Source organism: Anabrus simplex, chromosome 1 (assembly GCF_040414725.1).
Source record: "Anabrus simplex isolate iqAnaSimp1 chromosome 1, ASM4041472v1, whole genome shotgun sequence".
Taxonomy (NCBI): domain Eukaryota; kingdom Metazoa; phylum Arthropoda; class Insecta; order Orthoptera; family Tettigoniidae; genus Anabrus; species Anabrus simplex.
The window spans coordinates 442,305,017-442,443,074 of NC_090265.1; the positions used below are offsets into that span (position 1 = coordinate 442,305,017).

Below are 138,058 nucleotides of genomic sequence, written 5' to 3' on the forward strand. Positions count from 1 at the left end.
CTTCATTTCTTTTTAACATCAGGTTTTCAGTGACAATGAGGCAGGAAAAGACTAGAGGAAGGAAGGAAGGAAGGAAGGAAGGAAGGAAGGAAGGAAGGAAGGAAGGAAGGAAGGAAGGAAGAGGTTGTAGCCTTTAACCCAGCATTTGTCTGGTGTGAAAATGTGAAACTACAGAAAATGATCATCAGGGCTGCTGATGGTAAGGTTCAAACCCAACAACTCCCAAACGCAAGATTACAGCTATGCAGCCAACTTGCTCGGTAAACTTCGGTACAATTCTGATCAATCAATAGAGGAGAAATTCGCAGACCATTATCTAAGTCAATGCTTCTACTCGAAGAATACTTTAACATATTTTGTTAGTCTCCAAATATAAACCAAACTTTCTTACAATATATAAAGGACTACCTGAAGGATTTGTAACTTAGTCCTAAGTCTGATATCACCCCATATGACATATTTAATTACAATATATGAAATTTAGTAAGGATTAAGTAGTATACAGTTCAATATAAAATTAATATTGCTTTTCCACTCCACATTCAAAAGAATCATTTTAAGATATCCATCAAAACAAATAGCAAGTACATAATATTGCATTTGTATATACTAAAGAGAGCCATACCAACCATTCAATCTCATTACAGTTCCAACACAAAGAAAAAGGAATCATACAACACTTATGTATAAATTTATGCAACCAATTAAGAACTGCACATTCTGAAATTGGTAGGTAGAGTCACTTATATCTTCAATCAAAATCTACCAATGCAGAAAGTACAAATGCAACAGTAATGCATATAAAATGCATTCAACAGGCACTGCACCATGACATATTTCATCCTACTCTTTCATTTATTAAATATCCATTGTCAAAAACTATTCATTACATCCATAGCAAAAACTGATAAAGCAGTATCCTTAAGCCCCTTGCTCAGGAAACTTATCATCACAAACAAAGGTGGATCACATCACATCACATCTCTTCAGATTCACTATGGCCACCCCAAATATTGGGTTTATGAAAACTACACATAAGGATGATCCTAAGTGGTTCATATTACCATAATGGAATAAACTGCGTCTTGAAGTCACATTATCTAAGAACTTCATCAAGCTTTTCACATCTTCAGGAACTATTATAAAAACACTCCGAGATCGCAAATCAAGTATCCTTCTTTGTTCCTCTTCTCACAGCTGTGTGATCCGAGAGTCTTGCCCACGGTGGAATGTTGCCAAGGATATTTGATTTGCATCGTGTCCCTAGCAGCCACCAGTGCCCAATCTGAAAAAAGTAAAATCATGAGATGGTGAATACAAAGCAGTATACGGTGAGAATGTATTTATAAATTAACATCTGGAAAAGAAGCAAAATTAAACATACAACAACTGAGCAAATGGCTGTGCGGTTAGCGTCGCGCAACTGTGAGCTTGCATTTGGGTGATAGTTGGTTCGAACCGCACTACTGGCAGCCCTGAAGATGGCTGCACGCCCCTAACTGCAAGACCAACTTGTCCAGTGCGACATACCACAATGTTACGTCCTATACACTGCTGGAACTAATTGTTACAAACAGTGATGACAGATTGCAGACTTGTGGACAACTACTAGCTACCGGACTATTCTGACATGACCCTATTTACACAACATATTCACTAAAAAGTCCAAAATATGAGCCTCAATTACCTACCCTGATTTCAAAAACTTAAAAGAAGAGATGTTCATTGTGGACAAACTCAGCACACCATGGAAGAATGCACAGCTTGAACACTATATTGGCAACAAAATATCCCCTCTCAATTAACCACTTTTAGCTCTCTGCGACAAGCACGCCACCATACAGACAGCAGTAGTAAAAGCAAAAGCCATTGACTGATGCAAGACATAGGAAGAAAGGGCAAACGAAATGCTGCTTACAAATATTATACAGTATTATACAGTACAGAAAATTAGATAACAGCTCAAACTATTAAGAATGCTAAGGCACGCCATATATACGTATCTATGACATCGTATACTGACGTGCCTTTAGATGACTTACATAAATATTTTTGCTCACAGACAGATGAATGGACTAAGAAGGAAGTAACTGACAAACATTATGTGAAAAGAAAACACAATGGAGAACAATTTTATTTTTCATATGTGACTCTCAGCGACTTTAGACATGCAATCTTGAAAGTAAAATGAGAGCCTACTGGATGTGACAGAATAACAGACTCGCCAAAACTGTTCTTTCTACAATTACATCTATATATGTCCTGACTGACTGTCAATCAATGCTCAGGCAAAACTACTGGATATAAAGAAATTAAATTTTTGGGATACATTTCTACTACAGCATAGGTACCCACTAATGAAGGGTTTTAAAAAGTTTCCACCTCTAAGGGGATGAAATGGGGACAAAACCTTGGAAACGAAAATATTTATTACTCCGGAACTGTTCACCGGACAAGGCTGAAATTTCACTCAATAGTTATTGCTCCTTTATGTTAAATAAGAGAAGTTAAGAAAAAAATTTCAACCCTTAAAGACTTAACATACGAGGTTGAAATTTCACATGATGGTTACTCCTTTATGTCTTCGATTTTAAATAAGAAGCGGTCTTAAAACAATCCCGTAAGTGGTTTTGACTGGCGGTGAAGCCTGAGGACAAAAATATACGAGCTTGAAATTTCACAAGAAGGTTGCTCCTCTACATCTTAGATTTTGAATAAGAAGTGGTTTAAAAACAATATACCCCCAAGGGATTTTGACTGAGGGGTGAGGCTAGATGACAAAACATTAATATCTCTGAATGTTTTAAAAATGAGGTCAAAATTTCACATGATGGTTGCTCCTTATTCTCAAATTTTAAATCAGAAGCAGTTTGAAAATACAATCCAAAGAGGTTTTGACTGTGGGTGGGTGGGGTTGGTGGCGTAAGGCCCCATGACAAAACTATTCTCTGAAACTGTTGTCTTACAAAGTTAAAATTTCCCATGATTGGCGCTCCTTTTCCTTAGATTTAAGTAAGAAGTAGTCTTAAAACAGTACATCCCAAGGTGTTTTTGACTGTGGGGTGGAGTGGGGTATGGTGGTGAAGCCCCACGATGAAAATATTCATTTATCTGAAACCCTTTGATGGGGATGAAATTTCATATGATGGTCGCTCCTCTATGTCTTAGATTCTGAACAGGAAGTGGTAACAAAACACACACCCTTAAAGGGTTTTGACTGGATTGGTTAAGGCCTGATAACAAAAATATTCATTTCTCTGAAACTGTTCTACATACAAAGGTGAAATTTCACACGATGGTTGCTCCTGTATTTCCTAAATCTTAAATAAGAAGGCGTCTTAAAACAATGCACCCCTAAGTGGTAGTAACATGGGGATGAGACCTGATGATAAAAATATTCATTTCTCTGAAACTGTTTCACTAACAAAGTTAAATTCACATGACGGTTGCTCCTTTATGTAATGGAATGTAAATAAGAAGTGTGGTATTAATATAATACATACCCCTAAGGGGTTTTGACTGGTGGTGGGGGTGAGGCCTGATGACAAAAATAATCATTTCTCCTATTTATTTATTTATTTATTTATTTATTTATTTTATGCCTTTGTATGTGGCGAAGTTAGGGCTCACGGCCCTCTCTTACACTTAACCACAGTACATAATCACATACTTTAGTAAAATAACATTAGCAGACCCTAGGAGCTACTTAAATTTATGGAGTAATATTATAACAGATTATAATTGTTATTTTTAATGATTAATATTATCTAGCCTATCTACATCTACATCACCTAACAATAGTTCTAAATCATAATTGCACTCATACACACTAACATTCATACAAGCTGGTCACTTATTTAAGAGGAAATCTCGACAAGACCGTTTAAATGAGACTGTTGAAGTGCTATTACGAATACTGACAGGGAGTGTGTTCCATAGCCTTGCCCCAGACACTTGGAAAGAGTGGCTGTATACAGATGAATGATTAACAGGTATCATAAGGGTAGAAGTCGATCTGGTATTATGTCCATGGAAAGATGAGAGGAAGTTAAAATGTGAGGATAGGTATTCAGGTGTAGATTCGTTCAGAAGTCGAAAAATTAGTGTCGCAGTATGTAAATTCCTTAGTTGATCAATTTTCAGCCAGGATAGCTTCTCATAATAAGGGGAAATATGTGTCCTAAAGTTCAAAGAAAATATAAATCGTATGCAAGAGTTCATTGCCCTTTGAAGTTTCATAGTTTGTTCTGCAGTTGCATCGGTTAATACGACATCACAGTAATAAATTATTGGAAAAATGAGGGTTTGAATAAGTTTTATTTTCATGCTGTGTGGAAGAATGGATTGTTTCATTTTTAGGGGGTGAAGAGATGCATATACTTTTCTGCAGACACTTGTTATATGGTCATTCCAGTTTAATGTGTCATTCATGACAACGCCTAGGTTTTTTACAGACTTCTGAAAAGGTATAGCTTCACCACAGAGCATGAGGTTAGGCTGCTGTATGATGTTTAGCGTATTTAAAAGTCTAGATTGTCCTATTATGATTGCTTGCGTTTTCTTCGGGTTAATTAATAGGCAGTTATCTTTAGCATACGAGCTAATTGAATTTAAAGTCGAGTTCATATGGTGGATTGCTTTGTCAATGTCAGGGACCTTAAAGTGTGAGTATATCTGAAGATCGTCGGCATAAAGATGATAGTTGCAGTCGTTCAGATGAGAAGAAATGTCATTAATATAGATTAAGAATAAAAGAGGTCCAAGAATAGACCCTTGGGGAACGCCAGATAGCTTAGTCCTCCATTCTGTAGTCTTCATGTTTGATACAACTTGCTGTCGTCTATTTTTGAGGTATGAGCCCAAGAGCTGAATAGCAGAATGAGCCATGTGAAGTTTTTGTAACTTAGCTAACAGTATGTCTATATTTACAGTGTCAAACGCACTGCTAAAGTCTAGAAGGATAAGTATAGTCAGTTTTCGTTCGTCCATAGCCCGTCTAATGTCATCCGTGATTTTGATTAGTGTAGTTGCAGTACTGTGTCCTTTCTTAAAACCAGACTCTAAGGGATCAAGTACAGAATGTTTTTCCAAGTATTTAACAATTTGTTTATGCATTATCTTCTCCAGAACCTTAGAAAGTGCTGTGAGGATGCAGACAGGTCGGTAGTCAGCTGCATTGCTTGCAGGAGAGATTTTTGGGACAGGCACAATGAGTGCATCTTTCCATTTAATTGGGATTTTGCCTGAAGTAAGACAGGTATTAAGTAAATGCGTAAAAATGGGCAGTATTATGTCGATTATGTAAGTCACAAATGAAATGGGAATTTCATCAGCTCCTGTTGCGTGAGATTTTATTGAATTAATTTCCCTTCTTACTTCATGTTCTGTAACGATATCAAATTCGAATGCAGGACGGATTGGGGATTGTTGCCTTAATATATTGTCAATTGTGTTTTGTACTGTCGTTGTGTCAGGAGTTAGACGTTCCGTGGAGAAATATGTATTTAGCTCATCAAGGGACACCTCGGGATCAGTATGCTTCGCAAGTGGTTTGCCAATACCCAGTGACCGAAGTTGTCGCCATGTGGAACCAGTGTTAATGTTTTTGTTTAAATGCTGGAAATAATTAAATTTCTTATTACGAATTACAAGCTTAATTCGGTTTCGAAGAACACGGTACTGCTCATGTACGTCAGCTAGTTGCCCTGCTTATAGCGTCGGTTTAGTGCGTCTCGTTCTTTCATCATAGTCTTAACATCAGCAGTCAGCCAAGGGCAGGGTGGACGTGTTACTCTCACAGAACGCTTTGGTGCATGTTTGTTGTACAATTCATGTAAATGTGAATTAAATATTTCCACTTTCTCGTCAATGTCACTCTTCATCATTATGTCATTCCAGGGGCAGAGTTGTGCATCTTGTCTCAGTTGTATTAAATTCATCCTTTTAAAGTCTCTAAACGTTACATATTTCGGTCGGTACTTCGGCACGCGAAGAGAGTATGCTAAGTATATGAGGTCATGTTTAGATATGTCAGGAACAGATACTTGACCGTGGTGAAGGATTTTTTGAGTGTTATTTGTTATTACTAGGTCTGAATGGTATGGATGAAGTCTTAGGTAAGGAGTACAAGATGAAAATAAATAAGTCCAAAACAAAAGTAATGCAGTGCAGTCGAAAGAAGGCAGGTGATGTAGGGAATATTAGATTAGGAAACGAAGTCTTAAAGGAAGTAGATGAATATTGTTACTTGGGTAGTAAAATAACCAACGATGGCAGGAGTAAGGAGGACATAAAATGCAGACTAGCACAAGCAAGGAAGAGCTTTCTTAAGAAAAGAAATTTGCTCACTTCAAACATTGATATCGGAATTAGAAAGATGTTTTTGAAGACTTTTGTGTGGAGCGTGGCATTGTATGGAAGTGAAACATGGACGATAACTAGCTCAGAAAGAAAGAGAATAGAAGCTTTTGAAATGTGGTGTTACAGAAGAATGCTGAAGGTGAGATGGATAGATCGAATCACGAATGAAGAGATACTGAATCGAATTGGTGAGAGGAGATCGATTTGGCTAAATTTGACGAGAAGAAGAGATAGAATGATAGGACACATCTTAAGACACCCAGGACTTGTTCAGTTGGTTTTTGAAGGAAGTGTAGGTGGCAAGAACGGTAGGGGTAGACCAAGGTATGAATATGACAAACAGATTAGAGCAGATGTAGGATGCAGTAGCTACGTAGAAATGAAAAGGTTAGCACAGGATAGGGTAGCATGGAGAGCTGCATCAAACCAGTCCATGGACTGATGACTCAAACACACAACTAGGTCTATGAATGTATCAGCAGAAATAGTGGAAGTATGGACATGTTGGGTGGGTTTAAGGGGTAATATAGTCATGTCACATGATTAAAAAATATTTTGTAGTCGTGAGGCATCGTTGTTCAGAGTTAATAAATTGATGTTAAAGTCCCCAAAAAGTATCACGTGCTCGTATGATGGTAGCAGTCTCAGCAAGCTGTCTTCTAAGTCATGGAAGTCTCGCACTGCGTCAGGAGGCCTATATACTACTCCTACAAGTACTTTTACAGAATTGACAAGCACCTCTATGAACATATATTCAGGAGCCGTTTTTACAGCAGGAGTAGACGTGTGAACAACTTTACTCTTGAGCATTGATTTACAATATAGGGCGACCCCACCACCCCGTCTGTTCGTCCGATCATGCCTGTGAATATCATAGCCCGATATGTCAACCATGCTTGCGGGAATCGAACTACGGAGCCAACTCTCGCTTACAGCAGCGATATGAATTGGACTGTCTTCAAATATCATCTTCAGTTCATCGAGGTGAGCAACGATGGATTGGCTGTTGACATACGCACACAACAGGGCACGATTAAATGACATCAGTTCCTTCTCTAAAATGGTATGGGTAGAATAGGAAGTAGAAAGTGTTGAGGAACGGTCAGTGGCAGGTCGTGTCCTTCCAGACATATGTTCCGGTGAAAGGGCTGTGGAGGGAGAGTGTTGGGGGACTGTCCTACAGAGGAATGCTGGGGGGTGAGGGAGGGAGCAAGGAGGGGGACTTTTAATAGCCCTTCTCAACTCAAGCATGCTAACGGAATGTGAAACATGCGGCTTACCTTAATTTCCTCGTACATACAGTGGCCAGCTGATTCACACAAATACACACACATTCACAATTATGCACTAAATTAAAAATAAATAAACTACACAGGATGCACATTGTTCATATGTCGCTTTCACCATATTGCCTGATTAGTGATTGTAATTCTGCGAGTGAGTTCACTTGGAATTTCTTGCCGAATACGTGAATGATTATCCTTCCGTCTTGGCTGTATGTGTTACGCAGTCCAAAAGTCTCTCGTGCCTTATTCAAGATGTCCTTTCTCAGCCTAGTGAGGGATTCAGTTATAAGTAGTTTGGAGCCTTTCAGCTGTCGCTTAGCGCGCCAAACTTGATCCCGCTGGTGGTAGCGGAGGAATTTTATTATGATAGGTCGATTACCCTCGGTCACTACGTCCGCAGTCGATCTACGTTGGCGTCCCAGTCGATGGCAGCGATCGATGGAGTCCATGGACAGTTCAATTTTCAGGTTATCACGGAGAGTTTCAATGACCTTTCCATAGATGTCCTCATTAGGCGTTTCACTCACTCCATGCAGAAGGAGACAATTACGCCTACTGTACTGTTCCGCTTCGTCACTCCGAGCCTCCTGAATTTCCAGTCGTTTCTCGTTATCTTCGACATTGTCTTTCAGAACAGAGAGTTCAGCACAGATGGAATTTCTAAAAGTTCGGAAGTCCGCTTGAAGCACAGTCAGAACATCGCTGGGGTTGGTAGCACTGCCAGTGGGAGCAGACATGGCTTCCTCCACTTATGAAGTTAAAATTTCATACGATGCTCGTTCCTCAATGTCTTAGATTTTAAACAAGAAGTGGTCTTAAAACAATACATCCTTAAAGGGTTTTGATTCGGGCTGAAGACTGATGAAAAAAATATTCAACCCTCTAAATCGTTCAACGTACCAAGTTGTAATTTTAACCGAAGGTTGTTCTTTTATGTTGTAGGTGTCACATATGATGTAACTAAAAATATTTTACGTATGTAAGGATTGCGATCATGCAGACGTTGAAGTTCTAAAACTAATCAAGGCTTCACAGCAGCCAAGATATTGGACCATATTTCAAACTCATTTTCATAATTTCCAACAAAATCTATTTGTAAAGCTGAGGTATTTAACTGAAATAATCTTAACCTCTAGCGACTCTATGTATCATATACGATACATCATGTATTTTATCTTTTTCTGGCTCAGACAATTAGTGTTACTTGTGGTGACCTCTTGTATCACACACGATACATTATGTGTTTTATATTTGTAATTGTTGTGTCATCTTTTATTGCAAGGTAGGTGGCTGCATGGTGTAAATGTCAATACTATACTACCCTTCTATTAGTGCAGTATTTATTATATGTTTGCAAGATACCCTGCTTTGCTACGGTATTAAACTGAAAGTTATCATGGTACAGTCCCAGGTGTATCACAGAACCCCTAAGGTAAACAAAACTGTTCATCCTTGAAGTACAAAGTTGTAATTTTACAAGAATATTATACCATATACTTAAAAATATTTCTCCCTAGCTGTGACAGTCAGACGAAGCAATTTGGGGGGGGGGGAAACATTTCTGTTATTTAACACCTATGATATCATTTGAAATAACAGGCTCTTTTATGGTATTGTTTGATTCACTTTTGGGTATGAAAATTCATAGCATTAAATCCATCATAAAAGAAAATATCCCTCAATGATCGCTCCTTGCTCACTATTTCCATTAGCAACTTGCAGCGCTAACCTAAACAGTAATTCAGAGAAGTCCGCTAGAGCACTCTGAACCTCGTGACTTGCACGTTCCCCATTAGGTTTGTCACCAAGACGCAACCAGGAATGAGTTAACTGGAAAATTTATAATCTCCAATAACGGACTATTTATATTGGTATTATAAATTTACTCATTCGGAGCAAATATTTTAGATTCCCTATGGGAATCAACATCTGTGTCATCTGATGGCCAAGCAGGCATCAATGTTTGGTAACGAGACAAAGTCTCTCATAGTGCACTGGCACTGCCGGTGGTTACAATTAGCCTACGCAGTGGCCTCCACGGTGATCAAGATGTACTCAACCACCTTCGCATGCAAGGTTACCCAGCTGAGAATGCATCTCGGGTCCAGGACAATCTTCTTCCAACACGGCGGGTCCTGCTTCACCTCTCCACAGCAGCTGCCGTCCAGAAACTTCTTTCCCACGGTGTGACCTTCGCCGGCTACTATTACACAGCGCCGCCTTCTCCTCGCTACTTTGCAGACGCCTTTGAGCTGCCCATCACAACACCGTCACCTCAAGGCACGTCACAACTACTACCATCGTCTTCGTTCCACACAACCCTTGTCACCACCACAACCCCTACTATCCATACCTCTTTTACTCACACCTCCTTTCATCCTCCCATCACCACCACTGCTATGTCCAATCCTCCCCCCATTATGTCATCTCGTATCCCCACCCTTCCACCCCTGACATCCTAGCCAACAATCCGCCTTCACTCCGCCACCCGCAGATGACTCTACCACCGACCAACATGCAGCTGCAACACGTACACCACCGTCTCCATCAACGCCTGACCGTTCTACCATGTATAGCTGCGTCGTGTGCGGCGTGGACCCCACTATACCTGTAGCAGCAATAGCCCATGAACTTCGCCTGGCAGGACTACCAGTACGACGAGCATTTAGGATTTACAACGAACATGGACCTACATTTCTAGTACACCTACATCTCCCGACTCAAGACGCCGCTCAACGACTCATCACCCACGGCACGCATCTCTACGGCCGCTTCCACCGGGTCGAACCGTCTCGATCACCTCCCCAAAACATGCCCCGACCTAACACACCACGTCATCGTCCCCGGCCAGCCCCTCCTTTCCACTCACCTCATCTACACCTCCGTGCTTTTCCTTCCCCAACTTCGCCTACATCAGATCTACTTCGCCTACTCCACACATCTTTAATTCACATCTCTTCTGTGTTTCCCACCCTCGCCTCTCACCTTACCCTTAACACCTTAGTATAAACCTTCGCTACGATCATATATCTGTGTCTTAGTAATCATGAAATATCTTTGAATCTCTGTATTGTTACTACAATAAAAACTCTGCATAACACTACAGTACATCCCCCTTAGCCACGAGGCCGTTCCTTTTACATCCCACATTCTTCACATCGCCTTTTCCCATCTCCTTCTTTTCACAAATCTTCCCAACCCCGCTCAAGCTCACGGCCAGAGGGAGGGCGTTACCCTTCAGGTGGCCCACCTCACCCCTTCAGGGTGGCGAATGAAAGCATTAATAGTTAGTTAGCCTCCACGCCATACGTCTTGGTAGGTGTGCTAGGTATCAACTGATGAGCCCAGCCTAGCACAAGGGGGCGAAACGCTGGCAACCAGGAATGAGTTAGCTGGAAAATTTATAATGTCCAATAACGGACCATTTATATTGTCTTAACCACATACAGTACATTCATTCCCGAGAGGCGAGACAAATTTTCTACTGCGGGTAAAAGTGCAGTCACCTGATGTCACAAACTGTGGTATTGTCTCTGGCCGAACAAAACCATCGTCATCTATCACGTATCGCCTGGTTCGATCGCGGAACTCGGTATTATGACCGGTGAGTCAATATTTTGTAGTAAAGCTCTCCACTTTGTATGCAGCTCTCCACGCTGTTGTAGCGATCTGTATTCAATAGGGAGGCACTTGCCATTAGCAACTCGTTTTTTTTTTTGCTGCCAACACATGCAATGTTTTATTTATTTTAGCTTTACATGAATGGATTGAAATATAATACAAGCTAGGACAAATCGACTACCAAAAGTACACATTATTCAAGCATTTCAAAACCAACCTGTTATAAAGGATGGAATAATAAATGCCACAACCAAACGCTCGGATGGAAAAAGATCGGACATAGCAGGAATTGAATTGAAAATACGAAGGGATATGATAGCATAGTTACAAAATATCGATGCTTCTTATTAACGACATCAAGAGTTCTTCGAGTAAATTTACGCATGATAATAATAATAATAATAATAATAATAACAATAATAATAATAATAATAATCTCAGCCGAAGACACCCTTAACAGAGATCGCTTCCGCAAGAAAATATTGACGAACGGGCTAAACCGAGACGAGCAACCGAAGGGAAGACACGGTGCCCCTTGGACACAGGAGTGTAAGCAGGCCCACTCACAAAGAATGAGGGAAATTTGGGCTCTAAAGAAGGCCAAGTTCAGTGTCAAGTGCAACAAGACTTAACGTGGCCCTTGATGGCCCCAGCTAATCATATAATAATGATAATGATAATAATAATACTAATAATAATAATTTTTCAATTGGCTTTACGACACACCAACAGAGATAGGTCTTACGGTGACAATGGAATAGGAAAGGGCTAGAAGCGGAGGGAAGAGGCTGTGCCCCAGCATTTTTCTGCGGTGAGAGTGCGAAAACACGGAAAACATCTTCAGGGCTGTCGAGAGTGGGGTTCGAACCCATTATCTCCCGAATGCAAGCTCACAGCTGCGCGTCCCTAAGCACATGGGTAACTTGCTCGGTAATAATAATAATAATAATAATAATAATAATAATAATAATAATAATAATAATAATGGCATATAGCCTCCGTAGGGGCTGTGTGTAGGTCTTTGGAGTTGACACCCTGTAGGCGACTTGCGTGCCTGTGAGGATGGTGCCCTACCTGGGTTGAATTTTAATGTTAAAGACGAGCCAGAATGATTAACCGATAACAATTCAAACCTCCCCATCCGACCGGGAATCGAAGCCGATACCCCTTGGACGAAAGGCCAGCATGCTAACCATTTAGCCACGGAGTTGGGTAAAAAAAAGAAAGGGGATTCGTGTCCTCGTCCCAAAGCGGTGCAGGTCTTTTCAGGCACAACTCCAATGAAGGTGAGCTGCGGGTAGTCCTCTTGCATCTTTAATTTCTGACAGTACCGGAAATCGAACCCGGGCCCCCGAGGACGACAGCTAATAACGCTAACCATTACACTACGGAAGTGGACTACACCTTGTGAAAGGAACAGATATACTGTGTTGTCTACATCTATCCGTAGAAACCCTAAGGAATTAGGTCGTGTAACGAGAGAAGTCTAAACAATATGAGATGAACAGCAGACAATGGCATGAATGCAAATGGGATGAAAAAAGTCAAGTTGTAAGTTTCACCAAGAGGAAAATTCCTCTCAGATTTAATTATTGTGCTGATGGGGTGATATTACCTCATGGGGAACGATGTAAGTAGTTAGGTGTAAATATAAGGAATTATCTTCATTGGGGAAATCATATTAACGAGGTTGTTAAGAAAGGTTACAGATCTCTTCACATGGTTATAATGGTATTTAGTGGTTGTAGTAAGGATGTAAAGGATAAGGTGTATAAGTCTCTGGTAAGACCGCAGTTAGAGTATGGCTCGAGTGTATCGGTCGCTCACCAGGACTACTTGATATGAAAACTGGAAAAAAAATTCAAAGGAAAGCAGCACGATTTTTCCTGGGTGATTTGTCACAAGGGAGCAGTGTTACGAGAATGTTGCAAACTTTGGGCTGGAAAGATTTGGGAGTAAGGAGAGGACACTCCAACTCCACTTTAAGGCACTTCTCCTCATCTGAGTATTGTTCTTGCTCCCCTGTACCAGTCAGCGTCTTTGTTCACAACGTACCCATACTGGCCTCATTACTTGGTCACCTCGATCTCCACCACCACCACAGCTGTTGCTTATCACACAGCTCTGATGTTCACCCACGCCAACCCTTCATATTATGCTCAGTATCTCTTAGAGGTTCCAGACCCCCAATGTGACAATTCACAGGTGCAATAAAATGCACCTCGTCAGTTTCCCCACGAAGCAGAGCCCGCTGCATGTCACCTCACCATGGGTTCTTCGGTGGCACCAGCCCCGACCATCTCTACAGCTGAAGATCAACCTATGGCAGATGAGTGCCCTTCCAACACTTCGATCTTCTCTGCTGTATCTGAACTCCCAATATCGGGAACATGTCCCCCTGTCTCAAACCCCCATACTCTTCAGTTAACTTCAGAAGGCACTCGTTCCTACCTTTTCTTAAACCCCACAGTCAAGTTCTGCTCACCATCCAAAATCTTCACTATACTGCTGTGTTATAATTTGAGGAGGGAGGATACAGCTGACATCGGACCAACATCAAATGGCTCGATAATTAAAGTTAGTGGAGAGGGTGCAGCCCGAAGTTTACTCAGTCGATAGGCTCAGCACAACTGGGTTCTAGCACACCATTCCAACCTCTCTCACAGCCACTTCCCGTCGCCACCACCGACGCATAACTTATTCAGCTGTGTGATCTGGGGTGTATACCCAGCTATTTCAGAAGAAACAGTTCTCAAGGAACTCAACGAGGAAGGAATTTCCGCGATGAAGGCTTTCCGTATAAAGAACAGCTCTGGGCCCAATTATATGGTCGGGATACTCCTTCCCACTTGTGACCTTGACAGAGTTCTTGTGAGCGGGGATTGCAATTCATTCCCACTACCACAAGGCGGAAGCCTCTCGTGCAACTCTACCACAGCCCATTGGCTGTGAGTGTTGCTTATCTTACAATAGACATACATCATCCCATTGCAATTCTGAACGTCTTGTATGCAGTCAATGCACCCAGTGCCACCACACCTCTAAATGCCCTAACGTATCCCAGCCTCCCCGGTTCAATACCTGCAGAGAACAACACGCAACTTAATCGAGGCATTGCATAGCCCGCGCTACCCTTCCCAGAGACAGACCAGAACTCGTAGCTCCTGTGCGTATCATTGTCAAATCCACCACCCCAACATGCTCATTGCTTTCTCCACCAACCATCGAGGACATGATAAGATTTATTACAATTGCCACATATAACATCAGGAGATAGTGGGTTCGAACCCCACTGTCGGCAGCCCTGAAGATGATTTTCCGTGATTTCCCATTTTCACACCAGGCAAATGCTGGGGCTGTACCTTAATTAAGGCCATGGATGCTTCCTTCCCATTCCTAGGCCTTTCCTATCCCATCGTCGCCATAAGACCTATCCGTGTTGGTGCAACGTTAAGCAAATAAAAACAAAAAACAAAAAACAAAGAAAAACACATATAACATCCATCCATTTCAGTGCCCTCTGGCATTACTCACTCATTTACAGGCAGGAGCTAACCAAACATTGAATCTGCACTTTTGGGCATCGCACTCAGGACTGAATACGCATTTCACTTTCACACCGCTTGAAACTCTGGTATAAACTATTATTCTCTCCCTCCAGACACCTGCCCCTTCTGCCATAAATTAAGCTCTATGCTTCCCCTCAGCCCCTGCCCTTTTCAGCCATTTATCATATGTATTTCTAAATAAATTTGGTAATCTGGGTGGGTGTGGAGGAATATTTTTCATCACCTATATGGTTATCAGCTGAGGGGACTTGGGTTAACGGGAAGAAGAAAAAGAAGAAGAAGAAGAAGAAGAAGAAAAGAAGAAGAAGAAAGGAATAAAATGCTCACTCATTCACACTTCTCACCTCCAACCACTTGCTGTCTCTCCTTATTCACAAACAAACAAAAAACCTGTTATTACGCTCTTCAAGGAACTGTGGTTTAAATGCATAATAAGCGGGACAGTGCTATATACGGGAAATGATTTGCGAAGTGGGAAAACAATTGGGAACAATATTTCAGTAATGATTATTATTATTATTATTATTATTATTATTATTATTATTATTATTATTATTATTATTATTATTATTATTATTGCAGCTCAGTGCGATCTTGTCCATTACCGTAGTTCCAATGCAGAATGCAAATTTGTTTTATCTCATTTCCTACTATAAAAGTCTTTGATTGATGCTTGTCGAGTGTGTGTACTACTGCTGTGAATGATTACATTTTCTTTGTGGTTTAAGTAGTTGTTCACATCACTTGATACACTGCTAGGAATAACAGTGATCATGTCATTTCAGAGCAGATTGATTGTACTGAGAGCTTCATTTAGTGTGGGGATATTTTTCATCCACAGATTCAATTTCCTCATCACTGCCTTTAACTTGGACAGTAGCTGCAGCATGATCCGCAACCACGTCATCGATACCGCGGATTTCTGATGTCACTAGACCATTGTCAATTGACACAGAATCTTCCAAGTTAACATTTCCTAACTTCTTCTGTACAGTACCCCAATTCTCGTCATTATTAGTTGTCACAGGGGCATTTGTTTCACCGGGTGTTGCACCATGTCCCTAAAAAAAAAATTAAAAAAAAAAAAAATAAAAATAAAAAAAAGGCAAATTAACCCCCTGGCAAAACAAAAACATTTTAAACAGAAACCGAAAATCCAAAACCTGTTTCAAGTCAACTGACCAGATCTGGAATGAGATAAATGAAGCCTGTAAGTAGCGCTGAGGAAAGGAATTGTTTCGGCTGGTGAGGCTTGTTTCATTACAGGGGAATGATCAATGAATGACAAATGAAATGAAATGATTGTGGAGAGTGTTGCTGGAATGAAAGATGACAGGGAAACTGGAGTGCCCAGAGAAAACACGTCCCACCTCCGCTTTGTCCAGTACATACCTCTCGTGGAGTGATCGGGGATTGAACCACCGGAACAGTGAGAGGCTGATGTTCTACAGTCTGCACCATGGCGGGGCTTGTTTCATACAAAAGATCAACAAAGTACAGTGTCCTTATCTAACAACGTTTAGAATCTTACCTTGAAAAAAGCCTGCTTTATTAAGGCAACTGGCAATGGTCTGCACTTTGGTCCATTCACATGCAGCAGAGATAAAATTCATTGCATCCAATAAAATGATGATGCACTGCACATACAGCAAAACCTTGTTAGCGTGCTCCTCATTAGCATGTTTTCCCACTTAGCACATCGTAAATTCGAAGTCCTGATTCTCATCCTATTAAATCTATATAAAAATACCTCACTTATTGCATCACAAATTTTTGCCATTACCGCTTAGTGTGATCACATTTTTCCTAACTCTGAAAATGTTATTTGTCATCAGTCGTGAAAGAAATGTCATTTCCAACTCGGGTAAGAGCCTTCGCCTCAGTTGCGTGACTCCGGGAAAAGGCCTTGCATTTCTGAACTTCACAGGATAAGTTGCACCTTCGGGGAGCAAGCCGTTAGCCTCAGCAATGTTCAGTTTTGCTTGCCGATTAGCAGCAAGATTGCTGAATAACACAGTGAGCCTGTTTGTGCTTGTATTTTGCATTCCATTTGTAATAAGTTAACCATAGTGGTTTGATTTTGTATTGGTCCATATTGACTACAATCTCTACTCCAATAAATTCACGGTTATATTTGAAATCCGCCTCCTCAATACTTGAAGTTAATTAATTATTTATTACCATATAATACACCGTACATGTTTCAAGGAGCTTAGTGTCCTCTTCATCAGCGGTTTACTCAAACTAACAAGTATCTCTTGGACCTACTTACTTATAATTATTAAACACCAATCACATTCTTAACAAGTCCTCTTATAACCTGTACAACATATTTCGTTCTAAACATCTCTTACCTGATATTGATCTGTATCATAAATAAACTAAAAACTACACTCTTCTATTCACAATCTTATCAAAATGTCAGTCTTGTCTATTACCCACCATTGGGTTATTACCATATATAAGTTAGAAATTTATTTTGTGTTGAGTGGTACAGTATGAAATGGCATATGGCTTTTAGTGCTGGGGGTGTCCGAGGACAAGTTCGGCTTGCCAGGTGCAGGAATTATGATTTGACTCTGTAGGCGACCTGCGCATCGTGATGAGGGTGCAATAGTGATGAAGATGACACATACAGAAGCAAAATAAGCAAATTATGGTTAAAATTCCCGACCTTGCCGGGAATCAAACCTGGGACCCCTGTGACCAAAGGCCAGCATGCTAATCATTTAGCCATGGAGCCAGACAGTGGTACAGTAAAGTGTTGCCAATATTTGTTGTGTGATAACCTATATGTGAATTAGGAACATGATTGTGTGAAGTTGACTAGTGTGGTGCATATTTGTCTTATAATAGCCTAGTTATGGATAAGGAAAAGCTCAAGTTGTGAAATTCCTTGCTAGTGAAGACAAAATTAAAATCTGCCAAAAAGTAGGCAGGCATTCGCATCTTAAACGCGCAGAGGTTGCAAATATTGGAACTCGCAACTTTGAGTTTCAACTCGATACCTTGAGTTGGTTGAAGATTTTGTCCAATTCAAAATTGCAGCCGAAGTCATTCCCCGCAGTTGCACTTGGTTGAGTGTAACCTCCAGTTCATTGTCTTGTCTAAGAGTGTGACCAGAATATAGTGTTGAATAACCCAATGGTCCGAAATAAAAGGATTCTACTAACATTTGTTTTAGAAAGAGTGTGATCTGCAATACTACTTTGATATTTTTATTGGCCCCCATTGCACATGTTTTCATATTTGTTGTCTGGTGTTTTTCACACCTTTCAGTGCACTGCTATTATTTTATAAGCCACAGTGAAAAAAGTTTTCATATTTGTTTTCTCATCTTTTAATACTTTCCTCTCATCTTTAGGACGTCCGACTCGTTGGCTGAATGGTCAGCGTACTGGCCTTCAGTTCAGAGGGTCCTGGGTTCGATTCCCGGCAGGGTCGGGAATTTTAACCATCATTGGTTAATTTCTCTGGCACGGGGGCTGGGTGTATGTGCTGTCTTCATCATCATCTCATCCTCATCACGACGCGCAGGTCGCCTTCGGGAGTCAAATCAAAAGACCTGCACCTGGCGAGCCGAACATGCCCTCGGACACTCCCGGCACTAAAAGCCATACGCCATTTCATTTCATCTTTAGGACAGGTATATATAACTTATCGCAATCACAAAGACGCACACAGGAGATGCTGTCAATTGTGTACACTGTTTTATTTACAAATTATATACACACTAATGAACTGCCATCTTGAACTGACTTGAAGAAGAAGACTGCCACATTAGCCTGTCAACCAACTACCAACACAACAAACTCACAAAATGAGTTCACACAGTTACTAACAACTCCTCACTGACAACTCAGCTCAGCTTAAGACTGTCTCTTTATATACCTTGCTTGGCCAGGCTTCTAGAAAAGTATGACACAACATATCGTGACATAACCTCACATGTTTTGTTACACAAAATAGATCATACAACACCCAAATAATAAATGATATGACCACGATTTATACCAAATAAAGTCTGTACATAACTACATAAATAATAATAATAATAATAATAATAATAATAATAATAATAATAATAATAATAATAACAACAACAACAACACCTACTAATCGAGCATGATATTTTCACTATTTACCCATGGGTTTAGAGAATTGTTTCCAATTACACTTGCATCACATTTTCACTGTACCCATGGATACACAACGTAAAAATCGTATCTAGTGTTCCAAAATCTCTGTTGGATAGTTGTTATTCATATATTCAGTAGTACGTTTTCTCACTTAACATGTTCCTTTTCCTTGTCCCCTGCAGAAATGTCTTAACGAAGTTTTACTGTATTGTATAACAACACGCTTTCGATGGAAATGCTTGAGCACTTGTATGACTCCCACAGCTCCACTGTTGATGCACTGCAGATACAGTGAAACCTTGTTAGTGTGCTCCTCATTAGCATGTTTACTGGTTGTGTTGGCAGGCAGGTTCACATTTTTTGGGTGAGTTGGACAGTTGTCAATAAAAAGCAGGATTTTGTGATTGGCTTTTACCATTTTTTGGTCCAATTCTTTGAGCCAATTAACAAACAAGTCACTAGTCATCCCGGCACAGGCTTGATTTTTATATTCACAAGGCAGACGTTTAATGCTTTTAAACCATCAGGGTCTAGCTGACTTCCACAACAGTAACAGAAGTAATTTTTCAGATCCAATGGCATTTGCAGCACCAAGCACAGTTACCCTTTCTTTGCTTAATTTCCCACAGTGACATTTCTCCCCCCTTTGAACACATTTGACTTGTCGGGCATTAGCTTAAAGAATAACCCACATTCATTCGTGTTAAACACATTGCACGGCGCACAATTTTTATTGAATGTAGGTAGCACTTCACTTTGCCAGTCCTTTACCACTGTCCCTAACTGACTGATTCACCACTGACTTGCCGATATACTATGCCATGCCTTTGTTTGAATCTATCAAGCCAACCACTCGGAGCACTGTATTTAATTTGCTTTCTATTTCTCATGCTTTTTCTTCTATGATTTGGCTGCTTAATGAGATTGAAGCATCAGGGGACTGGTGAGTCCATTCAATAAGAATTTCCTCAACATCTTCATATTTTCCAGGTCTTACCTTTTTATGTTTTCAACCACCCTTAACTGCATCAGTAATAGCATCCCTAGTTTTTATTAATATTTTTAAGCTGGATGAAGAAATACCCACAGATCAGAAAAATCCTTTTGATTCAGTGTAGAATTTTTGTCATGCTTACAGAGAATTTGTAGTTTTTCACTTATAGAAAGAGATTTATGCTTTGCTATTTTACACAATTCACAACTGCACATCTCAAATACAGTGCAGTCTTTGTTTTTACAATTTATACTGAATTTTCCCTCTTTTTTGACATGGAAAAAGCAGTATAATAGGGTAAAATTATGCATTGTTTTATGTGAGCTGTCCAGCAGCCTTACAAAGTGAGTGTAATAAACAGGACAGCATTATAAGCGGAGTTGTAATAACAGGATTTTATTGTGTATATATATATATATATATATAAAATGCTCGTCCATCTTTCATGCTTCCCACTTCCATTAATCACTTACCCCTCATTCTTCATCCCCAAACCATTCAGTATCACAGCAACAACAAAATAAATTAATAAAAGAAAATGAAATAAATTACCACATTTAATTAACCTGATAAAGTATACATATACTTAGCCAAGAGGCCGCAAACCCCTTCTCATCTCCTCACTGTCCACATCCTTTACCCACCTCATTAATCCTTCACTTATCCCCAACCTGCCCAAATCTCCTGGCCAGAGAAAGGGCATTACCCTCAAGGTGGTCCGGCCCTCCGGAGGGGATAGATAGATAGATTCCTCAAAAACCTAAATCAGTGTATTATGCAAGCCAGGAACTGCAAATTTCTCAGAAAATTGTCCGGCACATACTGCGCAAAATACTTGCTTTCAAACTGTACCGGCTGGAGTTAATGCAGGCACTCAGTCCCCAAAATAAAATGTTATTTTTTCAATTCTGTGAAGAACTGCAAGTGAGACTGGGAGATGACAATGGCTTTGCTGATAAACTTGTGTAAAGCGACCAGGCAATGTTCCATGTTTCCAGTGTAATCAATCAACACAATGAGCATATTTGGGACTTGAAAAGTCCTCGCACAAGAGTGGAACATGTCCATAATAATAATTTCGCCTAACTGTTGCTAGCCTCGTGCAGCCGTTGTAAGGCTAACATTTCGTAAAGGTGGATGGCATCTGCTATGTATCGAAAACTGCATGTTATTGTGGTGGAGGATAGTATTGTGTGTCGTGAATGGGTTGCAGGGATGTTGGGGACAGCACAAACACCTATTTCCCAGAAAATTAACCATTTAAGATTGAAATACCTGACCCGGCCTGGAATTGAATCTGGGGCCCTCTGAACCAACACATGCCTGTGACTTTCCAAAACTTGATATGTTTTGTGCAGTTTCTTCTCATAAAGTGTACAGACCATTATATTCAGTGGGAAAATTGTTATTTGTATTGCCTACTTTTACATGTTGGAAAATTTGTTAATGCCACAATTGCAAGAAGATAGCATGGATAGTATTTTCCATCAGAATGGAGCACCGCCACATTTTCATTCTGATATGCATGCTTATCTTAATGCTAAACTTCCTAATTGCTGGATCAGACACTCTTCAAACAAAAACATAGACTTAAATTTTGTGTCGTGGTCTCTCAAGATCACCCAATCTGACTCTGTGTGACTTTTTCCTGTAGGGGTTTAATTAAAGATATGTTTAGTCTCCCCCTTTGCTGCAGAATTTAATAGCACTTCAACAAAGAACCATTGAAGCAGTGGCTACTGTTAACCTCAGTTACAATGTGTATGGTAGGAACTCGATTATAGGATGGATGTCTGTCTGATTTTTGTTCTGTCGAACTGTAAAATTCCAGAATGACTTGGCTAGTATACCATGCAACATCAGTAAAATTAAAATGAATTATCTGTTGATAAAAATACAGCAGAAAATATACTGTACAACTCAAGTTTAGCACAGTGATATATGCAGAATTTCAAATACTGGAAAGTTTGTGCAATTCTTTGTCTGTACTTTGACTAGTAGCTTCAAATGTTTCCTAGATCTGTCTATATCAACTATGAGGGATTTGGCTTATTGGCAGTCCAGAGAAAGACTGCTGTATAGATAAGTTAGAGTGGTGACCAACCACTATTGGCATATTGTCATTGCACCCTACGGGTCAGGGTGACCACAGTATTTTCCCAACTAGTCAGTTACATATCACAAGGTATTCATGCCTCCAGAAAAATGGTTAATTTTTCTATGTTTGGTTTAACGTGTGTTCAAAGAGAAAGTAACGGCATCATACGCGGTTCAGAATTACTTAATTCAACGCTCAGTAGTGGATTTTGCGAACGTAAACATCAGTCAACCTTTCGAAAAAAACACATCCGCATAACGAGAACCTTACTCACTAAGTACAACTACTGACTACCATTATAAATGAAAACTCATTCCATTCTATAAAAATTAATCAAGAAACACATTTATTAAACTATCAAAATTCGTGAAAGAAATGGTTAATGTCAAATATTGCTCATAATCTTCAAATTATCAACCTAATAAACAAATATTTTAATTACTGAATCAAATATTCTAGGTCAGCGCTTCCTTACTCCTAAACTAAGTTTACATATCTTAACATTCTGGGTCGCGTATTCCTGAAATGAATTATTGCTTTGTTTCATCTTCCTATTAAAATTTACATCTGGTCACTTAAGTATATATTACATCAAAGTCTTCAGACCACGGTCAAGATTCGGTATATCAATAAGTTATTCCATCACTCACGGTGTTAATTATACACCCTCATCAAAAATACAACCATAACATTGTTCAAGTTATCGCGGAAATGAACTGAATTTGAATAAAGTGTCCTGAATACAAATATCAGTGACCTAAGTTACATTGAAAATTATCTGAGTTCGTTGGTGCAGACTACAGTGAAGAAAATGAAATATTGAATGACGCACTAAGTTTCTCGGTCTGATTGCCACTTAAATTACGGCTCCTAACTAAATATTCGCTCTAATAATATTTCAGATCAACAAAACATCGATGATATCCTACGTAAATCTCGAATAATTTCCCTACTCTAGCTAGATAATTTCTTATGTAACGTATTCCAGTTCAATATACATATAGCCAATAAGCATTTTTCATATATAGATGTGCAAATGCCTACATAAAGATATTTCAACACTACATTATCATACTAGTTGCATACAAGTTTGATCTTCCACGCAATTACCATTCATTCAGAATATGATACAATCATGTATTCATTTACCCATCATCGGTTGTTATTATTGTCAAACCACTTTCACACTTCATTAAAATATGCGTAATTTTATTGTCCATACTGTACCAGGAAAAGTTGTGGGCAAAGGGCATGAGTAGGACCTCAGGGAGTGGAACTGGGTTTTGGAGCCGATACAGAGAAGGATAGTCTCGCAGAGCGAATAATAGATGGTAAATAATTTTTTCTTAAAACAATTTATTAATTTTTCACCCTGCGGTATGATTATTGACTCAAATTTTGCATAGAAATTAAATGTCGAAAATAATCTCCTTAAAAAAAAAAATGGCATAAATATCATTGGTTTCAAAGTCTTTCATATGTGGGAATTTCCACCTAAAGTCTTTTTAAACCTAAGCACACTTTTATAATTGTAAATGGATATGAGAAATTATCAAAGTTTTCAGTTCTCAGTTCGTCAATCTCGATATATAGCACACTTGAAAGCCTACAGTCTTTCTACGAGAAATTAAATTTATCACTTTTGAGAAATTATGAAAATTGTTCACACGCGACACTGAAGTTTCACTGTTCAAAATAAATGAAAAGGTTTAGTCAGTTTGTTACTCACTTATGACAAGAACTGTTGCTACCAAATGTCGAAAGATGGACGTCTGGAATGTTCCATGTAGAATCAGGATTGGCGATGTTGACGTTCCCAATGAGGTGATGACAGCTGGAACTGGATCACGTTGAGTTGTTGCTTGTTCGGGTGATTTTCGCACACGAAAATTTACTTAGTGTGAGTAGTTTATCACTGACACTGTTGAACACTATTTATGGCGTATGAAGAATCACAGTCCTTTCTGTACGAAATGCTATTTACAGTCGTTATTGAAACGTTCATAATCACACAGTTCACATAAAAAAAAAGAAAGTAAGTCGATAAGCACAGTCTTTGAACACAGTCTGAAGTTGCTAGGGATTATTTTCTGCTAATCCTGTTACTATAATGTTATATTAACACAGAAAAGTTCTCACTTTTTCACTCAAATTACTACTGTGAGTCTTATGTTGATGTGACGTGAATATGAGTTCTGGTAATTCTAAGTATTAGGCTCAGTAGAAGTTCAATGTTACTTGAAGTTACCTAAGTCCACACGTAATGAAATAGTTAATATTTGTACTCCAATAAGTTCACTCGCGTTACAGTCTTAAATATCTTTAGGATTATATTGTAATCGCGACGCGGTATACTAACTGCAGTGCGACGTCCTTTAATAATTCTATCGGTGATAGAATTTCGCGTTCCGGAGATACGACGGAAAGTACTTCTACCGTGACTGCGCGAACATACTGTACGCGGGCCGGTCTCTTCGCTATCTCACTCACACAGCTGTTTGCTTGTCCTTGTACTAGTTTGCGGGCTGTCTGGCCTTGACATATATAGATACCAGCGCAGGGAGGGGTGACGGCTCTCTCGGCCATGTGATCGTGATTACGTAATTTCGTTGAGACTTTAAATTATTATAACTCAACAACCGTTTGATGAATTAATTTGAAATTTACAGGGATTAACTTTTATGATGTTTGCTATAATTCAGCGTTTGTCCCGTTGAAATTGGTTAAGGCGTTAAAAAGCTGTTAAAAGAAAATTTCTTTCGAGAAATATCTCTAGGGGAGGTGAGCTTCAAGCGACAGGTGACGTCACTTGACTCCGCCTAGCGCACTCGTAGGGTCTGGCACATACTGGAACATTCTTTACATGGATGTTCGTACGTCGGTCGGATCTTTAATGCTGGAAATAACATTTCTTTCAATTAACATGGACCAGGACCTAGGCCTTCCTGGTACATCTTCCCCTTGGTTGGACGAAAAGAAAATACGCAGGATTTTCTTTTCCAGGCTTTACTCTTCCTGTGGTACATATTGTTTTAAATTGGCTGAGTTATAAATACCCTCGAAAGTGCCGTCCAATTTTAATACTGCCGTTAGGCTTACGTACTATGGCTAATGGATTCAAGTACTTAGTTACGCAAGGCGAAATTATCCCATCATCTGTCATTTTATGAATTAAGTTACAAACTTCTTCTCGATATTTCTCGGGTACGGGATATGGTTTCTTCTGATGAGGAGACAAGTCATTTACATCAAGATGATATTCGTAGTCAGCTATCTCTCCAGGCTTGTCATCGAATACACATGCAAATTTCTGTAGAACGTTATTTTTAGCCTCCTCCAATTTTAATTTAATTTCCGGGTCTTCAACCACACTGGCTATTGACATTATATAATCCGGACCTATAATGGAGTTCTCATTGAATAGGGACTCTGCGTCGTCCTCACTTTGGTCACCCTTTCTACTTTCTGCTACGGCTGGCGCAACCTCGCTTACAGCGGGCTTAATAATGTCACCACCGGCTTCTTCAAAACGGGCTCCCTTCTCTTGAACTTCCAGGTCACCTCGTCCTACCAGCTGTAGTTCTACGGAATTATTCTGTAATCTTACGAGGTTGGCATCATAGTCAATGGTTCCTTTGTATTTGATCATAAAATCTGATCCAAGTATTAAGTTGAAGTTAAGACGTGATACTACCAAGAATATGTGTTCGAACATCTGACTGTTAATTTCAAACTCTAAAAATGCCTGGGATTTGCATTTAACAATCTTATCAGGAACTATCCCTCTTACTTTAATCTGAGCTGCAGGTAATAACAAAACATTGTTCTGATCTTTCAGCGAGTCTACAAGCTTATCAGAAATTAAAGAAGCTTGCGCTCCAGAATCGATGAGCGTAATCACCTGTAGGTTGCCTGTGCGTACTGTTATGACAGGTAATGAACGTGTAATAATTGGCCTTAGTGTTTGTGCGTCTTCGAATAGTAATTCGGAATCGTCAATATGCCAGTAATTGATAACAGCAGTACAATAATTTGACGTTTCGACCTCATCGTGTTCGGTAGTCAATCTCCCTATTGCGAGATCGGCGTTTTTTTTTTATAGCGCCTGTTGGGTCAGGATCAGGTGATCTTTGTTCTCTTGGTCCGAATTGACGTTGATATTCCAGGGATGTCGCTCCAGGTTCATCAGGATTACGGTTTCTCTCCCTGATGTATTCCCGTGTGTCCTTCCATCTACTTTCGAGTTCTCGCCGTCTGGCCTCACGATTTCCTTCAGGAGTGCTTTCGCGCTGTCTCCATGAATTCCTAGGTTGGTAAGGGTGTCTATCCTGATTCCTCTGACGTCTAAAATTCCGGAATCTGGTTGGGTTAGTAGGGCTTAATCTGCCTTCTTCACGTGTCCTGGGTTCCTCTCTCTCCGGAGGTTTTATTTCCGCAGAATTCGTATTTATTTCTCGACTCCTGTTAGTTTTCGGACTAGATTGGATATTAGCCGTATCTAACCTACGCAAAGTAGCGTCAAAATGCTCCAATGTTTTAATGTTGGCAGCGACTAGTATCTGTTGAACATGAGGCGGATATTGAAGTGTCAGGATCTGAATAAGTTCAATATCTGGCAAAGGTGGATCTAAAAACTGGAGTTTCTTTAATTGCATTAGACAGTAATCTGAATATCGGGAAGTATTGACTGAAGTATTGTATTTGCTAGAGTAGAGTTGCATCTTGACAAGGTGCTGTCTTTCTGAATCCCAAAAGCGTTTAAGAAGTGCCTGTTTAAAGTCATCATAGTTTTTAAAGTTGCTCTTAAAAGCTATGAACCATGATAAGGCTCGTCCTTCTAGAAGTTTGGATACTACTCTAAGTTTCCTATCGTCCTCTACCCTATTCTCTTCCAAGTAATCGTCGACATTTAACAAAAATTCTCGAGCAGTGTACTCATCACGTCCTGAAAATTTGACTGGTTTGTCATCTGGTACTTTAATAAGGGTAGTTGTATTGTGTATTTCCCTCGACGAACCAGGAATTGTGACGTCAGTTGTATGTTCTTTAAGTTTAATTTGATTCATTTCTTCGGACAAATTTTTAATTTTAGAATTAATTGAGGTGTCTAAACTTTTTATTTCATTTCTCAAGTCAGTTTTAATGACTTGTACGTCTTTACAGAAAGCAGCTATCTGGGTATGCGTGCTATCTAGCTGTCCTGTAATACGCTTGTCGAGTTCTCCTTGCGTGCTCTTAATTAATCCTATCTCACTTCGTAATTTACCCACGTCGCTCTTTAATGCATCTCGCAAGGTTTCCTGCACCTGAGCTAACTTTGCTTGAGTTTGTGAGATGTTACCATGGGATTCTTGAAATTCAGTCCGTAAATCTTTAAGTTCAGTGGAAAATGCTTGAACGGAAGGAAGAACATTTCTAAGATCTTTGTCTAAAGACTTGACGACCTCTGTCTTTATTTCTTCCTTAATAGACTCTAAATTTTCAACAAACTGATCCCGCATGTTTTTCAATGTAGCTTCGACTTGTGCACTAGAATCAGTAAGTTTCTTTTCGAGGCGAGTTCCAGCTTCACGGAATCGTTGCTCGATAAGGGCACTAGATTCAGTGAGTCTTTTGTTAATGACTTTATCCGCTTCAGCAAACTTAGTATCCAAGGTCTTGTCAATTTTAGAAGTTAAGTCTTCAACCTTACTATTTGACTCAGTTAACTGCGCTTGAAGTTGAGTATTTTGTGCCTGCATTTGTTGTTGAAGTTGAGCCTGTAATTGGGAATTAGACTCTACCATTTGAACCTGCATTTGTTGTTGAAGTTGAGCCTGTAATTGGGAATTAGACTCTACCATTTGAGCCTGCATTTGTTGTTGAAGTTGAGCCTGTAATTGGGAATTAGACTCTACCATTTGAGCCTGCAATTGGTTATTAGACTCTACCATTTGAGCCTGTATTTGAGCTATCTGGTTATTAGACCTATCAATCTTAGCATTCTGATCATTAATGCTAAGCCTGAGAGCTTCGATAGCTGCAAGTAAGTTATCCATGTTTCCGGAATATTCAAATAAGTCAAATACAACAAGTTCTTTGCAGTCAAATCCTGTGCTCAAAATATAATGACTTGAATCGAACCCTGAATGTTGCGATTATTGCAAGTGCATCATTTATTATTATAGTACGTCTTCAAAATTGAGCTCTTGAAGTTGCGACGTCATCTATTATTATAGTACGGCTCCAAAATCGTGCCCTTGAAGTTGCGGCGCCATCTATTATTATACTATCCTCTCTGTACCAGGAAAAGTTGTGGGCAAAGGGCATGAGTAGGACCTCAGGGAGTGGAACTGGGTTTTGGAGCCGATACAGAGAAGGATAGTCTCGCAGAGCGAATAATAGATGGTAAATAATTTTTTCTTAAAACAATTTATTAATTTTTCACCCTGCGGTATGATTATTGACTCAAATTTTGCATAGAAATTAAATGTCGAAAATAATCTCCTTAAAAAAAAAAATGGCATAAATATCATTGGTTTCAAAGTCTTTAATATGTGGGAATTTCCACCTAAAGTCTTTTTAAACCTAAGCACACTTTTATAATTGTAAATGAATATGAGAAATTATCAAAGTTTTCAGTTCTCAGTTCGTCAATCTCGATATATAGCACACTTGAAAGCCTACAGTCTTTCTACGAGAAATTAAATTTATCACTTTTGAGAAATTATGAAAATTGTTCACACGCGACACTGAAGTTTCACTGTTCAAAATAAATGAAAAGGTTTAGCCAGTTTGTTACTCACTTATGACAAGAACTGTTGCTACCAAATGTCGAAAGATGGACGTCTGGAATGTTCCATGTAGAATCAGGATTGGCGATGTTGACGTTCCCAGTGAGGTGATGACAGCTGGAACTGGATCACGTTGAGTTGTAGCTTGTTCGGGTGATTTTCGCACACGAAAATTTACTTAGTGTGAGTAGTTTATCACTGACACTGTTGAACACTATTTATGGCGTATGAAGAATCACAGTCCTTTCTGTACGAAATGCTATTTACAGTCGTTATTGAAACGTTCATAATCACACAGTTCACATAAAAAAAAAGAAAGTAAGTCGATAAGCACAGTCTTTGAACACAGTCTGAAGTTGCTAGGGATTATTTTCTGCTAATCCTGTTACTATAATGTTATATTAACACAGAAAAGTTCTCACTTTTTCACTCAAATTACTACTGTGAGTCTTATGTTGATGTGACGTGAATATGAGTTCTGGTAATTCTAAGTATTAGGCTCAGTAGAAGTTCAATGTTACTTGAAGTTACCTAAGTCCACACGTAATGAAATAGTTAATATTTGTACTCCAATAAGTTCACTCGCGTTACAGTCTTAAATATCTTTAGGATTATATTGTAATCGCGACGCGGTATACTAACTGCAGTGCGACGTCCTTTAATAATTCTATCGGTGATAGAATTTCGCGTTCCGGAGATACGACGGAAAGTACTTCTACCGTGACTGCGCGAACATACTGTACGCGGGCCGGTCTCTTCGCTATCTCACTCACACAGCTGTTTGCTTGTCCTTGTACTAGTTTGCGGGCTGTCTGGCCTTGACATATATAGATACCAGCGCAGGGAGGGGTGACGGCTCTCTCGGCCATGTGACCGTGATTACGTAATTTCGTTGAGACTTTAAATTATTATAACTCAACAACCGTTTGATGAATTAATTTGAAATTTACAGGGATTAACTTTTATGATGTTTGCTATAATTCAGCGTTTGTCCCGTTGAAATTGGTTAAGGCGTTAAAAAGCTGTTAAAAGAAAATTTCTTTCGAGAAATATCTCTAGGGGAGGTGAGCTTCAAGCGACAGGTGACGTCACTTGACTCCGCCTAGCGCACTCGTAGGGTCTGACACATACTGGAACATTCTTTACATGGATGTTCGTACGTCGGTCGGATCTTTAATGCTGGAAATAACATTTCTTTCAATTAACATGGACCAGGACCTAGGCCTTCCTGGTACAATACCTTGCTATAGTTCCTCCCTGGGGCATACTTATATTCCGTAGTTGCTTTACATGTGCTCCTATATCGCACATTATATATATCATATACGTTTTACTCCCTGTTAATCTGCGCAATATATCATTTAAAATACCATATATACTTCCATTATTTCATTATTAACCTTCAATTCAACCCATATTTAATTCATTTAACATCTATAATTACCGCGTTTAACCTCCAATATTAATTAAACACAACGATACGTATCACTCCAATAGCGCAGAATTCGTTCCTCAAAACGCATTTTGTCATACAATTCAACATATAACCCCAAATTCAGTATCTATTCTTTCAATACATTCACACAGCAAAGAGTATGGTAATTTAACTTAACCAATTCAAACATGCATCCCTCTGTGACGTAACTGGGTTTGACTGGTATTACATCACTCAAGGATCTTTCTAACCAACCGGGATTCTTTGAAATCAGCTGTTACACTATGTCACATTTTAATTCGTATTCCTTCATCCTTGGATAAGATAATGTAGTAAACACGTTACCATTCTGTCACGAGATATCGTCTTAAATATTTCACACTGCACTTTCTTATATTCACTGCACACTTAATTATCTCACGCTTAGGCTATTCAGATCTATTGCATATACTGGTAATACTCTACATAAGAAATTATACTACTTAATACTATTACTTAGCTCGCCATTCAATATCTCGGGCCTTAGTTGCTCTTCGGTCTGGTCGCAGGCTTTGGATTGGGAACTGGGCAGGATCTCCACCACTGGTATCTCAAGTTGAGTGACCTCCTCCACACGGGTCGGGTGGTTTTAACAGCCAGGATGACATCTCCCTCCAGGTTGGTCTATGCCGATTTAGCAAGCCATCATCTGTTCAGGAACACAGTAGACAATATGCGTCGATTCTGGAAAATATGAATTCATCATGGTTCTGCGTAGTATAAATATATTTTTTATAATGATTGCTTCTTTATTTAGGCTGTCCTTGCTATTATTTCCACTTAATATAGCTCAACCTCGAGCTCTCACGTCTCAATCCACTTCTTGTTTCCAAACGACTTTGCGTCTAAGTATTTGGATGGACTTTTCAAAACTTCTGGATTTTATTCCCTCTTTACGGTATTTCAATGTTTATCTCTTCGTTTCGTTTAATATTTCCGTCCTCTCAGCTTAAAATTTCACGTTAGATATTGCAAATCTTGCTTATTTTTGAGAGCGATGTTCGGGATATCTTGTCCTTCCCACGTCAACTTTTTAAGTCAGTTTTTATAATAATCTGTTTGATCCTTCTTATTTTTTAAAAAACAATTCTATCGATTCTACACCATTGTACACCGCCTTCATAGTGGTAGGTTTAAGTTAGTTATGGCCTTCTAGCATACATCAATATCGATATCCTATTACACATTTCTTTGCCTTGGCTGGCCTCTACCTTCCGTAGGCGCCATTTTTAATACGTCCAGTAAATGCATCGGGTACAGTCATCTATTACCTCCCTTAACTGTTAAAGCATGGAGTCTGCCATATCATTTGTGTAAAGGGACATCTTGCTAAAGAAACTTGGTTTTGTATAATATCTTGTACGAGGCATATTTTTTAACTAAGGTACATTTGAAAATAAATACACAAAGAAAGGTTATTTCAAAAAAGTAACTTTATTTTCAGAAAGTACATACTTCACTCTATTTTTTTGACATAGTTGCCAAGTTTGTTCAAACACTTATCATATCTCGTAACCAATTTTAAAATACCCTCTTCATAGAAACTTGCCGCCTGCTCCGATAACCAAGAGTGCACTGCAATTTTCACGTCGTCGTCATCATTGTAATGGTTGCCACTGAGGTGATGTTTGAGGTGGAGGAACAGATGGTAATCGCTCGGCGCAAGATCAGGACTGTAGGGTGGGTGGTCTAAAACTTCCCAGCCAAAACTGTCCAATAAATCATGGGTCTGACCTGCAGTGTGAGGTCTTGCATTGTCATGGAGAAGGACAATTCCCTTTGTCAGCATGCCGCATCTTTTGTTTTGAATCGCTCTGTGTAGCTTTCTCAGGGTTTGGCAGTATGCTTCTGCACTGATAGTGGTTCCTTGTTGCATGAAGTCGACCAACAAAACACCATGCCTATCCCAAAACACTGACGTCATTGATTTTGCACTAGGACAGAGTCTATTTGGCCTTCACCTGTACAGGCGAGTGTGTGTGTCTCCATTCCATGCTCTGTTACTTCAATTCGGGCGTGATATGCGAAACCCATGTTTCGTCTCCAGTTACGATCTGACTCAAGAAGCCGTCACCTTCTTCGTAATAACGAGTCAAGAATTTCATCGCACACTCAAATCTTTGGTTTTTGTGGTCCTCTGTTACGAGTTTCAGGACCCAACGGGAGCACAGTTTCCTAAACTTTAGGTGTTCAGAAACAATGTTGTAAAGCACTGATCTCAACACGTCAGGGAATTAGTTTGAGAGACCTGTTATTTTAAAGAGGAAAAGCGCACAATGTGCAGGAAATAAAAACAACAAATAGTTAACAATAGTTATTAGGATAGTCCCTCACTGCAAAGCATTTTCAATGAGCACTTCCTTTCACATAGACCTGTTATTGTGAAGCGCCTGTTCTCACGAATCTTCGCTTCAACTGAAGCCACCAAATCGTCTGTAATCAAAGAAGTGTGACCGGAGCGGTCCTCATCATGGACGTTGTCATGGCCATCTTTGAATTGTTGTACCCACTTACGCACTTTGCTTTCACTCGTAACAGTATCACCGCACACTTCGCAAATCTGTCGATGAATTTCTGCTGCAGACAGGTTCCTTGGTGACAAAAACCGTATCACTGACCGAACCTCACTCACGGCGGGCGAGTTGATAGTCTTAAACATTTTGAATGCACAGAACAGAACCGTACAGGTTAGCTACAGAGCTGAAACTGAGCACAGTTGTTCCCGAGGCATGCTGGTACACGCCGCACATGCTCGTTGCAATATCAAATCAAATCAAAATCAAAATCTCTTTATTTGCAAATGAGGTGTCTACCTCGGTGGCAAATGGTACACTAAAATACATTATTGTCAAGCACTAAATATTAAATTAACAAGAGAAGAAAATTTTTCCTATAATACAATATTATACAATTTACGCTAACAATGTTTTCTATTAACACACAGCTCATCCTTAATAAATTTATATTGTTTACAAAATTCTAATTATAATATCTCCTGTACTACTTACAAATATAGTCAACTGATATACAGTATGTGGAATTGCTTCAAATGATACTATAAAACTGGTATAACATTAATATTTACATTGCATTTATTTATTTACTATTTTTTTTTTACCCGTTCTGGATCCTAAGTAGCATAACGACCTGCTGCGTCTTAACCAGAGCCCCTTTTGCCACCGCGTGAACTACTAGTGTCTACAACAAAATGGACCTTACTTAAAAAATACGCTTCGTATTATGATATTAGACTCTTTTCAGCTCTATTCATGTTCTGTTGTCAATGTAGAAAGTTAAACAGAAGCGTAAAGTAATTCTCTCTGGCCAGGACTCTGATGTCTAATACTGTAGTTCACCCTGCTTCAATTGCCAGATCTGTAAGCAAATTGTACATTATTTTTTAATTAAAAAATTAGCAGTAATGATATACTTTGTAAATCACACCTTCACAGACAATTTTGGACAGTGTTTGATAGCACATTTTTAACATTATCAATGCAAAAATGTATACTTTACTTGTAATGTCTTATTAAATTACTATTTGTACCCTTTCTGTCATTAGCTAATTACCAATAATTAATTAATAAAATCTCTGCAATCAGTAGGGTATAAAATAAGAAAGTAGTGTGTGTCTATGTAACAGAGGAATACCCATCCTTATTGTGAAATAATATTATGCATAACTATTGCCCCCAGAAACTCACAGTACTGCTAACATTGCATTCAGTAACCTTAGTCAAGTATGAAATAAAAATCCTGGATACAAAATCATCAAAACACTGTTGGGTGAAAAGACTGAAATGAGAGTACCATTCAGTGAATAAGAATTGTGATATTTTTCACATGTGCCTGTGATATCATGTGATGTACAAAGGACAAATTCATTGTATAAAACAATCTTAACTGACAAATGTAGGAGCTTCATAAAGAAAATCTTATAATAACTTTCCTTATATATTGCAACAGCCACTAATTTCAGATAATGTTTCTCAAAAAACAAAGGGTTTATTTTATTTTTATTAGTTTTTGACTATTATGATGCATATATTCAGAGGCGTGAAAATTATTAAACTCAACACTAATTTTTTTTTCTTATTTCCACTGTCGCATTACCTATTACTTGCCTGCCCATAAAATTCTTTTTTTGTGCTGCAGTGGAGCTCTTGTATGTTTTATTTGTTGTCTGTTTAAAGTAAATTATAGAAGGCAAATCACATTTTCTTTCGATTACATCAGTGACAATATTATAGTCAGTAGACTCCTCTATCAGTATTAAATTCCAATGTTGAGGATTTTTAATTTCTCTTTTGAGTTTTATTAGATAAAATGGAATTACATGAAGTGGTTCTCTGATATTTTGCTTTACTTGAGTGCTGGTAATTTGCTGCGCTTTGTACTATTTACTATCCAAAATCTTGGAAAGTGATCTTATAGCAACAAACCAAACAGAAATAATTCATCTCAATATAATATTTAAAAAATATGAATAATACAGTATTTCACAAAGTTTAGTAAGTCACATGAATATTTGACTGAAGGATAGGGAGTTCCAGGGAACAAATTAGAAAGGCAAGTGAGGGCAAAAACTAAAACTAAGGCAATTTCATTTTTCATCTTCTCCTTTGAGTCTAATAATTTTCACACCTTTGTATTTGTTTTTGTTGTTGTTGTTGTTGTTGTTGTTTAGGTTATCAGTCCATAGACTAGTTTGATGTAGCTCTCCATGCCACCCTATCCTGTGTTAACATTCTCATTTCTACATAACTACTACATCCTACATCTGCTCTAATCTGCTTGTTTGTATCCATACCTTGGTCTACCCCTACCATTCTTACCACCTACATTTCCCTCAAAAACCCAACTGAATAAGTCCTGGGTGTCTTAAATGTGTTCTATCATTCTATCTCTTCTTCTCATCAAATTTAGCCAAATCAATCTCCTCTCACAAATTTGATTCAGTATCTCTTAATTTGGGATTCAATCTACTCATCCATCTTCAGCATTCTTTCATAACACCATATTTCAAAATCTTCTGTTCTCTTTCTTTCTGAGCTAGTTACCATTCATGTTTCACTTCCATACAATGCCATGATCCAGACAAAAGTCTTCAAAAACATCTTTCTAATTTCTACATCAGTGGTCCAAGTGAGCAAACAATTTTTCTTGAGGAAGGTCTTCCTTGTTTGTGCTTGTCTCCATTTTATGTCCTCAATTCCAAGTGATTTGTTCTTATTTAGGTCTCACAAATCTCTACTGAATTCTGACCTCAAAACTGGGTCTCCCATTTCATCAGCATCAACAGCCTCTTCTTGTTCTAGAGCATTATCTTGTACTTCTTTCCCTGATGTAACTGTTGGATATTTTCCTGCCATCTTTATGCCTTGTTGTTGGAGTGGTTTTCCATCTGAGCTCTTAATACTGTAAACCTTATTAGTGCATTCCCACTTAGTACATCGTAAATTTGAAGTTCCGATTCTCATTGTATTAGATCCACGAGGACGGTTTGAAAAGTTCTCGGAATCACCGCTAGATATCAGTGCTAGAGCAACGAGGTTCCCGCACAATAATCACACATCCTTTGTGAATGAACATGTGGCGCGTCAGTGCTCTAGCTGCAGAAGTATGGTAGTGACGACTCTTTGTTATTGTTCCCGCGTAATGATTTATGACAATGGAAAAACCTAAGATTCGAGCAGTGATTAAATACTTTGTAAAGAAAGGTATGAAAAAAAGGAAATTCATGCCGACTTTCAGAACACTTTGGGGGACTCTGCTCCTTCATTTTCAACTGTTGCCAAGTGGACCAGCGAGTTTAAATTTGGTCACCCAACAGTGTTTTGATGATTTTGTATCCAGGATTTCTATATCATACTTGACTAAGGTTACTGAATGCAATGTTAGCAGTACTGTGAGTTTCTGGGGGCAATAGTTATGCATAATATTATTTCACAATAAGGATGGGTATGATCTGCGTAGTGGACGGCCAAAAAGTGTTATGACCCCAGAATTTATTGCAAAAGTGCATAAAATGGTCATGGAGGATCGTCGACTGAAAGTGCGGGAGATTGCTGAAGCTGTAGGGATGTCTTCTGAACGGGTATATTATATTTTAACCAAAGAATTGGGTATGAAAAAATTATCCACAAGATGGGACATTGGACAATAAACACACCAGATTGGAAATGTCCGAACAAAGTCTGGCCCGTTTTCAGTGCAACCAACAAGATTTTTTGCGCCGGTTTGTGACTACAGATGAAACTTGGGTCCACTACTATACCCCAGAGACAAAACAGCAATCAAAGCAGTGGAAACATGCTGATTCACCACCACCAAAGAAAGCAAAGGCAGTGCGTTCAGCCGGAAAGGTCATGGCCTCAGTTTTCTGGGATGCAAATGGCATTCTGCTGATAGATTATCTTCCTACTGAACAAACAATTACAGGGCAATACTATGCAAACCTCCTAGACCAACTACAGGAAAAGATACATGAAACAAGGCCTGGTTTGGCAAGGAAAAAAGTCATCTTTCATCAGGACAACGCTCCGCCGCACACAAGTGTTATTGCCATGGATAAACTTCATGAACTGAGGTACGAATTGTTGCCACATTCACCTTATTCACCTGATTTGGCACCATCAGACTTTCATCTATTCCCCAAGCTGAAAATTTTCCTTGGTGGACGGAGATTTTCTACAAGGGAAGAACTGACAGCCAAATTGGAGAGGTATTTTGCAGGCCTGGAGGAATCTCATTTTCGAGATGGGATCAAGGCATTGGAACATCACTGGACCAAATGCATTAGTCTACAGGGAGACTATGTTGAAAAATAAAAGCAGTTCCACTGAGGTAAGATACTTAATTCTAGTACATTCCGAGAACTTTTCAAACCACCTATGTATATAAAAATACCTCACTTATGGAGTCATGAATTTTTGATATTACCTTTTAATATGATCACATTCTTCCTAGCCCTGAAAATGTTATTTGTCATCCCTTGTGAAGGAAATGTGATTTCCAGTTCGGGTAAGAACTGTCGCTAAAGTTTTGTGATTATGGGTAAAGGCCTTGAATTCCTGAACTTCACAAGATAAGTTGCACCTTTGGGGTGCAAGCTGTTAGCCTCTGGAATGCTCAGTTTTGCTTGCCAGTTAGCAGTGAGATTGCTGAATAACAGTAAGCCTGCTTGTGCTTGTATTTTGCAACCATTCAGAAGTTACAAATTTATTTTGTTTTTAGTGGTACAGTGAAGGGTAGCAAATATTTGTTGCATGATTGCCTATGTCTGGATTAGGAACATAATCGTGTGAAGTTGACTAGCATGGTGCATATTTGTCTTGTGATAGCTTAGTTGTTGTTATTACGGAAAAAGTCTTAAAATTCCTTAAAATGAAGACAAAATTAAAATCTGTCAGAAAGTAGAGTGGCATTCACATTTTAAGAGCACAGAGGTGGCACGAATATTGAAACTCGTTCAAAATGGTGGCAAAAATCCTTCCTCGCAGTCGCATATGATCGACTGTAATTGATTGTCTAAGAGTGTGACCAGAAAATAATGTTTAATAACCCACTGGTCTGAAATAAAAGGCTTCTCCTAACACTTGTTTTAGAAAGAGAGCGATTGTGATCTGCAGTAATACTTCGACATTCTTATGGGCCCCCGTGCAAATGTTTTCGTATTGTTGTCTTGTGTTTTTCACACCTTGTAATACTTTCTTCTCATCCATAGAATTGGTAGATATAGTTTTCACTGTACCCACAGATATAGGACATAATATACCCTCATTTAAAAAAAAAAACAAAAAATCTTATGTAGTGTTTCTGTATCTCTGTTGGAGAGTTTTTATTCATATATTCAGTAGTACATTTTCTTGCTTAGCACATTCGTTTTCCTTGTCCCCTACAGAAACATCTTAATGAGGTTTCCTTGATTTTGCTGTATGCAGTATCTACCTTCCCTACGACCATACAATATTCGACATCCTTGCACTTCTCTGTCAGCCATTCTTCCTTAGCTGTCCTGCACTTTCTATCTACTTCACTCTTTAATCACCTGTATTCTTTTCGGTCCTTATCATTTTTTTATTTTTTTAATTTTTTTTTTCTTTGTCAGTCAGGTCTAGTATCTCCTGAGTTTTCCATTGATTTTTAGTTCTTTCCTTTCTTCCTAACCTTTCTTCAGCAGCCCTACTGATCTCATTCCTCATGACAGTCCATTCTTGTTCTATTGTGTTTCCTTCTGCCGACTTCAATTCTTGTGCAATATATTCCTGGAAATAATCTCTCATGCTCTTTTCTTTCAACTTGATTCGATCCAAACTCCTTGCATTCCTTCCTTTCTTCAATTTCTTCAACTTCAGATGACATTTCATGACCAACAAATTGCTGTCAAGAGTCCACATGAACTCCTATAAATCTTACTATTACACAGAAATGGCTCATAGAATAAATACTCCCTATTAGCCTGGGCAACATTTGTATTTTTTAAGGCAATTGTCATAACAAATAAATTGGTGATATAGGACTCCATCTGCAAAATACTTACAGAAATAAATAATTAGGTTGAACATGAAAGGATCCTTTCTCCCAAGGCAATGGTTATTTATGGACAAGGATCCAAATTTGCTTCCTTATCTTACATGACACTATTAAACCCCTGTAAACGAATCTGGGTAGCATGCCAGGTTTTCACTCCACCAATAAAAAAATGTATTATTAGGTTAACTATGTGAATTTACTCCATAAATACACAACAACAGCAACGGAAACATCAACAACAACAACAACAACCATCATCTGATGATACCAACCAATTTTGCCTTATAAGCCAACTCATATGTCTCCAAATTTAACAAACAGTATATTACAGTAAAACCTCGTTAAGATGTTTCTGCAGAGTACAAGGAAAGAGAACATGTTAGGCGGGAAAACGTACTAGTGAATACACAAATAAAAACTATTCAACAGGGATATGTAAACACTTTATATGTTTTTTCGACATGCGTACAGTACATGGGTACAGTAAAAAAATATAGGCCATCTGTCATTTCTTTTTTTTTTTTTTTTTTTTTGCTAGGGGCTTTACGTCGCACCGACACAGATAGGTCTTATGGCGACGATGGGATAGGAAAGGGCTAGGAGTTGGAAGGAAGCAGCTGTGACCTTAATTAAGGTACAGTCTCAGTCCCAGTCCTGGAGAAGCGCATTAACATCTTATGAAGGGAGAGCAAAAAAGGAAATGAATTAGAGAAAATCAGGTGAACTCATTATAGATCCCAGGGAACCACTGGACAGGTGGAAGGAATATTTTGAAAATCTTCTCAACATAAACAGAAATCTTTCTGGTGATGTCACGAACATCCGAACTCATGGGGAGGAGGACAATGATGTCGATGAAATTACGCTTGTGAAAGTGGAAAAGATCATAAATAAATCCACTGGCATAAAATAGCAAGAATGGATGAAATTACTGTAGAACTGAAATGGTGAAATACATTGGGAAGTCGGGGATGAAATAGCTCCTCAATCTAATGACATTGACATGGAATGTTAGTAAGGTACTTTCTGATTCAATGAAATAATTAATTGCACCTATCTGTAAACAAGGGAACTGGAAGGATTTGGGAAGGGAGGGTGTGATTAATGGTTGAGAGTGAGTAGGATGAAAACAAGTGTGGCTTCAGACCACATAGGGGCTGTCAGGATCAGATTTTCAGTTTGCACCAGGTAACTGAAAAATGCTACGAGAGGAATAGACAGTTATGTTTTGTAGCTCTAGAGAAGGCATATGACAAAGTACTGAGGGATTATGGGATTATAGGATTAATCAATCAAAGGCATTTATGTTGACAACTAGGCTACTGTGAAATCTGATGGTAGAATGAGTTTTTTGTTCAAAGTACTTACAGTAATTAGATAAGGCTGTCCTTCACCTTTGTTGTTCACCGTTTACATGAATCATGTACTAAAAGGTATAAAGTGGCAGTGAGGGATTCAGTAAGGTAGAAATGTAGTAGACAGTTTGGCCAATGCCAATGATTTGGCGTTAATTGAAGAGTGTGCTGAAAGCCTGCAATCTAATATATTGGGACTTGAAAATAGGTGCAGTGTGTATGATAGAAAGAGACACTTTCAAGAGTAGAGTGATATCAGTACAGAAGAAACCTAAGGGAATTGAATCTCAGGTGTATTCAAAACAAAAACAATTAAATAATTTCAGTAATTTCAAATATTTGGGATGTGTATTCTCCCAGCATCAAAGCGGAGGCAGGACAGTTTTTTCTCCGGGTACTCCAGTTTCACCTGTGTAATCTTTCAGCAACACTCTCCAATATCAACACTCTCCAATATCATTTCATTTCATTAATCATTCATTAATCATTGCCTCAGAGGAGTGCGATAGGCTTCGGCAGCCGGCACATTTCCTATCCTCGCTGCTAGATGGGGGCTTCATTCATTCCATTCCTGACCCAGTCGAATGACTGGAAACAGGCTGTGGATTTTGATTCTCCCAGCATATTAGAATATTAAGTGAGATTGAATCAAGATGTAGCCAGGGGCGTGGCATCTACTGAAAAATATATAGTAGGTATATTCCTTATTCTGAAAACTAAAATGATGGTCATTAGTAAGAATTTTAACAAATATAATTCTATCTACATCAGTAGGAAACAACTGCTAAGAGTACAGAGGACAGATCATTCAGGCTGTTCACTAAATGAGAGATAAGAAATAAAAATTCGAATTGAGAAAACATGAGTGGCATTCTATCAGATGAAGAAAGTATTATGCAGTCGGAACTTAAACCTTCATATTAGAACCCAAGTCCGTAAGACAGGTTGTCGCACCTTGTCCTTACTAAATAGTAACAGTAAGTGGAATGCAAGTAATATCATACAGTGCCTATTGGAAATGTATAAATTTGTATAATAATTTGTTTGTGAACTACATACAGTGAAACGTCAATAGAACGCTCCTCGTTAAGACATTTTCTCATTTAGCACATCGTAAAATCAAAGTCCCAACTCATCTTATTAAATCTATATAAAAATACCTCATTTATCGCTTCACATATTTTTGCTATTACCGCTTAGTACGATTACATTTTCCATAACCTTGAAAATCGACTCAGTCTTCCCTTGTGAAAAGAATGTGATTTCCAACACAGAAAACAGCCCTCGCCACATAAGGCACGTCGGAAAATATACACAAAAACAGGAAATGGCCTTGAATTCCTGAACCAAACAGAGGTAAACACCATTGGAGTGCAAGCCTTTAGCCTCAGCAAAGTTCAACTTTGTTTGCCAGTTTTCAGTGATACTGCTGAATAACCCAATAAATCAATTTTTGCTTGTATTTTGCATTCCATTCAGGAGTTAGAAATTCGTTCTGTGTTGAATGATTTAGTAAAGGGTAGCAAATATTTGTCGCGTGATAGCCTACCTACAGATTAGGAACATAATTGTGTGAAGTTGACTAGCATGGTGCTTGTTTGTCTTGTGGTAGCCCAGTTATAGATAGCAAAAATTTAATAATTGCAAGAGAAGTTGCAGAAAAGCTCAGAAAGGAAGATATTACCATGTTCAATGGGTAGTTGGAAAGTTTTAAAAGACATTAGAGAGTGTTGAAGGAGGCCTGCAGAGAGGATGGAGACATCACTGAGGAAACATTGGCAGACAAGACTTACAAAATTGGCTCTCTAATTACAGGTTATGAACCCCGGAACATAGCTAATGGTGATGAAATTGGACTATTTTTCCAAGCACTATCTAGCAAAACATTATCTCTAAAAGGGGAAAGATGTACAGGAGGGAACCTTTCCAAAGAGGGACTGACAGTATTTTAATGTGGTTTTCTTTCGGGGAAACTTGGAAAGCCATTAGTTATGAAAAATTAGCAAAACCCAGATGCTTCAAAAACATGGATTTAAAGAGTCTTCCTATTGACTGGAGATCCAATAAAAGTCTTGGATGATGTCACACCTAATGAAAGAATGGTTGGTGTCATTCAACTTGAGAATGAAGCAACAAACCAGGAACATTGTTCTATTTCTCAACAATGCTACATGCCATCCAGCAATACAGCTTTCTAACATTAAGCTCACAAGGTTCCCTCCAAATAATCCTAGTGTAACTCCCCAATGGACCAGAGCAACATTAATTGTTTTAAGATTAATTACAGAAAACTGATAATGGTACCATTGCTTGCAAACATGGAATCAGCAGCCTCTGCCACCGAACTGACTCTGTCTTTATGCTTGATGCTGTAATTTGGATAGCAGAAGCAGTGAAAGGGGTATCGCCAAATCGTCAGTGCTTTCACGAGTCCAAGTTTGTCTCACACCCTGACGAAGAAACCATAATAAACAAAAATACAGATGTGTTACATCAAACTCTCGAACAGTGTAATTATGGTAATCTCAGTGCAGAAGATTACATGGCCATTGATTGACAAGGTGAGACAGAGGTGGTGTTATACAACATTGAAGAGTTCGTCACTCATCATTTCCAAGACAAGAAAACAGAAATTGATGGCGATGATGACGAGAATGAAGACAATGAAGAAAATGGTTTATGTAACGTGAAGTCCTTCTGACATGGCCTATCAGCCGTAAAGGACATTCATTCTTTTTCAGTAGTGAAAAATGACGTGGAATTGTTTGACATTACTTGCCATGCCCGCATTTTAATTGAGAACCGTGCTACCAGGGATATGTTGTTACCAGTGTACAATTCTGGATTACTGGAAGAAGTAAATGACAGTACGGTACTGTACAGTATTACTATTGGTGTTATTTCTATAAAACATTTCTATAAAAGTTCTAAGCAGGATAAATCTACTGCTGGATTATATAACAGAGGTATGTACTTATGATTCTTATTTTATTTTTAACCACCTTTATGAACCTCAATTCTGCTTATAGCAGAAAAAATATCCAGTCCCTTGGGTTTCTGCTGAGGACAAATTTTACTGTATATAAAATTCTCATAGCTCAACATAACTTAGAATTTTTAAAAATCTTATGAAGTTTGAATTTTTTTCACATAATAGATCAAAATACAGACTGCAATTTAGGACTTGCTTCACATAAATTGATCTAACCTCAATTTCAAACTCAGCTTTGCATAAATTCTTCTATAGTGCTATGTTGTAATATTCTACTTATAATTGAGTGTTCATATGAATTTAGTTAAATTTTATACAAATAACACATGAGGCACTAGTTTTCTCCCAAATGAAGCTACATAATAATTAGAAAAATCCATTGTTTTTGTTCACTTGCTTTTTTGAGTGTTTTTAATGAGTGATTAGTACATAGACTGTTTTGTTACGGCCCTCCATAGTCTTTCTACATAGTGCTAACCTTCTCATCTCACATCTGTTCTAATCAGTCTGTCATATTCAAGTCTGACCTCCCCCTACTATTCTTATTATCTCCTAAAATTCCCTAAAAAAAAAAAAAAAAAAAAGAAACTAACTTGTTTATTTATTCCTCCTCTGCGAACCATGTGACCTTGCCGTGGTGGTGAGACTTGCACGTCCCAATGAAGCAGATAGCCGAGCTGCAGGTGCAACCATATCGGATGGGTATCTGTTGAGAGACCAGACTAATGAATGGTTCATCGAAAGGGGAGTAGCAGCCTTTTAGAAGTTGCAAGGGTGGCAGTCTGGATGATTGACTGATAAGGCCTTGTAATAATCCTCAAAATGGCTTAGCTGTATTGATACTGCTACACGACTGACAGCAATAGGAAACTACAGCCGTAACTAACCCCCGAGGACATGCAGCTCTCTCTGTATGAAATATTCTGGAGGTAAACTAGCCCCACATTCAGATCTCCGGGTGGGGACTACATGAGAGGGGCGATCATCAGGAAGATGGATATTGACATTCCGCGAGTCGGAGTGTGGAATGTTAGAAGATTGAATCATTGTGGTAGGTTAGAGAATCTGAAAAGGGAGTTGAATAGACTAAAGTTAGATGTAGTTGCTATAAGTGAAGTACGTTGGCAGGAAGTGCAGGATTTTTGGTCAGGTGACTACCGAATTATCAACACAAAATCAAAGAGGGGAAATGCAGGAATTGGTTTAATAATGAATAAGAAAATAGGGCAGCAGGTAAGCTACTACGACCAGCATAGCGAAATAATTATTGTCGTCAAGATAGACACCAAACCAATGCCTACCACAATAGTGCAGGTCTATATGACTACTAGTTCAGTGGATGATCAGGAAATCGAAAGAATATATGAAAAGATAGAAGATTTAATACAATATGTAAAAGGCATGAGAATCTAATTGTAATGGGAGACTGGAATGCAGTGGTAGGCCAAGTAAAAGAACGCAATACAGTAGGAAAATTCGGATTGGGACAAAGGAACGAAAGAGGAAGTCGGCTGGTTGAATTCTGCACTGATCATAATTTAGTCCTTGCCAATACATGGGTCAAATACCACAAACGATGGCTGTATACATGGACGAGTCCCGGAGACACTGGAAGGTATCAAATAGATTTTGTTATGATTAGGCAGAGATTCAGAAAGTAGGTGGTGGATTGCAAAACTTTCTCAGGAGCAGACGTGGACTCTGACCACAACTTGTTGTTCATGAAATGCCATCTGAAGTTGAAGAAATTGAAGGAAGGAAGGAAGGAAGGAAGGAAGGAAGGAATGCAAGGAGATGGGATCTAGACAAGTTGAAAGAAAAGAGTGTGAGGGATTGTTTCAAGAAATATGTTGCACAAGGATCAAATTAAAAGGCTGAAGGAAACACAATGAAGAGTGGATAGTCATGAAAAATAAAATCAGTAAGAGCTGCTGAAGGAATGTTAGAAAGGAAGAAAAGCTCAACTAAGAATCAGTGGATAACTCAGGAGATACTGGACCTGATTGATGAACGACAAAAATACAAGAATACTAGAAATGAAGAGGGCAGAAAAGAACACAGGCGATTAAAGAATGAAGTGGATAGATTGTGCAAGGTAGCTAAGGAAGAATGGCTGCAGGAGAAGTGCAAGGATGTCGAAGGCTATATGGTCCTAGGAAAGGTAGTTGCTGCATGCAGGAAAATCAAGGAAACCTTTGGAGAAAGGAAATCTAGGTGTATGAATATTAAGAGCTCAGATGGAAAGCCACTTCTAGGGAAAGAAGACAAAGCAGAAAGATGACAGGAACATATCCAACAGTTGTATCAAGGTAAAGATGTAGATGATTTGGTTCTGGAACAAGAAGAGGCTGTTGATGCTGAAGAAATGGGAGACCCAATTTTGAGGTCAGAGTTTGACAGAGTTGTGAGAGGTCTAAATAGGAACAAGGCACCTGGAATTGATGACGCTCCCTATGAATTACTGACTGCCTTAGGAGAAACCAGCATTGCAAGGTTATTCCTTTTACTCTGTTAGATGTATGAGACAGGAGAAGTGCCATTCAATTTTTGGCAGAATGTTGTTATACCTATTCCCAAGAAAGCTGGTGCTGACAAGTGGAAAACTACCGCACCATTAGCTAAGTGTCTCATGCCTGCAAAATTTTAACACGTATTATTTACAGAAGAATGGAAAAAAAGGTTGAAGCTGAGTTGGGAGAAGATCAATTTGGCTTCAGAAGAAATGTAGGAACACGTGAAGCAATCCTGACTTTACGTCTGATCTTAGAGGATCGAATCAAGAAGGACAAGCCCACGTACATGGCATTTGTAGATCTAGAAAAGGCATTCGATAATGTTGATTGGACCAAGCTATTTATGATTTTGAAGGTGATTGGCATCAGATACCGAGAACGAAGAATTATCTACAATCTGTATAAAAATCAGTCTGCAGTGATAAGAATCGAGGGCTTTGAAAAGGAAGCAGCAATCCAGAAAGGAGTGAGGCAAGGCTGCAGTTTGTCCCCCCTCTTTTCAGTGTTTACATAGAACAAGCAGTGAAGGAAATCAAAGAGGAAGTTGGAAAGGGAATCACAATCCAAGGAGAGGAAATCAAAACCTTGAGATTTGCCGATGATATTATTATTTTTTATCTGAGACTGCAGAAGATCTCGAGAAGCTGCTGAATGGTATGGACGAAGTCTTGGGTAAGGAGTACAAGATGAAAATAAATAAGTCCAAAACAGAAGTAATGGAATGCAGTTGAACGAAGATAGGTGATGCAGGAAATATTAGATTAGGAAATTGAAGTCTTAAAGGAAGTAGATGAATATTATTACTTGGACAGTAAAATAACTAACGATGGCAGAAGTAAGGGGTACATAAAATGCAGATTAGCACAAGCAAGGAAGAGCTTTCTTAAGAAAAGAAATTTGTTCACTTCAAACATTGATATTGGAATTAGAAAGATGTTTCTGAAGACTTTAATCTGGAGCGTGGCATTGTATGGAAGTGAAACATGGACGATAACTAGCTCAGAAAAAAAAGAAAATAGAAGCTTTTGAAATGTGGTGTTGCAGAAGAATGCTGAAGGTGAGATGGATAGATCGAATCACGAATGAAGAGATAGTGAATTGAATTGGTGAGAGGAGATTGATTTGGCTAAATTTAACTGAGAAGAAGGGATAGAATGATAGGAGACATCTTAAAACACCCAGGTCTTGTTCAGTTGGTTTTTGAAGGAAGTGTAGGCAATAAGAACGGTACGGGTAGACCAAGGTATGAATATGACAAGCAGATTAGAGCAGATGTAGGATGCAATAGTTACGTAGCAATGGAAAAAGCACAGGATAAGGTGGCGTGGAAAGCTGCATCAAATCAGTCTATGGACTGATGACTCAAACAACAACAACAACAACAACAACAACATTCATTCATTCATTCATTCATTCATTCATTCATTCATTCAGTCATTCAGGATCAGCAACAGCATAACGCCGAATTACAAAGATCCAAGCTATGTACGATAGATATTAATCTAAAATGAAAGAGATATAAATATTTAAAAAGAACCCAAATATACCCAATAAAAACTGTTCAATCCTATCTAATACATATTTACATAAACAGCGACATTAACAAAGGAAAATACATCTACAGTAAATATAGGAGCAGAAACAGGAAAGAACAAGAAGGAAAATTATGTTATATGACAGAAGGAAGGAAACGATTTGAAGATGTCTAGGTTCTTGTTGATAGACAAGGTATTAAACATTTCTGGAATATGTACAGAAAAGGACCTTTGGGTGAGAGAAAGCTGAGAGTAAGGAATATGGAATATGGTCTTCATTCTGGTACTACGGGATGGGACGTGGAGGGGGAATAAGGAAACTAAATCTGGAGACCTAAATAGACCATTAGCTGCTTTGTATAGCAGCTTTAGGTCGGCTACTTTCCTATGAGAAGAAATAGTTTTGAGTTTTAGTTTCCCAAGCACTTGGATAGTGCTTAAGTTGCGACAGGCAGGGACCTGGTTCTGACGATAACACAGAAAAAAGATTGTACATGGTCAAGGTGGCTGAGATTTGAAAAAGCAGAAATGGACCAGACTGGAGAGGTGTATTCAACAAGCGGTAAGATACAGGAAACTTCGAATGCTCAGAGGGCATTTACATCTGTGATGTCAGAAAACCTGTAGAGTAAACCAAGGAGTGACATAGCATGTGAGGTGATCCTGTTTATGTGCGAGACAAACAACAATTTACTGTCAAGATGTCAACAGTTGCAATTGGTTGGTTCAGTAGGTGATATTCTTGTAGAATGGGGGATTTACAAAGTGTGAACAAAATGGTGGAACACTTGGAGAGACGAGGTTTAACACGCCATGTAGTACACCATCGTGCAAGTGCATTTTGCAATTGGATTGTATCTGTGGGAGAATTGATCTGCTTGAAGATTTTACAATAATCTGCAAAGAGAAGGATTTCACGTGAATGGTGGGAAACAGTATCAATAAGGTCATCAATAAACAGGGCAAAAAGAAGGGGATGTAGGAGACTGCCCTGCAGGACACCAGAGAGGGTGGTGGTGGGAGAAGAACTGCATCCATTAAGGACCAAGTGCTGAAGTCTTTCACTCAGAAAGCTATTAATGAGAGCTAGGAGTCTCCCATGCACATTAAACCATTCAGAAAGTTTGTGTGCAAGTGTTCCACGGTATCGAAGGCCTTCATGATGTCGATATAACATGCATCAAGTTGAGAGCCTGAGTGGATGGCAGACATGGCATGATGGAGGAAGATAGCCAAGTTAGTTACGCAGGAGCTTCCATGCTGCTGGGGGGATATGTATGGAACTGTAAACGCAAGCAAATGCTGGTGAATGATCCTTTCACAAATGATTGATAAAGCAGGTAGTATAGAGACCAGCCAATAATTTGCAATATCTGACCTCTTTCCACCTTTAAGAATGGGGTAAATCCTAAATGCCTTAAGATACCTTCTATCAATATCTCTTCTTGTGGTCAAATTTTGCCAAATTGTTGTTCTCTGACAAACTTGATGTTGTATTTCTTCATTGTGACTCAATTTATCCATCGTACTCTATGCGTTCTTCTCCAACACCACATTTCAAATGTTTATATTCTCTTTCTTTCTGCATTTGCTTGTGTTTTACATATATAGTGCTATTCTTGATGCAGTAATCTTTAGAAACACCTTTTTAATATGGCAAATTTTTTTTAAAAAAAGGCCTTTTTGCTGGGGCCAGCCTGCATTTTAATCCTCCTTACTTTTGCCATCATTGGTTATCCTATCCTTCTACTTAATTTGACTGCATTCCATTCACATTAATTCAAAGAACTAAAAATTAATTACATCTTCAGTTTAAGTGTAAATATGTTTTGTTTTCCAGCTATTGTTATTGGTGTCAGTGGCTCCTTGGTTGGCCCTCTCAGCCGGTCTCTTCTTACAAAGATTGTTCCCGGTGATGAAATTGGTAAGTTAAAATATATTTTGGCGGGTCCTTAAAACAAAAATCGCTGCACAGAGAGGTAAAATCTTTTACTATCCACTAAGTTTATTAACTGCTATTTAGAGTTATTCATAATTTCACTTGCTTTGGAGTTTTCTGCTTGGGACAGTTTTTACTCAAGATCATAACACACACTAACACACATAAGCACACACTCACATGAATATCAGTGTGTCGAACCCTGTTCTCCACTCAGCTTCTCTCAGCCCAATGTCATTCCAGAACAGTTCTCAACCAACAAGGTTCTTGGAACTCCACATTGCCAGTGGACTCACTCCTGATGAATGACCTGTCACAGACTCAAGACCATCTGTTTACATTTACTCATGTTGACACACTTGAGACTGTCTCACTCGAGACTGACTGGCATGCACCATTTGAGCTCTTTATATACCTAGCCCACAGTAGTAGTTTCCAATTCCAGATTGTTTTGCTCGCTGCTGACCCTAACACATTGTCACCGCTGAGCTGCAATTATTATCTCTCACTGGTATTACACTGACTGACAGAGCAAATGCAACACCAAGAAGGAGTGGTCAGAACTTTATGCCAATTGCAGGGTAGACTGACGTCACTGAGGTATGCTCATGATGTGAAATGCGCCGCTGTGCTGCGCACGTAGCGAACAATAAATGGGACACGGCGTTGGCGAATGGCCCACTTCGTACTGTGATTTCTCAGCCGACAGTCATTGTAGAACGTGTTGTCGTGTGCCACAGGACACATGTATAGCTAAGAATGCCAGGCCGCCGTCAACGGAGGCATTTCCAGCAGACAGACGACTTTACGAGGGGTATGGTGATCGGGCTGAGAAGGGCAGGTTGGTCGCTTCGTCAAATCGCAGCCGATACCCATAGGGATGTGTCCACAGTGCAGCGCCTGTGGCGAAGATGGTTGGCGCAGGGACATGTGGCACGTGCGAGGGGTCCAGGCGCAGCCCGAGTGACGTCAGCACGCGAGGATCGGCGCATCCGCCGCCAAGCAGTGGCAGCCCCGCACGCCACGTCAACCGCCATTCTTCAGCATGTGCAAGACACCCTGGCTGTTCCAATATCGACCAGAACAATTTCCCGTCGATTGGTTGAAGGAGGCCTGCACTCCCGGCGTCCGCTCAGAAGACTACCATTGACTCCACAGCATAGACATGCATGCCTGGCATGGTGCCGGGCTAGAGTGACTTGGATGAGGGAATGGTGGAACGTCGTGTTCTCCGATGAGTCACGCTTCTGTTCTGTCAGTGATAGTCACCACAGACGAGTGTGGCGTCGGCGTGGAGAAAGGTCAAATCCGGCAGTAACTGTGGAGCGCCCTACCGCTAGACAACGCGGCATCATGGTTTGGTGGTTATGAATTTCATGTTTTTGGTCCGTATTGAACTGAGAATAATATATAAGTAATAATAATAATAACGTAAATGTTTCCACCTTTTCAATACAATATATTCACAAAATTCACTTGTTATTCTTTAAAATAATATTGTCTTAGGATTTCGCCACAAATGATCTTTGCTCCAATACGGCTGATGATGACCCCTAGATGGGTCGAAACTAGTACCGTATAATTTTGTAATTTTGTGAATATATTGTATTGAAAAGGTGGAAACATTTACGTTATTATTATTATTATTACTTATATATTATCATGGTTTGGGGCGCTATTGCGTATGATTCCACGTCACCTCTAGTGCGTATTCAAGGCACGTTAAATGCCCACCGCTACGTGCAGGATGTGCTGCGGCCGGTGGCACTCCCGTACCTTCAGGGGCTGCCCAATGCTCTATTTCAGCAGGATAATGCCCGCCCACACACTGCTCGCATCTCCCAACAGGCTCTACGAGGTGTACAGATGCTTCCGTGGCCAGCGTACTCTCCGGATCTCTCACCAATCGAACACGTGTGGGATCTCATTGGACGCCGTTTGCAAACTCTGCCCCAGCCTTGTACGGACGACCAACTGTGGCAAATGGTTGACAGAGAATAGAGAACCATCCCTCAGGACACCATCCGCACTCTTATTGACTCTGTACCTCGACGTGTTTCTGCGTGCATCGCCGCTCGCGGTGGTCCTACATCCTACTGAGTCGATGCCGTGCGCATTGTGTAACCTGCATATCGGTTTGAAATAAACATCAATTATTCGTCCGTGCCGTCTCTGTTTTTTCCCCAACTTTCATCCCTTTCGAACCACTCCTCCTTGGTGTTGCATTTGCTCTGTCAGTGTATATCTGCCCATCCCACAGCCTTCACTGTCACAATGCTCCCTTCATAAACCTGCTTGTACTGCATAGCTTGACGATAATACATAAGACAGTCTTGGGGAACAACCATCATTTTCCCTCAGGGTTGCTGCTGAATCCAGTAGACTGCTTTGTTAATCCTGGTGATAATAATGTAGAGACCTTTATGTGGTGGCTGGAGCTTTGATGACTTTCCTTTTGTTCATATGGATTGGTATAGCCACACTCGGTTACTTTCCTGTAATTTTGCTAAGTTTACCTACCAAGTTTTATCAGACCTTTGCTATTTGCTTTACGTCGCACCAAAGGGACAGGAAAGGCCTAGGAATAGGAAGGAAGCAGCTGTGGCCGTAATTAAGGTACAGCCCCAGCATTTGCATGGTGTGAAAATGGGAAACCACGGAATACCATCTTCAGGATGCTATCAGACCTTCATCAGATCGCTAGCTACCTTCAGGTGCCATCGGACATACTCGTGGATGTCACTAAAACCAAGACCGACTCCAATCCTCAGACCGTAATATTAAAAAAACATGGCGGCCGAAGTAGCCGGATTGCTGGTATTGACTAACACGAAAATATCACGTACATATTATATAAACGGCGGTAATTTAATATGATAAATGTAACATCGTAGGGAAAATCACTTTTACACGTATGAAAAAGCTTTTTTTTTTTTGCTAGTTGCTTTACGTCGCACCGACACAGATAGGTCTTATGGCGACGATGGGACAGGAAAGGGCTAGGAGTGGGAAGGAAGTGGCCATGGCCTGAATTAAGGTACAGCCCCAGCATTTGCCTGGTGTGAAAATGGGAAACCACGGAAAACCATTTTTAGGGCTGCCGACAGTGGGGTTCGAACCTTCTATCTCCCGAATACTGGATACTGGCCGCACTTAAGCGACTGCAGCTATCGAGCTCGGTTGAAAAAGCTTCGCCAACAAGTACGCACCACATATAATCAACTAGAATCACATATATTCTACTATAAAAGAGACCAACAACCTGATTATTTAGACATTTCAATTCGTCAAATAACGTTTTCTCTTCGATTTCACTTCGCTGGATAGATGAAAATACATGATGAAACAGTTAAAATGATATTTTAAACATCATGTTGAATGTTTCAAAATAAATTAAGGTGCGAAATTCCACGATTTATTCGCTCTCAGGGAACTGTGAAACATAACTTGTTGCCTTGGTTTTGAAGTGAAGGACAATTTCTTAAATTCACCACCCAATGAATGGGAAGTGTACCCGAAATAATAATTTTTGTTGGCTTTACGTCCCACTAACTACATTTTTACGGGTTTCGGAAGCGTCGAATTGCCGAAATGTAGTCCTGCAGTAGTTCCTTTACGTGCCAGTAAATCTACTGACACGAGGCTGACATATTTGAGAACCTTCAAATACCACCGGACTGAGCCAGGATCGAATGTACCAACTTCGGATCAGAAGGCCAGCGCCTTAACCGTCTGAGACACTCAGATCAAGCACACCCGAAATGATTATGTTAACCCAATGAACGGCCCTGGTAATGTTCATATAATGTTGACATATGGCATAACAGCACTTCACACAATGATAGTAACCTTAGTAATGAAACGTTCAGACACTAAAGATATAATAGGTTTTTACTCATTAAAGAACATGAGTGCAAAAACTCTATTGACTAAACATTGATATTTAACCACATGGACGAGCTTCAGTTCGGCACAGTCTGCTTGATAACAGATAGCCACAGCATGAATCGGAAGGTGTTGGTAGTGTAAAACCCTACGTTACAAACCCAGCTAATCCCTCTAAGTCACTATTTCTTTTGTGTAACAGTATACAGATTGCTCCATCTGTCACATGTATAAGTTTTGTTATACTCCAACATCCAGCCAAACATTTCCGCAGGCAAATCACAGATTATTGTAAAATACACTTTCATGTAAATCACTAGACACTTTAAGCACATAGACACTGACAGAATAACACAATATCAATTATATTCTATCTAAGTCAATGTTTTTCGAGGAACACGAATAGTTTGGAAGTAGAGAACTGGTTTCCCTAACCTCAGACTCATTCTCAAAATGATGCATGCACGCTACGGTTTTGCCATGGACTTCAAAATAATCAGGATGTATATTCCTAAACGATTTCTCTTCTAATGTTCAGTTCCGTAGGAAACCTAAGAATAGCTGTATGAGAGGCATTGCCATAGTTAGACTAAAAACTGGTCCACCTAGTGCACTCATGTTCTTTAATGGGTAAAAACACAATCAAAACAAGCACATTCTCACATTACTGCGTATAATTACAGATCCTATGTATCCACTGACTCATATAAATACACTCGCACACTTATATTCTACGAAGAAACTAACACTTATCGTCAACTTGCATAAAATTACACCGACTACATATGATAACAACAAGCCAAAACAAACCCACATTTCCAACAATTCCAGCTACTCGATTCGCCATCTTTGAACGATCGAGAGTAGCATTAAGGTCTGAGGATTGGAGTCGGTCTTGCTAAAACACTCCACCAGTTTCGATGTGTAGTCTGTTGCCAGTTGTTCTTGCTCCCGAGCCGTCCTAAACATTACGTTCCAAGACCACGTTGACGGGTGTCATGCCTGCTGTCTTATGAATTGTACATGGTAGGCCATCAGAAAGAAGGGCATATTCTCATCATCCTAGTCCCTCCTGATGTGCCAATGCCATCTTCTTCAGGTGCTCCTCCATAGTCTTCATGAACCAATTTATTTGACTGCAGGTGAACAAATCTCATTCAGGTCTTGCATACATCGAGATGCTGTAGAATGGCCTTCATCAGTATCAATTCAAAGTTCCTACTGTGGTCACTGGGCAGCCTTCGTGGGACACCAAAGCAGCAGAAGAAGTTTTCTCTACAGTATCAGTTCCTTAATGAGGATGGTGTTGACCTCGGCCACTTCATGAGATAGTCCATGATTAGAAGCAGGTAGCGATTTCTGACATCTTGTTTAGGAAATAGTCTTGTGATGTCAGTGCCTATCCTCTCAAAGGACGCTCTGACATTTTACTGCTGCATCTGGCCCAACTACGAAGGTTTTGGCTCGCTGTGCAGGTGGCACGCATTTGCCACCATGTTTCAAAGCCCGTCCTCAGGTGCATCCAGTATTAGTACTGGCTAGACCCGATCCAAGGTCTTATTGACCCCAAGATGGCTTGCAGTGGTTACTCCATGTAACTTAGCCACCACCTCCATCCTTTTGTTCCTGGGAATTACTAGCTGGGTGACCTTGTTCTTGCTGTTGACCGACTCCCATATACTTGTCAACAGACTGTCGTTGACCTTTAGGGATTTCCACTGAGTCCAGTATGCCTCATACGTTGGGCTACGCTCAGCCATGCTGGTTGCTGTACCAATTTAGCTTCCCACAGGATCTTCCCCAGTGTTGTCTGCAAGCTGTTCCCTCCTCAGACCATCACAGTTTTTGTTGTTACAATACTAATTCCACAATTTTTCTAATACCATATTTTGGTGTGAAGTTTAGTTTTACAAGAACAACTCATCTTAATGTACTAAACTCCATCAAGAGTACCACAATCTTACTTTTCAGATGTACTACAGCATTACTACTTATAGAACTCACTTTTTAACAAAAAGATCATGCTCTGTATGAGAGATGTACACACTTCATGCATACTGTTCTACTAGAAACTCCAGTTGTTTAGTTAGTATGGCTGGCTCATTAGGTAAGGGAGCCTGGCAAATCATACAGGAGTACCCAGAAGCAAAGAAGTGTATTGGAACTTTGATGATAAATCTTAACCTAGATTCTTTCCCATAAGCTTCAGGAGAAACAAAAGAGCAGGGGGTTTGCAGGAATATCAACTTCAATTACCTTCTGATCCTTTAAAGATATAGACATTCTGTTTTCAAATTCTTAAATTGTATGTATTAAGGTGATCATAAAACACTGTGCAATTCATCACATAAAAAATTACTGAGAAACTGGTAGCAGCTTTGTTTCTAAAGTGGAGCTGTACTAATTTCACCCAGTAGGACAACTAAGAATTGAGTGACAAGTACAAGTTTTGCAAATTCAACAAGTATCTTTGGTGATATTAGGGTTTCATATGAGGAATCATTACACAGAAAGAAATGCCACACACTTTTACATTGAGCGCATGGTTCTCCTGTATGACTTGTTGATAAACGCACATACTGAAAGTATTCCATACGTAGCAAACTGTGATGGATTGTATATTCTCAAAGTATCTGATGGTTACGCAGACTCGTAAGAATTAAAATTAGATGAGACATTCGCAATAAACTAAATGCACGAGTTTTGCTTCGTGCTTAATTTTACTGTGTAAATGAATTCAAATTTCACCGATTTGCCAGTAGAGTACTTATTATTTATTCTACACAGTGAGGTGGTTTCAGATGTTTCCGCTTGAATACAGGACGAGGTGGTTAGGAGGAAATGCACACATGCATAAGAGATGGTATTCCATAGATGCTACCATTGTATGATTATGTTCCATGTAGGCTACTGCTGAAGCAGAGCAAAATGTACTACAGCAATGAGGAAAGAGTGGGCATGCTTCGTATTTATGGTAAATGTAAAAGAAATGCAACATCAGTGGTAGCGTTATATGTGGAGAGGTATCTGTTGTGACATTGTCCATCATGAACTACCCTTCAAAGATTATGTAGGAAATTGTTATCTGACGGAAACTGGATGCCTCAGGAGAGAAAGAGAAACAAATCCACAAGAGGTGAAACAGTGACAATGGATGTTCCTGCAGCAGCTGAGCACAATCCACAGATGAGCACAACGGACATTTCGAGGCACAGGATTCAGCCAGCCAAGTATTTTTCAGAGACACAAGTACCATCCATACTGCATATCACTTCCCCAGCAAGTGTAGGATCATGGTTATGAAAGATGGCAATGTAAACCTGAGCATGACAGGTCTCTGCTCACTATGCACTCATTGTTATGGAAACCCTTAACAGGTCTTTCCTTGACCAGTGGATTGGGCATGGAGGCACAATTAGGTGGCCTGACCGTTTCCCCGATTTGACTCCTTAGGATTTTTCTCTGGGGTATAGGAAAGGACAAAGTCTACTAGCAAGCCCCGACGACTCCAGATGACCTATAGAGCTGCTTTATTGCAGCATGTCATATGATATCAAGGGAAATGATGATGATGATGATGATGATAATGATGATGATGATGATTGTTGTTTAATGGGGCCTAACATCGAGGTCATCGGCCCCTAATGGTACGAAATGAAACAAAATGGAATGACAAATTAAAAATTCCAAAATTCTCCACTGACCAGAATTCAAAACATGAGGACGAAGATTGAATGGATGGACATGAATTTAAAACAATCAGTGGATGCGACCCACAATGCCTTACATTCACAGAAACTGACGGAAAACAATGGGATTACTGACCAAGGGACTGCTGCTAGAGCATTACACTGAATCGATGACGCTTGCAGCCTAAAGGGGGTCCAAAATCCATGTTACCAGCCCCTCATAATGGTAATTATCGCTAGGAAAGTAGAACCATGGTATCTGTCATGTTGCGGTACGAATCAAAAGTAGCAGAGACTCGCGGTATTCCACACATAATGGTACTATTCACAGGTTATGAAATGCGACATAATACAGACCTATGGTTTTTCTCACTTTGCGGCACCATTTACAGGCAACGCAAACCTATGGTGTTCATCACGTAAGAGTACTAACCACAGGGACCTTCCCTTATCCCGTGGTGTTCCTCATATAGTGGGTACTAATCATAGGCAAGGCAGAACCATGGTAGCTATCATCCCATGGTCCTGCTCATATGGTGGTACTAATCACAGGTACTGCAAAAGCCGACCGCACGGTGCTCCTGTGTGCTGCTAATCACAAACCTATTCCATACCTAATATAGTGGTACTATGCGCAAGTAAAAGCGACCCATGATATTCTCCGCGTGGTGGTACTAATCACAAGTGGTTTAATGGTTCCAAGACAATCATCCCTTGGTCGCCCCTTTTAGTCGCCTCTTATGACAGGCAGGGGATACCGTGGGTGTATTCTTCGTCTGCGTCTCCCACCCACAGGGGGTATATCAAGGGAAACACTTCAGTCTGTATGCAGATATGCATCGCCATTGATGGTGACGTATTTGAGCACATGCAGTAATAGTGACTTCTACTTTAATTGTTTGTAAGTGAAATAGTATGTGAAAAACGAACACCACCATACCACTTCCAGGAGCAATGGTATTATGCGTTCAAATTTCTGGAACCTTTCATATTTATTACTGCTGAAAATGTATGTGTTCACAGTACATGCTCAAAATTCACCTTTAGCTAGTGGTCCAATTGGATCAATATGGCCTACCATTACAACATGGATGCCAAAAAAGCATATTGAAAGTAAGCATTTAAAATCAATCATTTCAATTAAACTCTATTCGTTACTCCACAGCTCACAAACTGTAAAATGTGGGTTGCCTACAGTGTCCTCCAGTTTTCTGCTTTGCATGGGCTTTCCCTTTCATATTGACATCCTTAGTTTTCAAGAGGACCAACTCTTTAATTTCTTTCCTTTATTGTTACAAACAGCTGATAACCTTGATGTTCCACTCTTGAATTAACAACCACAAGCACCATCATCAGAAGGAATTTGTACAGTTTTTTTTTTTTAAAGTGATTTGGTACATGGTATTTTATCTCTCTCAGCACATCTGCATTTGTGTTAAACCATCTTGCCCAGTTTATTCAAGTTTTTTTTTTTTTTTTTTCCAGGAACATGTAAACCAAATGAGGTAGTTTAATGCAAGCGCAGATGTGACTGGGAGAGACTTAAATAATACCATACACTACTTTTTGAGCATGATGGAAATGGTTGAAAAAAGGGAGAATGAAACATTGCTCCTAAGAATAAGAAATACCTGAACCATTTTGTCTGAACAGCAGATTATGCTAGCATATTATTATTATTATTATTATTATTATTATTATTATTATTATTATTATTGTTGTTGTTGTTGTTGTTGTTGTTGTTGTTATTATTATTTCTTTCTTTGTCGTTTAGGCCTACTGAGGACCACGGAGCTCATATCTACTCTTGGGTAAAGTTGTTGCTTTCTTCTTCTTCTTCTTCTTCCAATACTCCTTCATTTGCTGACTATGAGCCAGCTTTCTCTCCTCGGTCCACTTAGTTCCTGTAGTCTTCTTACTTGTAAGGGACGTTGGGAAAACTCTGTGTCGGATGGCTTGACGGAACAGTAGTCGGTCATGAGTTTGTCCCAGCGGGATATCTAGTTGTTCCATATCTGATTTAACTGACGTGATCCATTTGTTCTTAGAAGCCTTGCCTCTTCCTGTTACTGTGAATATCCTGTTGGTGAGTCTTTTGGAATCCAGACGGGCCAAGTGTCCATAAAAGGTCAGGCGCCTTTTCCTTATAGACGTGACGATGTCCTCCTGGTGTTCATACAGTTTATCATTATGGCGGATTCTGTAAGTGCCTCCTTCCTCTCTGATTGGTCCTAATATCCTCCTCAGGATCTTCCTCTCTTTTAACTCCAGCTTTCTGAGTGGGCCCTTCCTAGCCATTACAAGGCACTCAGAAGCATACAGAACAGATGGTTTGACTACGGAGTTGTAGTGTCTGAGTTTGAGGTTCTTGGAGAGGCACTTAGATGAATAGATACTACGACACGAGTGATAAGCCCTTTCAAACTTGATACATCTGGCATCTATGGCTGGGTTCTCGCTCTGATTCGCAGAGATCCATTCTCCCAAGTACTTAACTGCAGGTACTTTTTGTATTATTATTATTATTATTATTATTATTATTATTATTATTAATATTATTATTATTTGTTGTTGTTGTTGTTAGTATTGCTATATTTGTATTTATTATATCATCTGTAATTGGAGAAGTAATGACTCTGTTGATGATAAATAATCAAATCAAATCAAATCTAATTTACTCTCTACTTGACCACTGTCTGTTGCTAAGGTACACTGATCTTATATGCTGGCTTTAAGGAGGAGCAAAATACACAACAATAATGTTCTCCATTGATTTTTGCATCCATTCTTTCAAATGACCATGGTCATTCATTGGACTTCTAAATTGTTGATTTCATTTCATGTATTGTGTACTCATGAGGAGGACAATAAAGCACTTGAAGTATTACAGTTTCAGTGTCTAATCTAGTTTCTTTCGGATTCAACATCAATGAAATAAAAGCTTTGTAACTCCGAAATGCTGTACAACATACTGTTGTTTCTTCAGGCCTGCTCGAGATAAAGGCAAGGTTTGTGTGTTTAACAACAAGGCATGAATCACGCAGGAGAACTATGCGCTCAATGTCAAAGTGCATGGCACATTTCTTTCTGTGTAATGATTCCACATATGAAACCATTTAGTATCTCCAAAAGTACTCATCGGATTTGAAAAATTAACACATCACTGAACTTGTCGCTCGGTTCTTGGTTGTTCTGTTGGTTGAAATTAATTTTAGTCTCTTTTAAAAATTCAAAGTTGCTATCATTTTCTCACTAATTATGCATGTGATAGAGGCAAATTGGACAGTATTTTATGGGCCCCTTATTACAATTTAAGAATTTGAAAACAGAATATCAATATCTTTAAAGGATCAAAAGATATTTGAGGTGGACAGGTTAGCTGAGCAACCCTGTATATAGTATAATTTTATCCAAGGGAAATAAGAGAAATTAAGAATTCTATAGCAACAGAAAGCTTATTGGTAATTTAAGAGGACTGTCTTTTTCAGTCACTGATGGAGCATAAAATAACGATGAGTGTGAATCACAAAATTGTTTTATTACCAGGATTCAAGTACAATTTAAGTTACTTTTCCACATAGTCACTGTGAAGATTGAGATATTATTGTCATACCTATGGCTGAGTTTTCCAATACCCTCTTCACAGAAGTTTGAGATATGTCTGCATGGCATCTTGAACAACTTCCTTGATGTGGAAGTGCTGTACTCCCAGAGCTTTCTTCAGCTGTCAAAAAGGTGAAAGTCACTCAGCGCTATCTCTGGGCTGTGTGCTGGGTGATTGAACACTTTCCATTGAAATTGAGCAAGAAACTGTTGGATTACTGCAGCAGTATGTGGTTTGCACCATAAGCATGGCTCATTCTGCAGTGAATTTCTGCTGCACTACTCCCTTCTGCCTGTAGAAATCGAATGATGCTGCGCAACTCCCACTTGGCAGGAAAAGCAATAATGCTGACTTTGTTTAAGTGCCTACAACTCAACTCCAACTGATGTTTTGAACTGGCAATGGCAAATGTTATAGTGGGTTAGATCTGCAGAAACATAGCGAGCAGATCCCGCACCCTTCCACTTGTTTGGTCACCATGATCGGAGGATGAAAAAAATAGCCCTCATATTTTTACTATGTCAAGTGGGCCATATATAATATATATTTTTAGGTCAGGGAAGGAGATAGCTACTGTCCACCTTCAAGAAAGTATTTTCAGTATATTCTTGGAGTAAGTGCTGGGAGAAACCATACTTGTAGATAGTCTATGAAAGCTGTTGGATTCCAGCCTCACATCTCTGAATGTCTTGTAGAGTAAGGTAAACCCTGTTTAACTACAGAGATGATCACCTGCAATAAGCCTTTTTAAATGGTTCTGTTCCATTTAAATTAAACCATCCTTGATAAAGATAGTACTGGGTGATTTGTCCTTCGTGGGACAAATCCATGTGCAGTTGGCCAAGCTTTTAAGTTTTCATCTTACTCGTCTCTTTCCCACACTTGAAGGCTGGCCGGAAGTGGAGGGGAAGAGGTCTGTATGAGTGTAAGTGTAGGAACATTTGCATGTATTTTTGTTTGTGTGTGTCGATGTATTAAGTGTATTGAGTCCCATAATGATTGTGTCCTACCTTGAAAATCTTCACCGTGTCAGCACCATCGAAATTTGTAATTCTCCAACAAGACCAGATATCTTCTACTGAGGCTATTTAGAGACTGAACGCAGTGTCACTGCATTATTAAACCTTCCATGTCACCACTGACATCATGCTATCCACAGTGTTCCAGAAAGTGTAATGCTGTGTGTGTGTTCTATTTGCTTCAGTGAACATCGGTGCAAATAGGTCCAACCAAGCACGTAACAAATCAGTCTACTTTCATCATCAGTATTGATTGGAGTGTTGTACTCACCATCTGATATTCTCATGTATTTGAAGACTTAATCGTGGAGTTAAAAATGCAAAGAGACATTTCTGTTTACATCTTTGGTACTGGACTGTGTGCAGGACCAGCTCCGGTCTTACTTTAATCTCTTTCTTTTTCTTTCTTTCTTTCCATTTCTTCTTCTTTTTTATTTTAATTTTTTTCATTCTCCCTTATAGGAGTGGGCCATCAGCTCAACTTGGAAATCTTAGGCCTAGGATACAGAATTGTTTTATTGTTATACAAGTCTAAAGGGATAGTTTACTGTGTCATTTGTATTGTAGTTGTGCAAAAAAAAAAAGTACATACCGGTATATACACTGAGTGGCCAAAAGGGGTGTCCCATTAGAAAATGCGCTGTGCATGACCCCTGAGCATTGTGGCTAGCTGCGGCATAGCTGAGCAGTCTGTCACAGACACCAGTATCGTGAAGATGGCAACATATCGTGAGTTAACCGACTTTGAACGTGGAGATTACACACAAAGTTGGGTTTCCAGGGTCAACAGTGTCGAGGTTGGGTCTTCAATATCACCAAGAGAATGTTACCACCTGTGTAAACTGCTGCACGGGAAGACCACAGGTGTTTAACGAACGGACAACACGTCGCCTCCTCAAAACCATACTGGGCACTTGACGGGCTACTGTGAGTCAGGAACCCATTTCTACCAGGACCGTAAGGAGGCAACTGCACCGTACAGGCTTCACCAGCCAAATACCAACTCGTGTTCCTTTGCTGATATCTCAACACAGAGCTTAACGACGTGCTTGCGTCCGCGAACATTGGCAATGGACCACAGAGCAGTGGCGGCATGCAGTGTGGTCTGATGAATGTCGGTTCCAGTTGTATTGAGTTGTTGGGTGTGTGAGAGAGTGGTGTATGCCCCATGAAGCTATGGATCCTGCATGTCAACATGGTAGTGTCCAGGCAGGAGATGGCTCAGTTCTGGTCTGGGCGCCATTCTCACAGTTGCAACTAGGCCCCATTGTCTGGCTGAAGAGTGTGCTGACAGGTGTACATTATGTGGACATTCTTTCAGACCATCTGTATCCCTTTCTGTACCCTAATGGACATGCATTGTTTGAACAGGACAATGAACATTGTCACCGCTCTGTGGTGGCACGCAGGTGGTTGGAAGAGCACTTGAGTGAATTTAGGACCATAGATTCGGCCTCCAGATCCCCTGATCTTAATCCAATTGAGCATTCATGGGAGCTGTTGATGCTGGTTGGAGTTAGCTGATAATAATTCACCAATGTAGTATTCACAGCGAATGAATGCGGTGTTCTCCCTGATCTTTTCCCTCCCAGAAGATTGTGTAACCGGGCGAGTTGGCTGTGCGGTTAGGAGCGCGCAGCTGTGAGCGTGCATCCGGGAGATAGCGGGTTTGAATCGCACTGTCGGCAGCCCTGAAGATGGTTTTCCGTGGTTTCCCATTTTCACACCAGGCAAATGCTGGGGCTGTACCTTAATTAAGGCCATGGCCGCTTCCTTCCTACTCCTAGCCCTTTCCTATCCCATCGTCACCATAAGACCTATCTGTGTCAGTGCGATGTAAAGCCACTAGCAAAGAAAAAAGATTGTGTAACCTGAGCTGAACTCTGTAAGTTTACTTTCGCTGGACAGTCTGGTTTCACTTAAGGCAGCAATATCAATGTTGATTCATCCAAGCTCATGGGTGAGAAGCACTGTTCTTCTCTCAGGTCTGTTATTGTCTTTCAAATCAAGTAGGGTTCGAACATTCCAGGTTCCCATAATCAAAGTTTTGGTAATCTTCGTTTCTCGACCGCATAAAGAGTGACCCGCTGGGTATGGCCTCCCAGCCAGCTGACAGTGTGACTACTGATGTTTAGCCCACATTTTCTAGGGCCTTCCCCATTCAGAGTGGGCAGCGGTGCTCCTAAGCAGGCTTGCCCAAACGCAGATGCAGGACCAAATTCCAGAGTAGTCACGGGGTCTCAGAAAGATGACCATCACACATCTGCTGCCAACGTGCAGGTCCGAACTAGAGGCTTCTAGTTTTACCCAAAATCCTGCCTCCACCATCCGTATCCCATCGCCGTTGGACTTGAGTTGAAGGGCGTGACAGCAGGAAAAATTGCCACAAGCGGGATTTTGTTTAAGGTGGATCGCAGCTTAGAAGGTGGTGACCCACACACTGTGATCTCGGAACTATACCCTGCGGCACAAGTGAAATATGACTTGCAGGTTCTAGTACCATGACTGCAACGGACTGCCGCAGACTCGAAATACCACTGAGTTGCGCCTTCACAGCCAGTCCGTCTGACATGACCTCATCCGCCTCCACAGACATTGAGAACCACAAAAAGGAAGTTCCTGCGTCCATTTTGCCGTTGGGCCAAATGCAGAGATGATGGGTTCCAGTGTCATTTCCTACACTGAGGGGACCATCACCCCACTCATAGGGGCTCATCTGCCCTAAACCGTTGGCCCCTATGGGGGATCGAGTTATTTACCGCCACTCAACACTCGGCGTTAGCAGTTTTTGCAGCTGGTTGCCAAGCCAGCTAACCCTCCTTCTTTCCCATTCCGAACTTGGGACCAGACAATGGTGGAGACACGTCATAGTTCTCAGTTAGGGGAGAGTATGAGGATATCAGGCGTTGTGTTGGATATGGGGTCGGGTGGGGGGAGGGAAGGAAATATCAACTCCCTGGATGTCATGTAAATGTTGATCATAAATATGTTGTTGTAATAATTGAGATACTGACAATTCAGCAAATCACAATTATAACAGGAATACTGTTTAGCTCAGGCTTGTCAAAGAAATGAAAAAATATTTTCAATAACATTCCTTCAATTCCTTGCAATAAACCACTCCCGTCATCTCGCATAAGGTTTCAGGTTATGTATGTTATAGGTGCCAACCACCTTGCTCTGATCAATTACCATATGTGCCCTCACTGAGCCTGAAAAATTTGTGGATCTCCTTCTAATCTGCAGAGGATAGATGAGGAACTCTCAACAGGACCTCCTCCCCTACCTTAAAACTATTCCTTTCCCACTGCTGCTGCTTTACTGTCTTTGCACCAATCATCTTGAAGATTGCATCTAGCCAACTGGAAGATCCCTCCTGAGGTACCTCTTCATCAGTGAACAGACATATCATTGTTGCCAACCTCAAAAAAAAAAAATTCCCACTCATTCACATGTGACTTGTACAGACTGTCATTCAGAACACACATAAAGTTTCACATTCAGAACATCCCTCTTCCGAAAACATACAAGAATTCCGCATCTTACCTCAATACTGTTTCACATGTCATTCAAATCATTCACATCTGTGACACCTGAATGGCCACATGCCTGGCAATTGCACAATACGACCAAGCAGCATCATGCTCTCCCACAATGCGGCCTCTGTCAAATGCTATCAGTTGGTGGTGCCATTCCTTCCAGCTAACATTCAAGACATCAACTTACCTTCAAGCACTCTTCTTCTCTCATGCTTCTAGAAGACTACAGTTTTATCACTTCACATATTATTATAAACCCCACTTGAAGTGAACAGCAGAAACGTCTCTTTACTCATTTTTTAATATTGTGTTTAAACTCCATTCTAAGTTATTAACTACATTCTTCATCATTATCCTGACGTTTGAACTGTTTAACACCCGATAAATTTTTTCTAACTCCCTCAACTATCAATGTTTCAATGTAACAATTTATTATAAACCTTACTTGAAGTGAGCAACGGAAACGTCTCTTTACCAGCTTTAATATGTATTAATACTCCATTTGGAATTATCAACTACATTTTTATTATTATTGTGACATTCAATCTGTTTAAGATCCAAAAGTTCCCTCTAACGCCCTCAACCTCCACAAGACGCCACTTTACAAAATTTACGTTCTTATAAACTACCAGTATAAAATTTGTTACCAATTTCTTTTTTTTTTTTTTGCTTTACGTCGCACCAACACAGATAGGTCTTATGGCGACGATGGGACGGGAAAGGGCTAGGAGTGGGAAGGAAGCGGCCGCGGCCTTAATTAAGGTACAGCCCCAGCATTTGCCTGGTGTGAAAATGGGAAACCACGGAAAACCATTTTCAGGGCTGCCGACAGTGGGGTTCGAACCTACTATCTCCCGAATACTGGATACTGGCCGCACTTAAGCGTCTGCAGCTATCAAGATTACATAAAATCAGCTTCATGGTCCGTATCGCACTTCAATAGATTCACAATTAAGTATTTATTTTCCACCTAGTCGATACAATGATTGCTTAAGGCAATTTTTAATGGTCAAAAGTGGTACATGTTTCGTATATTATCAACATCTTCAGCCACATAACACTGTTTAGATGAAAAATGTATAAAATTGACAAAGTAATGCTTTAGAGGAAGTGTCCTTAAAATTAACATAAGATTGACAAGATTAAAACAAACAAATAACTCAAGAGAAAATATATAAATTATTTCTACAATAGAAAGCAGTCGTCAAGGAAACACTTGTACAATATTCCATAGAGAAATTGTCCTAATAAATATTCTTTTCTTAATAATTCATGAAAAAAGATCAATTTATAAATTAAAAATTATACAATTTATAAGTAATTATCGAAATGAAGAAATCCTGATATCACAGTGCGGCTCTTATTATTAATGTAGATAGCCCTACAACTTATTCCTCCTCAGTTGAAGCTATAGGTGACAGCAAGGAAGTTCTTGACACACCTATATCCCCCGCTCCTCCACCTCCTCAGGTGCAAGAGCAAGGAAGAACGCATCATCAATATTACACCCGGCGCAAAACTGTGAAAGAATGACAGGAGTTACTATTCCAAAGGAAAGCAGGCTTAATAAGATTTGACAACTAGGAATTAGTTATATCTTCATCTACATTAATAATAAGAGCCGCACTGTGATATCAGGATTTCTTCATTTCGATAATTACTTATAAATTGTATAATTTTTAATTTATAAATTGATCTTTTTTCATGAATTATTAAGAAAAGAATATTTATTAGGACAATTTCTCTATGGAATATTGTACAAGTGTTTCCTTGACGACTGCTTTCTATTGTAGAAATAATTTATATATTTTCTCTTGAGTTATTTGTTTGTTTTAATCTTGTCAATCTTATGTTAATTTTAAGGACACTTCCTCTAAAGCATTACTTTGTCAATTTTATACATTTTTCATCTAAACAGTGTTATGTGGCTGAAGATGTTGATAATATACGAAACATGTACCACTTTTGACCATTAAAAATTGCCTTAAGCAATCATTGTATCGACTAGGTGGAAAATAAATACTTAATTGTGAATCTGCAGCTATCAAGCTCGGTGTTACCAATTTCTAAACAAGGACATTCAAGAGTGTGTATAAATTTACGACTATTTGTATTTTAGGCTTTATTAAGACCTCATAATAAGAATTTCATAACTATTGCTCATTTCCAACATCTTCTTCACATTCATATGTAATTTAATTACAATCAGGTACCTGATTAATTATCTTGCAGATTGAGATTAAGGCTGAAGATGCCCTTAATTAAAGGGCAAAACATGTCCCTATAATTTTATTTACAGATTTAATTCATTATTAAAATCTCTTTTTATGTATTGAATAGGTGGAATAAATAAACTTTAATATTTATTTGACTTCATTGTACATTTCAATACGGACCTAAACATGAGAATGATAACATGTAATGGTAACAACTTGTCAATAACAGGACGGTGCCATCACGAATGCACTCTGGTGGGCTCTCTACACATTACAGTTCCTTGTAAATCTAACATTTACCCACACATCAATGGTATGCATGTATATCGAAGTGGGATAATATTGGACCACTCCTGGGTGCTTAACTTTTTTTGTCAGGCAGTGTATTTACAAGACATTTGGTCGACCATACCTACCCCATGTTTTGTGCTGTTGTAGAAAGTTACAGTTTCTGGCTTCTTTTGTTCTGTGCTCATTGCTACTAGAGCATGCTGTATGCAAAGAAGGAGAACATTCTTGTTCTTCTTCCCTTGGTACACTGTCAAGGTGCGTTGTGGTTTCCCAGTCTGTCGCAAGGTCATTGTAGTGTATAATTTAGGCTTGGATTCCTTCACCTCAGTAGGGATTTCACAACAAATGGGGTTGATTGTTTCCACCAACGAAGTATTATGTCTTGGAGCTTCTTAACAAGTTGGAGGGATGTGAAGAAGCTGATTGTTGTCACTTATTTCCTTGGTTTAGAAATGGCTCCATAAGGCAAAGCACAATGTTCATTTCCAGTGGCTGCTTGTCCGGACGCGCGTTGACCTTCCCAATGTATGGAATGGAATTGCAGATTTATTTTGTGGCCACAACTGCAGCAATCCAGAATTTGAGTTCATATGTGTTGGGCTTGTTTGTCATAAATGGGACAAATCTGCACCTGGTTTTGCTGGGAAATAACTGTTCATTGACTGTAATATTTTCATTTGGGAGGTAACAGTAAAGGGAATTTTCCACAGAATTTGTCCCAGATTTCAGAGACAAGAGTGAACCTGTTAGCTGGTAAGCGCTTAGCTCTTGTTGAAATTGATGAATCTGAGAAGCACTCGAAAAATATCTCTTGACATTGTGCCCTTCATGAATTGCTGTCCTCAAAAACATGAGCATAGATCATCCCCAGACACATCTTTAGAACACAGAAGACCACAGGTATACATTATTGCAATCATAGCCTAAAACTCCTCAAGCGACTCAGTCCAGTCTGTGTTCTCCAGTTCTTTCCGAGTGATTGAATCTGTGTGTCATTTCATTAGGTGAAGCATCGATTCATCAATAAGGAGACGACAGAGTCTAGAACTCGGTGGTAAGCATATGTACTGTAGTGGGACCTCCACGCTCTATCAGGATGTTCAACGCACAAAAATCTCCCACTCAGTTCCGTCTCGAGCATCTAACTCAGATTGAGACATATGAGGTGAGTTTGGAGGCAGATTAGTAATTTTTGCTTCTCCTGTTGATAATCATGATCTTCGTCCTCACTAGTCTTGCTTGTCTCAAGCAAAAAATCGTCTTCTGAATTGGATAGTTCACATTCAGACTCAACATCTGAATTTTCTTTTCAGTGGAAAAATACATGGTAAGAGGAATAAAATAATCCTGCTAACTGGAACACTCTTCTGACTGTAAGTGCTCAACAATACTAAAAGTCCAGGCTGGGTACACACTGTTGTCTGGCAATGCAAACTGCTGCATTGTAATAAGGAATTTTACAGGTATCAAACTGACCCCTTCCACTGTCCAGGGTATGCCATATAAAAAATCTATGACAATGTGAATATTTTGCTGGGTGTGATACATCACCGTAAACAGGACAAAAACCTATAAAAAATAAAGATATTGGAAGAGAAATGATATAAGAAAAATAGAAGGTCGGTGTCATTTTGACCCCTTCTCCTGTTCTAGTGGTAAAATATGTATTGATTAGGTGGACTTTCTCTCAACTTATTGTAAATGAAAAATGTCAACACGGAAAATCAAGTGTCAGAATTACTGGCAGTTCTTACGCCTGTTGGAGTCTAGGGAAAAAACAAACAAACTAAATGAGTATGTTGGTGGAAGTTGACAACACAAGGCTAAAAGAAAATGCGTAAATTGACACTATGTACTTACTCCCCGTCTTCACCATGCTGATAAAAGAACCAAGAAAAATGTTCTCACCTTCTCCTTCAACAATAGTAATGTTCATCTGATAACAAATATATTTGAAAGGCATGGTCCTAACATTGCATTCAGAACTGTCAATACCATTGCTAAGCTTTTCTATAGCACACACATTTTCAACCATAACAATAAATAATTGGGATTCTGATGTTTACAAACTAGAATGTTTCCAGTGTGACGCCAATCACATTGGTCAAGTAGGGAGAGTTTTTCAACTCGGTATAAATAACACGTGAACACCAAGAAATACAGTAGATTTTCAGCTATGAGTGACCATATGAGTGATTTTAATCACTCCTTTACTTCCATTAACCAAGACTTGGACATTTCACCCATAGCTAATAAAGGCATTGCTCAATATATATGAGAACAACCCCACATACATCTCGCCCAAAGATTTAACCCTAAATTCAATCTTAACAAAATCTCTGATAGAAACAACATCGTTTTTGATGGATTACTAAGTATGTCAGAATCAAGAACTAAATAAAGTGTGGACAAGACAGAGGCCGAAGAACGGGGAGTAAGTACACAGCATCATCATTTACTCAGTTACTTTTAGCCTCATTTTATCAATATCCACCAACATACTCATTTAGTTTTCTTTTCTTTGAGGAGTTCCCTACAATTTAACTCAATACAAAATTCAGCCCATTTTACAACTAGAACATATTGGAACAATATTGTTGAATTTCTATCAAGATTGTAACAAGAGGATTTTTTAAGACAGTCACGCTAAATTGCATTTTTAAGAACCTTTTAAGCATTCATGACTCATTGTCATCACTTTTGTATCATGTTTTTATACAGTTCTAGTAGTATTTAAGATGTCTTTGTCAATTGTTGAAGCCAGCTGAGGATGGCCCAATGAGGGCTGAAACATATATGGGAAGAAAACATTTCTGAATTTAATATTCAACTGTAGTGTAAGGTTTAAATTGTATTGAAAGGTGGAACCAATAACATAAATTCTCTTAAAAGTTATGATTCTAAGTTGTTAAAGTCCGATTCACAGATTGGCAAACTTTTTTTTTTTTTTTTTTTAATGGGAAGTATTTGTGATAAAAATTGTACACAGTCGTAAGTGAAATTCACACAAGAAACTGTAGATAACGTAGGACATGCTCTGGAAAAATCATTGTGGTATCTTTCTCAGCAAATGGGAATTTCCTATTCCTCTGTTTGAATGACTACAGGTGAATAGATTTACCTTTTAAGTGTTTATTAGTAATAATTTACCACAACAATCACAGGTGCAGACTTTCTGACTCCCATTCACTGAAGTTATCAGCTAGGTGCAGGAGGCCGTTTTGCATGGAGTAGTCCTGCAATGGAAAAAGTCACCCTTTAGTTATATTTTGTTATTGTCCATTTGTATATGCGGTAGGATTAGGAACTACTGAAAATATGTATTTTAGTAATGATCTTTCTCATAATGTCTCTTTGATTTATCTATGCTTTTGTATTAGGCTACATGATAAAGGTGTCATCTCATGTCCACTCATATTTCCCTTGGATAAAATTATAATATATTGTGGTGTGTTCACTGTTTTGTGGAGTGGAGCTGAAGGAGGACCGATCCATTGTGACCCCACCCCGTTTGTTGACAAACAACCTGACGGGTTGAGGGCTGCCGTGCATTGGTCAGACACTGCTGCAGCGGCCGTCATTGGCCATTACGCTGCTAGAGGCCTAAAGGGGTGCAGAAACTACAAATCCCATGGGCCAAGAGCTTTCCATATCTGAACGACAAGCAACTGCCGCTGCTAAGACCGCTCACGCCTCTTGAGGGGCATCAGCTGTATAAAATAAAAAGAGGACTCCCAGTTTGAATATTGCATTCTGCAACATTTTCCACAGTGGTTTCAAATATCTATGTTATATAATACAACCTTTGTTTCGACCTTGAGGAGTCCCCTCTTCTATATATATTAGATTAATTTGTCACCTCAATCATCATTTTTTGAATTATCTGCAAGATTATCATAATAATGGCTTTAAAACAGGACCAGTTTTTTACAAGGACAATTCTACTGCAGATTTTTTAAAAGTGTAATTTTAAGTTTCTTTAAAACAGAAAGACTCTAATCATTAGTTTTAAGCACTATTTTTTCTGATTTTATTGAACACAATTGCATCTTTGTCAATATAGGAATCATAAGTGTTTAACGACTCTTTACTACCAGGTATATGTCTATTTTTAATCTATGCAAGAAATAAGCAACTGATGATGTCTCTAAGGGACAAAACATGTCCTGCAAATTTCAATAGTAATGTAATTTAATCACTAATTTGATTATAATAGGTATGGAAAAGGTGGAAACCTCAGTCTTTTTATTTTGAAGTGAAAACTTGCCAGAAAATGACCTCGCTTTGCTCAAATGGGATGGATCCTTCATCAGGATCAGTTTGTTGATCAACATCTCATACTGATGAAATACTATTTTGAACACTTAGTAGAAATTACTTTCTCCAACTATTTCATGTGGTTCTATATCCATGTTGCTTATAAGGTAAGTTAAATATTTTCCTTATGACTTGTTGGTTTATATATATATATATATATATATATTTTTTTTTTTTTTTGCCAGGGAAAGTGTTCTCCTTGCTGGCATCACTGGAAGCATTGACACCTCTGGCATCCAGCGCTGTGTACACACTACTCTACACTGCAACACTGAATATATTTCCTGGAGCTTATTTACTTCTGTCTGCAGGGATATTCTCATTTGATGCTCTGATGCTTTTGTAAGTAGAATGAAATTCAAGAAGTAGTTTATAATCCATACTAAATCACTTAACACTTTAAAAAGGGAAGTTCAAACTTGGAAATTTCAATATCAGTTAAAATAGCAAAGTATCTTTTGAATCTGCAACAAATTCATTTAAATGAGTCAAAAACATTGCTAGTCTCCTATTATTTTGTGTTAACAAGTGTGGATATTTGTAGATAGTAAGGTAGAAAGAAAGTATACACACAAATTTTGAGAATTAAGCTGTTTATAATTTTTTTAATATAGCTGATGTACTCGTGCTTCGCTATGGAATTCTATATTGTATACAGAATTCTAGTTTAGGTAGTGTACACATTGTGAGTAAGATTGTATTAAATTGCATAGCTCTTAACGTTGCCCTAGAAACGCAACAGGGAAGTCACTAAACATATTTTCTTATGTGAAGACTGGTTTAGGGAATTTTCATTATAATGGTAGGCCCTCTTGCTTACCATCAGTCATGATCAAGTTGGAGGAGTTTTCATTATAATGGCTGACACTCTCCACCTGCCTTTCTACATCCTCAGGAAGACTGTCTTAGTGGTTTTCCCAACTGAAATCAACATAGGTCATTACAATGACACCAGCAGGAATGTCGCAATTAAAAGCAATGCTGTCATATGAAATACTTAGTCAAATGAAAACCCACACATTTTCTCACTTTTAACGAACAGTACTACACTGCCAATCTAACAGTCCAAAGTTCCAGGGCTGGAATGACCAGGCCGCAGACAGCCGTAAGCTGTGAACACTCCTCTACTACTACTCAATGTTTTCACCCATGAGGGATCGCGTCTGGTTGTTTCAACCATTTCTGTTTATTTTGATCAATCATTCTGTGAACACTGTTTATTATACTTCCTACCTGTCAGTACCTTTCAATGGACTCATCCACACTTCTGTCACACCACTGTTACCCCCCTCCACTCCCTCAGTGAGTGACAAGCTGGCTATCCGGTTGTTTCATCGCATGCAGTTCCTCACGTTACCCGTCTCCGTTCTATTCAACCATACGCGACTCATAGTGTAGACTTATTGTATTTATAATGCAGAAAGTGCACTGTTATCATTCATTGTTGAGTAGAGGGAGAAGGAGCATTGTCTAGATGTTTGTTAAATGAAATTAAACATCATTTTAAAAGTATTTTCCATAAACAGAACTTGAATTTTTATTTTCAATTTCATCAGCAAAAGGCAATCTCATTATTATAATTATTATGTTGAAAGTGTTTGTCTGTGTTTAAAGACTAGTATAGCAGATATCCTGGATACAGGAGGTCAATTGGATTGTATTGCGATTGACCTGTCTAAGGCATTTGGGAGACTACTGGCAAAAAATGAGTGCAATTGGACTTGACAAAAGAGTGACTGAACGGGTGGCTTGTTTATAGAAAACAGAACTCAGAGAATTAGAGTAGGCAAAGCTTTATCTGTTTCTGTAATAATTAAGAGGGGAATTCCTCAAGGCAGTATTATTGGACCTTTATGTTTTCTTATATATATATATATCAATGATATGTGTGAAGAAGTGGAATCAGAGATAAAGCTTTTTGCAGATGATGTTATTCTGTACAGAGTAATAAATTGTTGCAAATTGACCTCGATAACGTTGTGAGATGGACAGTAGGCAAAGGTATGATGATAACCGGATTAGAAGTCGGGTTGTGAGTTTCACAACCTGCGTTGATGGGGTGAAAGTTCCCTTTGGGGATCATTGTAAATACCTAGGTCTCAATATACGGAAAGATCTTCATTGGAGTAATCACATAAATATGATTGTAAATAAAGAGTACAGATCTCTGCACATGGTTATGAGGGTATTTAGGGGTTGTAGTAAGGATGTAAAGGAGAGGGCATATAAGTCTCTGGTAAGACCCCAGCTAGAGTATGGTGCCAGTGTATGGGACCCTCACCAGGATTACTTGATTCAAGAACTGGAAAAAATTCAAAGAAAAGCCGCTCAATTTGTTCTGGACAATTTCCGACAAAAGAGTAGCGTTACAAAAATGTTGCAAAGTTTGGGCTGGGAAGACTTGCGAGAAAGGAGACGAGCTGCTTAACTAAGTAGTATGTTCCAAGCTGTCAGTGGAGAGATGGCTTGGGAGGACATCAGTAGACGAATAAGTTTGAGTGGTGTCTTTAAAAGTAGGAAAGATCACAATATGAAGATAAAGTTGGAATTCAAGACGACAAATTTTGGCAAATATTCGTTTATAGGAAGGGGAGCTAGGGATTGGAATAACTTACCAAAGGAGATGTTCAATAAATTTCCAATTTCTTTGCAATCATTTAAGAAAAGGCTATGAAAACAACAGATAGGGAATCTGCCACCTGGGCGACTGCCCTAAAGGCAGATCAGTAGTAATTGATTTGATTTGTAACAATAAATAGCGTATTAAGTAAGCGTTTGATGTTTTATTGATTTCCGGTCGAAACTGTTACCGTGCTTTAGTGGATCCCAGAGAGGTGAAAGAAGATGCGGGCTGAATGGGTCTATCTACTATACCAAAGATTAACTTAAAACTTTAAATAAAGGTTATATTTCTTTTCTTTTCAAATCACAAACTTAACACAATTTTCACTAGGTGAAATGACAAGATTACAGGTACAAATAGCAGTTTGGAAATTACAAGTGCTGAGCTTCCAGCTCCAAATTTACAAGTTCACAACATCACAAATATTGCATTTAGTTGGACGAGGAGAGAATCTCCCAATTCAAGAGCACTTTGCTCCAAAGGTTACAGATACAGCCTTCCAAAGGCACCCTTCAATTTTACAGTAAAATTAGCAATCTCAAAAAAGAGCTTACATGCTCTCCAACTTTAACTAAGGAGACTGCGATCCCAATTTCTTACAGCCCGCTCAAGACAACATTACACCAAAAAAAAGTTACAAATTTCTGGCCTCGCTAGGCCCAACCTATAATTTACCATTTTTTCACAGGAGTATCTATTACGAAAACTACTGGGCCTTCATGGAAAGGAGAACAGGTTAAATTACTGGCCCGAACACAAAATGTATGGAGGTGTATACTTGCGCTCCTAGAAAATTAAGTATAAAACTCTAATTGGGCTCGCGGCTCGATGATGCAGAGCCTGCTACTGAGGTGACTAGAATGAAGGTTAATTTAATGCTTTACAGAAAGGAGAAACAGTTACAAAATCATAGTCACCTCCAGATAAATTGAAGGGGAACTCGAGAGGGTAACGCACTCTCTACCCCCGATTTACAGTTTAAGTCTTTATGAAATTTTACATTAGCCAAAAGAAGGTTTACATTTTAGAAAATAGGTAGTTACATAGTTAGAAATTAGAACCTTCCCCTCGTGTAAGTCTGCAAAGGTAGCTACAGAAATATAAGGCTGGTGGCCATTACCTGGGCTGTTGAACTGCCTGGCGAAGAATGAGCCGGGCCTCCTCCTGTCATAACACACACACTCAGTAAGACGACGATCAATAAGACAAGATAGCTTGAAAAATCTGCCGCTTCTATACCCGGGGAGATAGTTCGAGAGGGTTCTGGACTAAATCCAGACACACCCTCTCATTTTTATTGGCAAATTCAAAAGGTACAAGAAGCCTATTATTGGTTGAAAAATAATTACGTACAGAAAATTCCTGATTGGCCAGATTCAAAAGCTGGTGGAATGAGAAAGAAGTGTTGCAAACCTTGAAATAACGAAATAATGAAAGTTAATTTAGTTGAGAAAACATAATAACACAAAACTTCTTTAAATCACTTGTTCTTCCACCGTGCACCAGAGTGCATGACCACAGTTTTTGTAAGGACATCTATGGAGAAACATTCAAACTTCTTGAAGTAAACAAACACAAAAAAATAAATCCTGTCAGTTTAGGCAACTTCAAAATAACACATTACTCAATAATTCAATGGTGACATCTTCTCGTTTATGTCCCAACTTCATGAATTAGTTGTTTCACGTTTTGTATGAGAGATAGCATTCCTTAAGGCGCTTCTTTTAAATGTGCAGCGTTGAGGTGTACCACCCGGTACAGACCTCCCCTCCCCAAAGGTCCTTCCTTGGGTGACACAGAAAAATTTGAAAGAAGAAAATTTTCACATTGAAATTTTATAGATGAGAAATATCTGGTAAAGTCTCTTTTTGGAAAAAAAAAGGTTGTGAAACTAGTTAGGAAGTCTTCATGCCATCGTAGAAGTTTATGATATGGCAATTAAGTTTGACGTCAAGACCGGCCGCCGCTGCCGATACTCAGGCGAGGTCCCTCGGACTCCCCAAGTACCCTCAGATACGTCTCTCCCATTACTATGAGAGAGGTGGTCGTGGTGATGGTTGCTGCAGATCAGATGTAGATGTGCAGTCCCCAGATGAGTTGGCGGTGGAGTTACCGCACTTCAGCCCTTGCCGGAAAGATGGAGCTCCGGCGTGCTGTTCAGAAGGAGACTTCACTAAAGTGGAGTGGGCCTTTACCCCACTCCGGTATCGCTCGCCAGATGTTGAGACACGGCCGCCAACGGCTGAGGGGGGTACTGAAACAATAATATCTGGGTGACAGATTGTTTTGCTGGAGTTTGAGAGTACAGTCTTTATTTGCAGGAGGGAGAGGGGCGGGCGGCGTTGATTGTGCGTGTGTGACAGCAATGCGTGGATGAAGGAATTTTTATCAGAGGGTAAGGTTTTACAGCAGAAATCTCACTAGATACTTATTATAATAAGAACAAAAGGCATCCCTATTGTCATTAAATATATTTTAAGATGGACAACGCTTCTTAAAAGGAAAGATAACCTTCGACTCCTGCCAATGTTTAGTGGCAAATGTAAAACAACCCTGAATTTACACAGGGTTCACCTGAGAAAGGTGAACCCTAAATATCCTCTCCGTGGTTGGGTTACTAACCAATATTGTAACCGGTGTTAGAAAATCTAGAATGATGCACGGCCCATGGAATCTGGGCGCAAGCTTGCCCGCAGGAACAAAATTTTTAACCATGACCTGATCTCCAACTTTTAAATTGGTGGGCCTCTGTCCACGATCATATCTTTCTCTAACCTTTTCATGGGAAACTTTAAGATTGGTTTTAGCCTTCTTCCATAGATCTCTAATATTATTGGGATCTATTGTCTCCGGTAATATATCATTAAGTGACCAAAGATTAGAGAGCGGCGGGTTAGGGACAAACTTAAACACGAGAGATGCTGAAGTGAATTTGTGTGACTCATGAACTGCCGAATTTAGAGCAAAAACTAACCAATGCAGAGAAGTATCCCATCTGAAATGATCTTCATGATGAAATGCGATTACGATTGACTCGCTCAGCCAGAGACGTTTGAGGGTAATAAGCTGGAGTGGTTACGTGTGAGATAGACAGGTCAAAACAGAATTTGTGGAATAAGTTAGATGTGAATGCCTTAGATTATCAGAAACTATATATTGACAAGGACCAAAAGAAGCAGAAATAGTATTCAAACAAGATATTGTAGACTGCGCAGTTGTCAACTTAGTCGGAAATAACCAAGAAAATCTAGTGAAACCGTCTACACACACCAGAATAAATTTATTTCCGTTCCCCTTGGATTGTGGGAAAGGTCCAACGTAGTCTATATATAGACGTTCCATGGGGTGAGAAGCTTGATGAGATGACAATAAACCTAGCTTAGTGGACAAGGTGGGCTTACTGAGTAAGCAAGATTTACAAGCTTTTACCAATCCTCTGATTTCACCATCCATACCTTTCCAAATAAACATCTCTCGGATCTTTTCCAGAGTTTTGAAGATGCCTCAGTGCCCCCCCCCCCCCCCCATGGGGTCTCATGATAGTACTTGAAGATCATAGGCACAAGCACAGCTGGAACTACTACTTTCATATTTTAATCGTGCCTCGAAGGGCAACACAAAACCCCATTCCTCAACACATAAGGGACCACATGTTCCCCAGAAGAAAGGGTTTCCATAATAGGAATCAGCACAGGATCTTCACGTTGATATTTTTCAATATCCCGAAATAACATACGGATGTCAGTTAGAATAGCATTAATCCCCGAAGGTATGGGCGTGGGAAGAGAAGAACTATCTTCCTGTTCAGTCGTCTCCACTTCATGAGAAAACATGCGGCTTAGTCCATCCGCAACTTACATTTTCAGATCCTCTAATATGCCTCACATCAAATTGGAAAGCAGAAATCCTGATGGCCCAGCGGGCTATACGACCAGTACGACGAGGTCTACCTAAAATCCAACTTAAGGCTTGGTTATCCGTTTTTAGGTCAAAATCGACATGTTCCAGGTAGAGTCGGAACTTCTCTAGTGCAAACAAAACTGCCAAACCCTCAAGTTTATAGATGGAATATTTGGCCTCTTTAGCCGATAAGGTCCTAGAATTACAAACTGTCCGCTTAATTGCCGTATTGATAATGTAATCTAATCAATATATAAAAATGTTTCCACCTAATGGATACCTTTCTTTTTATTTAGCCTTTGGCTACTTATAAAAACATTAATTATATCAGGACATGTTTCGATCGCTTTGCGATTATCATCAGTTGCTTACATAAAAGCTTAGATAAAAACAGCATACAACAATCACATAGTTGTCATTAAAAAACTGGTGTTAGTAAGGGACGTATGGGTTGGAGGGGGGGCGATTGTTACTAGGACGTTAAACTTAAAATAAATTAAAAATACTCTCTATGGACTAGAATGTCTTTGGTTTCATTTTAAGTCCTGAAGGCTTAATAAAATCACTTGTTTAAAAAACTAAAAGATTTTTTAGTGTTATGATCCTGAAGAAAAGTTTTTTGCTGGAGTCTGTTTCTTCTTTACTTGACTTCTTGTTTCTTCCGCGTCATTTTTGTACTGTACTATGAAGCGTGATTCTCTTGCGTATCCTTTTTCTAAGTGAAAAGTGTGTGTCCACTGTTGGTTGAATTAAACAATTTTTGTATTCATAAACTCGTCAAGTCGGATAGCTTGTTGTACGATCTGTAACCGGCAGAAAGAAATATGCATCTATTAGTTAAAATCACCTGGGGATGTGTTGCCTAAGGAAACTGTTTAGAATAATGGAAATTAATTGAGAAATTTTGAACTTACCCCTGTCTAATTTACTTCCTTTACTTCCCTTAATTACGGGTGTGGGTCTGATTCTGCTATCCTCGACCTTGTGTAGTAGCGGTGTGATGATGTCTGTATGCTAGCTTGATTCGGAGGGGGGAGGGTAAGCGAGGACATGTCGTCATTTGTTGTTTCACGCGAGGAGGTGGCTTCTGTCTGTGATGTAGCGGCCTCGTGATTGCCTGTTACAATTGCTGGGCATATATGATTCCTACCTAATAATTCCATATATCTCAATTTCTTTGTTCATTCATTTCATATAAGTTCTTGTCCTTATTAATTAACTTATCCAGAAAAATGTGAATATTTTCTAAACTATTCATCAGTCTTCCTTTATTTAGTCTATTCATGATTACAAGGTCTTGTTTGATATCTGTAAATTTATGGCCCGTCTTTTCATATGTACTCCCATTGCAGAAAACCTTCTATGTTTTTCCACATTGACGTGTTCTTGATACCTTATTGCAAAGTTCCGTCCGGACCGCCCGGCATATGTGGCCTTGAACTGGTTGCATATCAACTTATAAATTCCTGAATCCTGGAAACATTCTTCTTTGTTCTTATTAACCATGTTATGGTTGAAAAACCTGTGTCCAGTGTTATTGTTTGTTGAAAATGCTACCTTGATGTCATATTTCTTAAATAAATTGGTAATTACGTAAATGTTAGGATTGTTGTAGGTGAATCTCGCGCCACATATGTCGGGCAATTAATAATGAGAATGGGTGCCACCTGCAAAAGATCTACAGGAATAATTCACTTTGTATAGCATGAATGAACTCCTCCTCCCAAGGCGATGGTCATCAGGCTGATGAGGTTCCAAAGTTGCTTCATTACCTTACCTGCTACCATTTAACTCTGAAAATAAATTTGGGTAGCATGCCAGGTTTTTCCTTACTCCACCAATAAAAGATTTACCATAAGTTTCACTATGTGAATTTACTTCTGACACAATATAAAACAAAACAAACACCAACAATAATCATCACGTGATGAGACCAACTTGTTTTGCTGCTTACAAAAATAAACATCCACAAACATCATTTACTATTTACAAACATACGTAGTTCTGAAGGTCCCGCTTCAGACTGATGGTTTCTTAACCTTATTTACATGAACAAAATAAAAATAGTACCATCACTATGGAATCAATTTTTCACATGTTTAAACTGTACAAAAAAATTAATCCCAGTCACCTCACTATACTCTGTTAACACCTTCACTATGTAAAATGGCTACAGTGGAATCAATAAATAACAACAATCATGCCGTATTAGTCAAAGAATGAACAAATAATAAACACTTGGCCATGTTTTCATCTAGCCGTAATCAGTTCTGTGCACAACACCACATTATCTACAGATTAAACATGTAAACCACCTCACACGCTGGGCATTTTCTCAGAATTGGCCGTGAGTCAGAATTTTGTCAGGATTAGTTGTTAACGTTAGATTTCAGTCATATGACACCCAAGTCAGAAATGCACTCCTCAGGATAAGCACGAAAGCGAAACAAATTAATGACATTGGGAGTGACATGGTCAAACTCATTCTTGATTTTAAATTTATATTACCAATAATCAGTTTCACTCTTCTACATTGCACATATCCTTTTCCATGAAAGACGGATATTGTGCTATCTTTTCCGAAAAGTCAAATGCCTTCGGAAGAGAGAGACTATCATCCAGCCTGTATTTTATCAGCTCTATCTAAAATCTTAGAATATATAGTCCATACACAAATGTCTTGAGTACCTTCAAACCCACAATCCATCCCAGTCTGGTTTCCGACGAGGACATAATATAACTACAGCCTTACTGAATGTAAAATAAGGACGTTCGACAAGCAATAGACAGGGGTAGATTATAGTAAAGCTTTTAACAGTGTAGACATTGACATTTTACTTATAAAACTGAAGGCTCTACATTTCTTTCAGAGTACGATTTCCTGGATGCATTCCTATCTTCACGGGCATTAACAATGTGTGAAATGTGATAATGAACTCGTTTCCTCATAATGCCATATGAACAGAGGATATCCTGAAGGCTCTGTACTCTGACCTCTTCTTTTCACACTCGTTGTGAATGACATTTCATCTAATCTAAGGCACTGTAAATATCATATGTACACTGACGACCTTCAATTCTACATAGACTCCACAGTACAAAACCTTAATGAAAATATTGGCTTATTAAACATAGACTTACAGGCTGTTAGTGGCTGGGATATTACAACGTTGGGCTGATGTTAAATGATCTCACTACTCTCAGTAATAACCGCAAATTGCAAATTACCTCCTTCATTCAGCAGTGGCCAGTGGCAAAGATGTTACAACTCTGATCTGATACTTGCAAGTAGCATAACTAAACAAGGTGTTAAAACTGCATGCACTGCAATTCCAGACTCTTAATATAGCATGTGAGCATGGCTTTGACATTCTGAAGCTAGGTGATCAGTAAACTGCATCTCTATATCCATTTCTATAATCTGAGTGTATCATCACTCCACATGATGATGCTTAAATTGTTGCACCCTTCTCTGAATCTGGCGATTAATGAAAAGACATTAATTGAGCATAATGGTAGACTTGTGGTGGTAGTCCCAGGAGTGATACCCATGGTCTGCTAACAGCTGGTCTTTCTGCTGACTCACAGTCTCATATTCCTGTATAGTAGACTGCCTAACTATCTATAAATGAAAACATGCTGCTCTCTCTCCTTGGGACTCAGAACCCCCAAGTAGCTTCAAAGAACTCACAGTAATACTCTTACTACAAGGCATTATTATTTTTTTAAATCCCATGGCACTATTGACCCTGAAGGACCTTTTGGCCTACCAAGCAACCACTGCTTATCTCAAAGGCCTTTAGATTATGGGGTGATCCACAGGCAGTACAACGAATCCTCTTGACCATTATTCTTCACTTTCTAGACCAGGTCTACCGTCTCATCATCACTTAGCTCCTCAATTGTAATCATGTAGGTTGAGTGAGCCTCGAACCAGCTCTCAGGTCCAAGTAAAAAAAAATCCCTGACCTGGCCGTAGAAGGCGGCTACTTTGAGTGATTAAATTAACAATTTAAAATACAAGCCATTCCTAATTATTTAAAGGAAAGACAGTTGCTGAGCAAAGAGATGTGGGCTTAGCACTGGATAGTTAGGCATGTCTTTTGGAACTGAAGTGTGATCCTATCAAAATATAATTTGTTTTAAATTAATTTTTAAATCAGTTTGATTAAAGTAGTAGTGATTGGCAGCCTGGATTAGCCAAAATGTTCATAAAAATATCTTCAGTGAATTTTATGTAATGGAGGAATAGACAGACAGGTGTAAAAAAAAAAAAAAAAAAAAAAAAAAAATCAAATGGACAGATAAATGTTACTGTTTTATTCATTTAGATAACAACACTCTATTGAGGATGTTCAGTGTTTGTTATAATCAGTTCTGTTCTCCAAAACTAATCTTTTGCTTTTATGTTCATCCAGTAATTACTTCCAACTTGCATTTGGGAAAAATACTGATGGGAATTCTGTGATAAGAGCCATTTGAATTTCTAACATTTCACTTTACTCTTTTCTCCTTGGTCTCTATCACATTTTACTATCATTCAATATTTCCTAATTATGTGGGATGTGCGCTTAGTACTGGATAGGGAGGCATGTCTTTTGGAACTGAAGTGTGATCCTAATAATGAACAATAATGAAGAAAAAATCCATAAATGTACAGTATATTCTTTTTCTAAAAGTCAACCATATTTTGAATCTACTTTTTTTTCTTTCCAGATGTGTGCTGATAATTCAACACATTGTTGTAGAACGTGAACTTGGATGTTCAGCTGACAATGAAATCAACTGATAGATGTTAATATGTACTACGACCTGCAAAGAAAAATATGATTGTGAAAAAATGAAAATGGCAGTGTGTAAATAAATAAAATTCGTATATATGAAGATGAATTGTAATCAGTTTTTTTTGCTAGTGGTTTAATTAACACATCAAAGGCTTTCAGCAATGCAAGGATAGCGACGGTAGTGGGTGTGGCCTTAAGTTATTCTGTTCTTTTTGCATTTGTCTTGTATGAATTTGGAAAACACAGAAAACCATCATCAGGGCTGCCAACAGTGGGATTTGAATCCACCATCTCCTGAATGCAAGCTCATAGCTATGTGACCCTAACCGCGTAGCCAACTGGCTTGGTAAATCAGTATCATTTGGACATTGGACATCTGGGAGCTTTTTATTATTCCTGTATAATCAATGTTAGTTATAGTGTTATTAATGTAATTCTAAGTTCAATATCATTTGGCCAAAATTGAAGAGATATGGTTACTTTCCATTTATGTCTCACACACACCACACACTCTTCATCTCTTTCCCCGTCCCCTTCCTTTCCATTTATGATTTTTTTATGTTGTATGCATTTTGTTATGTTTTTGTGAGATATGTATAGTTGTTTCTGTGTGGCCTGATGACAAAACTTGCATTCCTTGAAGTTCTCACTGGTATAAGTCAAATATGATTTCAACATTACCATATTTGGTGTTATTACTCATTTAAACAATGAAACTACTCTTCTTACAATGTACCACTCTGGTAATTTAAAACCAGACTGTAATTCCCATGCATGTATAGAGCACTGTTATCATCATTACCCACCGAAAGTGGAATAGTCACGCTCTGATGAGTCAGTGGACTGAAAATCAGCGCTTTCTGTGCATCAGTAGTGATGCTACATTTGTGTTTATACCTACATGCTGTCTGCAAATAGCAAAATGGACAATGAACATCAACAGCATGTTTGAATCAAATTCTTCTTCAGGTTAGGGAAAAAAAATAGCTTCAAAATGTTATGAAATGCTGAAGATGACTTTTAGGAAACAGGCTATGGGATATTCCCAAACATTTGAGTTTTAAGGGGACAGAACATTGATTGATGATGATATTTGCCCTGGTTGCCTAGTGTCCACTTCAAACCCTGAAATTATTACAAGTTAATCAGACTATATGTGAAGGCAGCCATCAAGTGAAGTAAGTGAACTAAAATCAAATTGTATATTTGAGAAACCACATCTATTTTTGGGCAAAATGAGTTTAATGCATGTGTGTTAAAAATATATGTATTCCCATATTTTAGAGGGAAAGACACATGTCTGCCTCATTATAGGGGTTTTACCGGGCCCTTGAAAATCTTGTTTATTTGAGAAAGCACACATATCCAGGACATGAGTTGTTTCCCTATTAAACATTTCTGGTGTCAACCATATGAACTAATGGCACTGGTCACTATAGTTTCCTGCTGTAAGAAGCTATTATTGTACATCATGGAGAAAGACAATGTTGTTATGGATGTCAAGAAAAGGGAAAAAGGTCAGTAACAACTAGAGTACAAGTGTGAGATAATAAAGGGAGCTTGCATTAAGGACTTACACCAAGAATGAGCAGGATCCATACTTGCAGAGCCTGATGAAAGTTGCCCCAATACAGAAAAGGAGGCCACGTGTAAAAGTCAAAAAATGAAATATATAATTTTGGCGTCATCTTCAAGACAGTATGTGGTACGTATGTAAGTTTACATTTATTAGTATACTTCGTATCACTCCAAATTGAGTCTGTAGAGTGATTAACCTACTAGTTGTATGAAAATTCCCCATTAATAAACACAGAAAATGTATACCTGGTAATGCTATCAGTGGAGAGATAACAAGAGCAGTCATGGACCTTATAGCATTGTTTCCATAAAAGGAAACCCACTACTTAATGAAAGACTATAGTATCTTGAAGAGTAACTCAATCATAAAATTATGTTCTTTTTATTATGAGGGTCCACCTATATGAGGCATATTTTTTAAGTACTGTTTTGATATAGAAAAAAAGTAATGCAGTTTTTAATTTTTTTTTTTACATTTAAGCCTGTACATTAAACTACTAAGGGCACTTGTCATATCGTGAAACCAGCTTCTGTATTTCATCCTCATAGAAATCTGCTGTACGGTCATTTTTGGATCATCATTGTCGTGGCGCTGACCGCATAAATGCTTTGGAGAACAAGTGGTAGTCACTAGACACTAGGTCACAACTACACGGAGGATCCACACATGCTAGAGAGGCATCCATGTTACCTCCTCATGGGTGATACGGTGGTTCGGGTGAAGTGGGTGCTGGTGATTGTGGTGAAAGCTCACTGTGGTGTACCGGAACCAACACATCGCTTTGCCCTTCGTAGCCTGAACAAGCTGCAGGTTGAGAACGGGGCGAACCCAACCTAGGGGGAACCCATGGCTGCGAACTCAGTCGTGGAAATGCCAAGTGAAAACCATGTGAGTAGGTCTACTGAAGGTGGAACAAACCTGGTCGGGTTCGAGCTAGGGGCGGACTGCTAGATGGATGGCTGAGGGTCGTGGCGCCTGCTACGAAGAGCCTGAGTTGCGGGAGGACAATGTCTGGTGGAATGCCTCATCACGGATGGTGAGAACGCTGCTCAGGACCCTAGAAAGGGCAAAAACCCTGTGTCATATCGAACTATGGACATTCCAAATGAACCACCTAAACAAATACCAAGGGAAGCTATGGAAGCTCCAGAAGAGTAGGTACAGCGGCAGGCCCAAGAGGAGAATATGGAGACAGAAGTCCCAGTAGGGCAGGCTGAATTCAAATCTGAAGAAGAAACAGAAGAAGCAACAGGAAAGCAGACTTCTGGACAAAAGGAAACAAGAGATTTCACTGAAAAAGACCTGAAGATATGGGCATCGAAACTAAATAGGATGCACATAGATAGACCACCTCACACAAGTGCCTACTACAAGGAAAAGAAGAAGACGAGGAAGAAGCCAAGATAGCAGCTGGGACTTGGGTGGAGTAGAAGCCAAGGAACAGGGATCCGCAAGACGCTATATCAATGACTATGCCCAAAAGGCCAAGGTCGGAGGAAAGCACGCCGTCAAGTTCGCTTACAAAACCACCCTCCAAGAAACAGAAGGGAGAAAAAGTCATGTCCTTTTCGGAAAGACTAGCCTCAGTTAAGGTCGCAATAATACCTAAGACCTTTCCATATGGAAAACTCAAGGAGGAAGACGTAACTGAATTATCATCTGCTCTGATAGCACAAATGAAGTCGCTGTCAGACGGATGTCTGCCAGGCTTCCTTGTGTCACCAAGGCAAGTGGAGCTATGGTACTGATCTGTGAAAATCCAGAAACAGAAAGTTGGCTGGAACAGACAGTATCAAATTGTAACCCATGGAAAGGGGAGACCCCACAGGTGGCGGACACAAAATAGGTGCTGAACACGACCAAGGTCATCATCAAGTTCCCACCTCCTTTTGACAAGATGAAAGTGGAGGATGTTCTTGTCAGATTTTTTTTTTTTTTTTTTTTTTTTTGCTAGTGGCTTTACGTTGCACTGACACATAGGTCTTATGGAGACATTGGGATAGGAAAGGCCTAGGAGTTGGAAGCGGCCATGGTCTTAATTAAGGTACATCCCCAGCACTTATCTGATGTGAAAATGGGAAACCACGGAAAACCATCTTCAAGGCTGCTGACAGTGGGATTCGAACCCACTATCTCCCAGTTGCAAGCTCACAGCCACATGCCCCTCTCCGCACAGCCAACTCACCCGGTCTTGTCAGAATCAATCAGCACCATACCAAACTTCTAACACAAGAGTGGAGAGTGCTGAATACCACTTCAATCGACAAGACAGGAAGGACAGTCATTTTAGCCCTTGGTGAAAGAGACTTTGAAGAGCTCAAAAAGAGAAGCCTTAAGGCCAAGCTCAGACTTAGGCAGATCAAGTTTCAGGTCATCAGAGGAAAAACGAAACCCAATGTTGATAAAGATGGAGCTGAAGGTCCTTCAGGGCAATCTTCAGCATAAAAAAGCAGTTGTGCCCAATTTCACCAAGAAGTTCAAGTCTGAGGCTATTGATGTGGCCCTTATTCAAGAGCCATGGGTAGTCAAGGGCAGAGTAGCAGGAGTAGCAGGACTGGCAGAATCTGGACGTAAGCTGATGTACGATACATCGGAAATACCCAGAACATGTCTTCTTGTGAACGGGAAATTAAAATGTCTTGTGTTGCAGGAACACTGTTCACGGGTCTTAACCGTGGCCAAGATTAAACTTTGAAATTGGGAGGGATCCAGAGAAATAACCATAGGCTCTGGATATCTCCCATATGACTCAACTAATCTGCCCTCATCAGAAGAAGCTGAGAACCTAATTTGCAACGCAAAGAGGAAAGGTGAACACCTAGTCCTTGGAGCAGATGCAAATTCACACCACACGGCATGGGACAGCATGAACTGCAATGCAAGAGGTGAGTCTTTACTAGAGTTTATTATTGGAACTGAGTTGACAATAATAAACCTAGGAAACAAGCCTACATTTATGAATAAAAATCGTAGGGAGGTAATAGACATTACACTAAGCACTAAGCATATTGCAAACTTTATTGAAGACTGGAAGGTGCTGGAGGAACCATCATTGGCAGACCAACAGCACATCCAATTTGCATTAGATGTGTGACTATGTTGGATTGAGATGTACAGAGACCCAAAAAGAACTAAGTGGGGTAGATACAGAGAAGTTCTAGGGGAGGCTGTACAAAAAATTCCAAATAAGGTGAGAGGACAGAAAGAATTGGATGAGGCAGTGGAACTATTAGAAGAGGCCATTATAGACTCATTCCATGAAAACTGTCCTCTCAAAGAAAAGAAAAACACGAAAAAATTAAGGTGGTGGAACAACAAACTAGCCAAAATGAAAAAAAAAAAAAAAGTTAGGATGTTATATAGAATATCATCTAGAAATGGTATGTGGGACATATATCATAGGAAACTAGGGTTGCCAGATTTCCTGATGGCAAATAAGGAACACTTCCATTTCCTTGCCATATAGCACTAAATTAAGACACCATAGCGATGATTAAGAGAAAATACCAGGGATAAATTAACAAGTAAATACCGTTAATAATATAACAGCGTCAGCATGAAATATGTAGGTACTTATTAAAAACTAATAGTGCGTTAGTCTTTACATTGAAATTAACATTTCACAAGTACTTGTCATTTGAAGAAGCAATTTGTAACAGTTTCTTATTCAACAAAACTTTCTTGAGAAATTCCTTTCAATTGTCACCATAGTTGAAGTATACAACAAGTTCATTTTTTATTATATCTACTGTGCATCTGTTTCTGTCATCTCTCCATTTTATTGCCATTACTGAAAATACTCTTTCAGTATATGCATTCGATGGAGATATACTTATGACAAACTTAAGTACCATCAAAATGTTCTTCCGTTTTTCTGGGCCAATTAAACCACTGATATATATATATAAAATGGAGGAGACTACATTCCCACTAGTACCGCTAGAACACTGCCAGAAGCGCTGTTCTCAACTGTGATGGCTGATCATTGGTCAGGTCAGAATACAGAATATTTTGATCATAACCACGCACTTTTTTGATACTATACTATTGTCTAAACCATGATATTTTAAAAAACGGAACATTGGGCGTACAGTTTAAATAGTGCACCATATGCGGAACAAAATGAGAAAAAACCATATTGTTCCGGGCAAAACCGTACATCTGGCAACCCTATAGGAAACTCACCGAGTATAACCTAGAGATAATACGGAAAGCCAAAAAAAAGAAATCTTGGAGACTGTTCTGTGAGAAAGTGGAATCACACACTGAAATAGCAAGGCTCCAGAAGGTTCTGAAAGCAACCCATATAAATCAAATGGGGACACTGGAGAAACTAGATGGGTCATTTACTCAGGCGGGGAGGGACACGCTGGAGATACTAATGGCGTGTCACTTTCCTGAGACTGAGGAGATGACAGAAGAAGAAATGGTTGGAACAGAGACTGGAGCTTCAAGAGTAGACTGGAACTGTGCCAACAGAACAATAAAACATAACCATGTAAAATGGGCAATCGACACGTTTCATCCCATAAAGCCTCCGGGACCATATGACATACTTCCGATACTCCTACAGGAAGGATGGGTGATGACTCGTCAATGCCATGACGGATCTTTTCAGAGCTAGTCTAACTTTAGGGTACGTACCGAAATCATAGTCTGAAGCTAAAGCAGTATTCATACCTAAGCTTGGAAGGGCAAATTATGCCCAAGCCAAAGCATACAGACCATTATGTTTAACCTCCTTCATGTTGAAAGCAATGGAGAAAATTCTGGATAAATATATCGGAAGAATGGTGCAACTGAACTCAAAGTTAGATGAAAATCAGTTTGTATATAGACCTGGCAGATCCACTGAAGTAGCACTCCACCAGTTGGTTTGTAAACTAGAGGAAAGCCTAGAATTTAAAAAAAATTGCACTGCCAGCATTTCTAGATATAGAAGGAGCCTTCAGTAAAACAACCTATGACTCTATGATCAAAGCATTGGAAAAGAGCAAGGTGCGTAAAACCATCGTCAAATGGATTAAATCCATGTTAGATGGAAGGAAGATAAAAGCAACCCTGTTTGAAGAAATGCTGGTGGTTAAGGCCACCCGAGGCTGTGCTCAGGCAGGAGTTCTTTCTCCTCTGCTGTGGAACCTAGTGGTGAGCAAAATCATAGCTATGCTCAACGAACATGGTTTTTATGCACAAAGGTACACAGATGACCTAGTGTTTGCGGTACGAGGTAAGGTGATGAGTGTTATCCAGGACCTCATGCAAAGATCACTTAACCTTGAGGAGAACTGGTGTCGAAAAGAACAACTATCAGTCAACCCAAACAAGATAACTCTGGTCCCTTTTACAGGAAGGAGAAAATTAGAGGGAAAGAGATCACTGAAGCTCTTTGGGCAAGATATATATATGGAAGAACAGGCACTGCACCTAGCTGTAGTGTTAGATAAAAATCTAACATGAAATCCACATATAGAAAGGAACATAACCCGGGCCAAAAACTTGCTGTATGCATGTAAAAGAGCTGTCAGGAAGACATGGGGCCTAAGACCATCAATGGTAATGTGGATCATTAGACTGTTGAATGCCTATGCTGCAATCATCTGGTGGCAGAAAGTAAGTCAAGGAAAAGTAAGTAGTAGAGTGGATAGTCTGCAGAGAATGGCAAGCATAGCCATAACTGGAGCTATGAGAACTATGCCGACAGAAGCCTTGAATACTTCACTAGACCTCCCATCATTATATAATTTCATAAAAGGACAGGCTAGAATTAGTTCATATAGATTGGCACAATCAGAGTGCTGGAATGCACAAAGACCCAATCTAGGACACTGTAAAATTAAAAGAGTAATAACAGAGGAAGTTCTACACATGCCTTCTGATCATATGATACCAAAGTACAACTTTGAAAAACCATTTGAGACCCAGATAATAAAAAAATAAGTCTGGGATATCAACAAATGGAATACTGAAAAAGAAGATATAGTGTGGTGGACTGATGGCTCAAAGACTGAGGATGGAACAGGAGGAGGGATCAACGGGGGAAGACCTGAGAGATCAATCCAGATGAGCTTGGGCAAACACACTACAGTCTTTCAAGCTGAAGTGATAGCTATCACAACATGTCTTGAAGAAAATCTGAAAATGAACTATAGGAATAAGAACATTTTCATTTTTACGGACAGCCAAGCGGCCATTAAGGCACTGGAAGCAGTCCGGATAACATCCAGAATTGTCTGGTATTGCTATTCACTTCTTCTGAAGCTCTCAAAGTACAACATTGTCAAAGTAATATGGGTACTAGGGCATGTAGGTATAGAAGGAAATGAAAAAGCAAATAAACTGGCCAGGAAAGGGGCAGAAACACATTTTGTAGGCCCAGAATCTGTATGCAGGATTTCCTATAGACAAGCCCGACACTACACAGAAAAATGGGTACAAAAGAAACAAATGGAGAACTGGAAAAATACTCCAGGATGCAGGCTTGGAAAGGAACTGATAAAAGGACCAAACAAGAAGCATACTAAAGAACTGTTGAAACTCAGCAGAGAAAATATAAGATGGGTATCAGGACTGTTGACAGGACACTGCCATCTGAAAAAACACTTACATAGAATTGGAGTAATAAGAGACAATATATATAGGAAATGCAATGAAGCAGAGGAAGCTGAACACATACTTTTCGAATGTGAGGCGCTGGGTAGAATCACTCTCTGCACTCTAGGACTACCAGGTGAAGAGTGAGAAAAAATCCAAGAAGACCCAATAAGAACAATCTGCAGCTTTGTGAAAGGAGCAGGTATATCTGGGTGGGAATAAAGGAAAAACATGGTAGCAAAAGATCTTAGAGGTCGACGCTGATTAGGAACTAATATTTAGAGTCCCCATGAAGAAAAGAAGAAGATACGGAGGATGATCGAATTGTCCCCAACCAAATGAAGCAATGAGGTCTCGGGTTCAATTAGCTGTGTAAGGTCACGCCTTGTCATGGAGCAAAAGAATCTCCTTAGTGAGCATGCCATGCTGTTTGTTTTGGACTGTGTGGGCACAACTTCCGATAATCTAACCATCCTGTCACAGTTTCATAAAGGACACTCCTTGAAATTTCAGGCAACTCATAACTTAATGACAAAATCGTAAGGAATCTGTTTTCTTGAATCTTTGCATCAACTTTTTGAACCAAGTCTTCAGTAATGACGGACAGTCGCCCACTCACTTCTTATCGTCGACATTAGCATGGCCTTCTTTAAATGCTCTAATCCATTTTCTTACCATTCCATCACTCACAGTGTGTTTGCTGTACACTTCACTAATCTGTTGATGAATTTCAACAGCTTTCATGCCTTTTCCATTTAGAAATCGAATCACAGTAGGTACTTCACACTCGGTGGGACCGTTAATTGTCAGAGACATTTTCAGTACATACAAACAAACTTAAAATACAGGTGAATGCTTCTATAATGGCTAGCGTACAGATATACTTACTCTTTGCTGGCTGGACCTAGTGTTTACAGTGCACTATGTCTTCTGGTATGGGCTAGAGCAATGTTGTTACTTTCATTGATCTGTTTCTGTCTTATCCTTGGCTTTGACAATATGAAAGTGACTGAGGTATGAGCGATGCTAGTAATGCCATTCCTTATGCAGCCAGTGCCTGCTATGAATGGTGTGAAACTGTTGCTCATAGGGTCGGTTGGTGCATGCATTTCAGTGGGCTTGGCAGACTGATATGTAATAGCAACTTCTGGCTCGGTGAGGAAAGCAACGGGAAACTACCTCACTCCTCATTTCCCTTGTACGCCTCTTCAGTGATGCCTAAGCCATCTACGACAGCTCATCGCAGAACTGTTGAGGATCCAACCAGCCTTCGGGCTGATGACTAAACATACATAGCGTGCGTGCTCTAAACAACAATCAAAACACTGCAGCGGCAATATTTAAAAGTGGTACTTACTTAAAATAGCCGAATTGAACTAAAGTTGTACATTCACAAAAACATGTTTACTGCAGGATATGTTTCATTCCAATTGTATCACCTTCAACTACATAGTTGATTAATAATAAAGTACCAGTATGCAGTTCATTTTTAGTAAACAATTATGCACTTAGTGAGGATGTAAAGGAAAGGGTGTATAACTCCCTGGTAAGATCCCAATTAGAGTATGGTTCCAGTGTATGGCGACCATGCCAGGTCTACTTGATATGAGAACTGGAAAAGATCAAAAGGAAATAAGTATGATTTGTTCTGGGTGATTTCGAAGAAAACGTAGCATTATGAAAAACGTAGAAAACTTTGGACTGGGAAGACTTGGTATGTTCCGAGCTGTCACTGGAGAGATGGCATGGAATGACATTAGTAGGTAAGTAAACTTGAGTGGAGCATTTAAAAGTAGGAAAAATCATAATACGAAGATAAAGTTGGAATTCAAGGGGAGAAAGTGGTGAAAGTATTCATTTGTAGGATGTGGATAAGGGAGTGGAAAAATTTATCAAGGGCAAAGTTCAATAAATCTCCAACTTCTTTGAAAACATTTAAGAAAAGTCTAGGTAAAGAGTTGATAGGGAATCTGTGACCTAGGCGACAACCCTAAATGCAGATCATTATTGATTGATTGATTGATTGAACATTTTAAAAATATGATTATAAATGTCCAAATCCATTTTTCCAATCCTGTACACAACTTCTAGTTTAAGGCAACCCTGTCCTTCAACTGTCTTATCCTTCTTCTTGGCTCAAATGCTGGCCAGTTCCATTAACATTTTTGTGTTGTGTTAGTGTTCTCTAGAGACTATAGTGAGTTATAATTACTGTGTGGAGCACATCATTTGAAAATGGTATGCAATATGGTATTATGAATTCATTTAACACATTCACGCCTACCGTCTGAGCGGGCTATTTAAATGGCTGGCCCAGGTATTCCAGCTGTTAGTGGCACAGAAAACAACAACAAATTATTTTCACAATAAGTTCTAAACTAAATGAGATATGGAAACAAAATTTTTCACATACCTTAAAGAAGTCCTCTAGTATCTCTGGAGAGTGTGGCAGCTAATGTCACACTTTCCTGGGTGAATGGGAATACTTTCTACAAAAATAGTGTGTTTCATTAATAATTTTTTGAAGCACACTTTGCACCTTCTTGAGGGGAATTTTACTTTATTTGATGGTGGAAACTTCAAGAGAATATGTTCTTTTCTCTTCCCATCTAACCTAAATGGTAGATCCTTGGCCGGTACCCTTTTTGCGGCAAAATTGCAGGATGTAGACTTGGAGCTGATGAAGTGGAGGGTGCTGAGATGTCAGAGAGAGGTGACTGTACTTGTATATCAGGTTCCCTTTTTTCCTGGAGAAAGTTCCTAACTATTGTCTGCATGAAATTTTGAAACGTCACTATTTTTTGAGGATTTGAGTTCTGAAAGAGCCACAATGCATTAAAAAATGAGGAGTACAGTAAATAAAAGAAAACCTTTTTTGGCCACATTACTGTTTTCCTCGTGAAAGGACAGAGTGCCAAGTACTGGTCTGCAGTATCAACACCATGCATGTGTTGATTATAGTCAGTCACAGACTCTAGTTTCAGTTTTTTTTTTCCAGATTTGTTTATTTCAACCATTTCTGCTGAGTGGATGGTAGTTACCATAGTAGTAACCTTTTTGTCCCTCCAAGAAACAAGCAATACATCCTCGTCCCTCCTGAAAGTCATTTTGCCCTGTTTGAGAATTGCCAGGTGTTCCTTTAGATCTTTCGGTACGCCCCTATTTGACTGTATTATTCCACATACGGCAGTGTTCTGTTCCCATAATTGTTTCACGAGTCCAACGCTGTTGTAATAATTATCCATAAATACTAGTGGTGTGCATTGTTCAAACTTGAGATGGGTAACCAAGACGAAGCAACATGTGCCTTGCTGCATATGCAACCACCATCATGCACGAGTGGAGCGTGTAAGCTAAAATGCCCAAGTTTGCTGCAATTCGTTCGACAGGGTGTGTTCGAAGAGAAGTTTGATGACTAGCGAGGTTGACCTTGCTTGCTTTACTGACGTTGCAATCAATGTGGTTCATCCAGATATGAGTAAGCCCTTGCTTACATAGAGCAAAGGCCGAGAATTGGGGGGTATAAAAGGATGATAGAATGGTTGAGTTAACCATTAATTTTGAACTGAAATTTGCCATGCCACATGAATCGACAGACAGCGTTATGGATGAATATAAATAATATAAACTAAGTATGAGATATGGGCTCAGATCTGATGTTTGGAAGAAATTCCTGCTTGTGGTCACTGCAGACGATCAGCAGACAGGGTATGTTTTCTGTGACTCTTGCAGTGCATTGTTAACATATAAATTCAGTACAACTCATTAAAAAAAGGCACGTTTGCAAATTTAACGCTAGCTTTTCTCACCAAGTATTGCCCGGGAATACAAAGCAAACCATAACTAACGCTAAGTATTTTCATGTGTGTCAAAGTTTTCCGACCGTTTAACACTGTTGTCAGAGAAGACTTTAAAGAACTGATGTAATCACGAAGATGCACACAAAATGCTATCAGTGCGTACACTTAATTTTATTTACAAACTGTTAAACATTTGTTACACATCAACAAACCACCATTTTTAACAACTGCCTATCACAAAGTACAAGGAGACTGCAACCTTGAAACAGTTGACTGCTGAATGCTTACATTACCGTAGAATGTTGGCCTAAACACAACACATGTTAACCAAAAACAACCCCTGTAAAACAATAACTCTCCTCCACCATCAAGACCGCTTCCTTATATATGTTACCTGGCTAGGCTTATAGAAGGATATGTCATAACATATATTCTAGTAAATTCTAGAGTGCTTAATACATAGTTACAATTGGAAGGAAGATTCCACATAGTTCTCACCTTACTAGTGTTATTCTGGATGTTACAATGTGTTGCACAATACTGTAATGGATTACACATCATATATACAGGCAATAATAAATTATAAACTATTAACTATAGGCTCTTACATTAACTAAACTCATATAAATATATATACAGCACATGTTTCATGACATAACCTCACAAATAATGATCATCTGTACTTAACTGTGTAAATAATAATAATAATAATAATAATAATAATAATAATAATAACATACCTACCAACTTTCCCGACTTAGGCGGGAGACTCCCGATTTTCCACAGTTTTTCCCGCCTCCCGGTTATTCTATTATTTCTCCCGATTTTTGCTTATATTTTTGGTGAACTTCAAACATTCGTTTGCAAATCCCACCATTTCAGCTTTTTTTTTTTACGTAGTAGCCGGAAGTCCTTCGCTCATTGGCCGCTTTTAAATGAAATATTGACGTTTATTAATACGAGAAATGTGCACGAATGTGCAATGATTATTGAAACCTGTATATCGCGACGCGTATATCAATTGTCAATCTCTCGTTCTCGCGTGCTATGTTCGTGTTCATTCACATCATTCTAGTGGATTCTAGAGATTCAGATTCTAGTCACTAGATATGAATTCTTTTTTAGCAATTTAGTGACAGAATTTCAATGATAACGACTAGAGAAAAGGAATATTTACTTACCAACAATTCCTACTACAGGGAGAAATACCAGATAGAGGAAATCGACATAGTAGGTCTGATGATTGGAGCAAGGGGAACGATTCCCGCTTTTGCAGCTAATTTCTGGAAACAGATGTCTCTGCCAGTTACAACGTTACGGGAGATTGCTAACATAGCTTTAAAGGACTCACTGATAATTCTAAGAAATCACTGTTACAATTAGGTTACCTTCAACATTTCGCAAGTACAGGATATCTATTTCTCTTCTAAAAATAAATGTACAAGTATACTTTGTCGCAAGGCAGCCTCTGCACGAGAGGAAGTATTTCATAAAATAAATAAAATAAAATAAATTCTAGAGATTTTAGGAGTCATCTGGAGACATTTCTGACTAATTTTAATTTATCTCAGTATAAAAAGAGTGTCTGTACATTGCTCAGAATTTAAAAAGAATGATATCTCTGTACCAGTCGTGACCACAGTAACAAGGAGAAATGCACGTTTTAATTTTCCGTAATGTCTGTCTGTATGTATGTACGCCCATCACGAGAAAACGGCTGAAGAGAATTTAACAAAAATTGGTACATAAAGACGGGGAATAAGTCGCTACAATCTAGGCCATAAATAATTGTATTCACACTGAATGAAGTGGTAGTTTAGGGAAAGGCCTAAAATTTCATTCTCAAATATTGTTATTATTGGCCCTATCAATAAATACTACATAATTAAAGTTCTGAAAATTCCTATCATTTACGTTTTATACATTTTTACCGTACTGGCTATGATAACAGATATATTAATGAATTTGGATTTTTGTTGCCAAGTCCATATCAGCGCCAAAGTACGAGAAAATGGGTAAACAGAATTTAATGAAAATCGGTATGTGAAGTTGGGAAGTAAGGAACTACAGTCTACGCTATAAATCATTTTGTTCACCCTGTTCGAAATGGTAGTTTAGGGGAAGGTGCCAAAAATTTAATTTTTAATTACCTATCTTATTGGCCATATTGAAAACTACTACATAACAAAAGTTATAGAAAGTACAATGTCTGGTTATTTATGTCTTATTCAGTTTTACTGCATCACCTATAACAATATTGGTGGTGATGGTGATTAAATTGTGAAGATGATTATAAGAATGAGAAAAAAGTCATGAAGGAACGATTACTTAAATAATAACACAAGAGGGAGTCATGAAGAAAGGACTCACTTTACATAAGATGCTGTAATTTCGCAGAGTTGGAAGAAAACTAAATCTGAAGGCCTGCAATACAGATAGCTCACAAAATTGATCAACAATAACATTACATTGACCATTGTTTGTTATGATGTGCTTTGTGTATTCTGCTGGCATTTATCTCCGGTAGATGGGGTTACTGTTGCGGGGAAGTAGCTGGGGAGTTACATCTCCCTCTTCTTAAGCATGCTATTCCTCTGGTTCATAAATTTTCCAATACTGCTGGTACATAACACACTGGATCGTCATAGTATTCCAGCTTTATGATCCCTTCTCTGAGGCAGTGATTGGAATGAGCAGTGTGCACACTTCAATGGAATAATGACACAGGAGTGTTTTGTGGCTGTCTGTGGTCTGGTCATTCTAGCTCTGGAATTTTCAACTGTTAGATCGACACCATAGTACTTTTCGTTAAAAGTGAGAAAATGTGCTGTTTTTCATTTTATCGAATATTTCATATGACAGCATTACTTTTAATCGTGACATTCGTACTGACATTATTGTAATGACTTATGTTGACTTCAGTTGGGAAAACTATAAGGACAGTCTTTCTGAAAATTCTGTAGCGACTAGTTATTTGATACAAATAGCATTGAACTTCACATAATCGCGCAGGCGCATAATGCAAAATATTACCGTAATCTATGCATTTACTAAGTGATGGCATCTGAGTGCATGACCGATTGACACGTGTGGAACATGAGTTCATACTATTTTCGGAAGGCTTATCAGAGGCCAATCATCTCACTACATACTTTCTGTGAGGTAATAGAGATGTGTAATTTTTAGCCCTGTAGCCTCGTATACCAGCAGTCAGGCTTTGAGACCATAAGTGATATAAATATATCACAGTACTGTATTGCACAAGTCATGTAGAATAAGCAGTTTTGACCAATTGTAGCTCCTGATTTCTCCTGATTTTTCCTGATTTTCACATCAAAATCTCCTGATTTTGGGTTTTGTAAAGTTGGCAGGTATGTAATAATAATAATAATTCGAGCTCGATACTTGCATTATTTACCCATGGATTAAAGAATATTGTTTTCAAGTTATATCAGTCTATTACACTTGCATCAATATCCCCCCCTATAACTTGAAACAATTTAGGCAGTCCATCACACTCGTCAACTTTGCCTTGGACGCAGATCGTATCTTCTTTCTTCCTTGACGTCATCGGATGTGCTCTCCTCCTTTTGACCAGATTGTGCCATGTCGGGGGTCAGGGTTGCTTCACTGCCAGCCTCTTCCTCAATGATAGTCAATGCATTCTCCTTACAATGACCAGATTGTGCTGTGTCGTAAGTGCCTCCCCTCCCGATGGACCCGTGTCAGCACCTGCTTACTCTGTATGTGCAGTGGTTGGGTGACTCGCCGCAACTCTAATGCGTGGACTTTGACAGGCGGGTTGGTCATTAGTAAGTAGACCCCAGGACCCAGCTACATATCCACCTCGACAGCACCAACCCACTTAGGTGCAAGACCTGCATGAAACCCTCTAATCTTATTACTGACTGGGTGGTTACGTAACAGTACTTGTTGGCCCGGTAGGAAGATCTGGGTCTCTTCGGCATCTTGAGCCTTGGCCTGGGTAAGTGATCTCTTCTCGCCCAAAGCTTGCTTCTCCTTGATGTCCTGCTTCTGCTGCTGCTGCTGCTGCTGATGCCACTCTGCAAGGGAAACAGCTGCATCATCTTGACCAGAAGTGAGTGGTGGGTGAATCTCCCAATTCTCGGTGCCATATAGCTGTTGACCAAGGAACAGCTCCGCTGGGGAATAGCCGGTGACACGGTTGATGCGTCGTCGCAGGGCAAAGAGTGACTGCGGTATCTGACAGTCCCACAGTCATGTTCTTTGTCAATTAGATGGACCCCACACCCCATTCTGTCATCGTTTACTGCCACTTCCTTGACGTGAACTGAACCTGTTGTAGGACAGAATGCACCGGATAACTGTAGCAGCTGAATACCTCATCTTGTAGAAGGCTGGTGATGCGCCCCGTCATGGCTTCTGGTATCGGAAGGGCCTCAATCCATCTTGTGAAGAGGTCGGTGATTTCTAGGAGTCCTGTTTTACCCCGTGGTGTTCTAGGGTAAGGACCCATCAAGTCCAGGGCTATGACCTCCCAAGGGCATTGCAGTCATCTTCCTCACTGACTGGAATCTGCCTTCCTATTGCTTGCCTTGGTGCAGGCGCAGATATAGCACCACTTCATATAGTCCAGGATGTCTTTCCGCATGTTGACCCAGAAGAATCTTCGTCGGATAGACTGATATGTCTCTCCACCGCCTCGATTTCTGGCTTCAGTGCTGTCGTGGAACTTCTCGAGGATGTCCGTCGTGTGCTGTTTAGGGATTACCACTACTGCAGGCATGTCGGAGAGGTGAGACTTGTACATTAAGAGTGCTTTGTCAATACGGAAGTTCTTGTAGCACATCGTGAATTCCCTCGTGACAAGTCGAATATCGGTGTTCTGCCTCCTAATCCACTGAGTCATGGTCCTACAAGGCTTGTCTTGTTCTTGCCATTGTTTAATTACTTACAGATCAAGTTCCTTTTTGATGGTTATAAGGACAGGTTCCTTGGGATCACTCTGGTGTTTTCGTGGGAATACCCTCTCGACAATGGTGCTCCTACCTTCAGGTTCCATTGCTGAGTGCCTAGATATACTGTCTGTTCCAAAGTTCGTCGATCCTGGGATGTGACACACATCCAAATCAAATTCTGTGATTAACAAAGCCCATCACATCAATTTAGATTTTGAGCCAGAGACAGATTTCAACCATTTGAGAGTGGCATTATCGATGTAGAGCTGGAACTTCCTTCCCTCCAAGTATTCTCTGAATTTGCCCATGGCCTACACCACGGCTAAGGCTTCCTTCTCGGCAGTGCAGTAGCGTTGTTCAATGGAGGATAGCTTTCTGCTGGCATACTCGATGATGTCCCTTCTTCCACCGTCACTCCTCTCCTGGAATAAGACTGCTCCTAAGCCGGTGTCACTGGTGTCCATCAGCAGGCACATCTTCCGTTGGGAGTCAGGATAGGCTACACCAGAAGCGTTGCATATCACAGCCTTAATGTCTTGGAATGCTGCCTCTTCCTTGCTGGTCCATCAGAATGGGCAGTTTTTATGGAGTAGATCGGTGAGTGGTATTGCCTTCTCTTCAAATTGTGGCACGAAGCTACTATACCATCCACACAAGCCAAGGAACTGACGTACTTGTCGCTTGGTCCGCGGGCGTTCAGATTCTTCGATAGCTCGATTCTTCTCTGGTTGCCTTTTTAAGCCTTCCGATGTTAGGACGTGGCCAACATATTCTACACGGGACTGGGCGAAGTGGCACTTCTCCAGTTGGCAAGTCAGTCCATGAATCTTCAGTCGCTCCATTACTTTCCTCAGATGTACAAGGTGTTCTTGAAAATTCTTGCTGTGAATTAAAATGTCGTCCAGATACACTTGGCAGAAATCTCCAACATATCCTGACCATACCTTATCCATCAGTTGCATGAAGGTGGCAGGAGCATTCTTCAATCCAAAAGGCATTACTGTAAACTGGTAAAATCCAATCAGTGTCATGAAGGCGGTCGGTGGTCTAGAACTTTCCTCGACCTCCACTTTCCAGTATCCGGAGTTGAGATCCAGCGTGCTGAAAATTCTAGACCCACTTACTTGTTTCAGCGAGTCTTTCAGATCAGGCATGGGGTAGGCATCAGTAACGGTCTTCTCGTTCAACCTGCTTAAGTCCACACACAGTCGATACTCCCACTTCTTCCTTTTCTAGCAGAATGATAGGTGAAGCCCAACAGGATGTAGAAGGTTCTATGACACCTTGCCCTTCCATCTCTTGAATCTTCTGAATGACGAAGTTGCGTTTATCCGGGTTGATTCGATATTTACTTAACAAAGGTGAAAAAATGAGTGTATCCTCCTAATATAATACATCATGTATCTATCATTAGATGCTGCTTGATGGGTGAGGAAGTGCTGCATTCAATGGTGTCTGTTACCGTGGTAGTCCTTCCTACTGTATTTTATTGGTGATGACTTCTGGAAAGTCCTTTAAGGCACGTCTCAACTCCTCTTCTTCACTTGGTTGAAGATGCGTTAACTGGATATCTGTCAGGTCTACGTCGACTTCCGTATCCTTCCGAGTCTGGAGATTTCTATCATGCCAGGCGACCCTCAGATGTCTATCTTTTCCTAAAAAGACTTCATGAGCTGCATAGTCTAGGACCCCTTGTATTCCACCAGAAAGTCATGACCTAATATGATGTCAGGTATTAGGTTCTGAATCACTGCAACATCAATTACAATAGGCAGGTCCATGCATTTACTGGTTAGGCAAGTCTGTCCTTGGATGGAATAGGTTACCCCATCTGCTGCTCCCACTACCCTTCTGAGATGGTGAGACTTCATAGGCAGTAGTAATCTGGCAACAGTCTCGTTGACAAATGAATGGCTTGCTTGGCTGTTGAATATGGCTGAAAAATTCTTGTTGCCTATCCTTAAGATGATAGCTGGGTGGTGTTGGCCTGTTCTACTCACAACGTGACCAATCCCTCTCCTATTTGACCAGGGTTGCTTGTCTGTTGTGTCTTGAGGCACATTCCTGTTTCCGGTCCCATCCCCGCCTCAATCCAGAATGGGCTGGACCTAGTTTTCCAATGTCAAGGCTGGGCACTTGTTCTTCAGGTGTTCTGTTTTTCCACACTGGTAGCACTTCCTAACTGCACTGGTCTCTTCCGCAGCTTTGCTCTTGTGTTCTTCCTCTAACTGGGCAATGATTCTACGTAGATCATCAAAGGATCTCGGCTGCGATACTTTCACTGGGGGTCGAATCTTATCGTGGAGTAGCTCTGTGATGTCTGGTAAGATCTTGTTCTCACTTCCTTCCAGATTGCAGATGCTTGAAGAGCTGGTACTTCTGTAGAACGAAAGTGCTAGCTCTCATGCCAGTGGGTTGTGCCTTAGTCAGTAGCTTCCTTTTCACAGAGCTCTTCACACTTTCGGAATTAAACCTAGTGAGGAATTCCCTCTTGAAATCTGTCCAGTTTAAATTTAAGCCCTTCAAGTTATTCCACCAGGCAGCGGCTTGCCCTTTCGCGGTGTGATGAGTTGCATGAAGATGTCCTCTGGTAGATTAGTTCTTCCTAATAGAGTGACCGATCCCTCAATGAAGCTAGTCGGGTTTTCTTTCAGTCCCCCGTGGAATTCCGGAAGGCTCTCTATAATCACCTTCGGGTCTAGGTGTCCTGTATTGCTGGTTAGGTTTGAGGGGGTTAGATGTGTGGTACGTCCTGTTTGAGTTAATCTATCTTCTACTGTGTGAAGGATGCTTTCTCTTATACTCTGCACATCTCCCTTGATGGTCAAAATCTGGTTTTGTAATCTTCCTTCAACAGCAGAAATACGGCTCCCAAAATTTCCCTCGATGGCAGAGATACAGCTTACAAAATTTCCCTTGATGGTAGAAATTCTCCCCTCAACCTGATGCTTTATGCCAGAAACCTGGATTTCCACCTCCTCTTTGAGGTTCAAGATGTCCCCTTCCAGCTGGCTTATCCTACTATCGATCTCTTCGACCTGTCCCAGTTCTTACCTGATGTCCGATATCTGTTGTGTTAATCGATTGGTGACGTCGCTAACATGGGATGAAATTTTAGCATCTACAGTTGAAATTTTCAATTCTAGGGCCTGTTCTGCTTGGTAAACCTGCGTGTACACTTGTGATATTTGTCTGGTTAAGAGTGCATTAGCTTGAGAAATGTTGTCTGAAATTTTGTCATTTACTTTCAAAATTTGGTCTGCAAGTTTGTCTTCTGTTCCATCAAGGTGGAATTAACTCATGAATCAATGTCTGAGATTTTGTCATTGAGTGCCTGCAACATGATCATTAGGTTAGAACACATTTTGGAAATATTTACCTCATCTTCCGAAGTTTTGTCTTCGTCAACCTCGATAAAAACTTTTCGGGATATTCTCCTTTCTCAACGAGATCTTCCCATAACTGCATCTGCAATGATTTCTTCTTGCCGTTTGTCAGAAGATTTCTCATGGTGAGCTCGTCTTTGAGCTGTTGTACAGAAATATTTTTTAGTATCACGTGCATTTTGATCTATCTCACACTATGCTCATATTCACTCGTAAATTCTTATGTCCTGTCACACAGTCGCCAATGATGTAATCACAAAGACGCACAAAATGCTATCAATGTGTACACTTAATTTTATTTACGTATTGTTAAACATTTGTCACACATCAACAAACCACCATTTTTAACAACTGCCTATCACGAAGCATATGGAGATTGCAACCTTGAAACAGTTGACTGCTGACTGCTTACTTTAGCATGTCAGCCTAAACAAACCACGTGTTCACCAAAAACAACTCCTGTTAAACAATAACTCTCCTCCACCATCAAGACCGCTTCCTTATATATGTTGCCTGGCCAGGCTTCTAGAAGGATATGTCCTAACATATCTTCTAGTAAATTCTAGTGCACTTAATACATAGTTACAATTGAAAGGAAGATTCTACATAGTTCTCACCTTACTAGTGTTATTCTGGATATTACAATGTGTTGCACAATACTGTAGTGGATTACACATCATATATACAGATAATAATAAATTATAACTACTAATTACAGGTTCTTACATTAACTAAACTCACATAAATATATATACAGCACATGTTTCATGACATAACCTCACAAATAATGACTGTCCGTACTTAACTACGTAAATAATAATAATAATAATAATAATAATAATAATAATAATAATAATAATAATAATAATAATAATAATAATAATAATAATAATAATAATAATAATAATAATAATAATCATAATAATAATAATAATAATAATAAATGGATGTAAACACTTCATGGTCATACCTCACAAGTAATAATAATCATATAATAATAATAATAATAATAATAATAATAATAATAATAATAATAATAATAATAATAATAATTTGAGCTCGATATTTGCATTATTTACCCATGGGTTAAAGAATATTGTTTTCAAGTTATATCAGTCTATTACACTTGCATCAGAATTAGGGCAAGAACTAATTAATATCGGTGCTAATTTTGGCAAAGTAGATATTGTTGATGTGTTAGCACATCCTTCCACCATTAGTAGAAACGTCCAAGCAAAGGCAGATGAAATACGAAGTGAATTAATGCCTCTGATTACGGAGGGTTGCCCCAGTCAAGCTCGGACAATTTTGACGTACCTTTTGTCCTACACAATTAGTTTTCTCCAGACCCAGATGTGCTCGATGTGATAGCCATGGACACGGACTGTTGCCCTACATCTCAATTTCCACTCCAGAAGACTTGAACGGAGTACAGGAAGCGTAATATTGTCCCATACCTCCTTACACACTTTCCGAAGACCCTCAACAGTGGCGGGACATCTAGCTCTTTGCAGGAGACCAAAGGCACAGAAATCAATCGGTGAGACATCCGAAGATTTGACAGGGATGTCACTAAATGGTATGACACGGACACCCGCCTCTGCTTCTTTTTTCTCGTAGTAAGTGACTGATGATCTGGCAGTGTGACTGTATGCTTTATCCATGCGGATCCAGACATCTGAAGCATCCTCACCGTACAGCCGAGGGATATCTTCATCAAAATAGGGGTCCATGACATTCTTCTGGAAGTAGGTAGCATTGAACATCACATTTTTCAACACGCTGAGGATTCTGAGTTTACCCCAAGCACATTATCCTGCCACTACCATGAGGCCCCTGGCAAACTTTTCTTTGTTTTTCTTGACGAGTTTGAGTGCCCCTTTTGGCCTTTTGGCGATAGTAAATTGGCCGGGACTTGTTGGTGTCATCCAGATAAACCAAAGCTTCATCCAAGATAACAATCGACTGCCTTTTATCGCTTGATAGGTAGTTTTCATATAATTTTCTGGCATTAGTGAACCATTCTTTAACGTGCCTTGCTTTCAAAGCACATCCACGTGCCTTATGCCACTTCACCAGGTTCAGATCTTCCTTACTTGTATGGTAGACTACCTTTAGATGTACTTATGTGGCTGGCAAGGTGTCCTTGAATTGGTGGATTTTAGTTCAGGACAGCAGCCTTTACCTTCTGAATGATGTCCAGAGTCCTGAATGGTCGAACTCTCTTCCGTGGCAGTTTTTCGAAGTAGTTGTTTCTGGCAGGAAACCATTCTGATGTAATTTTATTACATTGCCTACAGAGGACTTACTAGTGTTGAGACCTTTCGTTTTATACTCTTATACAATCCACAATAATGAGAAATTAGCATCGGAAAGGCCAACAATGTAGCCTTACCATATATCTGAAATTTGGTTGGCCATGAGGCAACATTGGTATGATATGAATGTTCACAGCACTTCTCTAAATCACATTGACCAGACAGATCAAAACAAAACGACATGCAGGTGCTTCCAGGAATGACACGTGCGCTCTAGTTCGCGTCCTGTATTAACTGGGGAAACCCTCCTTATTTCTGTCATGCACAACTAATGTTAGCTTGGCTACATTTTTATGCAGCATATAGACAGAGTGGAAACTGTCCATTAATTTGGTTTTTACTACAACATTTCCAGATATAAAGGAAACAAGTGAAAGTAAAACATTATTCAGTGTGATTATAAAGACATGCTTTCATAACAGATCAGGGTTCAAACATAAAGAAAGCTTTTGAAAATCATAGATGCCTACCTTGTGCTGTTCACTGCATAAATAAAGCACATGCGCACGTATTTGATGAAACAAGATTTCTTATGAAAGATGCTCCAGTATATGCAAACACAATAAATGCCACAAAGGTATCTGAAAAAAAAAAAAAAAAAAAAAAAATCACACACACACACACACACACACACACACACACACACACACACTCTCTCTCTCTCTCTCTCTCTCTCTCTCTCTCTCTCTCTACCCAGCTTCAAAAATGATACAGCAAGAAGTAATCATGAAGTGGAATAGTCTCTATACGATGTTGTGATGTTTGGGACATCACTGAATGTTTTTAATTATTGAACTATATATTTAATTGATAATATGTATATATTTAATCACTGATAGGTCATTTTAAATTAATATGTATATATATAGGGCTTTTATCATCCATTTCAATCATCATTTCATTTCTTTGTATCGCGGCTATAACGTATTCTGAACGAACAAACTATAGGGTAAAGTATTTCAACATCACGCATATTTATAACTTGCAGTAAACTTTCCAATAGCTGTTGTGAGGTGACCAGAGTCAGCAGGCTAATTTCAGCCCAGTTCCAGGAAAAGTACGTCATCGAGGTTACGAGAGACCTTACCCTCTCCACCTCATGAAAAGACAGTTGATACATTATTAACACCCACTTTTCAAACTCAGCTTCGAGACGCTTTATTTCAGCGGGAAAGTTCAGCCTATGTGAATGAACGTAATGAAGCAACGTGATGGATGCACAGCTATACAAGGGAGAAGGGATGAGACCTCGAATCTTACTGGACCATGTGATATGGCTGATGGAAGGAGACTTTTGAACCAATATATACCACCGACAAGGGCTGGAGAGGACACTAACATTCTCATTCATTCTCACATTCAGATTCACATTGAGTTTCGGACATTCTGATTCTGATTTTCACGCTTGGAAGATACTCTTACTACGATTCTACGTCTACACATCGGAGAAGATTTTAACTTAGTTCACTTCGCATCCGAGTATATTCTACTCAGAAGTTACTCTCATTGGGACTTGTTATCTCAATGACGAGAGGTAGTCAACGGGAGACCGGTTCTGACTGGTATAGGGCAGGAGAGCTTTTATTATGAGTTTAGCTACGCTACTGTTCCGTAATTCGGAAGAATACAAGTGTATTCTCTCCATGAACATAACCCATGGTGGTTTTGCACTTAAAATTAGGACTCATTACGACTTTATGTAAGGAGTACAATAGGAAGTGTTAAAGACAGGAAATGTAGATGTAGGACTGTAATCCAACAACAGATGAGGCAGCCTGTACGAGGGATCCACCCATCTTCAGCTTCAAGACAACAGAGTCTACATTTGGTGAGCTTATGGCATAAGTTACTGCAAGTCTTCGCGCAACAGTTCATTTTCTTAAAGTTAATTTCATTCACTTTTTCTTTTGCTTCCGTAAGTTCAGATTTCGTTAATACACCGTTACGTCACGTTTTTCATCTTAATAAATAGCTGTTTTAATTTGTATTTTATGAAATGATTATTAATGATCCTTAAATTCCAAGTTAGTGTACTTAATGATTTGTGTTCCGTTCACCTCACCCCTGGGAGTTTTTTGAGTCTCATTACGTATTTTTTATTTATTATTATTAATTATCTACTTTTGTTTTCAAGCCATAAGCTTGAAGACTGGCGCCCTTGGGATACTGTTTCTGGAGAAACCATGACATATCATTTATTTATTTTAATATTAAAGTGACCCGCCACGTTATAAATTCGTCATTAATCTGTGGGCCAAGTGGGTACGTCACAATGTTACAGGCTGTTTTTAAGCAGTATGATGTTTTGCAGTGAACAGCACAAGGATTTTATTAATGGTTGACTTCTGTAGTTTGTCACTTCAGTAATATGCATATAGTCATTACATTAATAATAATTTTCAAAAGCTTTATTTATGTTTGATCAGCAGTATGTTGCAAAATCATAAGGCCTTCCAAAAGTTAGGTGGCTTCTGTTATGAGGTTGCAGAGCAGATGGTAGCTTTCCTTAAACCATTCATAAATGACATAGAACAAGAAACAGCACCAACAATTCACTCAATACTCTTGTGGTTCCATAAACTGTGACAGCACTGCTCAGTCATTCAATCAGACTGTGAGGAATTTATTAATGGTTGACTTCTGTAGTTTGTCACTTCAGTAATATGCATATAGTCATTACATTAATATTATGTTGAACCATAATTTTACTTTCAGGAAATCCGTAAGACAAAGATCAGAGCTCACAAGCTCTGAAGTGAAAAGGTACAAGTCTCAACTGTATACAAAATAGCCACATTACTATAGCCTCCGTTTCGCCACCTGAAAACATTAGAAGAAGATGAAAGGAAGGCCGTAATGGACGAAGTCAGGTGCATCTGTATAACAGATCTGTATATCAGGTTCGTAATATAATTTGCACCCGCCTTTGTGGTGTAGTGGTTAGTGTGATTAGCTGCCACCCCAGAGGCCTGGGTTTGATTCCCGGCTCTGCTACGAAATTTGAAAAGTGGTACGAGAGGTGGAATGGGGTCCACTCAGCCTCGGGTGGTCAATTGAATAGCGGGGGTTCGATTCCCACTTCAGCCATCCTCGAAGTAGTTTTCTGTGGTTTGCCACTTCCCCTGCAGGCAAATGCCGGGATGGTACCTAACTTAAGGCCACAGCCATTTCCTTCCATCTTCTTTGCCTATCCCTTCCAAACTTCCTATCCCACACAAGGCCCCTGTTCAGCATATTTAGGTGAGGTCGCCTGGACGAGGTACTGGTCCTTCTCACCAGTTTTATCCCCTCGACCCAAATGTCTCATGCTCTAGGACACTGTCCTTGAGGTGGTAGAGCTAGGATCCCTCGTTGAATCCGAGGGAGAAACGAACCCTGGAGGGTAAACGGATTTAGAAAGAAGGAAAATATTTGTTGTGTCTAGTTACGTAATTGTATCCCAACATCCATCAAAACACCTTGTTTAGTTAATAAATAAGGTGTTTAGTGTCTCTGTAGATCCTTCATGTCATACTGTGCATGCATCGACCAGTCTACAAGAGCATCCGAAGAAAAAAGAACAATTCAGTGAGTGAATAAGCGAAGACTGAGCTGCTGGTGACGAAGTAGAGATGTACTAGGATATGAATGCTAGTGAAGATGATGACGACCTACTGTGCTGGTGGAAGGAACATGAAATCAGTCTGCCCACTCTGCCAGTAATTGCTAGATGTATGTTGTGCATTCCAGCATTTTATGAGTCGTAGGTGTCAGCCAAACCCAGGCCAAGTGAATGACTTGTTATTAATTCATATTAATCATAACAATAAATAATTAGTTTGTAATTCATTCCCAATTTTTAGCAAAGAGTATTTTTTCCATTAATTTTGAGGTTTATATGTTTAACTTCATGCGTTATAATGGCATTAATTTTCACAGTTTAAGCACAATGTCTCTGCTATGGCTAGTAGTGAAATATATGGCTTATGCATTAATAATGTGTATTTACTTTCCATATATAGAGCGGTAAAGTACGCTAGCCAGGAGGAATACATGTAGCAGCACGTGAAATCCATTAACCATTTCTCTCAGTATAGTGTAGAAACATAGTATAAAAATATGAGTTTAATTATTCATTTCATTTCTGTTTCATGCCCAGTCATGAGTCCACCATTGATGCAAAGGCACGCGAGACAAACAGCAAAGTACAACTAAGCAAGGATGGAGGGAGGCAAGCACTTCTACCTGTGACTCAAACAGCACGTGAAAGAGCGAGTATCAAGGGGCAAGGTCGAACGAACAAGGCTCGCCTTTGAGAAGCAAATTCGGTCATAGATATACTGTACAAATATGAACCGAGCATAGAGCGTATTTTGCATGACACTAATAAATATGGTATATCTCTGACCAAGATAATTTTCAAGCAGCTGAAAAACTGTGCTTTGTAAATTTGCACCACTTGCATCATATGAGTTTATAGATATACCCCATGTTAGACTCACAAACCATCCTCACTAAAATCCCATATTTTATTATTTTACCGTGGTTGTATACGGGGAATCTTAGGCATCCTCTCCAGGCTAGCATTCCCTCATCCAGAGCAATTTTCTGTTTAGGAGTGTAAAGCACTGTAAATCTATCACACAAGAAATGGGTCTAATTTTTTATAATCTGTCAGTGCTGTGCTCGTATTTGCTACTGTCACTAAAGTGGAGAAATGACAGAATACTTTTGAAATGATTTTGTGACATGGTTTTTGAGAAAATAGGAGTGGAGAAAATTGGATCTTCTGTCCAGTACATTCTGAGAGATGGTTTACTAATGATGTCGGTAGTGAACATCAAACCCAAGAATTGTCTCATTTCTGAAACTGTTACCGGACTCCAGGTTTGTGTAAGAGTGTGTTTAGAGAAGTGATGTGGCGCAGCACTGATTAACTGACTGGCATACAGATTTGTTTGCTCGCACAGGTATTCGAGAAATTCAGCTGTGAGAAATAATATCTTGTTAGAGTTTTCTGTTTCAATAGTCAGACCTAGTTTAGGCGTAAATGGGATAGTAGTGGGGGTGAAATAAAGGTGAACCTTCAGGTATTGTGCTTTCTGTCACATGTTCAGGAGAATCTTCTTCATTGTCATCACTGTCACTTAGTTCAGGAATTAGTTCATCACCTGAGTCTTCACTGAATAGGATGTCGGCAATTTCGTCAACACTTATATTGTCCCTAAACGCCATGGTTACACTTCAGAATGTGGTTATACACATGCTTGTGCAATCATAAACCAACTACGCAGCTAGCTTGGCCAGCACTAGCCTTCGTTCAGAAACGGAATTTAAAAAATGCATTGGAAGGGAAAATCTCCAAGGCCATATGGTTTCTGGTGAGTAGAAGCAGAAAGAAGCATTCAAAAAGGTATTACCTTCATCTCTGTCACACATATTTGTGACAAAAATAAAGCACAGCTGCATAGGAACGGCTACAATTGAAGGTTGTGGTTATCCAGGCTAACTCGGATACGGTCCAGAGCATAGACATACGCTATAGGCAATAACTCTGATACGGGCATGAATGTGTTAATAAAGTGAGTGTTTTGTACATAAGAAACACAATATCAAAAGAAAGGCTCATGGTGTCTGTTAATATTGCCATCCAGAAAGAACTCTGTGAACTCGTCAAGAAATAGCTCTGTAATGAGGATGGGTTTGCAGCTCTCAAGGATTGATCATCAAGAAGAGCTCATTGATGGAGGAGGGCAGTACAGCCATAGGAACTGCTCCCTAATCCATGGCATTAATGAGGAACCATGGTAGGATATCTATGAGGAAGTGAGTTACACTTTCCGAACCAAGTTGAACGTGGACTTCCCGATGGAGAGCTTGACCAGTGCCATAGGAGTGGGTGGCCTCAGTGCTCAGCAGCTGTAGTGGTGACTACAGTGAATTGCTACCATTAATGTGACCACGTGTGAAAGGTGAAGCAGCTCCTGAAGAGCACAAAGGTGTTTATTACTGAGTCCCTCACCAAGACCGGTAAGACCATATTAAACCTTTTTTAAAATCTAAGAATTTCATTTTTTGTCCGTATTGAACTGAGAACGTAAGAGAGGTAACTTGAAGGGTCCACCTTTTCAATACAAATAAATGTTATAATGTTTAAGTTATAACATATTTTTACTTGGAACTAGTTTCAACGCTATTCAGCCAAAATGTGAGAAATAGGCATAGGCGTATACATGCAGACATTTATATTACACAAAATGTTACAAGTTCATCTCGAGCTTACACAAAGTTCAAATGTGTTACATGTATTTCAAAAGATTGCGTTTATCGACTCCTAACTCATGCTTGCACAATTTTATTTCACCCTTCACAGCCTGTTTTGAATTGACACTTAGTGAAAAAGTGAATATAAATTTGAATCCTTAACTGCCAAATTCATCTCAATCCTAAGTTTTTTAAAATGTTATGTGCATTTTTGAGACGATTGTGTTTGTTGAATCCTAACTTATGTTTCTACTACACTTGTGGCAGGCGACATTTAATGGAAGAGTGTCTGAAAAAATTTGAATCTTTAACTGCCAAGTTCTTCTCAAACTTCCGTGTGATTTTGTTGTGTTGTATGTTTTTTGGGGGATTGTGTTTTTGAGTCCTAACTCATGTTTGTACAGTTTTGATTCATCCTTCATGGACTATTTTGATGACTGACAATTTCTGACCTTGTAATTCAATATTTTATGTCTCTTTTACTCTTATTTAATAATAATGCTGTAACACTTTGTGTAATGTACATGTCTGCATGTATACGCCTATGCCTATTCCTCACATTTTGGCTGAAGATGACGCTAAATAGCGTTGAAACTAGTTCCAAGTAAAAATATGTTGTAACTTAAACATTATAACATTTATTTGTATTGAAAAGGTGGACCCTTTAAGTTACCTCTCTTGCACATTAAACCTGACGAGGGATCACTTCGGGCCATCCCACATCTGGGCTCAAGATGGACACACCGTGATCTATCTTCCCAATGGGATGAAAACATTTGTCACTACTGTCCCGGAACTGGAGAGCATAAAGGATCAGCGGAATAACAGTTACAGACAAACATATAATACATTTATAAAAACACTTACGAATAACAAACAAATGCAATATCAAGCTGTACTGGTTCATCTCAGTTGTCACCATTACCCCACCCATCTTTTATCGACATTGCACAACTAGGGCCAGAGTTTATGCTTGTTGTAGTGAAGATAAGGTATATTAGATAGTATCTTACCAGTTATATTCGTGTTTCTCTTTGTGTACAGCAATCCTTTCGATACTTAAGCATTTAACCAAACACAAGGTTTCATTTCTATTAGAGCATAGTAGGATAAAGTTACACCCTAAAGAAATAATCTTCTGTCTATGCGTTTAACTTTGTTGGTAATCCTTGAGTACGGTAGTTCTTGCGAATTTCAAACTTCAGGCCTAATTGCAATTTTCATTTCTATTTGTAATTAGGATACATCTGAACATAGTTTAAAAACTGTTGTAGTGTATTGTAGTGACTTATTACGATTTAGAGTGCTTATTCTACTATTTTGAGTAGTCTTGCGAATTTCAAACTTCAATTGTAATTTCCATTTCAGATTCTGCTTAGTAATAACCAGTTATATTATAATTAGGTTATGTCTGAATGTAGTTTAAAATCATTTTAGTGTATTATAGTAGGTATTTTATTATAAATTAGTGCGTTTATTCTATTACTGTGAAATATTTGTGTAGTATAGTATCTGTAGTATCTATAGTATCTGTGGTATCTGTATTAACTCTCTTACTAGAATTCTGTTGCAGTAATTAGGGCAGACTTAACTGCAGTTTAGAATTGTGTGGACCTAATTCTTGTGTATTACTTTCGGTTTTCAGTAATTAACAGCAATTTTCATTCTGTTAGGGTGTTGTAGAAAAAAATTCGTACAACTAAGTACCAGTAGTATTGTAGTGTAGTAGTAGCTTATATTAATTACCTTGTTGTTGTGAGATTTTTGTGAACTATCCTAGACAATATTTTTTTCCTTTCATTTTTATAGGCAATATTTCTTTCCTTTCATTTTTATGAGCAATATTAGTTTCCTTTCATTTTTATTTGCACAGAATAAGTTATTTTATTTTTCCTTTTCTTCCCATTATTCCCTAAATAATGGCTAAGCAGTGCAACTGTAGGAACTGTGGGTGTGGCCAGGCATTAAGGAGTATGAGGGAGGAGTTGGGAGAGTTTGAGGGAGTTAATTAGGATTCTCTCAGAGGACAGGAAAGAAAGTAGGCCTCCCTCAAATAATGTACAGGATACAGCAGGTGTAAAGGAGGGATGGGAAGGAAATGGGAGAATTGTAGAAAACAGGTGGTCTAATGTTTTAAGGGGAAGGAGATTGCAGGCTAAGGGCTCTGTTCAGGATCAGAATTCAGGACAGGTGTCTGTTAGAAATCGGTACGAGTCACTGCAGGTAGAACAATCGAGGGAATATAAGGAACAGGGAATTGTTGCTGAGATGTGTGGAAGTAGGAGGAAGGGAAAAAGTAGGAAAGGGAAATGTAGTGTAGTGGAAAGGAAAAGACAGGTGGAACAGGGTCATGGGAGGGAGAAAAGTGAGGATGAAGTAGCTTCTGCAGCAGTGAGAGAAGATAGAGCTGACCAGGAGGGGAGGGGATCAAATGAGGTGAGTAGGGTTGAGGGTCTGGTCATGGGAGATTCCATCGTTAGACATGTGGGGAAAGTGTGTGGAGGAAAGGGAACCAGGGTTGAGTGTTATCCAGGAATTAGGTTGAGGCAGATGTTGAGGAAAGTAGAAGAGAAGGAAGAGGGAAACGAGAAAGTGGTAGTGTTTCACGTTGGTATCAACAATGTAAGGCAAGCAGGTATAAGTACCAGCATAGTTGGGGATGTGTGGGATCTGGTAAATGCAGCACAGATGAAGTTTAAGGTAGCGGAGATTGTTATCAGTGGAATACTCTGTAGGAGGGATACTGACTGGAAGGTGATTGGGGATTTAAATGAGACTATGGAGTGGGTATGTGGGAAACTGGGAGTGAGATTTCTAGATCCTAATGGGACGGCAGGAGACAGGGATCTGCACCCAGATGGCCTTCGCTTAAACCACAGTGGTACATATAAGTTAGGAAACTTGTTTAGAAGGATTATAGGCAGGTACATTCAGGGAAACAGGGTGGCCTAGGGAGCGGTGTTACGCGAACAGTGAACTGGAAATCAAGTAGGGATGACATAAAAATGTTAGTGCTCAACTGTAGAAGTATTGTAAACAAAGGAATCGAATTAAGTAATTTAATAGATATATACTTACCAGATATTGTAACCCAGAAAATGAAGGGATTCGACCTCCCAAGAAAACTATGGTGTCGCCTCAACAGACTGAGAACTGGGCATGGACGCTGCAATTTCTTACGCCATAAGTTGGATTGGATGGATTCTCCAATGCGTGAATACGGTGAGGGGGAGTAGACCATGGACCATGTCATCCTGCGGTGCCCTCTTCTTGCCTAATCCAAAAGCCCCAGCGACCTGTACCATCTTTTAGAAAGTGCTGTAGAATGGCTGAATCACTTGGACCTGGACTTATAAATTTGTAGTTATAATCACCATATGATTAAATAAATAAAATACTAGATATTGTAATAGGAGCTGAATCATGGGTGAGAAATGATATAATGGATGCAGAGATATTCTCATGGAACTGGACTGTGTATCGTAGAGATAGGATAGGAATGGTAGAAGGGGGAGTATTCATTCTGGTGAAATTAGAATTTGTAAGCTACGAAAAAGTTAAGGATGAAAAACATGGAATTCTGGGTGTAAGGCTCTTCTCTAAAGATAATAGGCAACTTGATGTCTTTGGAGTGTACAGACCGGGAAAGGGTAGCGCTGATGCTGATTCAGAATTATTTCATGCAATAATCAGCTATTTTGGAAATGATATGGAAAGGAATGTGATAGTAGCAGGTGATCTCAATTTACCAAATGTCAATTGGGAAGGTAATGCGAACGACAGGAAGCATGACCAACAAATGGCAAATAAGTAAATATGGGAAGGGCACCTGACACAGAAAGTGATGGAACCAACTAGAGGGAAGAATATTTTGGATGTGGTGCTGATAAAACCAGATGAGCTCTATAGAGAAACCGAAGTAATAGATGGTATTACTGATCACGAAGCTGTTTTTGTCGTAGTTAAATGTGAAAGAAAGGAAGGTATTAAAAGTAGGACTATTAGGAAGTACCATATGGCTGATAAAACAGGCATGAGGGAGTTTTTAAAAAGTAACTCTGATCGCTGGAAAATGGTAAATAAAAATGTAAACAGATTCTGGGATGGGTTTAAAGCAGTTGTTGAGGAATGTGAAAATAGGTTTGTTCCTTTAAAGGTGGTAAGGATCCACTATATTATAACAGAGAAGTAAAGAGACTAAGAAGGAGGTGCAAACTGGAAAGAGAGTTAGAAATGGTTATGAAAGTAAGGAGAAATTGAAGGAACTTACTAGGAAATTGAATCTAGCAAAGAAGTCAGCTAAGGACAACATGATGGCAAGCATAACTGGTGGTCATACAAATTTTAGTAAAAAATGGAAGAGTATATATAGGTACTTTAAGGCAGAAACAGGTTCAAAGAAGGGCATTCCAGGAATCATTAATGAACAAGGGGAGTGTGTATGCGAGGATCTTCAAAAGGCAGAAGTATTCAGTCAGCAGAAAGTAAAGATTTTTGGTTACAAGGATAATGTCTGGATAGGGGATGTGAGTAATACTAAAGAAGTATTAAAATTTACCTATGATAACAATGACATTTACAGTAAGATACAAAAGTTGAAAACTAGAAAAGCAGCTGGAATTGATAAGATTTCTGGATTTCTGGGGATATACTAAAGGCAATGGGTTGGGATATAGTACCATATCTGAAATCCTTATTTGATTATTGTTTGGTTGAAGGAGCTATACCAAGTGAATGGAGAGTTGCTATAGTAGCCCCTGTGTATAAAGGAAAGGGTGATAGACATAAAGCTGAAAATTACAGCCCAGTCAGTTTGACATGCATTGTATGTAAGCTTTAGGAAAGCATTCTTTCGGATTATATTAGACATGTTTGCGAAGGCAGTTTGGGTTTAATTTTTTCTTTAAAAGATAAGTAGTTTTTGCCAACCTACACCCACTTAAATATTATGTTATGTTAAAATTAGCATAAAATTATACGTTGCAGTATAAACTGAGTTATTATTTACAATTAAAACGATTTTTCAATTCATCCAGTGTCAGTACAAAAATTGCATATGTGCCATTTCATATTTACTCGGATTCGGAGTATTATTTGTGTTGCTTGTATTAATTCAATGTTGAAATGCGTAACACACAAATAAAAAAGTATCATATACTCCAAATAATACAGACACATTCACTCAAATATTACATTTTCCTGAAATAAAATAGAAAAATGTACTCACCACCTAGGCCTATAACTTGCCATTGAAGAGGGCAGCGAGTAATGCATGAGTTCATTCATCACAATTTTGTCACCACATTACACAAAATTACACTACACTGTTCAACACCATTTACACTAATTATTTACATTCAATAGCCATAACAAATGACTGGAGAAAAAAATTGAAAAGAACTATTTCAGGATGGTCACTGATAGTTGCCGGCACACAGATTGTACAGCGGTCACAGAGTGTAGACTACGATCTTCTCAGATTCCCCGAGTATGAAACCTGAGACTCGCTGGCATATTTGCAATGTCATACTTCAACTGTATGGTATAGCCTGAAGCAAAGAGAGGGGCACAAAGCGACATTGCATACTACACAACAATACTGAGTGTCCCGCCGCTGGCCTTTCGCCATGCAAACAACGCATCTCTTATTTGCATGCAGTCTTGATTTCGAGGCTGGATTGAAATCTGGAAAATGTCTTCTTGAAAATCGAGTTGACAAGTCAACGGGTGCGGGTCTCACTGATCGAATTGGCAAGGCTGCGTTAGGGGTAGCTTTCGCATACTTCTGAAATAGTTTCTGCCCAATTTGAATACGAAACTCCAGCTGAGTGAATTTACTGCCATGTTTCTTGTATATCACAAAAGCATTGAACACTGTTATATCCAGTAGGTGTCTAAAAATCTTGTGGTAATATTTCTTCATTCTTTTCCTCGCCATACTGTATGGCAAGATACATTGGTCCGATAAGTCCACCGCTCCCATTGAGTCATTGTACTCAATACATACGACCGGCTTCTCTTTGGTTTCTTCTTTCTTGTTTAGAACAGTGCGCATTTCCATGTCATGAATACTACTCAGCATGCAGACGTCTCTCTTGTCTTTCCACTTCAAGGCCATGAGTTTGTTTTTATAGGCAAAAGCTACCTCCCCTTTTTTCAACTTTTTCCCCATGATGTCCTTCGGAAGATTTTTTCTGTTAGATTTTACAGTGCCGACAGCGTCTGTTTGAAACTTATTGAGATGATCGAAGAGTTCCAGGCTACTGTAATAATTATCTAGAGCTATGAGATATCCCTTATTTAGAAGAGGTTCGGCTAGAGCAAACACTACTTTCCAGGGCTTGGTATACTGAGAAATATTTACCCCACAAACCTCATTTACTAGCTCAGTTTCCTTGCCTGTGTACCACAGGATATTCCACACATATCTTGTTTTAGCCTCACATAATTTAAAAGATTCCATTCCGAAACGAGCTTTCTTCTTCGGAATGTACATTTTCCACCCCAAGCGACCCTTCCAAAGGAGTAAACTTCCGTCAGTTGACAGACGATCATCTGGTAAATAGGAAATTTTAAAACTGATACAAGAATGTCTAGAACTGGCTTCACTTTGTAGAGTTTTGGGGATACTTGCCGATCATAAGCCTCATTATCTGAGAAATGTAAAAATTTCAGTAGAAGGAAAAAACGTTTCTCGGACATGGTCTCGTAAAACACGGGCGTAGCAAACAATCTATTATGTGAAAAATAATGAGATAGCTTCGGCTTTTGAATTATACCCTGAAGAAGAAAGATCCCATATAAAAGTTTTATTTCTTCCTTGTTAGTAGGAACCCAATCCCTCTCCCTGCTTCTCCTTTTCATTTTAGCTGTTCCTATACTAGCTTGTATTGACTGCTGAGCGTACAGATTAGTTTACTCTGCAAAAAGTTCGCACAGTTCATCGTCAATGAAATGCTCAAATATTTCGTCCGGTTCTTTTTTATTTAAAAGTTTGCCCTGAATTCCACTTTGGTATGTAGCTGGAAATCGGGCTCTCCTACATCCCCTTACATCCCAGTCATTAGGCGGAGTAGGAGGCAAATTGCTCTCACTTTCTGACTCGCTACTCTCATCGGAGCTCGAACTCGACACCTGTCCATGGCATCTAGGCAACAGGCCTACTCCGATGGAAGCACTCGTGCTTGGAGTATCTAATAGCAGGATAGTTTCACCATTACTATCTAAACTAGAATCACTGCAACTATCTTCCTCACTGAGCTCGAGAATATCCCGTATATCATCACTCAGAAGATCTACAATTCTTTTTGACATGTTGACTACAAATAGGAAACGCTACATGTAGAATTAAAAATATAAATCACAAGATAAATTTATATACCAACAAAACTACTTATGAGAGCTGAAAACATTCACACCGAGACACGAAATACTACGCTCCTCGCGGCATACTGACTGAGCTTCTCGCCAAGCGCCACATTAGGTTGTTCTTGCACTATGCAGCTATGTAGCAGATAAGAGGATTCCTAGACGAGAACTGCGCAGATACACGAAGGTGAAAAAAATTCTGTCAGATGGCAGCACCTCTCGGAACATACGGAGAAAGTTTCAAACCTACTGCTTATTTCGTAACAGAGATAAAAAATAAAAACTTTCCGCGCTTCACATGACGCGCGCCCACCAGCGGGCTCGCTCCGGTCGCGTCACCTGAAGCGAGCCCCACTCTACGGGTTAATAAAGGGTACAGATCTCTGCACATGGTTATGAGGATATTTAGGGGTTGTAGTAAGGATGTAAAGGAGAGGGCATGTAAGTCTCTGGTAAGATCCCAACTAGAGTATGGTTCCAGTGTATGGGACCCTCACCAGGATTACTTGATTCAAGAACTGGAAAAAATCCAAAGAAAAGTAGCTCGATTTGTTCTGGGTGATTTCCGACAAAAGAGTAGCATTACAAAAATGTTGCAAAGTTTGGGCTGGGAAGATTTGGAAGAAAGGAGATGAGCTGCTCGATTAAATGATATGTTCTGAGCTGTCAGAGGAGAGATGGCATGGGAGGACATCAGTAGACGAATAAGTTTGAGTGGTGTCTTTAAAAGTAGGAAAGATCACAATATGAAGATAAAGTTGGAATTCAAGAGGACAAATTGGGACAAATATTCGTTTATAGGAAGGGAAGTTAGGGATTGGAATAACTTACCAAGGGAAATGTTCAATAATTTTCCAATTTCTTTGCAATCATTTAAGAAAAGGCTATGAAAACAACAGATAGGGAATCTGCCACCTGGGCGACTGCCCTAAATGCAGATCAGTAGTGATTGATTGAAATCATTGTTAGCCAACAGGAACTCTTGATATTTGTTGTATACAAGCCACCCAAAATAACAAATATGACCAAATTCAAATTCTGTTTACTTGATTACTGTCTAGTTACAAGCATATTATTGCCATAGGAGACTTTACCACTAACGTACTTACTAAAACATATGAGATTAAATTTATTGACATGTTTTCTTCTTGTCATATCACCATCCTCCGTTTAGAGCCTATGAATCGCATTTACACAGATAACTAGAGAACGCATACGTTAATTGACCACATTGTGACAAATAACCCAGGCAATGGCCAGATTCCAGTCCCAGCCATCTCCCTCCGAATGCTAAACTATAATCCTAACTATGTTATTTCCAGCATTAAAATGGATGACACAATCAACCCTGGAATGACACAGTCCTATTGGACGATATAGATGCAAAAGTAGATCATTTTAACTCCGTTGTAATCACTCTGTACAATAAACACCCTCTAAATGATACATAAAAGCTACTCATTCATCTTATCCTTGACTAAATAGTGAAATTAAAAACTTGATGGCCCACTGTGATGCACTTTTTAGATGCTTTAAACAAACTCGTAACCAAAGTGGCTTTGAAAACTACCATGTCCTTACATACTGAATTAGAAAGCTCATTAGAAACTATAAATGATATGAATTCAAACAGTGCTTGGAAAATGCTTTGTACCTTAGCCATAGGAAAACATCAGCAACAACCTCCTGTGCCACACATACCACTTGATGTTAAATTATTTTACTGAAGAAAGAATACCACCTAATGTACTAAATTCTCATAACTCAACACCCAACTCCATAATTAACCCTTTACCTGACCAATAACATTTTCATTTCATCCTGTTACTACTAATAAAGTTAAAATGTATTATATCCTATCAAATCAAAGCCAGAGGAGTGGATGATAGCCTTATAACTTTCTTACACATCATTATTGGTGCTGTTTTACCAGTCATCACCCACATTTCTAACTATTGCCTTAAAACTGGAACTTTTCCTCCACTATGGAATCAAGTCAATGTAATCCCTGTGCCTAAGAAATCCGACCTCTTCCAACCATCTGACTACCACCCAATTTCTATTCTCCCCGCACTTTTGTAAACACTTGAGCGTTTGTTTCATGAGCAGATGTTGGAATACTTAAGCAAACATTCTCTCCTACAGCACTGTAATCTGGTTTCAAGAACAGCCCCACTCAAAGTTACTGAGGATATAAGACCTGCAATGGTCCAAAGACTGGCGGCAATACTTACTATCCTCGATTTCAGTTAAACATCACAAGCAACAGGTTATAACCCTTGATAAAACCTCTCACTGGCTAATCAGGAAGGCTGGCACCCCACAGGGCAGTATTTTAGGTCCTATGCTCTTTACTCTGTACCTAAACGACATTTCATCTAATTTAAAGAATTGTAGCTACCATCTTCACGCAGATGACGTACAAAATTACTGTTACGGTAAGACCTCCGATTTACCTCAAGCCATAAGAGACGTCAACACTGACCATCAGCGATTTTGTACTTACTCCATGAAAAATTCCCTCCTCCTTAACTTCTCCAAGACTCAAACAATCATCATTGGCTCTTAAAAACTGTTGACTACACTATGAGATGAAACTATTCTTATACTGAATGGCAGAGTAATTCCATTCAACCAAGCTGTGAGAAACCTTGGAGTGACTATGAATGAAACTTTAAATTGGTATGAACTTATTAAAAGTATTTGTAAAAAGATATTTTCTATGCTTCATTCTCTTAAGAAACAGCAATATTATGTCATGTAACGTGAGAGCCTAACACATACAACCATTAGTTCTTCCAATCCTCGACTACAGCCCCACTCAAAGTGACTGACGATATAAGACATGCAATGGACCAAAGACTGGTGCTGAAGAGGTATTAAAATTTACATATGAACACAATGACATTTACAATAAGATACAAAAGTTGAAAACTAGAAAAGCGGCTGGAATTGATAAGATTTCTGGGGACATACTAAAGACAATGGATTGGGATATAGTGCCATACCTGAAGTACTTATTTGATTATTGTTTGCATGAAGTAGCTATACCAAATGATCGCAACCCATTTAGTACTATTTATATATTGGTATTTTCAAGGAAAAGTAAAGAGATAATGTACAAAATGTACAATGTACCCATACTGACTTATGCAGCTGAGACTTGGACTTTGACTAGCAGGCAAAAGAATAGAATTCAAGCCAATGGGATGAAATTCCTAAGAAGTATGATAGGAAAGACAAGGAAAGACATAGTGAGAAATGAAGATGTTAGGAAGGAAGTTGGGACAGGAAAGCTAAATGAGGGAGTTGAAAAGAATAAACTAAGGTGGTTTGGATATGTAAAGAGGATGGAGGAGAATACAATTCCTAGACTGATGCTGGAGGTAAAGTGCAAGGGCAAGAGAGCAAGAGGAAGACCTAGAACAAGGTGAATTGAATCAGTGAAGAGCAGCATAAGAAGACAAAATTTAGACTGGGAAGGAAAGAGGAAGATAGAGAAGTGATATAAATACCCTAAATTGGCAGGAGCTGGATAAGGGGAAATTTTGATGATGACGATATATTTTGGTGTTTAGCGCTTGTTGGTAGAAATTGGGAGTAGTGATATATATTTGAATTTTATAACAAGTAGTTCAGTTTGTGTTCAGTAGATTATGTTTCTAGGCTGAGAAACAGAACAACAGAATGCAAAACAGGATACAGGCATTACAAGAAAGAGTGCTCAAAGGTGGTTCAAGAAGAGAAAAAGAAATGCTGGAAAAAATTCACTGAATCTCTGCCAGAAGATAAAACCGGAAGCAAAGAGATCTCATTCCAGTGGGTAAAAAAGAAAAAAAACCCAGGTGAAGTTCCTAACTTCATTAAAAATGAACAGGAGGAAGTGATGACACAGAAGCAGGATATATTGCAGAGGTGGGGAAAATACTTTGAACAGCTTCACAACGTGCAAAATACCTCAGCACAAGGAGAAATCGAAGAACCAGATTTAGTGCAGATGGAAGATAAGGAAAACAAGATGTCCATGGCAGGGATCGAGTGGGCCTCCAAAAGAAAGAAGGAAGACAAGGCAGCTGGAATTGATAAGGTCACCATAGAAATGATAATAGCAGCAGGAGAATTTGGTCTACAGTGGTTGTATAGACTCTTCAGAGTGATAAGGAGAGAAAAGACTGTTCCAAAAGAGTGGATGAAAGGGGTCATTATACCAATTTTCAAGAAAGGAGACAGGAAGCAATGTGAAAATTACAGAGGAGTAACACTGATACCTCGTACAGCTAAGATCTTTGAAAGAATCTTGGTAAAACAAATAAGAGACAGAGTAGAGGGAAAATTGGCAGAACACCAGTATGGATTCAGAAGAGGCAGGTCCACATTTGACCCAATATTTACATTGTGTCTACTGATGGAATGGTATTGGGAATATGGAAAGGACATGGTAGTAACATTTCTAGATATTGAAAAGGCATATGACAGTGTCCCAAGGAATTTAATATGGAAAACGTTGACAGAGACATAGATTGGGAATGAAACAATGCAGATGGTAATAGCATTGTATCAAAACTGCAAAAGCTGTGTTAGAACCAAAGTGGGTCAAACTGAATGGTTCAAAATTGAGACAGGCTTAAAACTGGGAAGTGTATTGTCTCCCTTACCCTTCATTATCATCATGGATAGAATTCTACATAATATCAAGGAGAAGATGATGGGCAAGCAAGTAAAGTCTTTGATGAAGACAATGTAGTTTGGAGACATAATGAAGAGAAAGTACAGACACAAGTTGATTTATGGAATGAGGAGATAAGAAATTTTGGAATGAAGATTAGTACTGCGAAAAGCAAGACTTTGATCATGACGAGAGGTAACAGAAAATCCAGGGGAGTGATAAAAATACGAAATGAATCTCTTGAAGTGGTGAAAATTTTTTAATATTTGGGCAGCATAATGTCACAAGATGGAAATTTGGATGGAGGAAATGATTTAAGAAAGAAGCAGTCTGCGAGTTTCTACCAGTGTGAGATACATTGTATGTAACAAAGATGTGCCAATGAAGTGCAAGAAGGTTTTATACTCATCCTATTATAAACCTATATTGACCTATGCTTCAGCAGCCTAGACACAGACTAAGTGAAACCAAAGTAAGATACAGCAGCTGAAATGAGGTTATTGAGGAGCATACAGGGAAAGACAAGATGAGATAGAATATGAAATGAGGAAATAAGGAGAAGCGTGGGAGTGTGTAAACTTCAAGAAGAGATCGATACAGCAAAGCTAGAATGGTTTGGACACATGATGAAAATGCCAGGAGAGAGAATACTAAAGAGAACTTTCATGGATACACAGAGACTGTAAAGAGGCCTAGGGGATGGCCTAGAATGAGATGGAGGAGCTCTGTTGTGGACTGTATTGCAAATAGAGGAGTTGATAGCAATAAAGTACTAGAAGAGGAGTGGTGGAAAGATTAATGTGGAGGGCTTTAGTACACTACCCTACCCAGAGAGAATCTGGAAAAGGGAATAATAGAAGGAGAAGAAGAAGAACGGCTACTGTAGGTACACCTATCCGGATACTAGAGGTGTACATTATTCGAACTCGAGATGAGACAAGATGCGCCCTGCTGCATATGCAACCATCATTACACATGAGTGGAATGTGTAATCTAAAATGCTTGAGTTTGCTCCAATTCTTTCGACAGGTAGGTATACATCGTTATCAGACCCCACATTCAGTATCATATTATGACCACTGCTCGTGTTTACCGATATTTTGGTGAGGAAGGAAATAATTCCTTACAATGTTATAGAGTATTCCCGTCATAATTAGGTACTTCGATATATGACGGTGCAATGTGAAATTGTATTAGTTGTACTTGACAACGTGAAGACGATATCCAAAATGCAACGTTAGTCTTGGATGTCGGTTATTTTGAAGAGATGCCACATAGTACAGCCTGCTGTGTTGTTTATTCAAAAGAAGTAAAATACGTGGGCAGAAGTACTTCTGGGATGATCCGACGCTTAAAAACACATAATATAAATGAAGAGGAATTGTCACAGAACACCTCCGGCCTGGTCTGAATCACAAGAAGGAACCCTGCCAACAACGATTGTGAGGCATCCAGGTAGGTTTACATCCTTATAACAGTTATTAACAAATTATACGCGTTATTCAGCTAAGAAGTCCACCTGAAATAATTCGTGAACAGTTTTAAGATACTGGCATTCTGTCTTCACTTTCGTTAATTGTATTAAGGAGCTCAAAGTTCAACTTGCAGTGCTTTTCTAGGATTTTGACAAAATTTATCGTCACACACGTTTCCATATGAAAACTGCTGATGATAACTATCAAGCTTACACTCGTAGTTACTGGGACGTCGTGTCGCACACGAGAATCGGTCTCGAGAGCGTTACTCATCACGCCTGCTGAAAGAATTGGAGCAAAGTCGGGTATTTTAGATTACAAGTTCCACTCGTGTAACAGTGGTTGCATATGTAGCAAAGCACATCTTCCCCGTTTCAAGTTAAAATAATGTACGCCTCTGGTATCCAAGTAGGTGTACATCCTATCTACGGTTATTCACCTACGATGTCCACCTTAAATGAGCCGTGAAGAGTTTAAGATACTAGCATTCGGTTTTCACTTTCGTTAATGGTATTGAGGGGCTCATAGTTCATGCAGTACTTTTCCAGGCTTTTGACAAAATGTATTGCGCCGTTTTCATATGAGAATGTTATTTCACACAATATCCGCCAATGATATACTACCAAGTTCATAGTCGTAGTTACTGGTGCGTCGCACAGCTTTCACTACAGGAGGATCGGTCTCGAGATTCTCGAGATCTGCTATGTCAGTCTTGAGAGTCTTGAGCGAGAGCATTGCTCATCACCAATGATAAGACATAAAGCTGAAAATTACAGGCCAGTAAGTTTGACATGTGTTGCATGTAAGCTTTGGGGAAGCATTCTTTCTGTTTATATCAGACATGTTTGCAAAATTAATAAGTGGTTGGATAGAAGGCAGTTTGGGTTTAGGAAAGGTTATTCCACTGAAGCTGAGCACAATTCCAGGCTATCATGCACAGCTTTTCTTATTTTCTTTTTTGTACCAATTTGCTTTACGTCACACCGATACCCATAGGTCTTTTTTTACATTACATGTTATGAGTCTCATTATGTTAGCCGTATTGGAGTACAGAATGTAAAAGTTTCAAACAAATTTATTAATAAATATAAAATTAATGAATATTCGCTTTCAGTGAAAGGAAAATATCATCCCTTATGTTTCCTAAAACATTAATTTCGTTCAAGGAAAGATCCAAAGAATCTCGTTCACGCCGACAGGGGAATCAGTTGCGAAGTCAGCCCAAGTAGGCCAATTCACATGACAATAAATGTCACACAAAGTATTATTTTATATGCATGGAAATGCATTTCAAGGAAACATACCTGTGAAATGATACGCCACTGCCCTTTATGAACCTCTCTATGCAGCCTTAAGCTGCACAGGAGACTGGCATTTTCCTTCAGAGAAGTATATAGGCCTACTTGAATTTAGCGGGAAGCTCCAGTAGTGACAGTGCCAAACAATCCAGCTTTTGCCAAACAGCACGCTCGTTCAACTTTGCACATGACTCCAGCACCAATGCTACCTCTAGTGTATTATTTACTAACTCTATGAAGAGCCCTAAATTCGCCACCTCCAAAAGCATAATATATAAATATTGGCATGTTTGAGAAAATATAGAGGAATTCTTGGAGACACTTGTGGAAGTAATCACCAATGTGGAAGTGATAGTCATGGGGGACCTTAATGCGCAGGTTGGAAATGATGAAACTGGGAAAGTAGAAGTGATTGGTCCTTTTAGATATGGAAAAAGGAACAGCGAGGGGGATAAGTTGATTGACTTTTGTGAAAGAAATGGAATGATTATGGATAACACTTGGTTTAGAAAGAAGAATAGTAGAAAGGTCACTAGATATAGCTGGGGTGAAGGAAGGATGAAAACAGTTATTGATTATATTTTGGTTAAGATAACAAATGTAAACAGTTAATGGATGAAACAGCACTACCAAGTGAGACATTTGATTGAGGCCACAGAATATTGGTAGCAAAATTGAAAATAAGTAAAATTGTGAGAGTGAAATAAAAAAATAAAATAAAACTTATCTAAATTAAAATATGAAGGAACTCAGGAGAAATTAAAACAGCACATCCCTATATCAGAAATGGAAAGTGTAGAAGAAGAATGGCTAAAATTTAAAAACACATTTGTAAGTTGTGCAGAGAAGATATGTGGCAAACTTCAGCGAGAGTGAAGGAAGAGGAGTCACTCTGATGGATTGGAAAGGTAAAGGAGGTTTTTAAACAAAAGAAGAAACATGGCAAGAATGGAACTGAGATAGGAAAGAAGGAAGTAAGATTAAGTATCAGGAAATTAAAATTAAGTGTAAAAATATGGTAAATGAGGAAAGAAAAAGTATTGGGAGAGATTCACACAAGAATTGGAAATATTGTATGGATTGATAAAAAAATAAGAGAAAAGAAAACATCTACACAAAACAAGAGAAGGAAGAGAGTGGAAATATAACAACAGACATAGAGGAGATAAGGAATACGGTAGATGGAAAGATTACTTCAATAAACTCCTGAATGTGAAAAATGGTGCAGATGGGAATATAATGGTAAATGAGGATGATCCAAAAATGGAGAGAGATATTGCAATGGCTTTTCCAGGTCATAGAACACTAGGTATAAAGGAATCTGTTGCTCTTTGAATTTTCCCTGGATTTCCCTTGCACAGAAGATCATATATGCTGTGCCTCTAGACGTTCGAAAACCAAGGATTTTACCTGCTATATAGATAGCAATGATATACCCCAATAGTTGCCACAAAAACTACGATCACCTGTTTTGAAAAGAGTAATAATAGTGTCATTTTTAAGGTCACCAGGTATTTAGCAGGTTTCCCATATTAAGAGGATAATCAAGTCTGGTCTTTCGAGGTAGGCTCACTGTATAAGAGAATCTTTATTGCACCTTAAGTTTATAACTGGATATGCTGCCACATCATGGCATGTATCCAAATAATGTTCCTACTGAAAGAAAATCACCACCTGCTTTATAAACTCTATACCAAAAGGGAATTTAAAATTCAGGAAACTAAAGGCGCTAAAAAATACAAGTAAACTAAAGTGAACATCAAAGGAATTTTAAAAGTGTTACCATGAAATGCTCCACAGGAAATCGATCAGAGATAATATTCTGATAAATGATTTGCCTAGACGTGTTATCATGAAGATCCTTGACCTGATCGACAAAATGCTGTGGACAGCCAAAGTGTTTCAGTACTGTCCACATAGCTGGCGGATATGCAGATGACTCTGCCGCACCTACTCTTATACTTGATGAGCTACAACAGTCTGTCAGTTGTTTCAAGAGAGCTTGCAATTGTTTTGGTCTCTCCAATAATGTTTAGAAAACCAAAGTACTCACACAGCTTGCACCTGGGTCGAACCTCCCAGCTTTCAATATCTCCAATGTGAATACTCCACTGGAGCAGGTCAACCACTTTTTATATCTAGGATGTATCCTCTCAACAAATGCTCACTGCTATCAAAGGGTAGAGAAAGATCCACCTATTCAATACCACTAGATTAATGTTGTATCTGAAATTAATACTAGTACTAGTTTCGACCTTGCTACATTAGATCATCCTCAGCCATGATCAAAATTAGAAATAGCATGTATACATATGGACACCAATAAAATATTACAACTGTGTTGTATCCTAAGGATAGAACAGGCTGGGGACTGGAATGGGTTCATTACACAATTAATTGACACAATCTCTCTCTCCAGTCGTTCCACTCATGATACAATAATGACACCAAATTAGATGGCCTTCTGCCGAGCTAAGGTATATTAGAATTACCAGGAATTATCATACAAAACATATATATAGAAATTTACACAGTTATGTACAAGTATACTCTCTCTTCTTAATAAGGGAACTTCCTAGCCTGATAAGACTTCAAGCTACCTAAGAAGTCTTTGGTTCCCTTTGTCCCTTAAAGAGTCTGTTTTAGTGAATACTTATCTTCCGAGGGGGATGATCTTCTTGCAGTGTCTTCTTTCTTCTTTCTCCTAGCTCCTTTTGTACATATCAGCACTTGAGGGTTTCAGCACTTCACACTTCGCTAACCGTCAAGGGAATCCAGTTCTTTTAAGCTCTAAGTCGGTCTTTCGATTCACCTTCCCATGTCACGTTACTCCTCCGTCGTAGGCTGCTTTCACCTGTCCGTACGATGCTCTAGGATTACTGTCAGGCTAATCTGGGGTTATTGATACCTAGTAGTCCTCTATAGTATTTCCCTATGAGCAGCTGGAAGAATTCCTTTCAATAGGCTTTAGAGGATACTTTAGTAGACCACAATTCGCTTGTCCTGTGAATAGTCCAAATCCCCAAAAGCTTGGACACACACTCTACTGAGTACGTGGCTACTTGAATTGCTCGTCTCTATCCGTGGTTTCTCCTAACCAACTTTCTGTACTATGTCTACAAGTCACTTCATTCTTTCTTTCTTTCTTGAGCCTACTCTCATAAAGTCAGAAGTCTACCTCTCTTGGTTCTTCTTCGGACTATCTCCCGTAAAGTCTATTGGCCAACTTCTCGGCTTCCTCCATGGACCATCACTCAATCAACTTTTAAGACTAAGACCGAGACTTTCTTTCTGACTGCTGACTGACTACCCTGGGACTGTCGGTAAATGTGTGGCTGCGCAACTATGTGACTTCCTGACCAACTCTCTGACTGACTACCTGACCAACTACTACTGCCTAATTTTACCCTCTGCACCTCCTTAAATAACCTCTTACTTTTTTTAATCTACTGTCAGGCGCTCGACTTCGCCCTGCTCGTGATTCTGAGTTGTCCCTTCTCTACTGGCTGGTGTTTTCCCTTACCAAGGAAGGTTGTTGCTATTGGTGTTTACTAGAAGCACAGAGAACATGGATATTTCCATTGTCTACGTGGACCTCTGAAGTTCCCAGCTACTGCTCTTAGAATATTTACATACCAATGATAAAAATGGTACAAACATCCTGTGATATGTCCTAATATTCTGCCATGCCCTGGCTTGTTCAAAGCCTTCGTGAACTGCACTGCCTTTGTGGTTTCTCATATACCAGTATGTATTAAATTATTCTCATATATTTTTATCACATGGAACACTTTCACCTTTTCTGATTGCGTATTCCACTATGACACTGTCATAGGTCTTGTGATTGAGTTTCCTTTTTCTTAAATCTATGACCCCTTTTCTTACATTGCTTTTCGTACTGAAAGGTCGCAGTTCGACTCTCTATCAAACCATTCGCTCTTCCATACACGGATGGTGGAACGGGCTATGTCGGAGACATGACAATTTATGTGTCTAGTAAAATCTTAATCTAAAACAGTGTGGGTGAAATGTCAGACTACACATTTGCAATTATAATTAAAATAACACATTAAAACTGTTATGAATGGTGTTGGACTATACCAATGTCCTTATAATAAACAAGTATTCTTTAGTCTTTAATTGATCTTGGAGTTGCTTTTCATCAAGATCAATCAATATGTTTCATATGACTTAGTAGCCCAATCTTGGCATGAATCAAACATCCACATAGATCACATGGAATGGCTGGGGGAGGTTGGGGCTGAGCTTGACGGAGTTTCCATGCTTCTTGTTTATCATCGTCACGTCATCGATGTTCCTCTTTAAACACCGTAACTGATGTAGGAACAGTCTGGCGCCAAAGTGTACGATTCACAGCAAGCATATCCCAGGATTGAGTGTTAATTTCAGCTCTTTTCATAGTACGCTTTAGCTGATCCTTGAAACGCCTCAAAGGGGCTCCATGAAGTCTTGTGCCAGCATCATACAGGAGTTGATGAGGAAGCATAGTCTCACTCATGCCCTATCCATCTGTAGTTTATTTCTACTTTGTCTTGAATGTGAAATGAACAGAGTTACAAATGATGCCCAAGCATAGGGCAAAGTATCACTATAATGTTACAACCCTGTAACTTGAACGTATAGTACGTATCTGAAAGGGATCTTATATATTTTCTATAACTCAAAGTTCTATTACTTGAAGTTTTCAATAACGCGAAGGATATTAAGCCCAGAAGTAAAATATTTTTATCTAACTCACAGTTATGCAGAAAATTACGCTTATGAGTACCGTACTTGATTTCCCTACTTGATACTATCTCTTTATACAAGCAAAGTATTCTCTATACTGTATTTTAGTCCATGTGTATTGTTTGACTAGCTATAAGCCAATAGCATTTAAACACTACTGCACTTCACAATCTTGAGCAGCCACATAGCAGCTTAAAACTCTACTTCAGGCTACTTTGCAACTCTCAGCAAGCTGTTGAAAGTAGGGGATGATATGTAAGTCGACCTGCTAGATTCAGCACCATGGAGAAGGAATATGTGCTGAAAAGTTTAAGTGCAAGTACAAAAACAGAAGCTGATTAAAGAAGTGGGAAAAAAGTGGGAGAAAGAAGAAAGACATTGCAGCAGATATTCCAGCTAATACAATGTTAACATTCACAAAAAGTAAAGACAAGATTTCTAACACTATACAAGAGTTGCGTTTTTCTTCCGGGAGGAAGCAGCAAGTTCAATTTTTTTTTCTTTTTGTGGATCGAAGAAGTATCCATATTTTTGTATACCTCGAATTTTCAATAATTCGAAGTATTGTCAGCCTCGGTAAGCACTTTGATAATATACTGAATTAATGTATGCTGTTGGCCTAAGGTTTAACTGGTTTCAGCGGGATATCTGCCTGCTATAGTTTCGTGAGGCCTGGTTTTACCTGAGTGGTGGTGTTAAATCTCAAATAGTTAACAGTGAAGTTCAGAATTCAGGAAAATCCTGTCATACAACTTAAAAGTTGGGGTTTGGTGTGCAATCAGTGCTTCAAGGCTCACTGGGCTTATTTTCATACATGAAACTTTTAATTCCATAACTCAGGTGAGGAAATATACTTTCAGCAGGAGAAATTTACTTCGTGCATTTAATGAAGAATTTCATAACCTTGTAATCAACCATGACTTGTGGACCATTCTGTAACTTGATTGCATCCATCTGAAATTTGTCTTGTGGGTAATGTTAGATAGAAGTTATGAAAGGAATTTGCACCTGTGGAAAAAATTGAGACTAAAATCTACCAAGTGATAATGTCCATTTGGAGAGATAAAATCTAGCTTGTGTTTCAAATTTCTGATTTTTGAAGTCCTAGGCATATTTTACCTCGACTTCAGTCTTTTCAAATTATTCATTTGTTCACATGGGCTCTCATTCTATGAAGGGTCAACCCCTTTTTACCGCTCTTAGTGGAGTCAACCAAGATGATTATGCCTTAGAAATTCAAGCATCCTTATTATGACTGAGAAATAATAACAATAAATATGCTTAAAAATTCACATCAAACCTAAATAGGAATGAGTAGGAAATGTCAAATATCCTTCAGATTTAAAACCAAATTCTCCCAATTTCTAGACCAGTAACTTGGTACTCATTTTGATAGAAAGGCCAATGAACAGGTGTTCCTTCTTCCAAATAATATATCAAGGAGAATTATGGTTTAATTAACAAGGGTGTCCAACATTTCCAATGACTGCTTCTAAGAAAGCTCTCTTCCAGCACAATTTCTAAAACTTTCATCTTATTCTACGTAAAAATCAATCAAACAAAAATAACCTCAAGCATTAAAGAACATCTTGAAGTAGGAACAGAGGAAATTTAGAACACTAGTCAGTACATATATGCTGAAATATTTTTTTAATAATATATCAAATAAAAGCAAATAATATCAACATTACAAATTCGTATGCTTATATACAATTGGAAGAAAATGAAAGATTAAACATGAGTCAGAGTGTGTATATACATAAGATATAATTAACACTCATGTTTCTGCTACTCACAGTTATGCTTGGCATACAGAGTTCTTATGTATTGGACGGATGTACAAAGAATCAATTCTGAATGGTAGCAGTCTCCTCCAGCAAACTCTAACATGATTTTTTAGTCAATGATTACAAGTGTTATAAAGTAAAATTTACAAATCAAATACAGTATTAAAAGAAAAATTAATGAGCCTGCCAGGGCAGAGAACTGGCATGTTCAGCAGAAGCAACATCACACATTATAATTTTCAACCAATAAACTTGACCTGCAATGACTCAAAACTGTCTTCTGTTTTACTGGGTTGATTTTGGAAAGGAATGACTGTGCTACTAAAATGTTCTTTCTCAATAAAAGGAAAAAAATGAAGGATGCAGCATGAATGACAAAATAAGAATACTCTCGGTAAATACGTATCCACTCACTTTACTAATTCAATATTTTTAAAGGAATCAACATCTGCTTATAAGAGAGTTTGAAAAACAACTATTACTCAAGTAGTACTGCAGAGATACTTCAGTTGAGAAATTGGGTTTATTTCTCGTAAGAGAACAGTTAATTTTATCTTTAGCAACAAGATTAAGTAATTGCTACATTATATCAGGGACCAACGACAAACCTTAATTCGAACAAAATTGTTTCATTGGCAACATAGGTGCATTGCATTACAAAAGCATCTGTCCTCGAAAAATATATGCTACAACAGTGATACTTTTACAATAGTCTCATTGTACACTAAGCCCGTTTCGTGGCCATAAGTGTTAAGGCATCAAATCTATATGGACTGACACCATGGTTTACTGGTTCGAGTCCCATTGCCATCAGAATGTTGGCCGGCAGGGCAGGAAAGGTGATGGTATACAATTTCTGATCACTAGATTGTGTGACAAAATTTTGGATTCATTCCAAACCTCTCTGCAGTGTTCATATGCAATGAGAGTATATGACATTACTGATGGCAATTCATCTGTCAGATGAGGATGTTAAGCTTTGAGCAGATGTGAGCAGACCACTTGGAGCTAATCAACAGAAGCAGGCAATGTGCAGGAACCAGGTTTCACCCTCTCCCTTCCTAATTTCTTATATCACATCGTTCATTTCATCTCATTATTTCCTCTGATGAAGTTGATGTCAGGAAGGGTATCCGGTCCTAAAAGATTTGCTACGAAGATTCATCTCACTTTGTACCCGATCCCGTAGAGAAATAGGACAATGGCTGGACACACACAGTCTCACTGTACTCTCCTCAAAACAAATAAGCAAGTCTAGATAACTTTTTTTCTCAAGTCTCCCTTTAGTAAAATTTGCCTTGCATCATATTTTAGCTAAGGCCAGTAAATGTCTGTTCAATGTCCCTTCATAACTCTAGTCTGTCTTTTTTTTTATTGGAAGCTCAAGCCTCTAATGCTGCAAAGATATGATTGTGCTAAATTTAAATAAGAATCAGACTAGAACTTTTGCAGTAAATATGATATTCCTGATAAGAGTTCAAATTCACATTTATATTGTTTACAATTTCCTATGGCAATGGTGAAAGGGAGATATTTAATTACTTTTGGAAATCTGATGATCAAGAAGAATCACTACCTGTTAATATTTCCAATCAGGTTAGTCTGGTAAACACAAGAAGGTAACTTGCAAAGGCAAGCAAGCCAGCCTGTAGTTTTATACAACTGTTGACACAGTGTTCACAGCTACAGGACTTTCAATTTTTTATGTGGAATATGAACCACAGGCATATGACTTTCCATTTGTAAAATTCCTTACATTGGCCATGATTCAAAATGCAACTACCTTGATGAGAAAAAGAAACAGTGATATCACTTGGAGGTCATTTCCATTAATAAGCAGCTCCTTCTGCCTACTAAAAGAAAAAGAGGAGTTTGTTGCTCTCATGTTAATCTATAAGCTTATGAGCAATGACCCAAATCTGCAGCAACATTATTTTCTACATACTGTATATTTAGCATAGCCCTATGCTGTGGTATCTCTATGTCAGATATGTTTCCATGTTTTCTCCTTCTGCTAACAACCCATCAGTAAATGAAGGCTTCAAACAATGAAAGTCATATACTGAAGTACACACTATTTCCTTAGATTACTAATAACACAACTCTAATGATTTTGATTAAAGTTTGAAAAAAACCTTAATCAAAATCAGTGGTGAAGTATGGGAATTTCCTTCATGTAAGCTGAATGGTACACAATCTTTCATGAAACAATTACAACATTACACAATAGCAACAATGATATGTTTATATTATTCAATTGCTTTCACCCACCAGTATTTCTTATACCGTGTTTCTTGAAACATTCAGGTATATTTTCCACTTTTCTAAGAAATGCTTATTCCTGATTTTATATCAATTTTAAGTCAACCAGAACCAAATAGTTCACAGTTGATCTCCGAACTATCTTCCATAGCTGTGTTTCTATTGAAGAAAGTCATAATTTAAATCATATGTAGGTCTGCAAATGTAGTACCGGTATATAAAATGTAAGACACCTATCTGAAATATTTTGTGAAACAGTCATAAGATACACTATTCTTACTCTACAAAACAATAACTTACTGGGGACAGTCAGCCTAACCTTCTTCTCGCTTGCCCAACCAGGGAGGCTGAACTTGCTGCACTTACCCTTGGCTTTGGCAAGAATAAAACACCATTTGCTTACTAGGTAGATTTGATGCATGTGCATTTATTAAATTCAAATAAGATACATGCTTATGTCCACCAACAACAGCTCTTCTACAACAGCACTGCCGGCATCACCGAGCCATTCAACATTTAAATCGGTATCCACCAAGGATCCGCTCGGTCATCATTGCCTTTATCTTATGTATGGACATGGTGTCTGTTGACCTGCAAGCACCTCATCCATGGAGGTTGCTTTATGCTGACTGGTCCATCAATGGAAAACCAGTTTTGATGCTTTTGAATTGCAACTTAACCTGATTAAGACGGAATACTTGGGGAGTGGTGAACAAACGAATGGTACTATTGATGGTACTCTGCTTGTCAAGACCTCTGACTTTTGTCACCTCAGCTCCCACATAACATCTGATGGCGACACCCTCCTGGATGCTCAAGCTTATGAATTGGGGCTACTGCACAATAATCTGTCCACTGCCACTCTAGAGTTCTGAATACTGGCCAGTGAGTGATAAAGAGATATGAACAAATGCTTCTTTCAAAAGAGATGTGTATGCTGAGACAGTGCATTGGAGTGATACAACTTGACCATATCAAAACCAAACTAGGCAGAGCAACTTCAGAATTGCCTCCATTCCTGGTAAGATGAGGGAAGTGAGGTTGCACTGGGATGGCCACGTGGTCAGAGTGGATGTTGGAAGTATTTCAAGACTGGCACTCATGCTCATCAATGGCACTTTTCAGAGATAACCCTCACTGTAATATCTATTAACATCAAAGGCATATCATCGTGCAAAGAACAATTACTACATGATGTATGCCGAAACAAGAAGTGCGATGTATTGTGTATTCCAGAAACCCATAGGGATATATATCAGAGGCGTCCTAGAATACCTGGAATGAAACTTGTCGCCGAAAGACCCCATGCTCAATATGGCAGTGCCATTTTTGTAAAACCCGAGCTCCATGTTGACAGTGTATATCCAACACATGACAATAACATCGAGATCATCTCTTTGGAACTCAGTAGTTGTGAAGCCACCTCGGTACACAAACCCCTACAGCAGGTTTTACTCCTCCTCAGAACTTAAAAAACTGTAACAAGGCATCCACCATTAATGGGGATTTCACTAACTGTAGTTATGTTTGGGGATACAGCAAAGAGGATATAAATGGAGAAGCAGTTCTTTCTTGGGCTGAAACTTACAAACTTTCTCTAATACATGACAGCAAACTCTCTTACTCTTTCAACAGTGGAAGATGTCAAAGAGGATATATCTCCTTTTTAGTTAGTGAAACCATAGTTCAACAATGTTCAAAATCCGTATGCTCACCGATTCCAAATACCTAACATAAACCAAAAATGTGTCCATTTCTTCCCATTATAAGGCCACAAGAACAATTCAAATGCCGATAAAATTTCAAAAAGGCAGACTGGACAAAATTCTCTAACATTTTAGATGAGAAGGTACGAAGTGTAGATCCACTACCTGAGAAAGACTCCTTTGTTTATTTAGTGAAAACCTGCTCAAGGGCATCAATTCCTAGAGGATGCAAAATGAACTACCTGCCAGGAATAACAACTAAAACTTCTGCCTTACTAGATGAATACTGTAAACTCCATCAAAAAAAACCCTTTTGGAGAAAAAACTAGTTGGGCAGCAGAGAACATTATCGCTTCCGTCATGGAAGTTGCTATCAGAAAGCAACATGAACAGGAGTAGCCAGAAAGCTAGGAGACCTACAGCATCTTGCTAATGATCATACCCAAACAAACATGCAAGCCAGTATCAAAGCAGATCAAATTGCACATCAGCTACTACTAACTGGTAAACCAGGTAACTCATTTACGATAACAAAGAAGACATTGATATGGGGAATTGAGCTGGAGAGCAACAATCTTTCTTGAACTTGAAAAGGCTTTGAATAAATTAAAAAAAAAGGCAAGGCAGCTGGTCTCGATGACATACTAGTTGAACAAATTTAAGATCTTTGGTCCTACTATGAAGCTTTGGGTCCTGCAATTAATGAACAAATGCATCCAGTCATTCAAGATACCAAAAGTTTGAAGGAAAGCTAAGGTCATTGCCATCCTTAATCCTGGTTAAGACAAGAACGACCTGATGAGTTACAGACCCATTTCATTACTATGTCATCTCTATAAG

At 39.1% G+C, this 138,058-nt stretch overlaps 1 protein-coding gene across 1 annotated transcript; it reads left to right on the forward strand.

Moving 5' to 3' along the window:
* Nucleotides 1–19,626: 19,626 nt before the first annotated feature.
* Nucleotides 19,627–83,156, forward strand: LOC137496928 (probable peptidoglycan muropeptide transporter SLC46). Its single transcript, XM_068225003.1, has 4 exons — nt 19,627–19,918; nt 49,085–49,168; nt 71,929–72,085; nt 82,983–83,156. The coding sequence occupies exons 1-4, from the start codon at nt 19,894–19,896 to the stop codon at nt 83,053–83,055; spliced, it is 339 nt and encodes a 112-aa protein (XP_068081104.1). The 5' UTR covers nt 19,627–19,893; the 3' UTR covers nt 83,056–83,156.
* The last annotated feature ends 54,902 nt before the right edge of the window (nt 83,157–138,058 follow it).

Bases quoted from the DNA above. Each gene is read 5' to 3' on its own strand.
- LOC137496928 (XM_068225003.1), top strand. From the start codon at position 19,894: ATGAGATTGAAGCATCAGGGGACTG. The intron at 19,919-49,084 runs GTGAGTCCATTC...TTTGTTTTCCAG, and splicing joins ATTGAAGCATCAGGGGACTG to CTATTGTTATTGGTGTCAGT. The intron at 49,169-71,928 runs GTAAGTTAAAAT...TTTTTTTGCCAG, and splicing joins TGTTCCCGGTGATGAAATTG to GGAAAGTGTTCTCCTTGCTG.